Source organism: Macaca nemestrina, chromosome 8 (assembly GCF_043159975.1).
Source record: "Macaca nemestrina isolate mMacNem1 chromosome 8, mMacNem.hap1, whole genome shotgun sequence".
Classification (NCBI taxonomy): Eukaryota; Metazoa; Chordata; class Mammalia; order Primates; family Cercopithecidae; genus Macaca; species Macaca nemestrina.
The window spans coordinates 47,575,959-47,709,308 of NC_092132.1; the positions used below are offsets into that span (position 1 = coordinate 47,575,959).

Consider the following 133,350-nt stretch of genomic DNA (forward strand, 5'->3'; position numbering starts at 1 on the left):
CCAAGTCAGTTGGATGACCGCCTTGAACCAAGCTAGGGCAGAACGGTTAGTAAAAGCAGGCCCTGGGTGGGGATGCGAATCCAGAAGAGGGGCACCAGATCCCACGCAGCGCCAAGCACATCCGTTCCACCCTCTAACACATACGAGGCACGTCACCCCATGTCCCTGGACACGAGATCCATGAGAACAGTCAGCAGATGGTCACTGCTCCCACGGCCTGGTGCTTTCTAATGGTCTTAATTCAGGCCATGGAGAAAATCCTTTACCACCAAACACACACTGTCATTGAACTTAAGTCATAAAGGATGTTGTGGGGGGAATTCTTGTAACACAAATGTAAGGACTTCTATTTACCTAATTAGAACAATCATTACACAATTGACATTCCTGTTTCCATAAGGTTTTGTTCTCTATGCTGGAATGGCTGAAGAAGAAGTTATCTATTTTTGGTTTTATTTTACATTTTCAAATGAGAGGGAACAGAGAGAAAAAATGTGACTAACTGCCCAACTGGGGCCCAGCAGGTACAAAAGCAGACTTATCTGACTCTAGGTCCACCAGATTTGGGGGAAGTTTCAGTGCCTAGGGAAAGTTAGTGAAGCCCGTTATATCCCCGATCCTACAGGAAGAATTCCACAGCTAATCTATCACAGTGTTCTAGCAAAGCATATATCGAAAACTACAGTTTTCAACCTAACATCTAAATTTTAAAAAGTAGCATTTCAGCAACAAACAAGCTCAGAGAGCTCATCGCAAAAGTGAAATAACAGAACTATTGCTCAGATGTCTGCAAAGTCAAGCTGCTGCCCTCAGCTCCGCCCACTCGAAGGCTTAGGCAGACACGTAAGGTGGCGGCGGCTCCTTGGCAGCACCATTCACAGTGGCATCATCATACGGGGGTAGCAGCACCTGAGAAGAAAGAGGGACGGCAAGAGTTAGTGTTTCAAGAGCACGTACGTTCCTTGAGGTTTAGCTTTCACTGAACTTTTATGCAACTAAACATGTTCCACAACTTGTACCAAGTTCAATTTTCTAGCAAGTGGATACACTTCATTAAAAGACTTTTTGAATCCCTAAAGGAGCAAATGGAGAGCGACTCTCAAGCCGTGAGTTTTTCTAATCCTGTCCATGTGTACCTGGATGGCCAGAGGTCGGTGACTCTAGAAGAAATGGTGAGGGCTCTGAAGAGGAAAAAGGACCCCTAGGTGAGTGTGTCCGTGTGCACACACAAATAGGACTTGACTGACTACAGTAACCACTCATGGTGAGAACCGCAAAGTGTAGTGAAAATGCCAAGCTTTTGGTATCAGCCTGGATTTAAAGCCTGGGTCAGTCACATTTTATCAGCGTAGCCTTGGGTAAGTTACTTAACATCAGTTTCTGTGTCTATGAAATAAGGATACCTGAGAGTTGGCAGTCTACACACTGGCTGATTTCAGCTTTCTTGGAGTAGAAAATGGAATACAGAATAGTTGTATCACCCTTCATTCAGTAAACTAACATTTATTATGCATCTAGTACGTAATAGTCATTGTGAGTATAAGATAACTAAGACAAAAGACAGTCCCTGCCCTTTAGAAGCTCAGAGATGAGAAGACAAAATAAAACCTCACCCCCCTCAAGTGATTTGTGGAAAGGGAAAGACTATTCACAAACGAAATCACACTTGGTTAGATTTTCTATCAGGAATATCATTTATGGTAAAGCGGTATTCATCAATTTTGTTAATTTTCATTTATCTGTCCCTTTAGCTCCTACCAGAACAACACTAAAATTTTAAGTTTGTTTCAAGATTTTGTCACATTGCGTACACACACACAACACACACACCCCTCCTCTATAGCTCTACACACTTCATTACTTCTCTCCTCCCAGTCTTGGGGCTTCTGTAGGGCTGAAGCCAGTCTCACTTCCCCGAGGCTGGGCCAGTGCCTATCTGACAGCAGGAACTCAGATGTCTGCAGAGTGATGGAGGTGCCATTTAGGCCCCTGAAAAGCCTGTATGGTTCCTTCGGCCACCTAGGCAGAGGGCACCTGTACTGGCTAGGGTCCAATCAGAACACAGAAGCCACACAGGGATGTGAATAAAGTTTAATGAACAATTATTAACAGGGGACTGAGGAGCGGGGAACTGACTAATGGGGGGAAAAGAGCACTAATGGATATGAAGATTGAAGGAGGGCACTCAGGAAGGAACAAGCTAGAACAGAGGTCCCCAGGGCTGGGCTGAGACACGGCTGGGGAGGGTGTGGCTGAAGCCCAATGGACAGTGAAGAAGCTTCCAGCTGAACCAGGTAGAGGCCAGTGTGCATAGAAGGGCCTGCGGGAAGCCGTTCCCGGGAGCCACTGCCCGCACTGGAAACCACCTGAGAGGCAGGGGGTGCTGGCAGGCCTGTCATGAGGAGGTGCTGCCGCCGCTGTCTCTGCTTGCACTGGGCCCTGGGGAGCACTGCCAATAAGACCTGAACACTGCAGAAGCACACAGGAACCGGGGGCGGGCGGGGGGGCAGGGGCTTTCCTCCTCCAGTGCCCCCCCCGACGGGCCTGGCTAAACAGGGTCAGGAGGTAAAGGAGGAGTATGTGCAAGGCCCAGCCCACTTCAAGCTAAATGGGACTCTGGAGCTCTGATGCAAGAAGCGGATAACTGGCCAGCAACACACAGGCAAAGGCAATGCGCCAGAGTCGCGCCCACCAGCTCCCCGGCCTTTGTTCCTGAAAGAGGTAGTGACTTTGCCTATGTGCTAAATACTTCATATGTCAGGTATTACTCAAGGCACAGACTCTGGAGCAAATGTTCAGCGTTGCCCACGTGGAAAAGGAATGGAGTAGGCAAGATACACTCAGTACAGAACACACGCCTGAGGCAAGGAAGCACAGCAGGAAACCAGGTCCGACAAACCAGCACCCACTGAGCACCTAGGTGTCCAGGGCACTCAGTCACAGCGACTCAAACCTGAAAACATGTCTGTTCAGGGGCCTGCAGTCTAGCAGAAGGCAGACACAGGTAAAACTCAACATGAGCAATGTGTGGATGTAGACAAGATAGGAAAGGACAGACAAGGACAACCAATTTAAGCCGGGGAGTCAAGGAAGGCCTCTCAGTAGGATGACCAGGCGTGCAGTAAAGAGGATGACATTCCAGTAGGGAGTTAAGAGAGAAGCAGGCCACAGGGCACTTTCTGGAAACTGCAAGGGGTTCACTGCATTGAACACCGAAGGGAGAATGTTGCAGAGATGAATGAAGTTGGAAAGATAGGCAAGGGTCAGCACATGAAGAGAGCCTCATGGTCGACCTTGACAAGTTCTAGCCAGTATCTAACAACAGCATCTCCACGAGCAATTCCACAAGTGTCTGCTTGAGCTGCGGGAAGAAAAAAGTATTCTCTAAAACAAAGCAACAGCTGTCTTCTCTGCGTGTGCATATTGGACTTTAGGACTGAGCCCCCAGCGCACATATGTGTGTGTGCATTAGATACAGCAACTTATAACAAGTGGAAACAGCTGTGACCAACACCGGAAATATTAAATTTTAGCATGACTGAGCTTCAACACAATGCCCCACCACTGCATTAACCAATTAACTGATTCATATACTTATCTTTAGATAAATTATCCTAAATCACGGTAGAGCTACTTAAATGTTTAAAACCTAGAGATGGGGTCTTGCCACGTTGCCCAGGCTAGTCTAGAACTCCTGGCCTCAAGTGATCCTCCCACCTCAGCCTCCCAAAGTGTTGGGATTACAGGCATGAGCCACTGTGCCCGACCTGTAGAGCTACGTCAAAGGTAAAAATCAGCTATCACAGCCACCATTTTTTTCTGAGCAAAACACAATATTCAAATCAAAATCTGCAAAATGTTCACAGATTAACATAAAATATTCTTGAAAAAAAAAATGGTGCTGCAAATCTGCCTTTTGTTTGTCAAAATAAAACTTTCACATTACATTTGGCAGTCTGTCACTATTTCTTGTTATTCATCTTCAAACTCATTTTAAAGTTTCATTTTAAATCAACGCTACAACATATTTGGTTTTTTTTTTTTTTTTTTTTTTTTTTTTTTTTTTTTGAGACAGAGTCTTGCTCTGTCACCCAGGCTGGACTGCAGCAGCACGATCTTGACTGACTGCAATCTCCGCCTCCTGGGTTCAAGTAATTCTCCTGCCTCAGCCTCCCAAGTAGCTGGGATTACAGGCATGTGCCACCACACCCAGCTAATTCTTAGTTTTAGCAGAGATGGGGTTTCACCACGTTGGCCAGGCTGGTCCCGAACTTCTGCCCTCAGGTGATCCACCTGCCTCAGCCTCCCAAAGTACAGGGATTATAGGTATAAGCCACCATGGCTAGCCAGTCAGTACTTTAACATCCTGATAGTCTTTTCTTTCAAATATTCTATGGCCTTGGACCTTTAATCCAAAGCTTAAGATACTTGGAGAAGAATTTCTCCTTTCATTAAAGTTTCTGACACCCTCCCTTGTTTTCACTTTTCCTTCAACACATACTAAATACTGATTGCAAAATATTCTCCAGATGACGCCTTTGGACTACTTTCAAAGGTTCCCCACATGGCATTGGTTTTAAATCCTTATAGGGGCAGTATCATCTTTTTATCTAAGTGCTGCTGATATTATTGACGATTTAAAGGAAGGGCTGGTGAAGGAAGCATTGCCACAGTTTCTACTGCAGTCTATTCACTACAAACACTTGCTATTTTTCTTTTCTACAAGGATCAGTCAAGTACTCCAAAATCTGAGAAAATAACTACAGGATCAATGAACACAGAATGTGCCCATTAAGGTGCCATATAACAAAACTGGTGACAACTCTATTATTTTGACATTTGTGGAAGCTGGTGTTAGTTAAAACCACTCTTTGTTTTTAAAAATTTAACCATTCACAATGAATGATCAAAAATAATCTCTGAGAATTAAGAATATAGGTCATGCCCTACTTCTGAAGTCACTTCCTGACAAGCAGCAGCTACTCAAGGACCATCTAGATAAACATACTCATGAGTTTAAAACCACAACCACAGACTGCTTTAGGTCAAGCAATGCTTAATACAACCAAATTCTAATCTAAGTTCAGTTTCTTGGAGTTGGTTTTAACATGAGTTCAGCTCCGGAACGGCTGGATGACAGTGGAACTCTCTTCCACACAGAAGAAAAATCCCCCTAATGCCCTCAGAAGTTCTTTAGGAAGATTCTCCTCTGTCTATATGTAATGTCTCTTCTATTGAAGTTGTTATGCGAGGTGACAGCCTACTGGTGGGAAAGAAACTCATCATTCATTCCAATTCAACTCAACAAAGATTCAGAGTGTTACCAGAGGTAACTTCATTCTTCTTAGCTACATCAACATATAGAACAGTTGTGGGGAGAAATAAATCAAAGGTGCAAAATCTGACATCCTAGAATAAAAGTGATTCCAACTAGGCCAAAATCCACAAGACATTAATAATTTGGGGAAACTGGCTGGGTACAGTGGCTCATGCCTATAATCCCAACAGTCTGGGAAGTTGAGTGAGGTGGGTGAATGTTTGAACCCATGAGTTTGAGACCACCCTGGGCAAAAGAGCAAGACTCCATCTCTATTTAAATTTTAAAGCATTTTTGGGAAAACGAATTCACTCCATCAAATAATAATAAATGACAAAATGCTCAGGAAGGAAGAACTACTTATTGGTAAAAACAGAAAATATTTAGGCCCAGCAGAGTGGCTCACGCTGTAATTCCAGTAGTTTGGGAGGCTGAGGCGGGCGGATCACCTGAGGTAGACAGTTCGAGACCAGCCTGACCAACATGAAGAAACCCTGTTTCTACTAAAAATACAAAATTAGCCAGGCGTGGTGGCGCATGCCTGTAATCCCAGCTACTTGGGAGGCTGACGCAGGAGGATTGCTTGAACCCGGGAAGTGGCAGTTGTGGTGAGCTGAGATCACGCCACTGCACTCCAGCTTGGGCAACAAGAGCGAAACTCCATCCAAAAAAAAGGAAGGAAGGGAGGGAGGGAGGAAAGGAGGAAGGGAAGAAGGGAGGAAGGGAAGGGAGGAAGGGAGGAAGGAAGGAAGGAAGGAAGGGAGGAAGGAAGGGAGGGAGGGAGGGAGGGAGGGAGGGAGGGAGGGAGGAAGGAAGGAAGGAAGGAAGGAAGGAAGGAAGGAAGGAAGGAAGGAAGGAAGGAAGGAAGGGAGGAAGGAAGGAAGGAAAATATTTGGATACTAAGGTTAGAACTGGACTTTTACTGTAATATTAGTTAAGTCACTAAAGGCTTCTTTGGAATTCTACAGTTGCTAGCATTACATTCCCCAAAGTATGAAGTATAAATTACACAAGGGTCTTCAGACATTCATAAAAATATATCACAAAACGTTAAAAGATATGATTGTGTTGGTGTGGTGGCTCACACCTATAACTCCAACACTTTTGGAAACCAAAGCAGGAGGACTGCTTGAGTTCAGGAGTTCCAGAACAGTGTGGACAACATAGCAAGACCCTGTCTCTACAAAAAATACAAAAATTAGCCTTAGGAGGCTGAAGTGGGAGGATTGTTTTAGCAAGATCCTGTCTCTACAAAAAATACAAAAATTAGCCTTAGGAGGCTGAGGTGGGAGGACTGTTTGAACCCAAGGGGTTGAGGCTGCAGTGAACCATGATTGTACCACTGCACTCCAACCTAGGTGACAGAGGAAGATTGAAAGGGAGGGAGGAAGGAAGGGAGGGAGGAAGGGAGGAAGGAAGGGAGGAAGGGAGGGAGGGAGGGAGGGAGGGAGGGAGGGCGGAAGATAGTGGATCGAACCCACACTCATAAGGGTTGGATTTTTCTATGTAAGTGTTGAGTTGCGGTGGTCAAAATGTAATAGTTACTAGTAGTAGGGCTAGTAGGGTGTTGATTGTTAAGGCTAATGTTAGGCTAATTACTCTTTTTCGAATGCTGTCGAAACTAGCTGACTGGAAGTCAACGGTACTATTTATATACTAAAAGAGTAAGATCCTCATCAGTAGATAGAAATATATAGGAATAATCACACTACATCTACAAAATGTCATTATCAGGTGGTGGCTTCGAAGCCAAAATGGTGGTTGGATGTAAAGTGATAAAATAATTGGCGGATAAGGCAGGTGATAAGGAATGTTGATCCAATGATAACATGAAGTCCGTGAAAGCCTGTGGCTATAAAAAATATTGAACCATAAACTCCATTGGAAATAGTAAAGGGTGCTTCAAAGTATTCTGAGATTTGTAGGAGGGTGCAGTAGATACCCAGTAAAATTGTAATAAGTAGTGCTTGAATTGTTTGTTTTCGATTCAACTGTGATAAGCTCAAGTAATTGAAACTCCTGATGCAAGCAATATGGACGTGTTTAAGAGTGGTACTTCTACGGGGTTTAGAGGAGTAATGCCTGTTGGGGGTCAACGTCCTCCTAGTTGTGGAGTGGGGACTGGGCTAGAGTGATAAAATGCTCAGAAGTTTCCAGCAAAGATTTCTGAGATGATAAATAAAATTATTCCGCAGTGGAGGCCTTTTTGGACAGGTGTTATGTGATGGCCTTGGTACATACTTTCTTGAACAATGTCACATCTTCATTGGTATATGGTCAATAGGCCTAGGGTTAGTAGGGTGGTAGAGTAGAAGTGAAATCACACGGCCAGGCCGGATATTATCAGGAGGGCTGAGAGGGCCCCTGTTAGTGGTCAGGGGCTGGGTTTAACTATGTGGTAGGCATGCGATTTGTGGGTCATTAGGTATTGTCATGTAAGTAGAGGCTTAGTAAGAATGTAAGACATAGGCTTGAATTAGGGCAACGGCGATCTCCAGGGTGGTTAGTAGGATTAGGATTATAAAGATAATTGAAGTTGTGGGGAGATTAATGGTTGACAGTTGCTAGTGTGGCAGTTCCAATCAAGTGTATGAGTAGGTGGCCTGCTGTGATATTGGCAGTTAGGTGTACAGCCAAGGCTAGTGGTTGGATAAATAGGCTAATGGTTTCAATGATTACTAGTACAGGGATAAGGGGTATGGGTGTGCCTTGTGGCAAAAAGTGAGCCAAAGAGTTTTTAGTTTTAAAGCCAAGGCCTGTAATTACTATGTTTGTTCATAGAGGGATTGCTATGGCTAGATTTATGGATAATTGGGTAGTTGGTGTAAATGAATGGGGTGAGAGTCTGAGGAGGTTTGTTGTGGTAATAAAGATAATTAGGGATGTTAGTATAAGGGATCAGGTTAGTCCTTTGACATTATGAATTATCATTATTTGTTTTAGGGTAAGTTGAATTCGTCATTGCTGAGTAGTGATTAGTCGGTTACTGATAAGGTGTTTGGAAGTTGGAATTAGTAGGGAGGCGAATAAAATGATTGGTACTACAGCACATAGGCCTAAAATTGTCGGGGCAATAAATGGGGTAAGTAGATTTTTGTTCATTTTGATTCTCAAGGGCTGTCATGATTTTGTATATCAATTATTTTTGGTGAGGTAGGTAGATGATAATTTGTGCTTAATAGTTTTAGTTGAATGATGAGGAATAGTGTAAAGAGCATGGATACAATAATAGCAGGTCACGTGGAGGTATCTAGTTAAGGCATCTCACTGCAGAGAGATATTATTTCTCTCATTCTTTAACTTAAAAGGTTAATGCTGGGGCAGCTGTACAGTGGATCTATGGAGAGAGTTCACAGTGGGCTTAGAGGTGAAGGTGCAGTAGACATATGGGATGAAGGTACAGTAGATCTATAGCGTGAATACAGGCCCTATTTTGAAGATTTTTAGTGAAATTAGTTCTAGAACAATAGGTATAAAACTATGGTTGGCTCCACAGATTTCTGAGCACTGTCCGTAATAGACGCCTGGCCGTATAGCTGATAAAGCAGCAGAGAAAATGGGGAGGAAGAGTGAGAGTTACATCCTATTCAAAAGGCATCTCACACCGATCATCAGCAACTAGCAAAGCAGACTATTATTTTTAAATATGAAGCTAAGTACAGAAGAAATGAGTGAAAGAGCTGAGAGTGTTTTCTGCTGGGGTGAAAAAGTAGAGGATGGGGGAGGGATGGGACCATTAAAAAACAAACCTTTTGATTCTATGATTATTAGGGATGTGTGTGTAATATGGTGTTAAAAGCAACATTTTAAAAATAAAAAGATAGGCCGGGCGCGGTGGCTCAAGCCTGTAATCCCAGCACTTTGGGAGGCCGAGACGGGCGGATCACGAGGTCAGGAGATCGAGACCATCCTGGGTAACACAGTGAAACCCCGTCTCTACTAAAAATACAAAAACTTAGCCGGGCGAGGTGGCAGGCGCCTGTAGTCCCAGCTACTCGGGAGGCTGAGGCAGGAGAATGGCGTGAACCCGGGAGGCGGAGCTTGCAGTGAGCTGAGATCCGGCCACTGCACTCCAGCCTGGGTGACAGAGCGAGACTCCGTCTCAAAAAAAAAAAAAAAAAAAAAAAAAAAAAAAAAATAAAAAATAAAAAGATAATCATGGCAGTCAAAATGGAAAGAAGAAGTCAGTCATCATGGGGAAGCTTTCAGCCTGAGGATGTGAGCGGGTGAAGACAACCCATTCCTTCGGCCTTCCCGGTTGGCAGGTGAGTTGTAAGCTTTTACCTATGAGCTTCTGCAAGGGCCTGGGAAACAACCCAACTTGTCAAAGAGGCGACTTTCAACACAAGGAAGGGCAGCAGGGCCTGAACACGTGCACTATAGACCCTAAGTAAAGTAAGGGGTGTACCGTGCTGTTTGAAGTCATTTCTTTGGAGCTGACATGTTTGCAGACAGAAGTCTTCCGGTCTTGTGAAACCCACCTCCACATTGAGACGTAATCTAGAAGTAAGCACCCAAAACCCCAATGGAAACCAGAGAACTAGGATGCCAGCTGTTTCAGGATGGTGGGAACATGTTAATCAGTGAATTCCATGAGCATGAGCTCACTGCTGAACTTCTTTGGCTGAGAAATGAGTTATAATATTAGAACAGCAGTGGCTGGATGCAGAAGTTCACACCTGTAATCCCAGCACTTTGGGAGGCCAAGGTAGGCAGATTGTTTGAGCCCAGGAGTTCAGGACCAGCCTAGCCAACATAGCAAGACCCCATCTCAACGACAACAAAAAAGAAAAATTAGCTGGGTGTGGTGGTACGTGCATGTAATCCCAGCTACTTGGGAGACTGGGGTGGGAGCATCACTTGAGCCCTGGAGGGTTGAGGCTATAGTGAGCCATGATCATGCCACTGCACTCCAGCCAGTATGACAGAGACCCCCTCTCCCCATCCCGCGCCCCCCCCAAAAATCATCATGCAAAATAAGACAACTGAGTGTTAAAATCACCCAGAAGTAAGGCAAAATGGAAATTTATTGGGTTATAAGGTTTTTATTTCTACATACACAGATAGACAAAAAGGGAAAGAGGAGAAGGTGTCAGTTTCTTTTCTGGTAGTAAACTAAAATAGGAATTTATAGAACGGATCTTTGTATAAATGACAGCAGGTAATACTGTATATAAATAACAGCTTCAGCTACTATTCAAGACTTTAGCAACTGTTTTGTAAGCTATTTATTTATTTATTTATTTATTTGAGATGGAGTTTCGCTCTTGTTGCCCAGGCTGGAGTGCAACGGCGCAATCTTGGCTCACTGCAACCTCCGCCTTCTGGGTTCAAGACATTCTCCTGCCTTGGCCTCCCAAGTAGCTGGCATTACATGTGCCCACCACCATGCCAGGCTAATTTTTGTATTTCTAGTAGAGACAGAGTTTCACCATGTTGGCCAGGCTGGTCTCAAACTCCTGACCTCAGCTCATCTGTCCACTTCAGCCTCCCAAAGTGCTGGGATTACAGGTGTGAGCCACCATGCCCAGACAGCAGATGACTTATTTTCCACTATAGTTTGATAAATATAAGTTTTGGGTTTTTTGTGGGTTTTCTTGAAATGGAGTCTCACTCTGTCACCAGGCTGGAGTCCAGTGGCACAATCTCGGCTCACTGCAATCTCCGCCCCCCAGGTTCAAGTGACTCCCTTGTCTCAGCCTCCTGAGTAGCTGGGACTACAAGCGCACACCACCATGGCCAGCTAATTTTTTGTATTTTAGTAGAGTCAGGGTTTCACCATGTTGGCCAGGATGGTCTCGATCTCCTGACGTCATGATCCGCCTGCTTCAGCCTCCCAAAGTGCTGGGATTACAGGCATGAGCCACAGCGCCCAGCCAAATATAAATTTTGATTTAGATATTACATAAGGGCCAGGCACGGTGGCTCACACCTGTAATCCTAACACTTTGGGAGGCCGAGCCGGGCAAATTACTTGAGGTCAAAAGTTAGAGACCAGCCTGGCCAAGATGGTGAAACCTCGTCTCTAAATACAAAATATAAAATTTAGCCGGGTGTGGTGGCATATGCCTGTAGTCCCAGCTACTGAGGAAGCTGAGGCATGGGAATTGCTTGAACCCAGGAGGCGGAGGTTGCAGTGAGTCAAGATCGCACCACCACACTCCAGCCTGTGTGAGAGAGCGAGACTCTTATCTTTAAAAAAAAAAAAAAAAAATTACATAAGGGAGCACTAAAACGTTTGCAGGAAAAAGATATCCTTACAAAAACCCCAAAGATTAGGCTGGGCGCAGTGACTCGTGCCTGTAATCCCAGCACTTTGGGAGGCCAAGGAGGGCAGATCACAAGGTGAGGAGTTAGAAACAAGCCTGGCCAATATGGTGAAACTCTGTCTCTACTAAAAATACAAAAATTAGCCGGGTGTGGTGGCGAGCGCCTGTAGTCCCAGCTACTTGGGATGCTGAGGCAGAAGAAATGCTTGTACCAAGGAGGCGGAGCTTATAAGTGAGCTGAGATCGCACCACTGCACTCCAGCCTGGGCAACAGAGCAAGACTCAAAACAACAACAACAAAAAACAAAGATTAGGTATTCCTGTTTGCTGACCCTCTTGCAGGAGGGAATCGTTCAATTCAGATCTATCCAAGCCAAAAGCAGGGGCTACTGAACAATCTGGAACGTTTCAGATAACTGTCCTACAGCTGCCCAGAAAACTCAGCCTAAATTTCTAGTAAGGCTGGGGTTGGTAAACTATGTGGGCCAAATAGGGCCTGTCACCGTTCTACTGTATGGCCTGGGAGCTAAGTACTTTTTAAATGTCATTTCATGGTTGAAGGAAAAAAAATTAAAAAGAAAAATGTTTTGCAACATGTGAAAATCATTTGAAATTCAAAATTCAGTGTCCCTAAGTAAAGCTTTATCAGGACCTAGGCACATTCATTCATGTATACTGTCTACAGTTGCTTTTCAGCTTCATCAGCAAAGTCGAACCAAAACCTGAAATATTTACTGTCTAGCCCTTCACAGAAAAAGTTTGCCTTTGCCTGCACTACGGAAAAGCACTGCCCTCAATTGTGACCTTGGAAGATGTGATGTCAGATGAGAAAGTACAGTCCCTAAGCAATCTCTTTTTTTTTTTTTTTTTTTTTTTGAGACGGAGTTTCGCTCTTTTTGCCCAGACTGGAGTGCAATGGCGTGATCTCAGCTCACTGCAACCTCTGCCTCCCGAGTTCAAGCGATTCTCCTGCCTCAGCCTCTCAAGTAGCTGGGACTACAGGTACGTGCCACCATGCCTGGCTAATTTTTGTAGTTTTAGTAGAGACGGGGTTTCTCCATGTTGGTCAGGCTGGTCTTGAACTCCCGACCTCAGATGATCCACCCGTCTCAGCCTCCCAAAGTGCTGGGATTACAGGCGTGAGTCACCGCACCCAGCCAGCAATCTCATTATTTAAGGACACTTAAGTCTTCCAAAGGCCCATTCCAATTACTCCCAAGTAGCCAAAATATGTTTTCTTTTCCACCATGTAAAACCAATCACCTATAATGCATCTTGTTTAAAATATGCAGTGTTTACATCAAATATTTATCTTATACTGGTCACACCACATTTGCCTGTTGTGATGTGAGATTCCTTTACTTAAGCCAAACAGGAAAGGGGAGATAAGTGAATTATGAACCTCTGCGAGTAACTGGAAAAACCATGTGGGCATTCACATCGCAAATATTTTCAGTTGGGTCCAAAAATTATAAAATACCAATACAGTGGCCCAAACTGAAAGTTAAAATGGTTCTACACACTTAAGTATTTATAATAGTTAAGTAAATACTGGATATTTAAACATTGAGGAAATGGAATAAGCAGTGTGCTATCACCTCGGTAACCCTATCAAAGAAAGACATCTCAGCAGCTGCCTCTCCATGTTCCCGAAGCCTGAATGTGCTACGCCACCTACTGTACACATCTCCTTCATGACAACAACCGTTCCGGGGGCTCCAATCCCACCACGCCCAGCTGCTGCTGCAGAAAGTGGGCTGGAAAAGGAGGGATGCAGGGACTGCTCATAACTTTGGATCTCAGATTCGCATTTCACCTGCCTCCACCAGCCCACATCCTTCCCTGCCACCTCCCTTGCAATAATGGAAAGGGAAATACATTCCCAGACACCTTTCCTAAAATGTAAAAATATAAAATTCCATGCCTCATTTGTCCCTAGAGTAAAATCAATATGGACTCTGAGGCACGTTATTAAATAAGTTGTGTGTGTGTGTTTTATAGTAAAATGGTTCACAACGAAAACTAGGTTGGTTTGAAGCTTGCAGAACTTTAGGTTTCAAACATCCATGTGTTAATCTGACTGCTCTAGATGTCCTCTCGAACACACTCTGAGATCCCCCAGATGCAAAGCCTCCTAAAGTTTACAAGCGCTTATGTAGTTTTCTCGAATGTTGTTCTGGGATGAAATAACTGGAAAGTTATATGGCTCAGAGACAATTTCCAGCAGACCAGGACATTTAAAATTTTATTGTTGGAAGAATATTATTATGCAGAAGGAAAGAAATAGGAGCCGAGTTAATGTCACATACTGTCAGACTGAACCTCAGAATTACAGCCAAGGAAAAGGTTTTGGGAGAAAAATCTCAGGAGCATGTAGTCCAATCTCACCCACGATGCTTTGATATTGGAACTAACAGAGAAGTCTATCTGACGCTGTGTCCACGTATGACAGTATCAGGAGAATGCAGAGACTGGGGTATGGGAAGCAGGACTGTGTAGCACAATTATATAGATAAGGCAGCTGCCCTGGTATGCAAAATTTACTTTTAACCTTTCTTTTTCTTCCACCTCTTTTCCCTGAGTCACCCACCCCTCCCTTCCACTGTGTGAAAAGGTAAAAACTAGCAAACAAACAACAAACCAGAAAATCCCACTGCTTTTAAAGTTTGTGACTGTACGCGAGAAGAACTGTCTGAATGAAAAAGTGTCCATGTTTCACTCCTCATCCTGGGTGATACAGCCCAGGGGTATTGGCCCAGGGCAATACAGCTGTGGTGTGAACACATGGCCCCAGCTGCCGTCACAACTGGACAACAGTTAGGAGGAGGTGAGTGGGTCAGAACAGCCTGCAGCCAGGCTGATCAGGTTGTAGTCCCCCTCCTGCCACTCAACCAGCAGGGTGACCTCGGGAGTTACCCTCTTGGTGCCTCAGTTTCCTCTTTTGCAACACAGGAACTAATAGGACCTAGTACATGAAGGACTCTTGTGTGATTGAGCTAATCTATGTAAAGCACTCAGCACAGGCCTGGTGGGCAGCAACTGCCACATGTCTGCAGAGAAACCTACGATACAAACACTAAAGTAGGGAGATCTAAGAGATGCAGAGAGGAGTAGAGCATCAATGCACTCACTCAACCCTCACCGGATGGCACCAGTGGGCACACTGTTGAGGAGATGAGGGCATCAAAAGGTGGCTGGGCCAGATGACGTTTCAAGGTGTTACCCTACCCTGCAAGTGCGTGATTGTATACGTTACATTAAGTGATAGTCACATACAAGAGAGCTCCTGTCATGCCAGTTCCCTCAATGATCTACTTTTAACTACCTCCGACAGTTCTCCCATCTGCCTGCCTCACTCCTGGCACTCCTGCCCTGGGCCAGACCTTCACTGCCTCTAACCCTGCCTCTGGAAATAGTCTCCTAGTGTTCTCTCAGCTTATTTGGGAGTTTACCAAATCTATTCCATATCAACCTGTCACTTTTGTTTTGGGCTTTTAAAATCAAAAGAAAAGAAAATGCTTGGAGAGATTATATAAATTACTAAATTATAAGGGAAAAGTGATAACTAAAATTGAGATATTAGTAATAAGATCTCTCTTCTAAACTTAGTAGGCAAGAAAGCTGAAAGCCAATAATGACAGGCTAGAGTTTCAAATTCTTCCAGTCCAATTCCTGAAGAATCTTCTTTCTCTCCTCCTCCTCCATCACTGTCCCCGGGGCCCTCTGGTTCATTTATGCAGATGACAGTGGTAAAACTCTGTTTTGCTGTGAGCCACTTTTAATGTACCTGAATGTGGTGTGCACAGGACTGAAAGGGATGCTAAATTAATAGCCAATGTAGTAACTACTCTTAGGCAAAGCCTTCTTCAAACCATTTTGGAAAGTTAATTATGACTTTTATGAAGGGAAAAAAAAAACAGAACTCTTTATGCAGTCAAGAACTTGTTTCTAACCATATCCAAACTATACTAGGAAGTAATAACCTGCTTTTAAAAGTGGCAGGAGCCGGGTGCCATGGCTCAAGCCTGTAATCCCAGCACTTTGGGAGGCCGAGATGGGCGGATCATGAGGTCAGGAGATCGAGACCATCCTGGCTAACCCAGTGAAACCCCGTCTCTACTAAAAAATACAAAAAATTAGCCGGGCATGGTGGCGGGCGCCTGTAGTCCCAGCTATGCGGGAGGCTGAGGCAGGAGAATGGCGTGAACCCGGGAGGCGGAGCTTGCAGTGAGCTGAGATCCGGCCACTGCACTCCAGCCTGGGTGACGCAGCGAGACTCTGTCTCAAAAAGAAAAAAATAAAAAAAAAATAAAAGTGGCAGGAGTGCTTTGGGTGGCTGAGGTGGGGGGAATCACCTGAGGTCAGGAGTTTGAGACCAGCTGGCCAACGTGGTAAAAACCCCGTCTCTAATAAACATACAAAAATTAGCCAGGCACGGTGGCATGTGCCTGTAGTCCCAGCTACTCGGGAGGCTGAGACAGGAGAATAACGTGAACCTGGGAAGCAGAGACTGCGGTGAGCCAAGACTGCACCAATGCACTCCAGCCTGGGCGACAGAGTCAGACTCTGTCTCCGAAAAAAAAAAAAAAAAAAAAAGTGGCAGGAGGAAAACATGAAATTTTTCATGCACAATTTTTAAAGTCATTGCGACCACTACTAAATCTGACTCCACTCCCATTCCCCTAGGCAATACCTTGTTTTGTGGTTTTTTGACAACCTAAGGTCAGCCTTAATTAATCTCAGGTGCCTCAAAGATAGTTTATTAAGAAAAGGAAACTGGGAAGATAATCTGGCCTTTGACCCAGTCACCACTCACCATAAATATATATATATATATTTATGTATGTGTGTGTGTATATATATATATTTTCTCTTTATACTTATTTTCTGAAACCAAAGAAGCCACACTCACCTTTCTTCAATTGCGTTTTTCAAGCAGTTAGACACAAAAGAAGGCCCCTACATAGCAAAATACTTTTTGAAGTTAAAACAGTAAGTTTGCATATAATGTTAATCTGGGTAAGAGCCTACAATATGACATGGCATAATAAATACCATGGAGTTAAAAATGTTCCTGTTTTTCCCTAAATAGGAATTTTCCTACATTACACAACTATGATTCTTTTATCTGGAATCAGAATTCTTATACCATTTTGGCTAAATATCAATCTCACTGCTTTTTGAGTGCCACAATTCCAGAGGAATCAGGTTTCTTACATTTAGATTTAACATAATACCGGCTCTTATCACCATCCAGGCCTTTATTAGTATTAGTAAACAAGGTCACATAGGTTTAAGAAACACTTTTTAAAACCTTAATTTGTGGTCGGACGCAGTAGCTCACACCTGTAATCCCAGCACTTCGGCAGGCCAAGGCAGGTGGATAGCCTGAGGTCAGGAGTTCCAGACCAGCCTGACCAATATGATGAAACCCTATCTCTACCAAAAATACAAAAATTAGTCAGGCATGGTGGCGCATGCCTGTGGTCCCAGCTACTCAGGAGGTTGAGGCAGGAGAATCGCTTGAACCCAGTGGGTGGAGGTTGCAGTGAGCCGATATATCGCTCCTATGTATTTCAGCCTGACAGAGGGAGACTCAGAAACCTGTTACCATAAACTACAACAGCGGTCCCTGGTTTCATGGAAGACAACTTTTCTAAGGGGTTGGTGGTGGAGTGAGGGGGGTGTGTGTGATGATGGTTTCAGGATGAAACTGTTCCACCTCAGATCAAGCATTAGATTCTCAAAAGTATTGTAACCCAGCCAGTTAGAGAGAAAACGCCAGACTTTGAGACGAATTCAGGAGTCCTTTATCACCTGGCAACTGAGAGACAGCTAGAGCACGAAATTCAGCCCCGAAGAAGGGGCTAGATTTTCTTTTATACTTTGGTTTAGAGAGGGGAGGGGGATTCGAGCTGTAGCAATCTTACAGAAGTAAAACAGACAAAAAAAGTTAAAAAGACAAATGGTTACAGGGAAACAAACAGTTACAGGTACAGGGGCTTTAAATTCATCACAAGGTGATAGTGTGGGGGCTCTGGGTGTTATCTGCCCGACACGAACGCGGGGACTTTATGGTACTATCTCCCGAGTGAATTCCTGGGAACTGCGGACATTGCTAGCCTCAGTACCTTATCAGTTAATTGACACTTTGATATGTTGAGAGTCAGCTTGCACAAGTTAAGTCTTCGAGGAAGGGGGTAGGTAAGGAGCCCTTGATGTCTTGTAAATGAAGGAGCCAAATGGAGTCCATCCGATTTTCTCAGCTAAGGGAGAGTCTATTCATATTAAAACAAGGTGAGGTATCTAAGGGAGAGTCTATTCGTGTTAATACAAGGTTGGGTATTACAAAAGGAGCTTGCAGCCTAGATTCGTTGCATGTGCAGTTCACAACAGGGTTTGTGCTCCTGTGAAAATCTGATGCTGCTGCTAATCTGATACTTGGCGCTCAGGCTGTAATGCTTGCTTGCCCGCTGCTCACCTCCTGCTGTGCAGCCTGGGGCTTGGGGGCCCCTGATCTACAGGATTTGTATTTAAATGTTTTCCTCTTATGACCAAATTTTGGCAGCAGTGGAGAGTGTGGTATTACACAATATACACCCATGTGATTTCCATAACATTGCCCTAAAAGAAAGGGCGCTCCAAGCCACCAGCGGGCCCGCCTGAGGGAGCTGCAGCGACTCAAAAAAGGGCACTTTGTTGTATTTTAAATTTTCAAGGAAAATGTCCCAGCACTTGTTAAGATACTGCCCCAATGACTACTATTAAGTCATTTGGACATGACTATTCAATAAATGAATAGTTACATTACTTATTTCAATGGCCTAAGGGTGCTGGGGGTGGGATGACTCTAAAGCATTATAAACAGTTTGTGACTTTCTGTGTTATGCATTCCTTTCAAAGCATTTGGTTTGGTTTAGCTGGGAAACTGGAGGAGAGGTTAAACCAGAGAATGATCTCCAATATCTAATAACTCTTCTCTATTCTCCCTCTGAGAACAATTTTGGGAAAGAACACATCTGGATAATAATATGTATACTGTTTTAGAGAAGGAGGAAAAACTACATTTATTTTCTACCAGCAGGAGCCCCCAGTATCTTTCCACAGAGGTCAACCTGGGAGAAAAGCTATCTGGCCTAATATCTGAAAGTAAGTGAAAGCAAGGCATGACATGTTATTATGTAAATGTGGATTCCCAACAAAGATGTGAACAAAAGAGAAACATACATTATTACGCATGGTGAAGTTATTAACACAGCTATGGAGACTAGGGAAAATGATAGATCTAGATCATTCCAAACCCCATTAGAGTCTCAGAGGGAGGCTTCAGTAACTGGTTTTAATTGATAATGGTAACATTAAATCCTTTAGTTCTAAACAATTTTTAAACATGCAGAGCCTTGCTTTATTTTATTTTAAAATAAAATCAAATAAAAATAAATAAATAAATAATGTCAGAAAGCTGAGACTTCAGCTGGTGGTCTACCCTGATATTTTGGAGTGGATTACATCAATACAACTATGTTAAAAGATAAATCTACCTTTTCCAGGAATATAATTCTTTCAAAAGAAAATTTTTAAAAATGGCTCGCTGGGAACTGTGGGAAAATGGTAACATTACCAGTACCTCAGTTTCCTCATCTTAAAAGTGGCAAGTTATTACAAAATGACAGAGAATGACCAGCCGCTACCAAGCAATTTCCCCCAAACTACTGCCCACCTGGTAGCCCTTCTGAAGAAAAGAGGCACACTGTTAGAAGAGGTGGGAACATCCAGTTGAAAAGTGTAGCTATTCTGATACATTTTATAACTAAGCCTAAATAAAACATACCTGTTATTCCATACCTTTGTGTCTTCCAAAGGGGAAAAACAGAAGTTTTCTCCAAAAAGCTAGTAGGATGCATTTTGGTGATTTACTCATGGTTCTTAAATTCTCTAAGCACCCTAATTTCTATAATATTTCTACTGGAGAAAAACAACCAGAAGTATATTTGTTTTGGGCAAAGCTCTCAAGCTGTGTTCTTCCTCTGCTCTCATACCACAACAACCAAAGTAGAAGGCTCCTGTGACCAAAGGTGTGGGGGTTTCTCCCACCAACAAGCAGCAGACACCAGCTGGATCTATCTAATAAAGGCTCTCCTTACAGCTGCCCTCCTTCCAGCCAAAGCCGGAGTAATCCATTGCAAAGGGCACCAAAAAAATCTGACCCCATTGCCCAAGGAAATGCCTGCGCCGACAAAACAGCAAGAGAGGCAGCAAATGCCTCAGTGCCTGCACACGTTCCAGTCTCCGCTCCAGACCAATACTTCTCTTTATCTATCATTCCCACCTATTCTTCTTCTGAAAACCTGCTCTACCAGTCCTTTCCAACTTAGGGCAAGTGGTTCTTAGACCATGGAAAATTCCTTCTCCCTGCCTCACAAGTCCACTCCATCCTTTCTTCCTTTCATCACCACTTCCATGTAGGATACAAACCTCTCGCCCATCTTTTAGAACCCCTCATTTCTTTCCAGTTATGGAAATCCATTCTCAAAACAAACACATCTCACTGTTCTATCTGCCACTCTACTACTCCCCAAGGCTTTCTCAAACCCCATCCCTTGCCCACACACCAGGCCTGAGGATTTACCCCCACACAAGATTGGCAAGTAGATTTCACACATATGCCCGAGTCCACAAATACAAATACCTCCTAGTCTGGGTTGATACCTTTACTGGATGGGTTGAAGCCTTTCCTACAGGGACAGAAAAAGCCACTGCAGTCATTTCTTGCCTAACTGACATAATTCCTCGATTTGGTCTTCCTACCTCCATACAATCTGATAACAGTCCAGCCTTCATTAGTGAGATCACCCAAGCAGTTTCCCAAGCCCTCAGTATTCAATGGAATCTCCATGCCCTTATCATCCTCTATCCTCAGGAAAAGTAGAAAAGGCCAACAGTCTTTTAAAAACACATCTTTTTTTTTTTTTTTTTTTTTTTTTTTTTTGAGACGGAGTCTCGCTCTGCTGCCCAGGCTGGAGTGCAGTGGCCGGATCTCAGGTCACTGCAAGCTCCGCCTCCTGGGTTCACGCCATTCTCCTGCCTCAGCCTCCCCAGTAGCTGGGACTACAGGCACCCGTCACCTCGCCCGGCTAGTTTTTTGTATTTTTTAGTAGAGACGGGGTTTCACCGTGTCAGCCAGGATGGTCTCGATCTCCTGACCTCGTGATCCGCCCGCCTCGGCCTCCCAAAGTGCTGGGATTACAGGCTTGAGCCACCGCGCCCGGCCTTAAAAACACATCTTAACAAAAACTCACCCTCCAACTCAAAAAAGATTGGACAGTTCTTCTACCCTTTGCTCTCCTTCGAATTCGAGCCAACCCTCAATAACCCACAGGTATAGCCCCTTTGAGCTCCTATGTGGCCGCACATTTTTATAAGGGCTCAACCTCATTCCAGACATCGGCCCTCTTGGTAACTATCTTCCAGTCCTTCAACAAGCTAGACATGAAATCCACCGAGCTGCCAATTTCCTTTTACCTACTCCAAATACCCAGCCATATAAAGACACTCAGGCCGGACGGTCAGTTCTTGTTAAGAACCTAACCCCTCAAACTCTACAACCTCAGTGGACAGGACCCTACCAGGTCGTTAACAGCACCCCAACCACGGTCCGTCTACAGAACCTTCCCCACTGGGTTCATCGCTCCAGGATAAAACTGTGCCCATCCAACGACCAGCCTAACTCCTCTACCTCCTTCTGGAAGTCACAAGTACTCTCCCCCACTTCCCTTCAACTTACTCGCATTCCTGAAAAAGAACAATAGGCCTTTGTATCTTTCATTTACAACAGGCCTTTACACAGTCACCTCACTATTTAATGTCTACCTACCTCCCTAATCACCATTCTAGCCTACTTCTAAATGCCCTGTTTTTGTCTATGTTGCCAGTTCACACTTTTCCTCCAGACCATTGTAACTGACATCTCCTGGTCTCACCCTCCAGCTGCCACCCTTAACTCTCTCCTAGAGTGGATAGGTGACCTTGTGTGGGAAGGCACTCTCCAATTCTTCCACCACAATGAAATTCTTTTCTACTTGCTTTGTGTCTCATTCCCATTCTCCTGCTACCCTCTACCCCTCCCTAATTATCTCCAACATATCATCAACCTCACCCACCCTCTCTCTCCTCACCATCTCTAATTCTTCCTTAGCAAAAAATTGTTGGCTATGCATTCCCCTCTTTTCCTCCTACTACACAGCTGTCCCTGCCCTACTAGCTGACTGGGCAACCTCCCCTGTCTCCCTACCTACACCTCCAAACCTCTTTCGGTGACCCCTACACCTTTACTCTCCCAAACAACTTTACTTTCTGGAAAATTCAGCAGGGGACGGGCGCAGTGGCTCGTGCCTGTAATCCCAGCATGCTGGGAGGCCAAGGTGGGCAGGTGGATCACGAGGTCAGGAGTTCAAGACCAGCCTGGCCAACATGGTGAAATCCTGTCTCTACTAAAAACACAAAAATTAGCAGGGCATGGTGCGCATGCCTATAATCCCAGCTACTCGCGAAGCTGAGGCAAGAGAATTGCTTGAACCAGGACCTGGGAGGCAGAGGTAGCAGTGAGCAAGGTTGTGCCACTGCGTTCCAGCCTGGGCTACAGAGCAACTCTGTCTCAAAAAAAAAAAAAAAAGAAAAGAAAAGAAAAGAAAAATTCAGCAGAAACTCCCCCAATATCTCATACCAACAGGCTGCTGCTCTTCTCCCTACCTACCTACGAAGTCTATCTCCCTACATCAGTTCCACACCCCCTGTTCTTGGACACCTCATTACACAGACAACTATCCCCATTGCCGCTCCCTTATGCATCTCCCAACAATTACCTACTGGAATTCCCTTGGGTAACCTCCCGTCTTCCTTATGTTCCTTTACTCTTCACCTCCAAAGTCCCAACACTCACATCAACCAGCCAACTGGAGCATTCCAGCTTCATATAACGGAAAGTCCCACTCTCATCACTAAGAGTCTCAAAAACATCAGCAGAACTTTTGTTTAGGAAGACACTTACCTTGCCTCTCGCTCCATCCTTGGCTACCCTCTCGCTGTTCAACAGATTCCCCTCCAAGTCCTTCTTCTTGCCTGCTTATACCTAGTCTTATAAATAACAGTGAATGGCTACTTGTAGATACCAAGCGCTTTCTCATACACCATGAAAACAGAACCTCTACTACCTCCATGCAACTGACCTACCAAACCCCACTACAATCTCTAACAGCTGCTACCCTTGCTGGATCCCTAGGGCTCTGGTGCAGGACCCCACTTCCAGAACACACTCTTACCACCTTTCTACTCTGCACTTCCAGTTCTGCCTGCCTCAAGGACTCTGTTTCCTCTGCGGCTCTTCCACCTACATGTGCCTCCCTGCTAACTGGACAGGCACCTGCACTTTAAATCTTCCTTACTCCCAAAACCCAGTATGCAAACAGAAGCGACCAACTCCCCATTCCCCTTGTAACTCCAACAAGACAAAAAAGAGTCATTCCATGAATTCCCTCACTTATAGGATTGGGAGTTTCCACTGCTGCAATCGGAACAGCAGGCCTTGCAACTTCTATCACCACATTTCACAGTCTCCAACGACTTCTCCGCTAGCGTTACCGATACATCTCAAACACTTTCTGTCCTCCAATCCCAAGTCGATTCCTTAGCCACAGTTGTCCTCCAAAATCGCGGAGGCCTCAATCTGCTTACTGCTGAAAAAGGAGGACTGTGACTATTCTTTTTTTTTTTTTTTTTTTTTTTGAGACGGAGTCTCGCTCTGTCGCCCAGGCTGGAATGCAGTGGCCAGATCTCAGCTCACTGCAAGCTCCGCCTCCCGGGTTTACGCCATTCTCCTGCCTCAGCCTCCCGAGTAGCTGGGATTACAGGCGCCCGCCACCTCGCCCGGCTAGTTTTTTGTATTTTTTTTAGTAGAGACGGGGTTTCACCGGGTTAGCCAGGATGGTCTCGATCTCCTGACCTCGTGATCCGCCCGTCTCGGCCTCCCAAAGTGCTGGGATTACAGGCTTGAGTCACCGCGCCCGGCATGACTATTCTTAAATGAAGAATGCTGTTTTCACTTAAATCAATCAGGCCTTGCATATGACAACATCAAAAAACTTAAAGACAGAGCTCAAAAACTCACTAATCAGGCAAATAGTTATACTGGACCTATGTGGCCATTCTCTAGCTTAGCTTCATGGCTCTTCCCACTAAAAGGCCCCTTAGCGCTCATCCTTCTTCTCTTATTCGGACCTTGTCTTTTCAGGCTAATCTCTCAGTTCATACAAAACAGCATCCAAGCTATTACAAACCAGTCAATTCAACATATGTTCCTTTTAACAACCTGACAATATCACCCCCTGCCCCAAGGTCTCCCTTCGGTTTAACCTTTCTCTCTCACTTTAGGTACCCACGCTGCCCCTAATCCTGCTTGAAGCAGCCCTGAGAAACACCGCCCATCATCCCTCCATACTACTCCCAAAATTTTCACCATAAAGTTTCACCATACTTCACTACTCTTTCTCATTTTTGTTTTTCTATTATTAATATAAGAAGATGGGAATGTGAGGTCTTCTGAGAAAGCTGCAGCATGGTCAAGTCATCCTGACCTCTGTTACCCACATGTACACATCCAGAAGGCCTCCTGGAGCCAGAAAGTCTAGGACAACAGGAAAACCACAAAAGAAGAGAAACAGCTAGCTCCCATCTTAGCTTATTAGCCAACCTTGCAACATTCTACCATTGTAACAGGCTCTACCCTAACTGATCGATTAACCTTGTGACATTGTGCCCTGTGACCCCTCCCGCTTTGTGACAATGTATCTTGTAACATTCCTCCCCTGCCCCGCAATAAGCAATAAACGGCCCCTAACTGTAACTTTCCACTGCTTACCCCTAACCTATAAAACTAGCTCCAATACCACCACCCTTCGCTGACTCTCTTTTCGGACTCAGCCCACTCGCACTCGAGTGAATAAACAGCCTTGTTGCTCACACTTAGCTTGAAATTTTCAGGTTGTCTCTTCACTTAGACACCCACATAACACTATCTACCTGGAAACAGTGTCAGATCCCACAGGTTAACGGCCCAGTCCCCAAAAGTGTCCCCTCCCCACTCCGACACTCTGCAAGTCTGGGCCTCAGGACCTTTTGACCAACCAGCCTTCAAGTTGAGGTTCCCATGACATTTTGGACTCAGAAACACTTACTGAGGTTTACTGGTTTATTGTAAGGATACTACAAGGGATACAGATGAAGAGGTTCATAGATATGGGGGAAGGAGCATGGAGCTTCCAAGCCCTTCCTGGGTGTACCACCCTCAAGGAACCTCCAGGAGTTCAGCTATCCCTAAGAAGCTCCAGCATTCCTTCCTTCAGGGTATGGGGCTGGATCCTCTTTAGGGAAGGTCTTCAGATCCACAATTAGAAAGGAAGCCAGAGATTAGAATCCTACCTAAGGGCAGAAGTAAAGCCTGACACACCTACGGTAATCACCAAAGACTAACAATGGCTATGAAGTTTTGAGCCAGGAACTGTGGATGAAAACCTATGTATCTCCTCCTCTTTCATAACACCACAATATCAAAACAAGCACATGTAATATGGGCATTATTCTCTTATGAGATAATTCTAAAAGATGGTGGCTTTATAAGCCCTACGCACCGTGAAATTTACAAAGAGGTTCTGATGTATCTTGTTTAACAACTTTATTGTTCTTCAAACTTAAAAATCTCAAACTTTGCTTACATTTTTCATTAGTTCAGTAGAACACTAATTATGGAGTTTTTTTTGTTTAACAAAAAGAAAAAAATTTACAGATGGCTAAATACTTAACAACTTGCCTTCTGCAAAAGTTAATGGGTAAAACAGGCCAGGCACAATGGCTCACATCTGCAATACTAGCACTTTGGGAGGACAAGGCAGGTGGATCACCTGAGGTCAGGAGTTCGAGACCAGCCTGGCCAACATGGGGACACCCCGTCTCTACTAAAAATACAAAAATTAGCTGGGCGTGGTGGTGGGCACCTATAATCCCACCTATAATCTCCAGGCTGAGGCAGGAGAATCACTTGAATCCGGGGGGCGGAGGTTGCAGTGAGCCGAGATCCTACCACTTCACTCCAGCCTGGGTGAAACTCAAAAAACAAACAAAGAAAGTTAATGGGTAAAAAAATAAAAAAATAACAACTCAGAGAAAAGGAAAAAAATTCTTAAACCAGTAATTTTATCAAAATCACAAAAAATTTGAATAGATATTTCTTTAAAGAGAGTTACAGACCCAGGAGTGATTTTTTTTATTTTTATTTTTTTGAGATGGAGTCTTGCTCTGTCGCCCAGGCTGGAGTGCACTGGCGTGATCTCCGCTCACTGCAAGCTCCGCCGCCTCCCAGGTTAATGCCGTTCTCCTGCCTCAGCCTCCCTAGAAGCTGGGACTACAGGCGTCCACCACCACGCCCAGCTAATTTTTTTGTATTTTCAGTTGAGACGGGGTTTCACAGTGTTCACCAGGATGGTCTCAATCTCCTGACCTCGTGATCCGCCCGCCTCGGCCTCCCAAAGTGCTGGGATTACAGGTGTGAGCCACTGCACCTGGCCCAGGAGTGATTTTTTAAAGGGGTTAAGCAGAACACGTGATTACTGTAAACAATACACAGAATTCTGCAGACTCCCAAAACGAGCCTCCTCAGCATCTGGGTATGCCAGGTTTTGTGCATCTGGTCACGGCTGTCTGTTAAACCACTGCTAATGCGTATTTGATTGAACTCAAGAAATGTGTGGTGAGCATTTAGGAAAACTGTCCGTGTATAACATACTTTAGCTATCCCACAGAGTTCTCGGTAACACAGCAGCCTACACCCATATATTTAATACGAAGTCTGTAATTATTTTAGTTTCATTATATACACAAGAAAGTAAGGAACAGGCTGGATTATTTCGGTAAGGTCAGAGTGAACAAGTTACCAGAAAAAAAACAAAAATAACAAACAAAAACACAAAACTCTGCTCTAGTATAAATTTGACCTCCTACCATTTATGTGTTCCTTTCACTTGTTCAGTCCAATCCTATCCATTTTGACCCACCCATCCTGTCCCACGCCACACAGTTACATGTCATCCATCCGCATCGTTTTCACTAACTGTGCATGGAGCACTTCGTGGTACTGCGCATTACATCAGGCACTGTGCTGAAAACAGTGACGACAGAGACACCGTGAGGAATTACACCTTCATCTTACCATGAGCCAGGAAATTTCAAGATAATTTACATAAAGTGCATATGCTTTCATAGACTCTTCAGTGAAGACACGTTTTCACAGATCTTTTATGACAGGTTTGTAATTTTAAAGTATGAACCACTAGTAGCAGAACAGAGATTATCTATTTTACTTTTTTTTGAGACAGAGTCTCACTCTGTTGCCCAGGATGGAGTGCAGTGGCGTGATCTTGGCTCACTGCAAGCTCTGCCTCCTGGGTTCACGCCATTCTCCTGCCTCAGCCTCCCCAGCAGCTGAGACTACAGGCGCCCGCCGCCACGCCCAGCTAATTTTTAAAAATATTTTTAGGGCCGGGCGCGGTGGCTCAAGCCTGTAATCCCAGCACTTTGGGAGGCCGAGACGGGCGGATCACGAGGTCAGGAGATCGAGACCATCCTGGCTAACACAATGAAACCCCGTCTCCACTAAAAATACAAAAAAATTAGCCGGGCGTGGTGGCGGCGCCTGTAGTCCCAGCTACTCGGGAGGCTGAGGCAGGAGAATGGCGGGAACCCGGGAGGCGGAGCTTGCAGTGAGCCGAGATCGCGCCACTGCACTCCAGCCTGGGCGACAGAGCGAGACTCCGCCTCAAAAAAAAAAAAACAAAAAAAAACAAAACAACAAAAAAATAAATAAATAAAAATATTTTTAGTAGAGATGGGGTTTCACTGTGTTAGCCAGGATAGTCTCGATCTCCTGACCTTGTGATCCACCCGCCACAGCCTCCCACAGTGCTGAGATCACAGGCGTGAGCCACCGCGCCCGGCTGAGATCATCTACTTTACTAAGAATACACACATAAGGTAAATTATAAAGACATAGTAACTTTGCAGGGTTTTTTTAACCTACCTGTAAACATCACATCTCGGTTTAACTTCACATATAAGGTGAGCTAATATAATGTCATACAATGCAGAAGCAATATCTAGAATTATATACCATGGTTTAATAATGCAGATTTAACACAATAGCAAAGACTTGGAATCAACCCAAATGTCCATCAGTGACAGACTAGATTAAGAAAATGTGGCACATATATACCATGGAATACTATGCAGCCATAAAAAAGGATGAGTTTGTGTCCTTTGTAGGGACATGGATGCAGCTGGAAACCATCATTCTCAGCAAACTATCGCAAGAACAGAAAACCAAATACCCGATGTTCTCACTCATAGGTGGGAATTGAACAATGAGATCACTTGGACACAAGAAGGGGAGCATCACACACCAGGTCCTATTGTGGGGAGGGGGTAGAGGGGAGGGACAGCATTAGGAGATATACCTAATGTAAATGACGAGTTAATGGGTGCAGCCCACCAACATGGCACATGTATACATATGTAACAAACCTGCACGTTGTGCATATGTACCCTAGAACTTAAAGTATAATTTAAAAAAATGGAACAAAAAAATAAAAATAATGCAGATTTAAGATAAATAATTACAGTAAGGTACATATATTATCTATCTGTAACATATTTTAAAATAAACCAGAGTTGAGCCATCTACATTTTAATATCCTGTAAGAAAAACAAAATACATGTCATTTAACTTCATAGTTAAATATTTTGATAACTAAGATGAATCTTTTGATAACTAAGCAGCTCATGAGTATGTTTCAATAACAGTAAAAATGTAACAAACAGTAGAAACATTTCAAGATAATCATACAGTAGAGGTGTGGGCGAGATCTCTACCATAAGTGACATCATACCTACCGTAGTGTCATTGCTGGTAACATAAACGAGGACATCAGAGGAGTTCCTGCCATTGATGTATCGGTAGCAGTTCCAAACACAGCTAATCAAGTAACCCTGAAAATGAGGAGTGATTATCAGATTTTTAATTTTCAAACTGCAGGTACTTTCGAATACCACACAGATAAAGCCATATTATAAAACTTTTATTAACATAAGCAATAAATACACATATTATAACAGCTCTACTAAACCAAAAGTCCCTGAAAGTACAAATGTTGGGTATAGTCACTTCTTGCCACAATGTGCTACTGAAGCCGTATTCTATTACACCAGTGGGGATGTGGGGGTGGTACTGGGGGAAGGTGGGGGAGGGGAGGGGTTGAGAGTTGAATGAGAAATTTCTAAGAATAGGTATCTGGAAAGAATAAGCACACAATTAACATTTATTGCTCCTAAATTCACAGAACAATCAAACGTATTAACTCATTTATCACCATATTTTAACTGCTTCTTTGGAAATTTTTCTTCTACATGATTATCTATGATTTTATTACACAAGTCAATTTCTTTAAAAAAATTTCATAGCATATAAATTCATCTCACAGTCAATAAAATTCACTAAAACATTTCCCCTTTATTAATGAAATATCCAGACGAAGATACTTAAAATTAATGTCCAACATAAATACTGCTTAGAAATGAAACGTGAGTTCATGGAAGATGTTTAAGCTATGAACTATCATGTGTAACTGGATTAGAATTAAATGATTTCAAAATCCCTTAACATTAAAATTCTTTGATTAAAAGAAGTTTAAACACATCAAGAAACTAGATTGCTAAAATCCAGGAAATACGTCGCTTATGAGAATGTAAAATGGTTGCAGCCACTCTGGAAAAGTCTGGCACGTCCTCGAAAGGTTAAACAGAGTTACAACATGACCCAGCAATTCCACTCCTAGGCTCCTAGGTATTACATAGTATGTATATAATATATACCCAATAAAATGAAAATATACATCCACACAAAAACTTGAATGTTCACAGCAGCATTATTCATAATAGCCAAAAAGTAGAAGCAACCCAAATGTCCCTCAGCTGATGAATGGATAGACAAAATGCGGCACCATCCAAACAATGTGGTATTAACAACAATAAAAATAATGGGGCCGGGGCCAGGCGCGGCAGCTCACGCCTGTAATCCTAACACTTTGGGAGGCCAAGGCAGGTGGATTGCCTGAGTTCAGGAGTTCGAGAACAGCCTGAGCAACACTGTGAAACTCCATCTCTACTAAAATACAAAAAATTAGCTGCATGTGGCAGCATGCACCTGTAGTCCCAGTTAGGAGGCTGAGGCAGGAGAATTGCTTGAACCCCAGAGGTGGAGGTGGCAGTGAGCCAAGATTGTGCCACTGCACTCCACCCTGGGTGACAGAGCGAGACTCCATCTCCAAAATAAATAAATAAATAAATAATAATAATAATGGGACTGGGCACGATGGCTCGCACCTGTAATCCCAGCATTTTGGGAGGCCGAGATGGGTGGATCACTTGAGCCCAAGAGTTTGAGACCAGCCTGGCCAACATGGTGAAACCCCGTCTCCACTAAAAATACAAAAATTAGCCAGACATTGTGACGCATGCCTGTAATCTCGGCTATGTGGGAGGCTGAGGCAGGAGACTTGAGTGAACCTGGGATGTAGAGGCTGCAGTGAGCCGAGACTGCGCCACTGCACTCCAGCCTGGGTGACAGAGTGAGACTCTGTCTCAAAAAAAAGAAAACGCACACAACCAAAAAAACATATTGCATGATGATTGTATTTGTATGGAATGCCCAGAATAGGCAGTCTCAAGGGCCTTTGCAAGGCCACATGCATTCACCTACTACACATTCCAAAAGGTGAGAAACCTTGACGTGCTGTCTTTAAAAGCCCAGGTACTTCTTTCATTGACCTTATTTCTTATTTGACACTTCTGCAATATTGAATTAGAACTATTTAGTGGGCCGGGCATGGTGGCTCACGCCTGTAATGCCAGCACTTTGGGAGGTCGAGGTGGGCAGATCACGAGGTCAGGAGATCGAGATCATCTTGGCTCACATGGTGAAACCCCATCTCTACTAAAAATACAAAAAATTAGCTGGGCGTGGTGGTGGGCACCTACAGTCCCAGCTACTCGGGAGGCTCAAGCAGGAGAATGGAGTTAACCCGGAGGCGGAGCTTGCAGTGAGCCAAGATTGCATCACTGCACTCCACCTTGGGCGACAGCGAGACTGTCTCAAAAAAAAAAAAAAGAACTATTTAGTGTATTTCCCAAATTAACTTGCACTGATAGATTCTTCCTTTTCTGCTTCCTTTTCTTCCTCACTGCTTCCTTTTCTCTCTTAGGACAGAGCAAAGCTGACAAGTGCCTTGTTTTGGGGCTTCAAAGAATCGTGGTGATAACACTTATCACAGAGTAGGAGTAAATTTTGGTGATGAGAGGCACTAATCCAGTGAACCAGTATATGAAACCAAAACATGCATACTCCTATTAATCTATACTAACAATTACTGAGTCTTGGTTACGCGAGGTGGCTCATGCCTATAATCCCAGCACTTTGGGAGGAAGAGGCAGATGGATCACTTGAGCCCAGGAGTTCCAGACCAGCCTGGGTGACATAGCGAAACCTCATCTCTAATAAAAATGGAAAAATTCGCCAGGTGTGATGGTGTGTGCCTACAGTACCGGCTACTACTGGCCAGGCGGGAGGATCACCAGAGCCTGGGACACAGAGGTGGCAGTGAGGTAAGATCACACCAGGCCACTTCTCTCCAGCCTGGGCCACAGAACAAGACCCTGTCTTGAAAAAAATAAAAATAAAAATAAAAACTAATACTTATGGAGTCTCTGGGTGCCAACACATCAGTTTAGTGCTGGGAGGGATATAAAAATGAAGGCACTGGCCAGGGCCCACTGGCTCACACTTATAATCCCAACACTGGGGGAGGCTGAGGCAGGAGAATTACTTGAGGCCAAAAGTTTGAGACCAGCCTGGGCACCATAGTAAGACCCCCCTCATCTATAAAAAAAATTATATAATATATATAATAAAAATATATAAAATAAAATTTTATCACACACACGCGTATACATTTCTCCCATGTTGGAGACATTGATGTGAACAATTAGTATGGCCCCATTTATGAGACAATATTTGTGTTTTGCAATTTATAAAAGCACCATAGGGCAAGGATTTTTCTTATTCATTACCAAACCATAGTACTAGAACAGAATCTGCCACTGAGAGTTTCTCAATAAATATTTGCTGAATAAATGAAGCACCTTCCATTATCTCAGTCATGCTGCAGAATGTTTTATTAATTACCACTATTTAGTAAATAAAGAAACCAAGGCTCTGACCACAAAGCTAAAGGTAGTATTGACAACATTTAAAAATAAGTAAAAGGTGTGGTGGCTCACATCTGTAATTCCAGCACTTTGGGAGGCCGAGGTGGGAAGATCACAAAGTCAGGAGATTGAGACCATCCTGGCTAAATGATGAAACCCTGTCTCTACTAAAAACACAAAAAATTAGCCAGGCGTGATGGCACACGCCTGTAGTCCCAACTACTAGGGAGGCTGAGGCAGGAGAATCACTTGAACCAGGGAGGCGGAGCTTGCAGTGAGCCGGGATCGTGCCACTGCACTCCAGCCTGGGCGACAGAGCGACACTCTGTCTCAAAAAAATAAATAACTAAAAAATAACTAAAAGAGTATAACTAAATGCTTAAGGGGATGGGCACCCAATTTTCCATGATGTGATTATTCTGCACTGTACCAAAATATCTCATATACCCCATAAATACACATACTTACTATGTACCCACAAAAAATTTTTTTAAAGTGCATTCAAAAATATCTTTTAATATCTGTATAAATACATCAACCAGTATTATATTTTATTCTGCTATGGTTTTGCTAATTTAGACTACATGACTAGCAATGATGAACATGGTTGTGCCTTTAAAAATAAATAAATAAAATAAAATAGAAGTCATACTGACAGAAGCCAACCCTAGGTCCTCTGACTCAAAATGTGATGTGGGCATTTCAAATAAGTACTAGTGAAAATGTTTAAAAGATTTAAAAAGTCTTTTTAAAGATAATTGGGAGGTTCTAGCTTCCGAGTTTCTGGTAATGGCAGAGTTACCTTGGTCAGACTAACCTTCCTGCAGGTAAGATTTATAAAATCTAGAAAAATTACTCATGCACAAATTTTAAGTCATGGGAGAGTAACCAAAAACATGCAGAAGTCAAAAGGGAGTCTACCCTTCAAAGACAAACTACAATGAGTGAGATGTAGTCTGTGGCCTTTCACCAGGGGGCACTGCCAGCTCTGCCTGCAGCCTGGATGGTAGGCAGCCCTAGCCTCATGGGCTTGGGGGTCAAATAGCAGCCAAGAAGCTAGAACGGAGGAGCTGGAGCTGTAAGGCAGTAAGGACCAACATCTGTGTGTAAAATTCACTCACATCCTTAACTACTGAATGACACCCGAAATCATGTGTTTTATGATAGAAATTTAGACTCAATTGATTTTCTTTCATTATTTGTCTGTCTGTCTGTATGTATGTATGTATGTTGGCAGAAGAGCTGAGGCAAGGCTTGCTTGTCTGACATAACGTAAAAGAGTCTTGGAACATGTTCTGAGTCCAGGGTCTAAAACCCCTTGTGGCCCATGGAACACCAAACTGTGCCAAAGGGTGGAAAGCTGCCCTGTCACACTACAATCTAAGTCCAGGGCATAAAACCCCTCGTGGCTTGGACAGAACCCAGGGCTCAGGGCATAAAACCCCTTGTAGCCTCTGGAATGTGTCCAGACTCACTGGCTCCTTGCTCCTTGCTCTCCAAAGATCATAAATTGATTGTATCTCGAATTAGAAGAACCTGTTCTCCCTTATCTCAAGTACCAGAGCATATGTTAAACCGTCACAGCTATGCCTGATGCACCGCTACCTTTCTATTCTCACGTCCTCACCTGTCTACCCCCATATCCGCACGTCCTCACTACCTGCTTCTTTGTTTGATTACCAATAGTATGGGCTCCCAGAGCTCGGGGCCTTCGCAGCCTCCAAACTGGCATTGGACCCCTGGACCCACCCTGTGTACTCTTTTTTTTTTTTTTGAGATGGAGTCTCGCTCTGCCGCCCAGGCTGGAGTGCAGTGGCCGGATCTCGGCTCACTGCAAGCTCCGCCTCCCGAGTTCACGCCATTCTCCTGCCTCAGCCTCCCGAGTAGCTGGGACTACAGGCGCCCGCCACCTCGCCCGGCTAGTTTTTTGCATTTTTTTTTTAGTAGAGACCCTGTGTACTCTTAACTTGTCTCATTCCTTTGACTCCGCCGGACTTCGCAGACCTAGTGTTGAGTCTGACCACCCCAACATTTCATTTTTTTTTTTTTTTTTTTTTTGAGATGGAGTCTCGCTCTGTCACCCAGGTTGGAGTACAGTGGCACGATCTCAGCTTACTGCAAGCTCTGCCTCCTGGGTTCGCACCATTCTCCTGCGGATCACGAAGTCAGGAGATCGAGACCATTCTGGCTAACATGGTGAAACCCCATCTCTATTAAAAATACAAAAAAATTAGCCGGGCTTGTGGTGGGCGCCTGTGGTCCCAGCTACTGGGGAGGCTGAGGAAGGAGAATGCCATGAACCCGGGAGGTGAAGCTTGCAGTGAGCCAAGGTTGCGCCACTGTACTCCAGCCTGGGCAACGGAGTGAGACTCTGTCTCAAAAAATAAAAAATACAAAACAAAAAAATAAAGAAATTTATCTTGAGATAAATGCATAAATATAAGGGTCTACTTAACAGGGTTGCAGTGAATATATTTAAGTGAAATGTCTCAATGTTCAACAACAGGTAATTTATTAAATAATGATATTCATATAATGGATTGCGATAGAACAATATTCAGAAAATACTACACTTTTAGCAAAAAATTACAAAAGAATATTCACTACACAGACCGTGTAACAGACCTTGCAGTATTATATACTATGTAATGTATAACATTATGTTAACTTATCTCTGTCCAAATATATTTTGGACTCCTTGATCAAACTGTGGAATTTTGGTTAGTGTTTACCTCTAATACAGACAGCATAGGAACTGTAATCTTAGGAAATCAAAAAGCAATTTGGGGCTGGGCGCGGTGGCTCAAGCCTGTAATCCCAGCACTTTGGGAGGCCGAGACGGGCGGATCACTAGGTCAGGAGATCGAGACCATCCTGGCTAACACGGTGAAACCCCGTCTCTACTAAAAAATACAAAAAACTAGCCGGGCGAGGTGGCGGGCGCCTGTAGTCCCAGCTACTCAGGAGGCTGAGACAGGAGAATGGCCCGAACCCGGGAGGCGGAGCTTGCAGTGAGCTGAGATCCGGCCACTGCACTCCAGCCTGGGCGACAGAGCGAGACTCCGTCTCAAAAAAAAAAAAAAAAAAAAAGCAATTTGGATGTCCAAAGAAAGACAAACTGACCAAAGTTTGTTTACTTCTTTGGCATTCAGGAATACACTTAATATTTTTAGACTATAAGTAAAATCTTCATGCTTACCTTAAAAGTCAAGATAATGCTAATAAATAGAAGAATAATAAGGACCAAACAGGTAGGATTCACTGACATGACATCATCTCTGTAGGGAAAATTAGGAGGCTGCAAAAGAAAAGGGCCTCATTAGTAAATCTCATTAATCATTCCAGACAGTATTCCTTGGGCACCAATTCAGACATGCTTATCAGAAAGCAACTGATTAAAGCAGACAGCTATTATTTAGGATGAATGCAAAATTTCTAGCCTGACTCTGCCCTCCTACCATATAAAAGAAGTCAGTGATCTGTATCCAGGGACATTTTGTATATCCAGGGATCTCTGAAATTTGGATTCTCTGCAAGTTCTGAACCATTCCTTTTTTTTTTAAACGGAGTTTCTCTCTGTCGCCCAGCTCAGCTACTTGGGAGGCTGGGGTGAGCAAATCACTCGAGCCCTGGTGCGGGAGGTTGCAGTGAGCCGAGATCATGCCACTGCACTCCAGCCACCTGGGCAACAGAGCCAGACCATGTCTCAAAAAAAAAAAGTTCTGAACCATTCTAAAGGGCATATGCAGGGCAAGGAACAGAAACCTACTAAAATGATGGCTTCTTTGCAAAGAGCATTTGTGTTGATGGTACTTCTCCCAAGACAGCATATTCTCTTATACTAGCAAGTACTTCCAGGGCAGGGCAAAATAAGCACTACCATCCACAATGCTTAACAACCAGGTCAAAGGGAACCTTCTCAGGAGGACCAAAGTCGGCTACTATGGTTAAAGGGAGTTGCTAGACTTTCCCCACAAAACACTCACACAGCAATGATCAACGCCTACATCACTGGCCTAGGCAAGTGAATGGGAAGGAGGCCTACTGTGCTATCTCATCTTTTATCTCTTCTTCACTGTTCAACACTATGTGTTGGGATTCCTCATGAACAATATTCTGAAACAAAGTTGTTTCCAATGTTGAGGAAGAACATGGAGAAGGCCCATGACTCGTGCTTGGCTCCTGCTCACCAGGGTGAACACCACCTAATGGTTTTCAGTCTTCTTTCACTTGGGACAAAATATCTAAGAAATAAAATCGTCATTCTTTGTGATCAGATCATGCAACTTTATTCTTTTTTTTTTTTTTTTTTTTTTGAGACGGAGTCTCGCTGTGTCGCCCAGGCTGGAGTGCAGTGGCGCAATCTCGGCTCACTGCAAGCTCCACCTCCCAGGTTCATGCCATTCTCCCGCCTCAGCCTCCGAGTAGCTGGGACTACAGGCGCCCGCCACCACGCCCGGCTAGTTTTTTGTATTTTTAGTAGAGACGGGGTTTCACCATGTTAGCCAGGATGGTCTCGATCTCCTGACCTCGTGATCCACCCGCCTTGGCCTCCCAAAGTGCTGGGATTACAGGCTTGAGCCACCGCGCCCGGCCAACTTTATTCTTTTATTAATAAAATAACTTGGCTAAGCACAGTGGCTCACGCCTGTAATTTCAGCACTTTGAGAGGCTGAGGCAGGCAGATTGCTTGAGTACAGGTGTTTGAGACCAGCCTGGATAACATAGTCAAACCCCATCTCTACTAAAAATACAAATTTAGCCGGGCATGGTGGTGCATGTCTGTAGTCCAAACTACTTGGGAGGCTAAGGTGGGAGCATGACTTGAGCCCAGAACATTGAGGTTGCAGGCTGGGCATGGTGGCTCATGCCTGTAATCTCAGCACTTTGGGAGGTCAAGGCGGGCGGATCACCTGAGGTCAGGAGTTCGAGACCAGCCTGGTCAACATGGCAAAACCCCACCTCTACTAAAAAAATACAAAAATTAACCGGGCATGGTAGTGGGTGCCTGTATTCCCAGCACTCTGGGAGGCCGATGAGGGTGGATCCCTTGAGGCTAAAAGTTTGAGACCAGCCTGGAAAAGATGGTGAAACCCCATCTCTACTAAGAATACAAAAAATTAGCCAGGCATGGTAGTGGGTACCTATAATCGCAGCTACTCGGGAGAATGAGGCAAAAGAATGGCTTGAACCCAGGGAGGCGGAGGTTGCAGAGAGCCGAGATTGCACCACTGCACTCCAGCCTGGGTGACAGTGAGACTCTGTCTCAAAAAAACAAACAAACAAAAAAAACGGTGAAGTTGGCCTGGTACAGTGAGTCAGACCTATAATGCCAGCACTTTGGGAGGCCAATGCTGGAGGATCACTTGAGTCCAGGAGTTTGAGACAAGTCTGGGCAACATGGTGAAACCCCCATCTCTACAAAAGATACAAAAAGAAAAATTAGGTGGGCATGGTGGTGCATGCCTGTAGTGCCAGCTACTCAAGAGGTTGAGATGGGAGGATCACGTGAGACTGGGAGGTCAATGCTGCAGTGAGCCATAATCACGCCACTGCACTCTAGCCTGGGTGACAGAGACCCTGTCTCAAAAATAAAGTTATTCCAACCTCATAACCATTATAAGCTTCTTAATACCCTGCCACAAATATTCACTCACATGATCAAAAGGACATTTAACCATAAACTAGTCCCAAAATGATGCTTGAGAAAGGGATTCTATGGTCAAACAAATTTGGGAGCTAGTATAGAGAAGAGTTCCACTTTCTTCTGATTTTTCTTTTTTTTAGACGAGGTCTCACTCTGTTGCCCAGGCTGGAGTGCAAGGGCGTGATCTTGGCTCACTGCAGCCTCCACCTCCCACGTTCAAGCAATTCTCCTGCCTCAGCCTCCCGAGTAGCTAGGGTCACAGGCGTGTGCCACCTTTCCCAGCTAATTATTTTGTTTGTTTGTTTTTGAGCAGAGTTTCACTTTCAATACACTAGCAGAGGCAAAAAGCTATCCTTTGTTGATTACTGAGAAAACTACATTTTACCAAATAAAACTATTAGTAACTGGACTATAATTTAAGTAGGCACATCAAACACCGCCATCACTGCCACCAATCATAACCCCGGCCCTCAAAACTTTCTTATCAGGCCAGACACAGTAGCTCACACCTGTAATCCCAGCACTTTGGGAGGCCGAGACGGGTGGATCACCTGAGGTCAGGAGTTCGAGACCAGCCTGACCCACACAGTGAAACCCCATCTCTACTAAAAATACAAAATTAGCCAGGTATGTTGGTGCATGCCTATAATCCCAGCTAGGTGGGAGGCTGAGACCCTGGAGGCAGAGGTTGCAGTGAGCCAAGATCACATCATTGCACTCTAGCCTGGGCAACAAGAGCAAGACTCCATCTCAAAAAAAAAAAAAAAAAAAAATTCTTATTGGTAATTCAGCTACAAGCTAAAAATCCTGAAATTAATGTCTGTGTATCTCTGTAACTACATCCCTTACTTAACCAGCTTCCCTAATGAAAAGAATTAATGAAAAGGAGCAGTAAGAGGTCCACATACCAGTTGCCGTATGTATTCCTGAATGGAGTTTGGATAAACAAGCACAGTGATTGCAACCAAGGTGTTCAGGGCAAAATCAAAGATCTGGTAACAGAAGAATGGGATGATCCAGGCTGCGCGTTGCTAAACAGAACAGAAAATAGAAAGTTATTGTGTTCAATATTATAAAACAATATTTTGTTAAATTAAAATAAATATTTTATTAATCTGAAAGGAAATGGAAAAATTGGAATTTATTAACCCATGTCATCATGGAAACCGGTATGCCAAATATAAGCAGTCAAAAAGAAGCTTCAGTGAACATTTCCAGGGCTGGCTATGTGTGGTGGCTCACACCTGTAATCCCAGCATTTTGGGAGGCTGAGGTGGGTAGATCACTTGAGGTCAGGAGTTTGAGACTAGCCTGCCCAACATGGTGAAATCACATCCCTACTAAAAAATACCAAACTCAGCAAAGTATGGTGGCGCACACCCATAGTCCCAGCTACTCTGGAGGCTGAGGTGGAAGAATCACTTGAATTTGGGAGGCGGAGATTGCAGTGAGCTAAGATCACACCACTCTATTACAACCTGTGTGACAGAGTGAGAGCCTGTCTTCCCAAAAAAAAAAAAAAAAAAAAAAATTCCAGGACTATAATATTGGTTTTCCTAGTACCACATAATACAAACGAGAGATTTAAACGAGATTCTTAACCGAAAACTGGAAAGTCACTTCTCACTTACTATAGACTCTAGCAGCACAGATTACACATGTAAGAGACCAAGGAAAAGGCCAGCATCTTACTGCAAGCTGCTTACCTTGTACGCTCCGTAAGTAGCCATAGCACATATCAGAATCATGAGAAGAGAAATCGCAATGGCAATGCACATGTCTGCCAAAAGATTAAAAATAAATTTTTTTTAAAAAGACAAATCAGTAGTGGATCCACTGTTTGAACACGTTCAGTCTCTTCTCAAAGGCATTTTGTAAATAAACTAGTATAAAGTTGCTAAAAACTTTATACTAAGAGATTACTCTAAATAGAAAAAGGGATATTGGTTTACAGATTTTTTTAATGTTTGTTCTTCTGGTCCACTGGATTATATAAATCATGAATTAGGTATTATTTTATAGATATATAGGTGTCTAACTTCTATTTTATAAACTCATGTGTGCCTCAAAGCTCTAATCAAAGTCTTCATAGCTTTCCATCTTATTTAAAATAAAACCTCCACTTCTTATCAAGGCCTTGATGTTCCTCTTTATTCCAGAGCATGTCTACCTCTCTAATCTTGCCTCACCTTGTCCCACTCTCTTGCTCGCTATAAGACAGCCATACCATCTGGTTCATTCTACTTTGCTTTATCTTTTTTTTTTATTTTTTGAGACAGAGTCTCACTCCGTCGCCTGGGCTGGAAAGCAGTGGCACAATATTGGCTCAAGGCAAACTCCACATCCCAGGCTCAAGCGAGTCTCCCACCTCAGCCCCCTAAGTAGCTGAGACTACGGGTGTGCTCCACCATGCCCAGCTAATTCTTTATAACTTTCAGTAGAGACGGAGGTTTCACCATGTTGGCCAGGCTGGTCTCGAACTCCTGACTTCAAGTGATCTGCCAGCCTCGGCCTCCCAAAGTTCTGGGATTACAAGCACGAGCCACCCTGCCCGGCCTTCAACTTCTTTTTTTCTTTAGTCAATCTCTGGTAAATAAGGGGTCTTGTTTGGTCTCCCAAGCTGGAGTTGCAGTGGTACGATCATGGCTCATTGCAGTTTCAATTGCCTGGGCATTGTCACTATGGGATTACAGGTACAGGCCACCGCACCCGGCCAAAAATTTCTTAAACCAACTTGGCAGGTCCACAAGTGCTTTTAGCACCATGATTGGCTACAGGTAATAAATATTTTATAAATATTCTTTTATACCTACTCAATATTTAATAAGAAATAATTTTAGTGGCCGGGCGCGGTGGTTCAAGCCTGTAATCCCAGCACTTTGGGAGGCCGAGACGGGTGGATCACAAGGTCAGGAGATCAAGACCATCCTGGCTAACAAGGTGAAACCCTGTCTCTACTAAAAAATACAAAAAACTAGCCGGGCGAGGTGGCGGGCATCTGTAGTCCCAGCTACTTGGGAGGCTGAGGCAGGAGAATGGCGTAAACCGGGGAGGCGAAGCTTGCAGTGAGCTGAGATCCGGCCACTGCATCCCAGCCTGGGCGACAGAGCGAGACTCCGTCTCAAAAAAAAAAAATAATAATAATAATAATAATTTTACAAAAATGAACTCCAAACTATTGGTTTTTTAAAACTGCTTTTCCTAAATCTGGCAGAACAAATTATTGTTAATGAGAAAAATAATGTGGTTTTCATTGTACATGCAACTTCTCTAAAAGCTTTGAATTTTTTCAACATAGAGATCTAGAGGGGAAAAAAATAATACTCATAGTAAATTTCTGCTAAATTGTAAATCACATCCTGAATTGAAAAACATTAAAATGTAAACAACAACAACAACAATAAAATGCATCAGAGAAGCAGCCGGTGAGGAAAAGAGCACGAAAGAAGGAATACTGGACACCAGAGCTGACCTAGTTCCTGCTCAGCCAGTGACAAACAGGACCTCAACGGATCCAAGGGATTCTGTAGGCTTAATGTATCTGTAGTGTCAACTTGACTGGATTGAAAGATGCAAAGTATTGTTCCTGGGTGTGCCCGTGAAGGCTGTTGCCAAAAGAGATTAACATTTGAGTCAGTGGACTGGCAAATGCAGATCCAACCTCAATCTGGGTGGGTACCATCTAATCAGCTGCCAGACCAGCTAGAATAAAGTAGGCAGGAGAAAATGGAAGAGCAGACTTGCTGAGTCTTGTGGCTTCCATCTTTCTCCTGTGCTGGATGCTTCCTGCCCTCGAACATCAGACGCCAAATTCTTCAGCTTTTGTACTCTTAGACTTACACCAGGGGTTTTTCCAGGGGTTCTTGGGCCACTAGCCACAAACTGAAGGCTGCACTGTCAGCTTCCCTACTTTTGAGGTTTTGGGACTCAGAATGATCCATCACTGGCTTCTTTGCTCCTCAACTTGCAGATGGCCTATTATGGGACTTCACCTTGTGATCATATAAGTCAATAAACTCCCTTAAATATATCCCATTAGTTCTGTCCCTCTAGGGAACCCTGGCTAATATAGCATCCTGAGATTTCAGTAAGACATTAGGAGAGCTTTTTATAGTATTCTTGTAGGCAAAGTAGGGAAATGTACAGTTTGGTTAGGTGGAACATCAAGATAAGCAGTGGAGTGGCTCTACCAGCTGGCTTCTGGTGCTATTCCAAAACCATTCTTCAACACCCCGTTCTCTGCCCCAGGCAGTGATCTGTTTGGGCGATCAACATACAGCTCTTTTGCCCTCTGCCCTCTGATGAGGGAATGAGATCACAAGGAGGGAAGAGAGTGAGGGTGCCTCCCACTCCGAGGTTGTCTCGGTTGGGGGTAGTCCTAGTCCAAATGTTACTGCTCCTCACAAAGAGGTTAAATCTAGGTGACTCTCGCATTCCCAGCTCCAGTAACCATGGCCTTCCATCCATTCTTTAACTCTAGAGAAGAAGAGTAAAATGGCTAGCCTAAATGATCCAAGTGACTTCACCAACTCTAGTGGTCTTCTCATACATACAAAGGTGTACCTTTGCACAAAGTCTCCTTGAAAATAAACATCCAGTACGGGCGCAGTGGCTCATGCCTGTAATCCCAGCACTCTGGGAGGCCGAGGCGGGTGGATCACTTGAGGTCAGGAGTTCAAGAACAGCCTGTCCAACATGGTGAAACCCTGTCTCTACTAAAAATACAAAAATTAGCTGGGCATGGTAGTGCTCACCTGTAATCCCAGCTACTCGGGAGACCAAGGCAGGAGAATCACTTGAACCTGAGAGGTGGAGGTTGCAGTGAGCCGAGATGGCGCCACTGTACTCCAGCCTGGGGTGACAAAGTGAGACTGCAACTCAAAAAAAAAAAAAAAAAAAAAAAATCCAAGTAATTAATTGATTTATCCTTTAAAAGAAAAAAAAGTCAAGGATGTAACTTTTTTTGAAAGGATGGGAGGGCGGATGGATGAAAATAAAGAGACAGGCCGGGCACGGTGGCTCACTCCTGCAATCCCAGGACTTTTGGAGGCCAAGGTGGACGGATCGCTTAAGCCCAGGAGTTCAAGACCAACTTGGGCAACATGGTGAAACCCGTCTCTACTAAAAATACAAAAATTAGCCAGGCATGGTGGTGCGCACCTATGGTCCCAGCCACTCAGGAGGCTGAGGTGGGAGAATTGCTTGAGCCCAGGAGGTAGAGGTGGCAGTGAGCCGAGATTGTGCCACTGCACTCCAGCCTGGGCGACAGAGCAAGACCCTGTCTCAAAAAATAAAATACAAAAGTAAAGAAAATAAAGGGCCAGGATGGTTTCCCTGGCTCAGCTTCCCCTGCTGCTATAGTTCTATTTCCTCAAGGCTGTCAGGATCTTTGCGCACAAGCCGGCAAGCTGTGCAGACTGCCAAGTGAGTTTGGGGTGTGTGACGAGAGGGCAGGTAGGCAGCCAAGGGCCCTTTCCAAATGCCAGAGTGAGGTGAGCCTTAGTTTGTGACGCTGAGAGTCATCAAGAAAGCTGGCCCTCCTCAGGCTCATCAATCTTTTTTGTTGCTGTTTCCTATTTCTCAGATTTTATTATCAAAACTTTCAAATATGCACATACATATATAAGCATACACACATTACAATTAATTCTCATTACCCATTTTGTTTATATTGTTTCATCTCTGATTGCTTCATTTTTGCCCATTCTGCCACTGGAAATCTGGATTGTTTCCAACTTTTGGCTATTATAAATCAAGTTACTATGACCATTTTTACACATGGCTGACGATGGATTTATGAAGCACCCGTATCCCTAGGGTATATATCTAGGACTGGGTTGTGTAGCACTCACTTCTGGAGTGTACATATATCAAGGAGTGGAATGCAGGGCCATAGGGTAGATGTATATTTAGCTTTAGTTTTCCAAAGTGGTTGGTGTGATTTACATTCCCAGCCGTGATTTGAGAGTTCCGGCTGCTCGGCATCGATACCAATAGGTGGTATTGTTAGCTGTGTTAATGTTGGTCATTTTGAAGAGGCATGGTAATTTACCACTGTAGTTGTAATTTGCAATTCCTATAACTTATAACGTGGAGAATATTCTCTTATGGATATCTTCTTTTGTGAGGTGTCTTTCTCCCAGATTTCACCCAGAACCATTTATTGAAAAGACCATCCTTTCTCCAATAAATGTAGGGGTCTTTAGCCTAAACCAGATGACTGTACATATAAATAGCCATCATTTCTTGACAACTTATCTGGCCACTTCTTTCTTCAGGCTAAGTTTGTCTGCCCAGTAAAGAAAGTTAAGTTTGACTAGAAAGACAAATCTACCACAAAATTAATTAGAAATTCATATGGATGAACTGCTGTTTCACATTATGCATAGCAGGGACACTTGCTGTTATAATTCTTTGCCAAACAAAATTTCACAAATAAAATTCCATGAAGTCTACTTCTACTCAAGGCTATGAGTGTGTAACACAGTATGCCACACATACATGCTTTTCAAACATTACTCTTTGAGCTTCTAACTCAGTGGATTGAACTACTTTTTCTTTAACTTTTTATTTTGAAGTCATTTTACACATATAGGAAAGTTACAAACACAGCAGAATTCTCATATACCCTTCACCCTGCTTCCCCTATTAACAATTTACCTAGCTCTAGCATAACTACCAAAACCAGGAAATTAACATTGGTACAACACTGTTAATTAAACTGTACAACTAACTGGAATTTTACCTGTTCCCCTTCAATATCCTTTTTCTTTTCCAGAATTTAATCCAGGATCCCACAGTGCATTTAATTGTGTCTCCTCCAATCTATGACAGTTCCACATCCTTTCCCAGTATAGCCAATTTTTATAACACTGAAAAAACTGAGGGCGGGTAGAGTGGCTCATGCCTGTAATCCCAGCACTTTGGGAAGTCGAGAACGACAAATTGAGCTCAGGAGTTTTGACACCAGCCTGGGTAACATGACAAAACCCCATCTCTACAAAAACTTAGCCAGGCGTGATGGCTCATGCCTCTAGTTACAGCTACTTGGGAGGCTAAGGTGGGAGAATCACTTGAGCGCAAGAGGTAGAGACTGTAGTAAGCCCAGATTGTGTGTGACACCACTCCAGTCTGGTGACAGAGTGGGACCCAGTCTCAAAAAAAATTGTTTTAACTCATTTTCTTATATTTTCTTTCTTTATTCCAGTAGATTCTCCTATATGCCTCATTTCAGTACAAATACGAATTTAGCTTTCTTCTACCAGATCATGGAAAAGATCACATGCAAAAGTGAGAAAGAGTTCTGCTCTGTCTGGCTGGATGAAATCTTCAGATAGCTGTCACCAATGCAAAAAGATATCAAGATAAAATTGCTACATTAATTTTCATAATTTTTTTAAAATTTGAGACAGGGTCTGGCTCTGTCACCCAGGCTGGAGTGCAGTGACACCATCTTGGCTCACTGCAACCTCTGCCTCCCAGGCTCAAGCGATCCTCCCACCTCAGCCTTCCAAGTAGCTGGTATTACAGGCAAGCACCAACACATTGGACTAATTTTTGTATTTTTAGTTGAGACAGGGTTTTGCCGTGTTGCCCAGGCTGGTCTCGAACTCCTGAGCTCAAGCAATCCACCCGCTTCGGCCTCCCAAAGTGCTGGGATTACAAGTGTGAGTCACCGCACCTGGTCTAACATTTCTTATTCTGCCTATTCTGAATAACCCCATTATACTCCTATGAATTCTTCCAGAAAGAATAATTAGTTTAATTAACGTTAAATTAATGTCACTCTGCTTTCCCCTCAGATTAAAGCTACACAATTCCAGTAGCAGGATTTCTAGGAAAAGAAGTTGTAAATGATAATGCTATGATTCTATCTGGATCTAGTAGTAACACTGCATGCCTTATTCTAATCACCAGAGATTAAGCTGGGTAATAACTATCTGACATGATAGGCTTAATTTAGCTATCTTGAAAGGCTTGCTGGTACTTAAGACTTTAAAATAGTAATTGTTTTATAATGTCCTGGATGTTAATTCCAGTGCCTTTGCGGTTTCTATCCTATTTTATATATTTGAAAAGAACTGATATATTTGAAAGAACTGAATGAATAGTTTGTAATTACTTTTTTTTTTTTTTGAGATGGAGTCTTGCTCTGTCGCCCAGGCTGGAGTGTAGTGGCATGATCTCAACTCACTGCAGCCTCAGCCTCCCAAGTAGCTGGGACCACAGGCACGCAGCCACCACGTCCGAACAATTTTTTGTATTTTTAGTAGAGACGGAGTTTTCCCATGTTGGCCAGGCTGGTCTTGAACTCCTGATCTCAAGTGATCCCCATCCCACCCCCCAGCCTCCCAAAGTGCTGGGATTACAGGTGTGAGCCACCACAGCCAGTCTGTAATTACTTTCTATCATTTAAATCACATGGTTATAAAGGTACAGAAAAGTGGATATTCACTTGAGTTAATCTGTTTTTTTTTTTAAATTCTCTTACATGTGTTTTGGTCTCCTTTAATAAATAAGCTCACAGGCCAAAAGTTATTGGACACAGCTTTCCATATTTAACTCATGTGTGGATAGGATTAATAGTCCTTGAGATGGATTATTTATTTTAATTTTGAAAGGTAGTCTTACTCTGTCACCCAGGCTAGAGTGCTATGGCGCAATCTCGGCTCACTGCAAACTCCCCATCCCAGGTTCCAACAATTCTTCTGCCTCAGCCTCCTGAGTAGCTGGGATTACAGGTGTCCATCATGCCCAGCTAATTTTTGTGTTTTTAGTAGAGATGGAGTTTTGTCATGTTGTACAGGCTGGTCTTGAACTCCTGACCTCAGGTGATCTGCCTGCCTTGGCCCCCCAAAGTGCTGGAGGAATTACAGGCATGACCACCAAGCCCAGCCTGAATAATAAATTACTTTAAATTGTGCTTGAGCCGGGCGCGGTGGCTCAAGCCTGTAATCCCAGCACTTTGGGAGGCCGAGATGGGCGGATCACGAGATCAGGAGATCGAGGCCAGCCTGGCTAATACGGTGAAACCCTGTCTCTACTAAAAAGTACAAAAAAAAAACTAGCCGGGCGAGGTGGCCGCCGCCTGTAGTCCCAGCTACTCGGGAGGCTGAGGCAGGAGAATGGCGGGAACCCGGGAGGCGGAGCTTGCAGTGAGCTGAGATCCGGCCACTGCACTCCAGCCTGGGCGACAGAGCGAGACTCCGTCTCAAAAAAAAAAAAAAAAAAAAGCTCTTCCACAGGAGGCCTACACGCCGCCGCTTGTGCTGCCGCCATGTCTCTAGTGATCCCTGAAAAGTTCCAGCATATTTTGCGAGTACTCAACACCAATATCGATGGGCGGCAGAAAATAGCCTTTGCCATCACTGCCATTAAGGGTGTGGGCCGAAGATATGCTCATGTGGTGTTGAGGAAAGCAGACATTGACCTCACCAAGAGGGCGGGAGAACTCACTGAGGATGAGGTGGAACGTGTGATCACCATTATGCAGAATCCACGCCAGTACAAGATCCCAGACTGGTTCTTGAACAGACAGAAGGATGTAAAGGATGGAAAATATAGCCAGGTCCTAGCCAATGGTCTGGACAACAAGCTCCCTGAAGACCTGGAGCGACTGAAGAAGATTCGGGCCCATAGAGGGCTGCGCCACTTCTGGGGCCTTCGTGTCCGAGGCCAGCACACCAAGACCACTGGCCGCCGTGGCCGCACCGTGGGTGTGTCCAAGAAGAAATAAGTCTGTAGGCCTTGTCTGTTAATAAATAGTTTACATATCAAAAAAAAAAAAAATTATGCTTGAAAATTGGCCAGGTGTAGTGGCTCATGCCTGTAATCCCAGCACTTTGGGAAGCTGAGGTAGGTGGACCGCTTGAGCTCAAGAGTTTCAGAGCAGCCTAGGCAACATGGTGAAACCCCACCTCTACAAAAAATACAAAAATTAGCCGTGTGATGGTGCATGCTTGTAATCCCAGCTAATCAGGATCTCAAATCCCAGGATAATATAATGCAACTTTTCCCTGCAGTAACTTTAATGCCCCAACTTCTCAATCCATGTTGTGAAACAATAGTGGTGGAAGATGATGGCTAGAAAGCATCCCTTGGTTCTCTGTTTACTTCACTACCAGTTAGTTACTCTCTCATTCTTCCTTCTGGCCTCTCACAGTTGGGGATCCTTCAGGGCTCAGTTCTAGGCCCCGTTCCCTTTTCTTTTTACTCTTTCCCTAACCGAAATTTAGTTTTTAGGCTGTTATCCTCAAATCTATAATCTCAGTCCAAATATTTCCTCTGGGCCACAGACTCCCATGCCTGACCTTTGTAACCTCTCTACTTTAAGATAGTTCACATGTTCCAGCCGTAAGAATCTAGGTAATAGTAGCTGAAACAGCAAAAGGTACTAAGCACTTCCTATGGGCCAGGCCCCATTCTAAGCATGTTTTATGCACTAACTCATTTAATCCTCACAACAACTTTGAGGCAAGGAGATTTTAGTAGAGATGGGGTTTTGCCATGCTGGCCAGACTGGTCTTGAACTCCTGATCTCAAGTGATCCCCACCATCCTCCCCGCCTCCCAAAGTGCGGGGATTACAGGTGTGAGCCACCACAGCCAGTCTGTAATTACTTTCTATCATTTAAATCATGTGGTTATAAAGTCACTCCTATCTTGCAGAGGGGAAACTGAGGCAGACAATGATAAGTCACTAGCTCAAGTTTAGCATCTTCAACACATGGCAGTGTCAGAACTCAAACTGACCTCTTCTGGCTTCGGAGCCTACACTCCTGTATTAGTCTGTTTTCATGTTGCTGATAAAGACATACCTGAGACTGGGAAGAAAAAGAAGTTTAACTGGACTTACAGTTCCACATGGCTGGGGAGGCCTCAGAATCATGGCAGAGGGTGAAAGGCACTTCTTACACGGTGGTGACAAGAGAGAATGAGGAAGAAGCAAAAGTGGAAACCCCTGATAAACCCATCAGATCTCATGAGACTTGTTCACTATCACGAGAACAGCAAAGGAAAGACCGGCCCCCCATGACTCAATTACCTCCCCCTGGGTCCCTCCCACAATATGGGGGAATTCTGGGAGATATAATTCAAGTTGAGATTTGAATGGGGACACAGTCAAACCATATCATTCGCCCCAGACCCTCGAAATCTCATGTCCTCACCATTTCAAAACCAATCATGTCTTCCCAACAGTCGCCCAGGGCCTTTTTTTTTTTTTTTTTTTTTGAGACAGAGCCTCACTCTGTTGCCCAGGCTGAAGTGCAGTGGCACGATCTCAGCTCACTGCAACCTCCGCCGCCTGGGGTTCAAGCAATTCTCCTGCCTCAGCCTCCCAAGTAGCTGGGATTACAGGCGCCCACCACCACACCAGGCTAATTTTTCTATTTTTAGTAGAGACGGGGTTTTGTCATCTTGGTCAGGCTAGTCTTGAACTCCTGGCCTCAGGTGATTTGCCGGCCTCAGACTCGATCTCGTGAGACTTATCCACTATCATGAGAATAGCAAGGGAAAGAGCAGCTCCCATGATTCAATTACTTCCCCCGGGACCCTCCCACAATACAGGGGAATTCTGGGAGACACAATTCGAGAATTGGGTGGGGACACAGCCAAACCATATCAATTCCAAACAACTGTGCTCTCAGTTAGTTACTGAAATTAAAGTCTAGTTTTCTCCCCTAAGTCTGTTCCCACCTCCTGACTCTGGACCTTCTCAGCTCAGTAAAGACGCAGGTCATCTCTTCAAACTGGAAAGCTGAAGTCATCTTTGATTCCTCCGTCTCCTTTGCTGCCCAAAACAGCGAGTTCTGCCAAATCCTTCCCTGTTCTGTATCCCCAGTGCAGCCTAGGTGGTATCCCCAATACCACTCTCCCAGACTCTGTGCTCACACACCCAGTCCCCCACTCAGCAGCAAAAGGGATCTTAAATGCATACATCAGTTCATGCATTTAGTTAAAACCACTGAACAGCTTTTTCTCACTTGGAGAAACAGAGCCCTCACCAGGTCTTTCGAATGCTTCCGATCTCTAAAACTGCATCTTGAGCCACTCTCTCCCCTCTTACTTTGCTCCAACACTTGTAAAGAAAAACTCACTTGAAGTTCTCCAAAGTCAATGAGAAATACATCTGTACTATCTTCTGTTTGAGATTATGCACAGCACTGTTCCTCTCCTTTGGCATGGACTCAGCATGATTATAAAATGATGAGGCTTCAGTGATCTTGAAGCTGGGAGCCTAGCTTCCTCCCTGCTTACCCCACATCCCACATCCCTGTACATATTTCCATTCACTGGGAAAAGGCCCTGAATTCCCCCAAATAATCTGCAACATCATTTCTAGAATGGAAAAAGATCACTCCTAGAATAAAAATAAATACTGAAACATAACAGAAGACACAAGGAGATAAGCACGAGCCTTTTCACCTTCCTTCCTGCCATTTATACCTCTTCCTCTCAAAAAAGGCCAAAAGGCCCAGGGTAGAAAGTCTATGATAATGCAATCGTTTTTTAAATGGGTAAGTTAACATAAGATGAAAAACGATCTTATTTAGACTCTTGCACCTAGAAGACAGTCAGAACATTAGATGCATGCAAATATTTGCTGATTTGCAATGACAAATTATATTTCAGCTCAAATGAGCTCATTAGTCTATATTTGTAATTTAATAGGAAGTGCTGGCAGTCAGATTCCCTGCCCTTGACAATACCAAAATATCTACTACTTACTGGCATCATCCATGAACTCAAAGTCACCTCCCAGTTCAGAACTTGAAAAGTGATACTGATCCGGATCGGCCAGGGCACTCAATAAAATCAACAGTACCACAGCATTGATGATCTGCAGTAAGAAAAAAAAAAAAAAAGAATTTAAGTAACCCCAGGATGCAATCCTTATAACAGAAAACTACACTGACCACATGGAGTCAGGCTGGCCACAGGCAACTTCCTCAGTGGCTTGACTCTCAACACTAAGCCCCACCCATGGACCCATCCAGGGAGCAGACAAACATTCCCTAAGGCGGAAATGCTGCCAGCCCATTCAGTTGCAGCCAAGTGCACAAGGCTTGGAGTGAAGACAACAGCAGGATTTTACCTCATTCCCCCTGGCCCAGGCACCATAGAGCAGTGAACAACACACACAAACACAGGCAGCAGTGCTGGCGCCAGTGGTTGAAAAAGCACAAAAACTTTCCAGTGAGTCAGCTACACTCTAGAGTTAAAGGTAAGCAACCCAAGTTGTCTCAGTTAATCAAACATTTTACAGATTCAAATCAGTGGAGCTTTGAGAGCTTTGAAGCCATCTAGGAAGCAGTTTCAGAGAATGAATGCAAAGCTACATAGTGGATCCAGGATCATCCTCCTGCAATAACTCTTTCCAGGCCAGGCCAGGCCAGTAGTCCTGTCTTCTGAATACTGCCCTTAGCTACTTTAAACTCAGCTCCTCTAAATGAAAATCACCTTCTTTAACACCTTCCACTTCTGCTCCTCCTTATTTGTTCTCTAACTTAAAAAATGGCCTCGCTATTAAATAATTAATGAAAAACATTCAGGCACTATGCTAAGTGCTTTATGTGGAATCTCTCTTAAGTCCTGCAATAACCTAATGAAGTGGGTACTAAATTATTCCCATGTTATACATAGCAAACTGAGGCTCAGAGGTTAAAAAACACTGCTCAGGAACAAACAAACTACTAAGCTGTAGAGATGGGATTTGAATCCAGGAATTTAGGTTCCAGAACCTAACCTCTACAAGTCTCCTGTCCATACACGAAACTTGATCATCTGAGTTTACCATCTTTATCCTGCACACCCAACCAACCGCAAAATCTTGACCATTCTGCCTCTTCATTTCTATTTCCTTTATTCTTCCTGTCACTGCTCGACAATACACACACATATTAACTTTGATGGGGCTGGGGTAGTAAGGATCGCAGAGTTTAAGTGAGGCACCAGCTAAGATTGGGTTGTTGTCTGTTAAGAGACAAGGTGTCTATATTGCCCAGGCTGGCCTCAAACTCCTGGGCTCTAGCAATCCTCCCACCTCTGCCTCCCAAGTAGCTGGGACTACAGGTGCACATCATTGGGCCAGGCCAAGACTGGCTTGTTACTTCTTTACTATTCTAAGTTCAGAAACTTATGGCGGAGTTCTATGTTTCACTCTTCTCAAATGGAGTGAAGATATGAATAACCTTCATACAGAGAGAGAAGCCTCTTACTAACAACACTAACTAATGGCATATCCTACCACAAAAATCATATTTGGGCTGAACACAGTGGCTGTCTGTAATCCCAGCACTTTGGGAGGCTGAGGTGGGAAGATCACTTGAGCCCAGGAGTTCAAGACAAGCCTGGACAACATAGTGAGACCTCATCTCAACAAACAAAAAAATGAGCCAGGGATAGTGGCGCAGGCCTGTAGTCCCAGCTACTTGGAGGCTGAGGTGGGAGGATTGATTGCCTGAGCCCAGGAGTTTGAGACTACAGTGAGCTGATGCGTCACTGCACTCCAACCTGGGCAACAAAGTAAGACCTTCCCTCAAAACCAAATAAACAAAAATCCACATATTTGGAAATACCTGTTTAAAGGAAGTATAAATGTTTTACAGAACATCCATTCAAGAGTTTATTTTTGGCCGGGCACAGTGGCTCATACCTGTAATTCCTCTACTTTGGGAGGCCGAGGTGGGTGGATCACTTGAGATCAGGAGTTCGAGAGCAGCCTGGCCAACATGGTGAAACCCTGTTTCTAAAAATGCAAATTAGCTGGGCGTGGTGGTAGATGCCTGTAATCCCTGCTACTCAGGAGGCTGAGGCAGGAGAATCACTTCAACCAGGGAGGCAGAGGTTCCAGTGAGCTGAGATCGTGCCACTGCCCTCCAGCCTTGGTGAAAGAGTGAGACACTGTCTCAAGGAAAGAAAAAAAAAAAAAAGTTCATTTTTAAATGACAATCCCAATTGGTTGTTTCAGGGTTACTGTAGGATTCGAAGTAACTTCTGTTTTTCTTTTTTTTTTTTTTTTTTGAGACGGAGTCTCACTGTGTCACCCAGGCTGGAGTGTAGTGGCATGATCTCGGTTCACTGCAACCGCCACCTGCCAGGTTTAAGCGATTCTCCTGCCTCAGCCTCCCGAGTAGCTGGGATTACAGGTGCCTGCCACCACGCCCGGCTAATTTTTGTATTTTTAGCAGAGATGGGGTTTTTACCGTCGTCAGGCTGGTCTTGAACTCCTGACCTTGAGATCCACCCAGCTCAGCCTCCCAAAGTGCTAGGATTATAGGCGTGAGCCACTGCGCCTGGCTGGAATAACTTTTCTTCCTGTGTTTTCCAAATTGTCAAATAAAAGCCAATTGCTTTTTGAAAAAAATTATGAGAATAGGCACTTCCCAGAGTATACATAACTAATTTAAACAGATATTACAAGCATGTGCTTAACCAAATACCTGAAGGTACAAAAGAATATACAGGGAAAAGTTACCTTCTCCGTCAAAGGCATCTGAACCAAAGCGACTCCATTACGAACAGGGTTTTGGTAAAATGAGGCTAAGACCCACTGGGCTGCACTCCCAGGAGGTTAGGCCTTCTAAGTCACAGGATGAGACAGGAGATCAGCACAAGGTACAGGTCACAGAGACCTTGCCGATAAAACAGGTGATGGTAAAGAAGCCGACCAAAACCCACCAAAACCAAGATGGTGACAAAAGTGAGCTCTGGCTGTCCTCACTGCTCGTTATGCACTAATCATAATATATTAGCATGCATGCTAAAAGATACTCCCACCAGCACCATGACAGTTTACAAATGCCATGGCAACGTCAGGTAGTTACTCTATATGGTCTGAAAAGGGGGGAACTCTCATTTCTGGGAACTGCCCACCCCTTTCCTGTAAAACTCATGAAAAATCCACCCCTTGTTTAGCATATAATGAATAAATAATTATGGTATTATCAGTGGAACAGCCCAAGCTACTGCTCTGCCTATGGAGTAACGATTCTTTTGTTTCTTTACTTAATAAACTTACATTCACTTTACTCTGTGGACTCAACCTGAATTGCTTCTTGCATGAGGTCCAAGAACCCTCTCTTGGGGTCTGCATCAGGACCCCTTTCCAGTAACATCTCCACAGTAATTATTGTAACAGTATCTTGTTTCTCTCCAAAGATCCAAGAAATTTCATAGCACATTTTAAACTGTGATTAACAAAACTATTTGAAGAAAACTTTTCATTACAACTCCAAGGCTTAAAGGAGGCACAGGCCAGTCCCACAACTGGCATTATGATATACGGCAAAGATGTTATTTGATAAACTGTCAAGTTTTCTTGTCATTTCAATCCCTCTATATTTTTTAAATTTATTTTTTATTTTATTTTTTGAGATGGAGTCTCGCACTGTCGCCCAGGCTGAAGTGCAGTGGTGCAAGCACGGCTCACCGCAACCTCCGCCACCCGGGTTCAAGTGATTCTCCCGCCTCAATAGGCGCCTGTAGCTGCGATTACAGGCACCTGCCACCACGCCTGGTTAATTTTTTTGTATTTTTATGAGAGACAGGGTTTCACCATGTTGGCCAGGTTGGTCTCGAACTCCTGACCTCAAGTGATCCGCCTGCCTCAGACTCCCAAAGTGCTGGGATTACAGGTGTGAGCCACTGTGCCCAACTCTTCTATACTCTCATTTTTGAGAAAAGGTATGTGGAAAATTGTGGACTGAAATAAGATCAAATGAAATAAGAGGAATGCCACTCAAGTTAGTTATCTTACCTCTTCACATCTTAACAAGAACCATATTAAGAGCTTTTGTTTACTAGTTTTCTAGATCTTCTAAAGCCAGTGTTACGCACCTGCTTTACACATGTGCTTTCCTGTACTCTCAGTCCCCAGGGACCTGTTAACCCTTAATCAGCTTATTATTCCCTTGTGGAGTCTACTGATCATATATAGCTACTAATTGCCTACAACACATACTTGCTAAGTGCTTAGGAAGAACTCCCCGGGACTCAGAACATGAAGTTAAATACATCATGTACCCAAAAAACAAAAAGCATAAAGCAGTGAGTGTGACAAGAGCTCAGAGAAAGAATAATGGAAGTTAAGGAGAGTTACAGTCAGGGGTTGCAGGGACCTGCAACAGAGATGGTAGCATTTGAACAGGAACTCGAAAGATGAAGATTTGGAGCCTGAGGGGTATGGAAAAGAACAATTCCAAGTATGAGCAATGCCACTGAGACGAGGACATGTCCTCAAGACAGCAAGTTCAATGTGGCTGGAAGGCCAGGGTAGGGGGGTATGAAAAGAAATGTTAGAGGATAGAACCAGAAATGTGGGATGGGGCCAGGTGGTGAAGAGGCCTCGAAACTAGGATAGAAATTCTAATAGTTAACGAAAATGCTATAAAGGTTTTTGAGGAAGGATATAACATGATCAGAGCTATGTTGTCAGAAAGAGCAAACTGGCAGAAGTAGGAAAGCTAAATTAGAGGCAGGAATCCAATCTGGTGTTAAATAAAAATTATAAGCGGCCATTGTTGCAGATTGAGTTCCTGCACAATAGGGCCCCAACACACTAGAACACAAACCAAAATGCAGCCACCCATGCTCAGGTTCACGATAACCTGAAGTCACCTGATGCTAACTAACAGTTATTTTTGTATTGTTCTGTCTCCCTGCCCCTGCCTTACAAGAAAAGTCCCTTTTAAATGACCCATCTGCTTTTAGTTCTTTGTTTCTGGTTGTTTCTGGTTTAGTTCTTTGATTCTGGTTTATTCAGCCCATTTCTCTCTAAAAAGCCAAGCTCCTCTGCTTAGCTCACAGGATACTCATATGGGATGAAGTGTTACCCAATTCTAGAAAGCCAATTAAGATCTTTAAACTAAATTGTTCTAATTTTGTCCTTTGACCCTGGAAACACCTACGATAGTCTGGCTAAGAATAGGGCACTTCATCTCTAATTCGCATGATAACCCTGTGAGATGGTCATCTTCCGCATCAGTTGGTCAGGTTTAGTGACTTTATCTTAGGGCCTATGTGTGGGAGAGCCAAGGTTGGAACCCCAAGACCTTTCCACATGGAGGCAGAATTACTAGAGATACAGTAACTGACTACATGCAAAGAACACAGAAAAAGAAGCAAAGAAGACCTGAGACTTCAAGCCTGGTGACAGGATGTATCTTGTCATTATCAGAAATGGAAAAGGTCAGTGGAAGGACAATGACAATGTCGATTTTAGATACACTGTGCTGAAAGTACTTGCAGTATATCCAAATAATCCTATTTTTAGCTTATCCATCTGGCCTCTAACCCTCCTCTTTGTACTCGCCCTGTGGTATTCATGTGTGCCCTGTTTTTCTGTTTGCTACTGGAGTTCTGACAGCCTGATGCTGTCAGATACTTACATGCCTTTCTGCCCTCTCCTGTTCCATCTCTATAACACATCACATGGTGTCTGACAACAGAGTCCTGGCTGCTGGCTCAGCGTGTCCTTCTTACTCCAGAGTGGGTCCTGGGTCCTACACCTGCCAGTGTCATAAATGCTGTAGTAACTATTATCACCCACTCTGTACCTCTAGCCCTGTGGTCTTTCTCTCAGGGGACCAAGTCCCCTTCCAGGTGCCCTGGTTCTTCATGAGGCAGTCCAGATAGAGGGGACACAGATAAAACAAAGATATGACAGGTACGCTGCTCATTACACATCACAAATGACTCACCACTGTGGCTTTTAATCAGTGTGGAACTTTCCTAATATAAGAAGGTCTGTGCACCACCACGTATCTACCGTATTATTATATAAAACCTCAACTGTTGGATGGGAATCTGGCACACCATGAATGATGTGAATAGAAAATGGGGAGCCATGAGGACCTATGTCTGTGCAAAGGGGTTGGGGTTAGGATTAGCCATGGTAGCTACTAAACCCAGACAGATGGAAAAGGTCAAACATGAGTCAAAACCCCAACAACACTGGGTAAGAAGAACTTCCTGAAAGAGAGAAAATGGCAATCACTCAATCATCCATTCTAACCGAGAATAAAACATCACCACAAATGAGAAGGAAGACGACGCTCAGGCTTGCCAGGAGCAGATGACGTAATGCCTACAGCTGATCTAAATGCAAAAGAGGGGACACACTTATGCTCTAATTCAGTTAATGCTCACTTATATTTGGGCTTTGTTTTTTTGTGTCATGAATAAACTGTTCCTATTCTATTTACAAACTGATACTGTGATGTCACATATTTTTCCTTGTTCTTAACAATGATTACTTCCACATGTAAATAAATCCAACTTCTGTAACTTCTTAAGTGGTGTTAGGTCCCTGAATATGTTCCAGGAATTCAAAGTGCTTTTCACCCATAAATCATCTATCAGATCCCAAATAAGAGACCTGCAGCTTGAATCTAAACAAATGAAAACGTAATTGTCAGCTCTCCTTTTTAAAAGCCTCAATTAAAAGAAAAAAACCTTAAGAACATTCAAATCCACTGATACAGTAATTAAACAACGATCAGAAATTTACACAGGTTGTATCCAAAAATGATCATTGCAGACTTATCTATAATAATGAAAACTTGAAACAAAAGCAGAATGACTGAATATTAAAGCCAAGTAACAGAATCCTATACAAGCATTAAAATCATATTTTAAAAAACGTTAATGACAGGGGGCCGGGCACGGTGACTCACACCTATAATCCCAGCACTTTGGGAGGCCGAGGCCGGTGGATCACGAGGTCAGGAGATCAAGACCATCCTGGCTAACACGGTGAAACCCTGTCTCTACTAAAAATATAAAAAATTAGCCAGGCGTGGTGGTGGGTGCCTGTAACCCCAGCTACTCGGGAGGCTGAGGCAGGAGAATGGTGTGAACCCGGGAGGCGGACCTTGCAGTGAGCCGAGATCGCATCACTGCACTCTAGCCTGGGCGACAGAGTGAGACTCCGTCTCAGAAAAATATATATATATAATAATAATAATTAGCCAGGTGTGGTGGTAGGCACCTGTGGTCCTGGCTACTCTGGAAGCTGACACAGGTAGATTGCCTAAGCGCAAGAGGCTGAGGCTGCAGTGACCTGCGATCATGCTACCACACTGCACTCTGAGTGACAGAGTGAGATTTCCTGTCTCAAAAAATAATAATAAATAAACATTATAATCTGATATGCTGTTTTCTGATACTTGGCTAATTTCTATATTCCAGTATGTGGAAATTTTTTCTAAAAGCTATTAATGGGGCTGGGCATGGTGGCTCATGCCTGTAATCCCAGTACTTTGGGAGGCCGAGGCAGGTGGATCACCTGAAGTCAGGAGTTTGAGACCAGCCTGGACCACATGGTGAAACCTTGTCTCTCAAAAATACAAAAATTAGCCGGGCGTGGTGGCGGGTGCCTGTAATCCCAGCTACTCAGGAGGCCGATGCAGGAGAATCGCTTGAACACGGGAGGTGGAGGTTGCAATGAGCCAAGATCACGCCACTGCACTCCAGCCTGGGTGACAGAGTGAGACTCCATCTCAAAATAAATAAATAAAATTAAAATAAAATGAGAGCTATTGATGGCAGATATGCCTCTCATTTGGACTCAATTTCAATGGGCAAATCAAATGGAAGTTTGAATCAGACTCTCAATATGGTCCTGTTCTGATATTAAAATAAACTTCTTCTCATGCTTGTTACTTCAATTCAAATAAATATGATAAATATATTCTGGGGGGAAAATAGATTTATTGTAAAATCCTATTTGCCTAAGAAATTCACTAAATTAGTTCACCTACTATGTGCCCAACACTGCTTGAAACTGGGTTGTACAGAAATTATTAAGACATGGTCCCAAGCTGGGCGTGGTGGTTCACGCTTGCAATCCCAGCACTTTCGGAGGCTGAGGTGGGAGGACTGCTAGAGGCCAAAAGTTCAAGATGAGCTGAATTTTTATATTTATTAATAAATTTTATATTAGCTGGGTTTGGGAGGCCAAAGCAGGTAGATCACCTGAGCTCAGGAGTTCAAGACCAGCCTGGCTAACATGGTGAAACCTCATCTCTACTAAAAATACAAAAATTAGTCAGGCGTGATGGCAGGTGCCAGTAATCCCAGTTACTTGAAAGGCTGAGGCAGGAGAATTGTTTGAACCTAGGAGGCAGAGGCTGCTGTGAGGCGAGACTACACCATTGCACTCCAGCCTGGGCAACAGAGCAACAAAAAAAAAATGTAGCTGGGTTTGGTGGTATATGCTTGCAGTCCTAGCTTCTTGGGAGGCTGAGGTGAGGGTTAATGCTTGAGCCCATGAGTTCAAGGCTGTAGTGAGCTATGATGGTGCCACTGCTCCCCAGGCTGGGCGACAGAGCAAGAACCCCAACTCTTAACCCCTGTCCCATTTGTCCCAGCAGCCCTAGCAGCTGCAGCATTTATCCTGAGATAAGTTTGCCACAAAATATCTTGCTTTTATTATTATTTTTGCATTCCTCTAGTATATCAATTTGGGAAACAACAGACATTCTGTTTACAGCATTCAGTTTTAATAGGGGTATTTCCACATACAAAATATACGAATTCTCTATCGCTAAAAGTGTCAAATCCTACAAAACAGCATTCCTATGGATGATGTTAACATCATTCTTGAACAGTTGTTGGCCGAAGATTCATTTGAACAATCCCATTTTTCTGAAATAGACAACACTGATGTTCTGTTTAGAAATAATTCCAAGAACAATTTTTATATTTTATTTTACAATGAAAATCACTCAGATTTGCTTCAGCCTCATAGGGTGTGTTTACATAAAATTAAATGAGTGCTGAGAGCAAGCTAAACCTTTTTTTTCTGAACAGAAAAATGGTTGAAAAAAAAAGACATGGTCCCTGTGCCCAACATTAGTCCAGTGGGAGAAACATACATCAACAGCCAAGTAAAATGTAGAATAAACGCTATAACATTCATTAACTCATTCATTCAGTTGTTCAAAAATTAATCTATTATGCAACAAATATATGCCAGGCACAATGCTAAGCATCACATATATATTATGGCAAAGCCCTCAAGGCAGCCTATTATCTAGTGGGGATGATAATAAATTGGATGTTCTATTCAGAGAGAAAACAAATTATGTTACCTTATCAACAACAGTATTTTTTTCATTCTAGAGTTTCTAGTTATTATTTTCAAATCTGTCATATCCTTTGTATGATTCCTGAGGTGACATTATTAACACCAGAAAGTAACAGACCTTAAACATCTTGAGAGACAAAAATTATAGCACAAACAATTTTAGGGTATCAGATTAAGTGACTAATTGACTGCTATGCTGGGCGCAATGGCTCATGCCTGTAAACCAGCACTTTGGAAGGCGAGGAGGGCGGATTACTTGAGGTCAGGAGTTTGAGACCAGCCTGCGCAACAGGGTGAAACCCCATATCTACAAAAAATACAAATAATTAGCTGGTCATGGTGGCTCACAACTGTAGTCCCAGCTGCTTGGGGAGCTGGGGTGTGAGGGACATGGAGCCCAGGAGGTCAAGGATGCTGTGAGCAGAGATGGTGCCACTGCACTCCAGCCTGGGTGACAAAAGTGAGACCTATCTCAAAAAAATAAAAATAAAAAAGAACTGACTGGGCCGGGCGCGGTGGCTCACACCTGTAATCCCAGCACTCTGGGAGGCCAAAGCGGGCAGATCACAAGGTCAGCAGATCGAGACCATCCTGGCTAACATGGTAAAACCCTGTCTCTACTAAAAAAAATACAAAAAGTTAGCCCGGTGTGGTGGTGGGCGCCTGTAGTCCAGGCTACTTGGGAGGCTGAGGCAGGAGAATGGCGTGAACCCAGGAGGCGGAGTTTGCAGTGAGCCGAGATCGCGCTACTGCACTCCAGCCTGGGTAACAGAGCAAGACTCTGTCTCAAAAAAACAAAAAACTCTAAGGCACGCAAGCAGGAAAACGAGTCACTCTTGGCAATCCCTGGAGTTGGATTGTAATGGCGGCCATTGTAAGTTGCTGAACTTCTAAGTCAAAGGATGGTCTCGGTCTCCTTGGTTACAGACTCTGAGAGAAAAAGTTTAAGGAGTCAAATGGATGTTGTACCTTTTATTAGAGCTCCATTTCAGTAGATATAATTTTTTAATATATTATGTAAGTTTTTTCCCCCCAAATTCAACCAGGTCCTTCTGATTGACCAGTTTAGTCAACACAGTACCATCCTTTGAGGACATCTTCCTCATAGGTGATGAATTAAACCAAGAAGCCACCATCCCCACACGCACTATTTTATATTATAAAAACAGTGCTGCCTCCCTATCAAGTCTGATCATTACTACACCGTTCTACAGATGAGGATTCAGACTTCAGGGAAAATATGCACATACCATGTTCATAAAATATAGTTGCATAAAGTTTTCAACTGACATTCAATTGTTGGTGCTTTGATTACAATTGCCATATAAGCTCTTACCAGTAACCCAGGTTCCTCCCAAGAAGCCACCACACCCCATTCACAGGCCCTGGCCAACTCTGCTAAACCAATCCCTGGCAGTAAGCTCAAAATTCCTTTCAAGGGAGTGCTCCAGACAGCAAATCACAAGGTCAGGAGATGGAAACCATCCTGGCTAACATGGTGAAACCCCATCTCTACTAAAAAAAAAAATCAGCTGGGTGTGGTGGTGGGCGCTGGTAGTCCCAGCTACTCAGGAGGCTGAGGCAGGAGAATGGTGTGAATGCGGGAGGCGGAGCTTGCAGTGAGCCGAGATCGTGCCACTGCAATCCAGCGTGGGCGACTGAGCGAGACTCAAACAAACAAACAAACATCTCCTAGCCTCCCTCACAGCTAAGGTCACATGTCTTCTTTTTGGTTACTGGGATGTAAGTGAAAGTGATGTGTGCATTTTCTATTTCACATCCTTAAAAAAATAAAGCTGATTGTCCTCCAGATACCCCTTTCTCCCTTATGGCAGACCAGGACACAAACCTGGTGCTTCAGCCATGAAGACAAACACAAAGGAGGCAGCCTCCTTAGAACCCAGAGAAGGAATCCATGCACAATATTTGGGATGGTGGAGCTATACCCCCACCCCGCAGCCTGGGTCTCTGGATAGCTTCAAGGAACAATGTTGGCCAACACTCCCTAGACTGTTAACAGGAGAGAAATAAACTTCTACCTTCCTGCAGTTTTGCGTTTGTTATATCAACTTTATAGCATAATTGGCTCACCTCCAGTTTTGCAACCCCTAGGCCCATTACTGTTAGTCAACACAAATCTGAGTACTTACTATAGGTTAAGGGTTACTGCTTCACCATCTCTGCACCATGGAACCAACTGGCTGTGTAATTTTAGTGGCTCAAGGTTTTTTTTGTTTGAGACGGAGTCTCACTCTGTTGCCAGGCTGGATTGTAGTGGTGCGATCTCAGCTCACCACAACCTCCGCCTCCCGGGTTCAAGTGATTCTCTTGCCTCAGCCTCTGGAGTAGCTGAGACTACAGGCACGTGCCACCATACCTAATTTTTTTGTATTTTTACTGAGTTTCACTATGTTGGTCAGGCTGGTCTTGAACTCGGGACCTCGTGATCTGCCTGCCTCGGCCTCCCAAAGTGCTGGGATTACAGGCGTGAGCCACCACGCCCAGCCTTGTTTTTTTTTTTTTTAAGTTCAATCTTACGTTTACTAATAATTTGAAATTACATTTCCTCAAGCATTTTTTTTAACCTTTCCCTGACTGAGAAACAATTTCCCTTGGAAACTGTAACTGCAAAGACTGTAACTAAAACTGTAACTAAACTCTTAAAAAAAAGTTAAAAGCAACTAAAGAAGTGTGGTCTTTGTTTACTTTTTACTTTCCTTCAAGCACAATGAGTTAACCAATAACTCAACAACTCTCATTGAGTCTCCAAAAGCTCTACTAAAAGTCTCAAGAACTGGGAGGAGGAAAAGGAGTGCTGCTAGGGCTCACACATTATTTTCACTAGCATTCCTTTATGACCAATGACAAATCAGCCCAAAAGGTGGTGGGGCAGAATGGGACAACTGTGGCCTCTTCCTTCAGGGCCAAGATTCAAAGTTAAATTGACAAAACAAATATATTACTCATTCAAACATAATACATATTGTAGGACAAAACTCACGTTAACTACTTAATACTTTATGCTAAGTTACTGAGAAAAGAACTTTTATCTGAGGAATGCAAGTCTTTATTATCAGGCCCAGAGAGACATTAAAATGATACAGCAATCACTTTCTACTCCCCCTCCCTTTTGAGCTATCTCTTCAGCTCTTGCAACTGATTGCTATTGCCACAAGTAGCTACAAATTAACCTAATAATGCATAGTTATACAATGGATAGCCAATCACGAACCAATGTTGTTTCTGCAAACCAAGGACGATTCCTGGCAAACAACTTTGTATCAGTACACTCCCTGTTCCTCCTTTCAGTCTTTAAAAATCCATTTATAACTGCTGCTAATCTGTGTGTGTATAGTCAGGGCAATGTCATTCTGTATTCTGGGGTTGCAATCCTCAAGCCTGGCCCAAACAAACTCTCTACTTATATTAATTTTGCCTCAGTTTCTTCCTTTTAGGTCGACAATAGATATATTTAAAGAGAATCCCAGAGGGACTGGTATTAAACAATTTTGATAGCAATCTTTATTTATTGGCCACCTTGTCTGTCTAATGAACTTTTATGATAAAAGTGTGATAAGGGGCTCAGGCCTGCAATCCTAGCACTTTGGGAGGCTGAGGCAGGGGGATCACCTGAGGTCAAGAGTTCTAGACCAGCCTGGCCAACATGGTGAAACCCCATCTCTACTAAATTAAGCCGGGTGTGGTGGTCCGCACCTGTAATCCCATGTACTCAGGAGGCTTGAACCTGGGAGGCAGAGGTTGCAGGGAACTGAGATGGCGCCATTGGACTCCATCATGGGTGACAGAGTGCCACTCTGTCTCAAAAAAAAACAAAAAGTGTAATAAAAGCTTAAAAAGATATTGAATACCACTGAAATCTCCAACAACCAATGTTCTATAGAACTCCCTTGATCCTTTATTAGATGAGGGAAACCTGTACTTTAAAAATCCAATGTCCTTCCCTATCTAAATCTATTCAATTCCTTAAATCAGATGGAGAAAATCTAGGTGGCAATGAGAGGTGACAACGTGCTAGCAGCCCTCGGCCTCTGGCCCCGGCTTCCACTCTGGTGGCACTTGAGGAACCCTTCAGCCCGCCACGGCACCGTGGGATCCCCTCTCTGAGCTGGCTGAGGCTAGAGCCTCCTCCCTCTGCTTGCAGGGAGGTGTGGAGAGAGAGGCACGGGTGGGAACCGGGGCTGCGCTGGCCAGCCGGTGTGAATTCAGGCGGGCCTAGGCGCGGGCTCGGCGGCCCCGCACACGGAGCGGCAGGCAGGCACCCCGGGCCCAGGGCAGTGAGGGGCTTAGCACCCGGGCCAGCAGCTGCGGAGGTTGCCCCCGGTCCCCCAGCAGTGACTGCCAGGCCGCACTCAAATTCTCCCGGGGTTTAGCTGCTTCCCCATGGGGCAGGGCTCGGGACCTGCAGCCCGCCATGTCTGAGCTCCCTATCTGTCTGATCTCCCTACCTGCGGTGGGCTCCTGTGCCGCCTGAACCTGTCCGAGCGGCTCCACCCCCTGCTCGGTGGCACCTGGTCCCATGGACAGCCCAACTGAGGAGTGCAGCTGCTTCCCCACCAGGCAGGGCTCGGGACTGGCAGGCAGCTCCGCCTGCAGCCCTGGTGCAGGATCCACTGGGTGAAGCCAGCTGGGCTCCTGAACTGGATGGGGACTTAGAGAACTTTTATATCTAGCCAGAGGAGGATCGTATGTGCACCAATCAGCACTCTGTATCTAGCTAAGGTAGTGGAGACTTGGAGGACTAGCACTCTGTGACTCTGTCTAGCTCAAGTATTGTAAACGCACCAATCAGCACTCTGTATCTAGCTCAAGGTTTGTAAATACACCAACTGGTACTCTGTATCTAGCTAATCTAGTGGAGACTTGGAGGACTAGCACTCTGTGACTCTGTGTCTAGCTCAAGGATTGTAAACGCACCAATCAGCACTCTGTGTCTAGCTCAGGGTTTGTAAATACACCAATTGGTACTCTGTATCTAGCTAATCTAGTGGAGACTTCGAGGACTAGCTCTCTGTGGCTCTGTGTCTAGCTCAAGGATTGTAAATGCACCAATCAGCACTCTGTGTCTAGCTCAAGGTTTGTAAATACACCAATCAGCACTCTTGTGTCTAGCTCAAGGTTTGTAAATTCACCAATTGGTACTCTGTATCTAGCTAACTCTGTATCTAGCTAACTAGCACTCTGTGACTCTGTGTCTAGCTCAAAGACTGTAAACACACCAATCAGCACTCTGTCAAAATGGACCAATCAGCTCTCTGTAAAATAGACCAATCAGCTCTCTGTAAAATGGACCAATCATCAGGATGTGGGTGGGGCCAGATAAGGGAATAAAAGCAGGCTGCCCCAGCCAACAGTGGCAACCCCCTTGGGTCCCCTTCCACACTGTGGAAGCTTTGTTCTTTTGCTCTTTGCAATCAATCTTGCTGCTGCTCACTCTTTGGGTTCACACTGCCTTTATGACCTGTAACACTCACCGCGAAGGTCTGCAGCTTCACTCCTGACAGCAAGACCACGAACCCATCCACCAAAAGAAAGAGGCTTGAGACACATCTGAACGTCTGAAGGAACAAACTCGGGACACACCATCTTTAAGAACTGTAACACTCACCGCGAGGGTCCGCAGCTTCATTCCTGAAGTCAGTGAGACCAAGAACCCACCAAGTTCAGACACAGCAAGAGAGACCTGTATCACTCACTAACTGGTAAAAATCCCTATCCATCTTATTCATACCATTAAGAGCTGATACCTGCTATAGTTTGTATCTAGAGAGCTATATATAACATACTGCCTGGTTTTCTAGCCGTCTGAAATAGCCTGCCATTTTAATCTAACTTAAAAACTGCTTTCATTGGCCAGGCGTGGTGGCTCACGCCTGTAATTCCAACACTTTGGGAGGCTGAGGTGGGCAGATCACGAGGTCAGGAGATCGAGACCATCCTGGCTAAAACGTTGAAACCCCATCTCTACTAAAAACAAAAAAATTAACTGGGCATGGTAGCAGGCGCCTGTAGTCCCAGCTACGCAGGAGGCTGAGGCAGGAGAATGCCTTGAACCTGGGAGGTGGAGTTTGCAGTGAGCAGAGATCACGCCACTGCACTCCAGCCTGGGCGACAGAACGAGACTCCATCTCAAAAAAACAAAAAAACAAAAAACAAAAACAACAAAACAAAACTTTCATCATATCACTCCTGTTCATAACTCTTCAATGATTCCCCACTGCCTACAGAATAAAATCCAAACTCTTTAGTCTACTATTTAGTCTTTTACAATCTAACATAGTGGGGAAAACACCAGGCAGTAAAGATGACACAATTGTCACAAATCAGTCTGTTATTCTATCCTGAAATTACGGGCCAAGTCATAGAATCTGACAGTTGGAAAGAAGCCATTAAATGAACATATCACCATCATGCGTGACCCAGGGTTGCTCTGAGGTCTATAAGAACAAACGTGAACGCTCACTGAAAGCTATCAATCACTCTACGAATACAGGATGCTGGTCTCACTATCCTGTAATGAGACAAATCAATAGTTGTTGAACTTCTCAGAATACAAAGAAGAGAATCTATTAGGCTTGTGAAGGGGTGAAGAAAATTCTCTCCCCTCTACAACTTCTGAAGGTTTGATCATTTGAGCCTAATAAAGAAACTGATAATAGATCAACAGCAAGAAAAGGCATACAAATGTATTACATGCACACGCATACATGGGAGTCACAGGAATAAGAAAACTCGAAGGGCCAGATGGTTTAAGTTTTAATACCATCCTGAAGTTACAGAAAGAGTAGGGGTTTAGATCATGGCAAAACAGGTTACGGGAGGGAGGGATGGAAAGGCCTGGCTAGGGAAGGTGGTCTTGTTATGCGCAAATGAGACCTCACAGGTAGCAGCCTTGAGAAAGGATACTTGGTAGCCTGTGGTATGTGGTAAACTTCTCTATTAGACCTTCAAAGGTGTCAGACTCTCAATCTCTTGGTAAATCTGTCCTAGGTCTGAACATGGGGGATGGGGTGGGGAGAAGGTGTGCTCAGAAAAAGCCTGGCTGTTTGTTTCACTAATGCAGATTTTCCCTAAAGATGCAAATCTCCACAAACAGCAGCTTTTCAGAGCTATTCATGTTTGCAGTTTCTCTAACACATCTTGAAATATACAGAAGAGGTGTATTTCGGGTGAGATATTCTGGTTTCCTTTACTTCAGTAAACAAGGAAACTGAGCTTCCATGTGAACAAGTGGATTCTTTGAAAGACCAGGTCTGCACTTGTATCCCAGAACTTAAAGTATAACAAAAAAAAGAAAAGTAAAAAGAAAGACCAGGTCATAAAGCCAATGAGAGCAGCTACTCAGGCCTCTTTCATCCTTTATAACCTGATACACGAACTACCCTGTGAATAGTGTCGGGCACAAAGAGCCATTTGGTATGTATTTGCTGTGTCTAAGTTCCTAAAAAACAACTGAACAAGGATATATGAAAAAAAGAAAAGGCCGGGCGCGGTGGCTCACACTTGTAATCCCAGCACTTTGGGAGGCCAAGGCGGGCAGATCACCTGAGGTCGGGAGTTCGAGATTAGCCTAACATGGAGAAACCCCATCTCTACTAAAAAATAACAACAATAATAAATAAAATACAAAATTAGCCAGGCATGGTAGCGCATGCCTGCAATCCCAGCTACTCAGGAGGCTGAAGCAGGAGAACTGCTTGAACCCAGGAGGCGGAGGTTGCAGTGAGCCGAGATGGCACCATTGCACTGCAGCCTGGGCAACAAGAGCAAGACTCCGTCTCAAAAAAAAAAAAAAAAAAAAAGGCCGGGGACGGTGGCTCACACCCGTAATCCCAGCACTTTGGGAGGCTGAAGCGGGTGGATCACGAGGTCAAGAGTTCGAGACAAGCCTGACCAACATAGTGAAACCCCGTCTCTACTAAACATAAAAAATTAGCCAGGCATGGTGGTGCATGCCTGTAATCCCAGCTGCTAGCTACTCGGGAGACTGAGGCAGGAGAATCGCTTGAACCCAGGAGGCAGAGGTTGCAGTGAGCAGAGACTGTGCCACTGCACTCCAGCCTGGACAACAGAGTAAGGCTCTGCCTCAAAAAAAAAAAAAAAAAAAAAGCCTGGAGTGGTGGTGTGAGCCTGTAGTCCCAGCTACTTGGGAGGCTGAAATGGGAAGACTGCTTGAGCCAGGGAAGACAAGGCTGCAGTGAGCCATGATCGTACCACTGTACTCTAGCCTGGGCATTAGAGTGAGACCTTGTCTCAAACAAAAAAAAAAAAGGTCAGGCATGGTGGCTTAGGTCTGTAATCCCAGCACTTTGGGAGGCTGAGAGGAGCAGATCACCTGAGGTCAGGAGTTCGAGACCAGCCTGACCAACATGGAGAAATCCTGTTCTCTACTAAAAATACAAAATTAACTGGGTGTGGTGGCGCATGCCTGTAATCCCAGCTACTAGGGAGGCTGAGACAAGAGAATTGCTTGAACCCGGGAGTCAGAGGTTGTGGTGAGCCAAGATCACACCCCTGCACTCCAGCCTAAGCAACAGGAGCAAAACTCTGTCTCAAAAAAAAAAGTCCCCAAAGTCTTGTGCAAGAATGTTCAGGGCAGCTTTATTTATAATAGCCCCAAATTGGAAATAACCCAAATGTCTAATATCTGGCAAATGGATAAACAAATTAATACAATAAAAACAATACTCAGCAATAAAAAGCAACACTCCAAGAACATGAGTGAATCTAAAAAGTTATGCTAAGTGAAAGAAGCTAGATACAGAAAGGTACATACAGCATAATTCCATTTACATGAATAAGCAAAATTTACCTACAGTGATTGGGTGTATGGCAGGGATTAACTGGGAAACAGCACAAGGGAACTTGTTAGAGGTTTGGAAATGTTCTCAAGGAATGTGGGTTACATTACAGAGGCATTTGTCAACTCAATAAACTACATTTAACTGTGAATTTTGCCAGGCATCGGTGGTTCACGCCTATAATCTCAGCACTTTGGGAGGCTGAGGCAGGCAGATCACCCGAGGTCAGGAGTTCAAGACCAACCTGGGCCACATAATGAAACCCTGTCTCTACTAGCAATACAAAAATTAGCCAGGCGCAGTGGTGGATGCCTGTAATCCCAGCTACTCGGGAGGCTGAGGCAGGAGAATCGCTTGAACCCAGGAGACGGAGGTTGCAGTGAGTCAAGATTGCACCATTGCACTCCAGCCTGAGCAACAAGAGCAAAACTCTCATCTCAAAAAAAAAAAAAAAAAAAGGCGAGCGCAGTGGCTCACGCCTGTAATCTCACTTTGGGAGGGAAGGCGGGTGGATCACAAGGTCAGGAGTTCAAGACCAGCCTGACCAACATGGGGAAACCCCGTGTCTACTAAAAATACGAAAATTAGCCCAGAACACGCCTGTAATCCCAGCTACTCAGGAGGCTGAGGCAGGAGAATCGCTTGAACCCAGGAGGCGGAGGTTGTGTGAGCTGAGATCATGCCACTGCACTCCAGCCTGGGCATCAGGGCAAGACTCGGTCTCAAAAAAAAAAAAAAAAAAATTTGTAGTACATAAATCACAACTCAATAAAAGAAAAAAATAAAGAGACAAAAAAATGATCTCTAGTAATAAATACCTTAAGTCTCCCAAAGTAGCTTGGCCCAGAATTTTAAAAATAGTAATAATAATAAATACCTGAAGTCAATATACTTTATTTCAGGACTGAAGGAAAACTTTTATTATTCCAAGCCAAACCCAAAACACATGCACAACTTTTAAAAGTAAAACAGTGAAAACAGAACAGATTAAAACATCACTCAGGGCCGGGCGCAGTGGCTCAAGCCTGTAATCCCAGCACTTTGGGAGGCTGAGACGGGAGGATCACGAGGTCAGGAGATCGAGACCAGCCTGGCTAACACGGTGAAACCCCGTCTCTACTGAAAAAAAAAACAAAAAAAAACAAAAAAAAAAACTAGCCGGGCGTGGTGGTGGCGCCTGTAGTCCCAGCTACTCGGGAGGCTGAGGCAGGAGAATGGCCGTAAACCCAGGAGGCGGAGCTTGCAGTGAGCTGAGATCCGGCCACTGCACTCCAGCCTGGGCGACAGAGCGAGACTCCATCTCAAAAAAAAAAAAAAAATCACTCAGGCTTCCACAGGAGGCCTACATGCCGCCGCTTGTGCTGCCGCCATGTCTCTAGTGATCCCTGAAAAGTTCCAGCATATTTTGCGAGTACTCAACACCAACATCGATGGGCGGCAGAAAATAGCCTTTGCCACCACTGCCATTAAGGGTGTAGGCCAAAGATATGTTTGTGCGGTGTTGAGGAAAGCAGACATTGACCTCACCAAGAGGGCAGGAGAACTCACGGAGGATGAGGTGGAACGTGTGATCACCGTTAGGGAGAATCCACGCCAGTACAAGATCCCAGACTGGTTCTTGAACAGACAGAAGGATGTAAAGGATGGAAAATATAGCCAGGTCCTAGCCAATGGTCTGGACAACAAGCTCCGTGAAGACCTGGAGCGAATAAAGAAAATTCGGGCCCATAGAGGGCTGCGCCACTTCTGGGGCCTTCGTGTCTGAGGCCAGCACACCAAGACCACTGGCCACCGTGGCCACACCATGGGTGTGTCCAAGAAGAAGTAAGTCTGTAGGCCTTGTCTGTTAATAGTTTATATACCAAAAAAAAAAAAAAAAACCTCAGACCATATACCAACCATGGGTTTTTAAGCTGTCAAGTAAATCACCAAAGTTCTCTAGCCTCAGTTTTCTCATCTGTAAAATGGGAATAAGAAAATCTACCTCACCAGCAATATGTAAAAATTAACCTTATGCAAAGCATCTAGTAAAGTACCTGACACTCAGAGCCTTAGTAAATGGTATTGGTAGGAATCAACAATGAGAAAACATATAAAAAAGACCCACTTTACCTATCTTGCAAAACAGGAAATTACTTAAATGAGCCCTTATTGTGGACTCTTTTACTTTTTTAGGTTTTTTTTTTTTTTTTTTTTTTTGAGACGGAGTTTTGCTTCTGTTCCCCAAGCTGGAGTGCAATGGCACGATCTCGGTTCACTGCAACCTCCGCATCCCGGGTTCAAGTGATTCTCCTCTCTTAGCTTCCCAAGTAGCTGGGGTTACAGGCACAACCATGCCCGGCTAATTTTTTATATTTTTAATAGAAACAGGGTTTCATCATGTTAGCTAGGACTCAAACTCCTGACCTCAGGAGATCTGCCGGACTCAGCCTCCCAAAGTGCTGTGATTACAGGCGTGAGCCACCGCGCCCAGCCTGGACTCTTATTTAAATATCTGCCTTTTCTGAAAACTCTCCACTTTCTTTTATTATTATTATTATTATTATTTTATTTACTTTTTTTTTTTTTTGAGGCAGAGTCTGTTGCCCAAGCTGGAGTGCAGTGCCGTGATCTCGGCTCACTGCAACCTCTGCCACCCTGGTTCAAGGGATTCTCCTGCCTCTGCCTCCCCAGCAACTGGGATTACAGGTGCCTGCCACTGCACCCAACTAATTTTTTTTTTTTTGAGACGGAGTCTCGCTCTGTCGCCCAGGCTGGAGTGCAGTGGCGCAATCTCGGCTCACTGCAAGCTCCACCTCCCGGGTTCACGCCATTCTCCCGCCTCAGCCTCCGAGTAGCTGGGACTACAGGCGCCCGCCACCACGCCCGGCTAGTTTTTTGTATTTTTAGTAGAGATGGGGTTTCACCATGTTAGCCAGGATGGTCTCGATCTCCTGACCTCGTGATCCACCCGCCTTGGCCTCCCAAAGTGCTGGGATTACAGGCTTGAGCCACCGCGCCCGGCCATACCCAACTAATTTTGTAGTTTTAGTAGAGATGAGGTTTCACCATCTTGGCCAGGCTGGTTTTGAACTCCTGACCTCATGATCCACTCACCTCGGCCTCCCAAAGTGCTGGGATTATGGGCGTGAGCCATCCACACTCGCCCCCCCGCTTTTTTTTTTTTTTTGAAATAAGAGTCTTGCTGTCCTCACCTAGGCTGGACTTTCTGCCTCCAGAGTTCAAGCAATTCTCTTGCCTCAGCCTCCTGAGTAGCTGGGATTACAGGCGCATGCCACCACGACAGAATAATTTTTGTATTTTTATTAGAGACGGGATCTCACCATGTTGCCCAGGCTGGTCTATAACTTCTGACCTCAAGTGATCTGCCTATCTCAGCCGCCCAAAGTGCTTACAGGTGTGAGCTTCTGTGCCAGGCCTCTTTTTTTTTTTTTTTTTTTTTTTTTGAGACACAGTTTTACTCTGTCACCCAGGCTAGAGTGCAGTGGCACAATCTTGGCTCACTGCAACCTCTGCCTCCCGGGTTCAAGCAATTCTCCTGCCTCAGCCTCCCGAGTAGCTGGGATTACAGGCCTACACCACCGCGCCTGTCTAATTTGTATTTTTAGTAGAGACGAGGTTTTACCACGTTGGCCATGGTTGGTCAGGCTGGTCTCGAACTCCTGACCTCAGATGATCTGCCCGCCTCGGTCTCCCAAAATGCTGGGATTTCAAGCGTGAGCCACTGCACTTGGCCTCTTTTTTTAAGAGACAGGGCACACTCTGGTTGCCCAGGCTGGAGTATAGGGGTGCAATCACAGCTCACTGCAGCTTCAAACTCCTGGGACTCAAGCTGGGACTACAGGTGTGGGCCACCACACCTGGCTCATTTTTAACTCTCCACTTTCTGATAACTGACTCCATTCCATACAGATTGCTGGCTGAGAGAAGGAGTTAGGACAAACTAGGGAAGGTGCCTCGTTTTACAGTGGTCCTGCTCCCTAGTCACACAGCACTCTCTTTAAAAAGTTCACGAATGTCAAAGTTTAGGACAACCAAAGAGTGAGTTATAGAGAAACGCCACACTCTGAGACGAATTCAGGAGTCCTTTATTAGCCGGCGACCCAGAGACAGCTAGTGCTCAAAATTCTCTCCGCCCCAAAGAAGGGGCTAGATTTTCTTTTATACTTTGGTTTAGAAAGGGGAGGCGGGGGAGTCCAGTTAAAACCATCTTACAGAAGTAAAGTAGGCCAAAAGTTAAAAGGATAAATGGTTACAGGAAAGCAAACAGTTCCAGGTGCAGGGGTTTTAAATCTATCACAAGGTGATAGACGCGGGGCTTTGGGTGCTATTAACTGGGTGAATTCCTGGGAACTGCGGATATGGCTTGCCACAGTGTCTTATCAGTTAATTGCATTCTTGGATGCGCTGGGAGTCAGCTTGCACAAGTTTAAGTCCTTGAGGAAGGGGGTGGCTAAGGGGCTGCAAGTGAAGGCGCCAAGATGGAGTCTGTCTGGCTCTCTTAGCTAAGGGAGAGTCAATTCAGATTAGAACAAGGTAGGGTATCACAAAATTATATTCAAAGGTCTGAGTGAAACTCATTACTTAAAAAAAAAAAAATCAAATGGCTTACATTGCCTTGCGAAACGCAAAAGACTATTTATAAAGATTACCAGTACTTAAGCAAGGTTTCCCAGAAATAGGGTTTACCTAAAGCAACATTTTTATTCACATCTGCTAGAAAGCTTTCTAATTATCTTTCAAAAGGCCATTTATTTCCAAATGCTAAGACAAGCACACCAGTAACTACTTTCCACAGAGAGTGTGCTCAAACAGTAGACAAAGCATGCTGAGTACTCTTTTATCACACCAACTCTGGCTGGCTGGATTACAGCCAACAACAGGGCTCAAGTAGGATTTATCTTTCCTGTAGATCACGTAGTACATTTGCCTAATGCAATGCCCTAGATTTCACAAATTACATTCACTGATGTACTTGCAAGTCGGCAGATTTGAACATTTTCAAGGAAGGCAGACACTTGTATAAAACAGTCTGTCTTGATCATCAATAAAAGCACCAACTATTTTGAGCCACCTACTATCCTTTTGCTATAATTTTCAATTTCGGTAAATAATTTATTGGCTTTCAGCAAAGTCGAGGTTTAGCTAATATGCTGATGTTCCATCTGTATTTACACTGCACAGTAAGAACCCACACACGCTAAATATGTTTGAAATATTTTCAAGCCAAAAATTTATATTGTGTGGCCATGATAGGCACTGACTAAAGGAAACTTGAAACTATAAATAGCACAGTGAACACCATATGCCTGGGGTGAAATGTTTTGCTTAAAATGGAACAAGGAAGGGGTTCACAGTTAAGACAAAAAGTCCATATTCTATCCAAAAATGGGCCCAATAAACAAACAAACCCCACACACACATACTCCTAACTCATTAAAGAGATAATTTTTCTCGGCGGGGCGCAGTGGCTCACTCCTGCCTGTAATCTCAGTACTTTGGGAGGCCAAGGAGGGCGAATCACGAGGTCAAGAGTTCGAAACCAGCCTGACCAATATGGTGAAACCGTCTCTTTTTGTAAAAATACAAAAAATTAGCTGGGCATAGTGGCGGGCGCCTGTAATCCCAGCTACTCCGGAAGCTGAGGAAGGAGAATCGCTTGAACTCGGGAGGCGGAGGTTACAGTGAGCTGAGATCGTGCCACTGCACTCCAGCCCGGGCCACAGAGTGAGACTGTCTCAAAAAAAAAAAAAAGAAAAAGAAAAAAAAAAAAAAAACCTCACTGAAAAAAGTTACATATGCCATTTGTCTACCATTTTCAGGGCATTTCCTCGTGATGCAGTGGTATTCACTGCAAAGCAACTCGGGTCTAACTCTCCATCATGATGTCACAAAACCCAAAATGCAGTGGAATCCGACTCAGTGCTGGTGCAGTCTAGGGGTGCCAACAACCAGTGCAGTGCCGGCAGGTGCAGGGCAAGACTCCATCAGGTTTCCTCACTACCTCTGAAAATCACTGCTCCTCATACAAAAAAAGACTTTAAAAGTTCCAACCAGGAAAAAAAATGCCAGATTTGCCTGCTAAGTCTGTCAAGAAAAGGTCCCAGGACCAACTGTCCATGGGCAGGAAAAATGTGGGTGGAAAATGGCTTCCCCGGGCAGATGGAAATGCAGTAAATCCCACTCACATCCCTTCCCGGAGTAAGGGCGTTAAAACATGGCTGGGGGGAGGGGACCTATTCACAAGAGGATGCCAAGAACCCCCAACCACTTCAACTCGGGATCCGAACGTGCGACGGCGTGAAAGCGCAGGCGACCTTAGCGGAGACGCGGCCAGGGAACGAGCATTGACAAATCCGCAACCCTGACCACACAGCTGCAAAATATGCACCGTCCCCTCCGCGACAGCCGTAGCCGTCCGCAGCTGTCGAAACACAAAGCCCACGGGTTTTAAGAAGAAAGGAAACACGTGCTCAGCAGATAAGCTCAAGAGTTTCTCGGCCCCGGGTGCTCCCTACGCGACGCCGCAGAGCTGCGTGGAAGCTGGAGACCGGCGACCCGCACCACCTGGGCGCCAAGGCTCGGGTGCGGCCCTCCACCCCGCGCCCCTGGCCTCCCCCGCTGTCTGCGCTGGCCCAGCCGGGGAAGCGCGGACGCGGCACCTAGAGAATTAAGTTTCTAATAATACAACTTTAGGCGGATAAGCGCGCCTCACCCCACCGCGAGGCCGGGCCAGAAGCCCAGCTCGGGGCGCGGAATCAACTCGGGGTCCGGCGCCGGGCGCGCCGCGCTCACCAGATACCAGACGCCGAGCAGGATGGTGCCGGTGCGGACATGGCAGCACAAGCAGCAGCTGTTGGAGTAGAACCGCGTCCAAGGCGCGACCATCTTCATCGCTCCGGGCGCAGTGGCGCGAGCGCGCGCCCAAGTTTTCAGGGAGCGTCGACCGCCTCGCCTGGGGCCCGCCGCGCCGCTGCTGACGGCTCCTCCGCCGCTCCGGCTCCCTGCCCTCTCGCCCGTGCGCCCGCCGGCCCGCTCCTCGATCCCCCGAGATCTCCTAGCGTCTGCTGCGTCCGGACCCTGAGCTCCGAAGGCGGTGGCGGCGGGGGAGGGGGCGGGGCGGACTCGGCCATGTGACCCGGCCCGTGACGTCATCGCGGGCTCCAGCCAGCTGCGGGAGCAGCGAGCCCCGGGTGAATAAATCCATCAGCGTGCACCCTCGGGCGGTCTCCTAGTCGGCCATCAGTGGAGGTCCCGGCCTTCCCTTTTTCATCTGGCCATTCGTGTAACTGCATTCCGTAGTCGAGATTCTTTTAGTCTAGTTCCTTGTGGTTTTCTTCCCTTCTACTACTTTTTTTTTTTTTTTTTTTGAGAGGGAGTCTCGCTTTTGTCGCCCAGGCTGGAGTGAAGTGGCACGATCTCCGCTCACTGCAACCTCTGCCTCCCGAGTTCAAGCGATTCTCCTGCCCAACCGCCCCAGTAGCTGGGATTACAGGCGCCTACCACCAGACCCGGCTAATTTTTTGTATTTTTAGTAGAGGTGTGGTTTCACCATGTTGGTCAGGCTGATCTGGAACTCCTGGCGTCAAATGATCCACCCGCCTCCACCTCCCAAAGTGCTGGGATTATAGGCCTGAGCCACCGCACCCGGCCCCCTTCTACTTCTATCTTGCAGGTAATCGATACAGCTCCTATCACTCTTATCTTGCACGAGAGAAAGGAAAACTGCGCGGTGCTATTCCAGTCAATTGCAGTACTTTGAACCACCACGGAGAGCAATTTGTCTCCGCTTCCCAGCTCAATTACTGTGGTAGTAATCTTTTCCTAGAAAATAGGATGTATGTCAAGGACATCCTTGCTGTGCTTCAGGTAGCATTTTTAATCATGAGTGCAGCTCTAAAGATTCAGCCCCAGCCTGGGCAACATGGGGAAACCCTGGCTCTACAAAAAATACCAAAATTGGCTGGGCGCAGTGGCTCACGCCTGTAATCCCAGTGAGAGACAGGACTAGTGAATTTTCTGGGGCGACTAAGAATTCCTAAACCTAGCTGGGGAAGGTGACCGCACCCACCTTTAAACAGGGGGCTTGTAACTCAGCTCACACCCGACCAATCAGATAGTAATGAGGGCTCACTAAAATACCAATTAAGCTAAAAGCAGGAGGTAAAGAAATAGTCAAATCATCTAATCCGAGAGCACAGGGGGAGGGACAATGATTGGGATATAAACCCCAGGCATTCAAGCTGGGAGTGGGCAACCCCCTTTGGGTCCCCTCCCACTGTATGGGAGCTCTGTTTTCACTCTGTTAAATCTTGCAACTGCACATGCTTCTGGTCCATGTTTATTCCACTACAAGCTGAGCTTTCCCTCACTGTCCACCACTGCTGTTTGCTGCTGTCGCAGACCCGCAGTTGACTTCCACCCCTTTGGATCTGGCAGGGTGTCCCCTGCGTTTCTGATCCAGCAAGGCACCCATTGCGGCTCCAGTTTGGGCTATAGGCTCACCATTGTTCCTGTGTGGCTAAGTGCCCAGGTTCGTCCTAATGGAGCAGAACACTAGTCGCTGGTTTCCACGGTTCTCTTCTAATAGAGCTATAACAGTCACTGCATGGCCCAAAGTCTCATTCCTTGAAATCTGTGAGGCCTAGAACCCCAGGTCAGAGAACAAAAGGCTTGCTGCCATCTTGGGAGCTGTGAGAACAAAGACCCACCCATAACACCAGCACTTTGGGAGGCCAAAGGCGGGCGGATCACCTGAGGTCGGAAGTTTGAGACCAGACTGACCAACATGGAGAAACCCCATCTCTACTAAAAATACAAATAAAATTCGCTGGGTGTGGTGGCGCATGCCTGTAATTCCAGCTACTGGGAAGTCTGAGGCAGGAGAATCGCTTGAACCCAAGAGGCGGAGGTTGCGGTGAGCCGAGATCGCACCATTGCACTCCAGCCTGGGCAACAAGAGTGAAACTCGGTCTCAAACAAAACAAAACAAAACACAAAATTAGCTGGGCTTGGTGGCATGTGCCTGTGGTCCCAGCTACTCCAGGGGCTGAGGCGGGAGAATTACCTGAGCCAGGGAGTTCGAGGCTGCAGTGAGCCGTGATTGTGCCACTACACTCCAGCCTGGGCGATGGCAGTGAGACACTTCTCAAAACAAAAAAAGAAACAGTCATCCAACCAGTTACACAAGGCCTCTGCAAGACACAACACAGTGTTAGAGATAGTGAAAGATAGTTCTATGCTTTGGAGGAGTTTATTTCCTCCCAACTCGTGTTTCGTCTAGAAACGCCCTTGTCTGCGGTTAGCCTATGGACTACTGTCAAAGCCAAGAATCTGAGATAAGTTAGATTATTAGCACGGTTGAAAGTTTTATTTCAGACATGCAGAAAAAAAAAATTGATTCAATCTAAATTTCCTAAAATCAGGCTAAATAGGAAGAAAGATACTGTTAAAACTATTCAGTTACAGATCTGGTTAGTTTTAAAAGGCTTTAAAGCTGCAACTTTCTTAGTAAGTAGCTTTATCCTGGAACCAAGAGCCATCCCTACCTTGTCAAGCGTTGGCCCTTAATCAGAAATGATAAGTAACATTATTTGGGGAGTTAATCAGAAAACCAAACAAAAAGCTCCGTTTTTGTTTTGTGTTTTCTTTCTTCTTCGTCGTCTTTTTTTTTTTTTTCAGATGGAATTTCACTCTTGTTACCCAGGCTGCAGTGCAATGACGCGATCTGGGCTCACCACAACCTCCGCCTCCCGGGTTCAAGCAATTCTCCTGACTCAGCCTTCCAAGTAGCTGGGATTACAGGCATGCGCCATCACACCTGGCTAATTTTGTATTTTTAGTACAGACCGGTCATGTTGGTCAGGCTGGTCTCAAACTCCTGACCTCAGGTGATTCACCCGCCTCAGCCTCCCAAAGTGCTGGCATTACAGGTGTGAGCCACCTCGCCCAGCCTTGTTTTGTGTTTTCACTACAAAATTCTGGTTTCTTCAAGTTGAATAATGAAGAACAACAACAAAAATTCTGGTTCCTTTCACATTGGAGATCATTTTCTCTGTGGGATCTTCCATTTAAAATTTAATTATGCCCACGGCCACTTTTTAAAATATATGTGTATATACTAGTTAAGTGCAGTAGTGACCACAGGCAAAAGAGTAGAACAAGGAGTTCCATCTGTAACTGATCATGAACAATCAATTGAGATAACTCACTACCTTCAGACAATCAGCCATTTCTTTTTTTTTGAGACAGAGTCACGTACTGTCACTGGGCTGGAGTGCAGTGGTGCGATCTTGGCTCACTGCAACCTCCGCCTCCCAGGTTCAAGCGATTCTCCTGCCTCAGTCTCCCAAGTAGCTGGGATTACAGGTGCCCACCATGTCCAACTAATTTTTTGTATTTTTAGTAGAGATGGGTTTTCACCATGTTGGCCAGGCTGGTCTTAAACTCCTGATCTCAGGTGATCTGGCCGCCTCGGCCTCCCAAAGTGCTGGGATTACAGGTGTGTGCCGCTGCGCCTGGCCCACAGCCACTTTTTTTTTTTTTTTTTTTTTTTGAGACGGAGTCTCGCTCTGTCGCCCAGGATGGAGTGCAGTGGCATGATCTGGGCTCACTGCAAGCTCCGCCTCCCAGGTTCACGCCATTCTCCTGCCTCAGCCTCCTGAGTAGCTGGGACTACAGGCGCTGGCCACCACACCCGGCTAATTTTTTGTATTTTTAGTGGAGACGGGGTCTTGCAGTGTTAGCCAGGATGGTCTCGATCTCCTGACCTCGTGATCCACCTACCTTGGCCTCCCAAAGTGCTGGGATTACAGGCATGAGCCACCACACCCAGCTATAGCCACTTTTAATATAGGACAAGCATTTGTGCTCTGAGAAAAAGCGGAGACGTGATCAGAATGGGAAATGGTATCTTGAAAGAGACTTTTTCAACAATTAAACTCCAGCAAGCTCCCATAGTTACCTTCCCTTTTTCCCTCCCCACCAGAATTTCATATTCATTAGGCAAATCAATCATTGATTAAAGGGAATTTTATATTTTAGAAATCTTACTATTCAAGATCTGAACTTACAGACAGTTGCCAAATTTCTCTAGATAAGAAAATAAAGAATAGAGGGAATCTAACTGGAGAACAAAACAAAGAAGAGAGAAAAATGCCTTTGCGGTTAAAGTTTATTAAATAAAGCTTAGTGTCAATGTCTTTGGAGTTGTACTTGTTTGAGTGCAAGAGAGTATGGGAACTGGCTTCCAAAGGACAAATGAAACTGCCTTTGCAAAATTATAACTAAGGAAATTATGACAAGTGAAAGACATCAGATCTAACCAACTCTATCTTGCCTCTAATCTCTGAACTGTCCTTGTCCATTCCTGGGCATAGGCCGAACTAGCCTTAGGAAAGGATTTAGTTTATAGTTTAAATAATAGCCCCTCCCAAAAGCTAAACTGTCCTTGTGAAATGAATAAAAGGCCACCAGCCACCAAGTTAGAATGAGAGGGGCTGGAATTCTAAGTATTACCAGCCATTGTACTGGAGGTTGTAAGATTCGCAACTTCCACAATTATTCTTAAAGGTAACATCAGTGTTGAGAACCTAAGATCCGCCTTTTGAGATGTCTTTTTAGGTTTTTGCATTTCTAACAACCGGATGGCCCCACCTGGACCTGCCAACCAGTTCTGTGCCCCCGACCCAGGAACTGACTCAGCATAAGAGAACATCTTCCACTTCCTCTGATTTCATCCCCGAGCCAACCAATCAGCACTCCAGATTCACTGGCCGCCCCTCCCTACCCACCAAATTATTCTTTAAAACCCTGATAAAGGCCGGTCGCGGTGGGTTACTCCTGTAATCCCAGCACTTTGGGAGGCCGATGCGGGTGGATCACCCGAGGTCAGGAGTTTGAGACCAACATAACCAGCATGGCGAAACCCCGTCTCTACTAATAATACAAAAATTAGCCTGGCGTGGTGGCGGGCACCTGTAATCCTGGCTACTTGGGAGGCTGAGCCATGAGAATAGCTTGAACCCGGGAGGCGAAGGTTGCAGTGAGCCGAGATCGCACCGCTGCACTCCAGCCTGGGGAACAGGGCGAGGACTCCGTCTCAAAACAAACAAACAAAAACAAACCCTGATCTTCCACCAGCCTTCCACGCAACCAGTTCTGCATGAATTATTCTTTATTGCAATTCTCCTGTTTTGACAAATCAGCTCTGACTAGGCAGTGGGCAAGGTGAACCCCTTGAGCAGTTACACTGAGGCTTCGCAAGGAACTTAGTCACAGTTGGGTTATTCTTTTCATTTTTTTGTGGGGCGGGGTGGGCGGTATTATTTTCAAACAACCACATATTTAACTGACATACTGATTGCAATAGTAGAGTTATTTAGAAAAGTCACCTGGTTGACTGGGTGTGGTGGCTCACACCTGTAATCCCAGCACTTTGGGAGGCAGAGGTGGGCGATCACGAGGTTAGAAGATTAAGACCATCCTGACCAACATGGTGAAACCCCGTCTCTACCAAAAATATAAAAAAATTAGCCAGGCGTGGCAGCTTGTGCCTGTAGTCCCAGCTACAGGTGACACAGAGAGACTCTGTCTCAAAAAAAAAAAAGTCACGTGGTTTTAGGCCCGGCACAGTGGCTCACACCTGTAATCCCAACACTTTGGGAGGCCAAGGCAGGTGGATCACCTGAGGTCTGGAGTTCGAGACCAGCCTTACCAACATGGAGAAACCCCATCTCTACTAAAAAAAAAAAATACAAAAAATTAGCATGGTGGCACATGCCTGTAATCCCAGCTACTCGGGAGGCTGAGGCAGGAGAATCGCTTGAACCCAGGAGGCGGAGGTTGCAAAGAACCGAGATCAAGCCATTGCACTCCAGCCTGGGCAGCAAGAACAAACTCCGTCTCAAAAAAAAAAAAAAACGAAAAGAAAGAAAAGTCACCTGGTTTTCTGTTTGTTTGTTTTGAGAAGGAGTCTTGCTCTGTCACCAGGCTGGTGTGCAGTGGTGCACTTGATCTCGGCTCACCACAATCTCCGCCTCCCAGGTTCAAGTGATCCCTCCTGGGTTCAAATGATTCTGCCTCAGCCTCCCAAGTAGCTGGGATTACAGGCAAGCACCACCACACCCAGCTAATTTTTGTATTTTTAGTAGAGACAGGGTTTTACCATGTTGGCCAGGATGGTCTCGATATCTCGACCTCTTGATCTGCCCGCCTTGGCCTCCCAAAGTGCTGGGATTACAGGCATGAGCCACCATGGCCAGCCTGTTTGTTTTGAGAGACAGGGTCTCATTATGTTGCCTAGGCTGCTCTCAAGCTCCTGCTCTCAAGTGATCCTCCTGCCTCAGCTCCCCAAGGTCTTAGGATTATAGACGTGAGCCACTCTGCCTGGCACCACACTGTTCCTTTTCTGCCAGAACTAAGGATGACAGCCCCCATAACCTTGGTAAGGTTTCTTACAGTTCACTCGCACCTTCTCCTTCATTCTTCACTGGGGCCTTCCTTACCAGATTTTATTTATTTATTTATTTTTTTATTTTTTTATTTATTTATTTTTTTTTTTTTGAGACGGAGTCTCGCGCTGTCACCCAGGCTGGAGTGCAGTGGCTGGATCTCAGCTCACTGCAAGCTCCGCCTCCCAGGTTCACGCCATTCTCCTGCCTCTGCCTCCCGAGTAGCTGGGACTACAGGCGTCCGCCACCTCGGCCGGCTAGTTTTTTTGTATTTTTTAGTAGAGACGGGGTTTCACCGTGTTAACCAGGATGGTCTCGATCTCCTGACCTCGTGATCCGCCCATCTCGGCCTCCCAAAGTGCTGGGATTACAGGCTTGAGCCACCGCGCCCGGCCCCCTTACCAGATTTTAAACACTTCTCACTTTTAGGACTTTAGGACTTGCAGCCTCTTTGTCACCCAGGCTTGTCTTTTTTTTCTTTTTTTTTTTCTTTGAGACAGGGTCTCCCTGTGTCTCCCAGGCTGGAGTGCAGTGGTGCGATCTCGGCTCACTGCAGCCTCCATCTCCCGGTTTCAAGCCTCAGCCTCAGCCTCCTGAGTAGCTGGGCTTACAAGTGTGTGCCACCACGGCCCAGCTAATTGTGTTTTTCATAGAAACGGGGCCAGGCGCAGTGGCTCACGTCTGTAATCCCAGCATTTTGGGAGGCTGAGGCGGGCAGATCACCTGAGGTGGGGAGTTTGAGACCAGCCTGACCAACATGGAGACACCGTCTCTACTAAAAATACAAAAAAATTAGAGTGTGGGGAACGCGGCGGAGCTGTGAGTGGGCAACTCCGGTCCCTGAGGTCTGGATTCTTTCTTTCCTACTGAGACACAGCGGAGCCAATCCCAGGAGCCCAGTAATGGAGAGGCCCAAGAAGAAGAACCAGCAGCTGAAAGTCGGGATCCTACACCTGTTCAGGAGACAGAAGAAGATCAGGATAGAGCTGAGATCCAAGTGCGTGACATGGAAGGTGATCTGCAAGAGCTGCGTCAGTCAAAGACCGGGGTTAAATCTGGATTTGGCGGTGGCTCAAGCCTGTAATCCCAGCACTTTGGGAGGCTGAGACGGGCGGATCACGAGGTCAGGAGATCGAGACCATCCTGGCTAACACGGTGAAACCCCGTCTCTACTAAAAAATATAAAAAACTAGCCGGGCGAAGTGGCGGGCGCCTGTAGTCCCAGCTACTCGGGAGGCGGAGGCAGGAGAATGGCCTAAATCCGGGAGGCGGAGCTTGCAGTGATCTGAGATCCGGCCACTGCACTCCAGTCCGGACGACAGAGCCAGACTCCGTCTCAAAAAAAAAAAAAAAAAATCTGGATTTGGGTGCTGGCGTCAAGGTGAAGATTATACCCAAGGAAGAACACTGTAAAATGCCAGAAACAGGTGAAGGGCAACCACAAGTTTAAATGAAGACAAGCTGAAATGACGCAAACTGGTTTTATATTAGATATTTGACTTAAACTATCTCAATAAAGTTTTGCAGCTTTCACCAAAAAAAAAAAAAAAAAAAAAATAGCCAGGCATAGTAGTGTATGCCTGTAATCCCAGCTACTTGGGAGACTGAGGCAGGAGAATTGCTGGAAACTCGGAGCCGGAGGTTGCAGTGAGCCGAGATCGTGCCACTGCACTCCAGCCTGGGCAACAGAGCAAGACTCTGTTTCAAAAAAAATATAGAGACGGAGTTTTGCTCTGTTGGCCAGGCTGGTCTTGAACTCCTGGCCTCAAGTGATCCTCCCACCTCAGCCTCCCAAAGTGTCTGAAGTTACCACGCCCAGCCTCCCTCATTTTCTTATACTCCAATTTTTCTCTCTCCTTCACCTTCTTCTGAGTTCAGCTATTTCCCAGCTATTTGTTAGGGAACGTTTTTTCTTTTTCTTTTTCTTTTTCTTTTTTTTTTTTTTTCTGTTTTTGAGAGTGAGTCTCATTCTGTTGTCCAGGCTGGAGTGCAGTGGTGTGATCTTGGTTCACTGCAGCCTCCACCTCCTGGGTTCAAGTGATTCTCATGCCTCAGCCTCCCCAGTAGCTGAGATTACAGGTGCCTGCCACCACATCTGGCTAATTTTTATATTTTTAGTAGAGATGGAGTTTACCATGTTGCCCAGGTTGGTCTCGAACCCCTGATCTCAGGTGATCCACCCGCCTTGGTCTCCCAAAGCGCTAGGCTTACAGGCGTGAGCCACCGTGCCCGGCTGGTGAACGTTTTTTCTTTCCACTAGATAAAGCCACCCTTTCAAATCTCTTCTTCTCTATGGCCAATTGCATTTCAGTCTCTCTGTTAGAAATTCAAATTACCCAATATTAATTTGAGTGCCCACTATGGACAAAACATAAAGACATAAAGGCTGGAAAGATTAGTAACGTTTTGTTCCTGCTCTCAAAGCAGACCACTGAGGCTGGACCCAGTGGCTCAAACCTACAATCCCAGCACTTTCAGGGGCCAAGATGAGAAGATTGCTTGAGCCCAGGAATTCAAGACCAGCCTGGGCAACAAAGCAAACCCTGTCTGTACAAAAATTTTAAAAATTAGCCAGGCATGGTGGCACATGCCTGTGGTCCCAGCTACTCAAGAGACTAAGGCAGGAGGATCACTTGAGCCCAGGAGGGCAAGGTTACAGTGAGCTGTGATCACGCCACTGTACTCCAGCCTGGATGACAGAGTGAGACCATCTCAAAAAAAAAAAAAAGTGGACCATCTAACCTAGTGGCACAAGTCACTGTGATGTAAGTCAGCATGTATGATGTATATCATTAAAAATAAAACATTTCAAAAAAAGGCTGGGCGAGGTGGCTCACACCTGTAATCCCAGCACTTTGGAAGGCCAAGGCGGGTGGATCAGCTGAGGTTGGGACTTTGAGACTAGCCTGACCAACATAGAGAAACCCTGTCTCTATTAAAAATAGAAAATTAGCTGGGCGTGGTGGCACATGCCTGTAATCCCAGCTATTCAGGAAGCTGAGGCAGGAGAATCACTTGAACAGGTAGGCGGAGGTTGCCGTGAGCCGAGATCGCGCCATTGCACTCCAGCATAGGCAACAAGAGCAAAATTCCGTCTAAAAAAATAAAAAAGTAACAAAACAAAACAAACCACTAGGAAAGCAGGAAGAGATTAATTACAATTGTGGGAGGCCGGGCGCGGTGGCTCAAGCCTGTAATCCCAGCACTTTGGGAGGCCGAGACGGGCGGATCACGAGGTCAGGAGATCGAGACCATCCTGGTTAACACGGTGAAACCCCGTCTCTACTAAAAAATACAAAAAACTAGCCGGCCGAGGTGGCGGACGCCTGTAGTCCCAGCTACTCGGGAGGCGGAGGCAGGAGAATGGCGTGAACCCGGGAGGCGGAGCTTGCAGTGAGCTGAGATCCGGCCACTGCACCCCAGCCTGGGTGACAGCGCGAGACTCCGTCTCAAAAAAAAAAAAAAGCAAAAAAAACAATTGTGGGGAGTTCTTATTTTAGTTGGGTCTTGCGAAGGGTGAATACACCACAAAAGGTGAAGGAAGAGACACGTGCCTCAGGATTTGGATTGGACCGGAAAGTCCTTTGGGGGTGGGAAGGTTTCATTTGAACTACCTCCATAACCTAGGCAAGGGTCTATCTCAAGAGAGACCTCAGGACCCCTCTAAAGGCTGAGAAATTCAGAGCTACATGTAGGTAGTTTTCCTGGAAAGGAAAACCTAGATGTGTTAGAAAAGAAATTCATGTACCTATGCACATGGTGCTGTTGAATGTGTGTGTGTGTGTGGTTTTTTTTTTTTTTTTTTTTGAGACAGAGTCTTACTCTGTCACCCAGGCTGGAGTGCAGTAGTGCAATCTCGGTTCACTGCAACCTCTGCCTCCCAGGTTCAAGCGATTCTCCCACATCAGCCTCCTGAGTAGCTGAGATTACAGGCGTGCGCCACCATGCCCCACTAATTTGGTATTTTCTGTAGAGCCAGGGTTTCGCCATGTTTCCCAGGCTTGTCTTGAACTCTTGGGCTCGGGCTATCTGTTCACCTCAGCCTCCCAAAGTGCTGGGATTGTAGGAGTGAGCCACCGCTCCCGGCCCATATCTTAGTTTGGGGTAGATCAGAGAGGGCCTCCCAGAAATGGTGACATCTAAGTTCACACTTACAGGATAAGGTGAAATTGGCCAGGTAAAGAGAAGCAGAGGACTACCCAGGGCAGGATGGAAACAGGACGCACATGGGATGGGCAGCTGGCAGGCCTGCAGGGTCACAAACAGCAAGGAGCACAGTAACTGAGGGTTCATATTGGAAAGAAAAAGGGACAGAGCTGAGAGAGGTAAGGGTAAGGAACTTTCAGGGGTGTCAGTGTGTGTGGGGGTAGGTAACAGAAGGTAAAAAGCTTTTTTTTGAGATGGAGTCTCACTCTGTTGCCCAGGCTGGAGTGCAGTGGCATGATCTCAGCTCCACTGCAACCTCCACCCGCTGGCTTCAAGCAATTCTCTGCCTCAGCCTCCTGAGTAGCTGGGATTACAGGCGCGTGCCACCATGTCCAGCTAATTTTTGAATTTTTAGTAGAGATGGGGTTTTACCATGTTGGTCAGGCTGATCTCGAACTCCTGACCTTGTGATCTGCCTGCCTTGGCCTCCCAAAGTGCTGGGATTACAGGCGTGAGCTACTGCACCCAGCCCTGTTTGGAGTATATTTCCTGAGGAAAGTGGGGAGCTATGAAACTACTGGAGGTTTCATAACTAAAATCCACATGACTTGATAAATTCACGTCACAGGAGGCTTAAGGTACATACCAAAGAGGCAGGATTGGCCACATAATTTGTGGGATCCAGTGCAAAAGGAAATTTTGAGGCCTATTTTTGAAAAAGTATTAAGAATTTCAAGATGGCAACAGTAGGACATTAAATGAAGCATGCAGTCCTTCTAAGCACAAGTCTCTAGCAAGTTCCACTGTCCAGGGTCCCACTGCTCAGGTTTCACTGCTCTGGTCACACATCCAGATTTTCCAGGTCACAGTGCCCAGGCCCCACTGCTCAGGTCACTCTGCCCAGGTCGCACTGTCCAGCTCACATCATCCATATCACACAGCTCAGGTCACACATCCAGGTCACACATCCAGATTATCCAGGTCCCACTGCTCAGGTCCCACTACCCAGGTCACACTGCCCAGTTCACACCACCCAGATCACACAGCTCAGGTCACACATCCAGGTCACACATCCAGATTATCCAGGTCCCAGTGCCCAGCTCACACTGCTCAGGTCACAAGTCTAGGTCACTTTGCCCAGGTCCCACTGCTCAGGTCACACTGCCCATGAAGTTGGCCCTGCAGATAGGCTTCATATCTCTGTTAGAACTTAAAAATAAAACTAAACAGAAATAAATATATATATGATACAGGGTCTGGCTCTGTTGCCCAGGTTGGAGTACAGCGGTGCAATCACAGCCCACTACAACCTCTGCCTACCGGGCTCAAGTAATTCTCTCACCTCAGCCTCCAGACTATCTGGGACTACAAACACGTGCCACCACGCCTGGCAAGTTTTTGTGAGTTATTTGATAGAGACAGGGTTTCACCATATTGCCCAGGCTGGTAAACAAAAGAAAATTTTGTGAGCTCTCTCATTTTTGTCAGAACACAGGGAACTGCTTCCCGGAGGCCATGATAATTGTGAGTTTCATAGGAGTGAGAGGAGGAAAATAAGTAGTATGCCAGATGATTCATTAAAGAATCTGGCTCTTGTCCAGGGTCAGGCCTGTGAAGGTCAGAATGTGGAGCTGGTTCCAGTCCTGAATTGCAGCCAAGGTGGAAGTCAAGAATTATGATTGATACGTTCTCAGAGATCTATGTAATTAATCACATATTTATTAAAGCACATTTGGGGTTTGGCCAGGTTCTGGACTGGGGTTGTGAGACAGAGTACATTAAGACAAAATCCCTGCCTCCGAGAAACTCAAAATAACAATGTTCCCAGAAAGGGGTCCCAAATCCAGAACCCAAGAGAGGGTTTTTGGATCTCGCACAAGAAATAACTCAAGGCAAGTTCATAAAGTAAAGTGAAAGCAAGTTTATTAAGAAAGTAAAGGAGGGCCAGGTGCAGTGGCTCATGCCTGTAACCCCAGCACTTGGGAGGCCAAAGTGGGCAGATCACTTGAGGCCAGGAGTTGGAGAACAGCCTGGCTCACATGATGAAACCCAGTCTCTACAAAAAAAAAGTAGCCAGGTGTGGTGGCATGTGCCTGTAATCCCAGCTACTCAGGAGGCTGAGGCAGAAGAATCGCTTGAACGCAGGAGGCAGAGGCTGCAGTGAGCCGAGATCGACGAGAGACTCCGTTTCCGCCCCCTCCAAAAAAAGGAATAAAATAAAGAAATAAAGGAATAAAGAATGGCTACTCTATAGGCAGAGTGGCGGCGTGACTGCTCCACTAAGGATACTTATAGTTATTTCTTGATTATATGCTAAACAAGAAGTGGATTATTCATGAGTTTTCCAGGAAAGGGGTGGGCAAGTCCCGGAACTGAAGGTTCCTCCCCACCATTTTAGACAATGTAAGTTAACTTCCTGACATTGCCATGGCCTTTGTAAACTGTCATGGTGCTGGTGGGAGTGTCTTTTAGCATGCTAATATATTATGATTAGCGTATAAGGAGCAGTGAGGATGATCAGAGGTCACTTTTGTCGCCATCTTGGTTTTGATTGGATTTGGCTGCCTTCTTTACTGCAACCTATTTTATTAGCAAGGTCTTTATGACCTGCACCTTGTCCTGACCTTCTATCTCATCCAGTGACTTAGAATGCCTAGCCTCCAGGGAATGCAGTCCAGTAGTTCTCAGCCTCATTTTACCTAGCCCCTATTCAAGATGGAGCCACTGTGGCTCCAACGTCTCTGACAATAAGAGACAAAGATGGGCAGATGCAGTCATTAGTGGTAGATTTGTGCAGCTAACAGTAAAAACAAACAAACAAAAAACAGTATTCTGATTAATGGTGATATTATTGTTGTAACCAAGCGAGTTATAGGGAGAATGCCACACTCTGAGACTAACTCAGGAGTCCTTTATTGCCGGCCACCGAGAGACGGCTAGAGCTCGAAATTCTCTCAGTCCCGAAGAAGGGACTAGATTTCTTTTTATACCTTGTCCTAAATAGGGGAGGGGAAGTCTAGCTAAAGAAATTTTTTTACAGAAGCAGAACAGGCAAAAAGTTAAAAGATGAATTGTTACAGAAACAGTTACAGGAAAATAAACAGTCCCAAGTTCAGGGGCTTAAATTATCACAAAGTAATAAACGCAGGGGCTTTGGGTACCATCAACCGAGGGCATTCCCAGGAGCTGCTGGTACAGCTTGCCTCAGTATCTTTTTTTTTTTTTTTTTTTTTGTTGTTGTTGTTGAGACGGAGTCTCGCTCTGTGGCCCAGGCTGGAGTGCAGTGGCCGGATCTCAGCTCACTGCAAGCTCCGCCTCCTGGGTTTACGCCATTCTCCTGCCTCAGCCTCCCAAGTAGCTGGGACTACAGGCGCCCACCACCTCGCCCGGCTAGTTTTTTGTATTTTTTTTAGTAGAGACGGGGTTTCACCGTGTTAGCCAGGATGGTCTCGATCTCCTGACCTTGTGATCCGCCCGTCTCGGCCTCCCAAAGTGCTGGGATTACAGGCTTGAGCCACCGCGCCCGGCCGCCTCAGTATCTTAAATAAGCGCATTCCTGGATGTGCTTGGAGTCAGCTTGCAACAGTTATATCCTTAAGGGAGGGTGACAAGGGGCTGCAAGCGAAGAAACCAAAATGGAGTCTGTCCGGCTCTCTCAGTTAAGAGAGAGTCAATCAGGTTAAAACAAGGTAGGGTATCAATTTATGGCATCAATGTTTAAAATTTGGAATGCAATCAAATATATCTGTATCGGTCACAGTCCAGTCAGGAAAACAACCATTCTAGATATTTCAAAAAGAGGCAATACAATACGGGGAATTGTTTGCTGTAATAAAATATTTTACAAGTGTCATCTTGACCGAGTTTTGAAGCCATGGCTAACAATTCGGAATTCCCTGTCACAGGCAGTTTGCTAAGGCCTCACCCCAACTACTTCCCTTATCACGCCTGGGTTACAATATGCACAGATTCAGGGCCAGAGACCCCGGGTACTTTTCAGCTCAGGAATGGCCCTTTCTTGTTTGGTCACAGAATTGTCAAAATACCCAAACTCCAGGAAGCCCTAAAACCTCCTTTGCATTACAAAAGCCACCTCAGACACTTTCAGCTTGCTGTTACTCTTCCTGGTGCAACTCCCGTGTGGCCCTGTGTGGCAGCCTTCTCTCCTTTGGAGAAGTAACAGAGAGTTCTGCCTTTCACCCAGCCCAGCGTCACTGTGTCCTGTCTCACCAACGGAGACGCCTTCAGGCTTTTCTGAAGATTGTGTCAAAGGTGGAGAAGGAAGGTCCTGCCCCTCCCAAAGCCCAGGGTAAGGCAAAGGCCTTGAAGGCGAAGAAGGCAGTGCTGAAAGGCATCCACAGCCACAGCGAAAAAGAAGATCCTCAAGTCACCCAGCTTCTAGCAGCCCAAGACACTGCAGCTCCTGAGGCAGCCCAAGTCTCCTCGGCAGAGCATGCCCAGCGGAAACCAGCTTGACCACTGCACCGTCAGCATGTTCCACGGGCCCCCTTAGTCTGCCCAGAAGATGGAAGACAACAGCACACTGTGTTATTGTGAGTGTTAAAGCCTGCGTTGCGGCTCAGAAAACAATATACCCAGCCTGTGTGGTGGCTTGAGCCTGTAATCCCAGCACTTTCGGAGGCCCAGGCGGGCAGATCGCTTAAGCTCAGGAGTTGGAGCCCTGCCTGGGCAATATAGTAAGAACCCCATTTCTACAAAAATTACAAATTAAAAAAAAGTTAGCCAGCATAGTGTCGCACTCCTGGAGGCCCAGCTACTCAGGAGGCTGAGGCAAGAGAATTGCTTGAGTCCTGGAGGTCAAGACTGCAGTGAGCCGCAAATGCGCCCCTGCACTCCAGCCTTGACCCTGTCTTTAAAAAAACCAAAAAGTCAGGCCCCGCGGTGGCTCAAGCCTGTAATCCCAGCACTTTGGGAGGCCGAGACGGGCGGATCACGAGGTCAGGAGATCGAGACCATCCTGGCTAACACAATGAAACCCCGTCTCCACTAAAAATACAAAAAAATTAGCCGGGCGTGGTGGCGGCGCCTGTAGTCCCAGCTACTCGGGAGGCTGAGGCAGGAGAATGGCGGGAACCCGGGAGGCGGAGCTTGCAGTGAGCCGAGATCGCGCCACTGCACTCCAGCCTGGGCGACAGAGCGAGACTCCGCCTCAAAAAAAAAAAAAAAAAAAAAAAGTCAGCTAAATATGGGTAGCCGCTACATAATGTGTTCCTAGAAATAAATATGAAACCAGAATGTCCACAAGCTGACACTGTAGAGTTTCTGTTCCCAGAGAGCTTAAAAATCTTTCTAATGACATCTGAACTTTTTTTTTTTTTTTTTTTTTTTTTTTTTTTTTTTTTGAGACGGAGTCTCGCTCTGCCGCCCAAGCTGGAGTGCAGTGGCCGGATCTCAGCTCACTGCAAGCTCCGCCTCCCGGGTTCACGCCATTCTCCTGCCTCAGCCTCCCGAGTAGCTGGGACTACAGGCGCCCGCCACCGCGCCCAGCTAGTTTTTTGTATTTTTTAGTAGAGACGGGGTTTCACCGTGTTAGCCAGGATGGTCTCGATCTCCTGATCTCGTGATCCGCCCGTCTCGGCCTCCCAAAGTGCTGGGATTACAGGCTTGAGCCACCGCGCCCGGCCTGAACTTTTTTTTTTTTTTTGAGATGGAGTCTGGCTCTGTTGCCCAAGCTGGAGTGCAGTAGCGTGATCTCGGCTCACTGCAACCTCCATCTCCCAGGTTCAAGTGATTCTCCTGCCTCAGCCTCCAGGAGTAACTGGGACTACAGGCACGCGCCACCATGCCTGACTAATTTTTGTATTTTTAGTAGAGATAGGGTTTCATCATATTGGCCAGGCTGTTCTTGAACTCATGACCTCAGGTGATCCACCCGCCTCGGCCTCCCGAAGTGCTGGGATTATAGGCATGAGCCACTGCTCCTGACCTGTTTTTTTTTTGTTTTGTTTTGACACAGGATCTTATTCTGTTGCCCAAACTGGAATGCAGTGGTGTGATCACTGCTCACTGCAGCCTTCACCTCCTGGGCTCAAGTGATCCTCCTGCCTCAGGCTCCTGAGTAGCTGGAACAACAGGCACGCACCTAGGGTACTGCAAGTTTCTTTTCTTTTTTGAGATGGAGTTTCGCTCTTGTTACCCAGGCTGGAGTGCAATGGCGCAATCTCAGCTCACCGCAACCTCCACCTCCTAGGTTCAAGTGATTCTCCTGCGTCAGCCTCCCAAGTGGCTGGGATTACAGGCATATGCCACCACGGCCGGCTAATTTTTAGTAGAGACGGGGTTTCTCCATGTTGGTCAGGCTGGTCTTGAACTCTCGACCTCAGATGATCCACCTGCCTCAGCCTCCCAAAGTACTGGGATTACAGGCATAAGCCACTGTGCCCGGTCTGTTTTTTGTTGTTGTTGTTGTTTGTTTGTTTGTTTTTTTGACACAGGATCTTATTCTGTTGCCCAGGCTGGAATGCAGTGGTGGGATCACAGTTCACTGCAGCCTCCACCTCCTGGGCTCAAGTGATCCTCCTGCCTCAGGCTCCTGGGTAGCTGGAACAACAGGCATGCACCATGGCTACTACAAGTTTCTTATTTCTTTCTTTCTTTTTTTGTTTGAGACGGAGTCTCGCTCTGCCGCCCAGGCTGGAGGTGCAGTGGCGCGATCTCAGCTCACTGCAAGCTCCACCTCCCAGGTTCACACCATTCTCCTGCCTCAGCCTCCCGAGTAGGTGGGACTACAGGCGCCCACCACCATGCCCAGCTCATTTCACTGTGTTAGCCAAGATAGTCTCGATCTCCTGACCTCGTGATCCGCCCGCCTCAGCCTCCCAAAGTGCTGGGATTACAGACATGAGCCACCACACCCAGCCTCTTTTTTTTTTTTTTCTTTAAGATGAAGTCTTTCTCTTGTCCCCCAGGCTGTAGTGCAATGACACCACCTCGGCTCACTGCAACCTCTGCCTCCCAGGTTCAAGTGATTCTCCTGCCTGAGCCTCCTGAGTAGCTGGGATTACAGGTGCATACCACAACACCTGGCTAATTTTTGTATTTTAAGTAGAGACGGGGTTTCACCATGTTGGCCAGGCTGGTCTCGAACTCCTGACCTCAGGTGATCTGCCTGCCTTGGCCTCCCAAAGTGCTGGGATTTGGGATTACAGGCGTGAGCCAGTGCGCCCAGCCTTCTTTTTTTTTTTTTTTTTTTTTTTTTTTTTTGAGACGTAGTCTCGCTCTGTCGCCCAGGCTGGAGTGCAGTGGCGCGATCTCGGCTCACTGCAAGCTCCGCCTCCTGGGTTTACGCCATTCTCCTGCCTCAGCCTCCTGAGTAGCTGGGACTACAGGTGCCCACCACCACGCCCGGCTAATTTTTTGTATTTTTAGTAGAGACGGGGTTTCACCGTGATCTCGATCTCCTGACCTTGTGATCCGCCCGCCTGGGCCTCCCAAAGTGCTGGGATTACAGGCGTGAGCCACCGCACCCGGCCCCCCCTTTTTTTTTTTTTTTTTTACTTATTTTTATTTATTTATTTTATTTTTTTTTTTTTGAGACTGAGTCTGGCTCTGTCGCCCAGGCTGGAGTGCAATGGCCAGATCTCAGCTCACTGCAAGCTCCGCCTCCCGGGTTTACGCCATTCTCCTGCCTCAGCCTCCGGAGTAGCTGGGACCACAGGCGCCCGCCACCTCGCCCGGCTAGTTTTTTGTATTTTTTAGTAGAGACGGGGTTTCACCGTGTTAGCCAGGATGGTCTCGATCTCCTGACCTTGTGATCCGCCCGTCTCAGCCTCCCAAAGTGCTGGGATTACAGGCTTGAGCCACCGTGCCCGGCTACTTATTTTTTTTTAAGACAAGTTTTTAAATTTGCTTCCTTCACAACCGAGCAGAGTCCATTAGCTTAGACTGCCTGGGGAACTCTGACTGAGACAGATACAGCCTCTAGCATGTCCAAGGAATTGTCTCATGTGTTTTAAGTTTATGAGACCTATGTTTCTTATGACTATGACTCATACCAGCACTTTAATTTTCCATTTTCCATCCATGGTTATAAATTAATAAGGGCTAAAATGCAATGAAATATTTAAAGGCTTGTACAAATAGTCCTTAAGAGGGCAGTGCTGCTGACATTGGCGGTATCAGCAGGTGAGATGGTTGATATGAGAATGGTTGTCAGCTGAGAGATGAAAGTTCTAATTCAGCAGGAGTAATGTTCTTAAAGACTGTGTGGTAGATTGCATTACTAATCAAGTTCACCAAATAATCTGGCTCCCTCTCTGTGGTGCCTCTGAAAAATATTGAGAATAATATAATTAACAATATTTTTTATTCCATTACTCAGATTTCATCACATCCTAAGATTTTGCCATTTTTGGTGCATAGTTTTTTTTTTTTTGAAATGGAGTCTTGCTTTGTCACCCAGGCTGGAATTCAATGACTCAATCTGGGCTCACTGCAACCTCCACCTCCCAGATTCAAGCGATTCTCCTGCCTCAGGCTCCCAAGTAGCTGGGATTACAGGCACGTGTCACCATGCGCAGCTAATTTTTGTATTTTTAGTAGAGGTGGGGTTTCACCATGTTGGCCAGACTGGTCTGGAACTCCTGACCTCAGGTGATCTACCCGCCTCAGCCTCCCAAAGTGCTGAGATTACAGGTGTGAGCCACTGTGCCCAGCCTGGTTCACATTCTTTCTAAAGAAATAAAACATTACAGATACAAAGTTCAAGCTCCTGCACATCCATCTTCATCCTCTTCCTCTCCTTTAAAAAGTCTACATTTTATTTTATTTTATTTTATTTTATTTATTTTTTTATTTTTTTTTGAGACAGAGTCTGGCTCTGTCGCCCAGGCTGGAGTGCAGTGGCTGGATCTCAGCTCACTGCAAGCTCCGCCTCCCAGGTTCACGCCATTCTCCTGCCTCAGCCTCCCGAGTAGCTGGGACTACAGGCGCCTGCCACCTCGCCCGGCAGTTTTTTGTATTTTTTAGTAGAGATGGGGTTTCACCGTGTTAGCCAGGATGGTCTTGATCTCCTGACCTCGTGATCCGCCCGTCTCGGCCTCCCAAAGTGCTGGGATTACAGGCTTGAGCCACCGCGCCCGGCCCAAAAGTCTACATTTTACAACTCAGTAAATTAGTCCTTGAAAAGGCTAGAAGCCATCAAAATAAAAATCTCACTTTGAAAAAAATACATTGTTTTCCTTTTCTTTTTGAGACAAGGTCTTACTCTGTCCCGCCTGCTAAAATTCAGTATCATGATCATAGCTCACTGCAGACTTGAACTCCTGGGTTCAAGCAATCCTCCTGCCTTAGCCTCTCCAGTAGCTGGGACTACAGGCATACACCACCATGTCCAGCTAATTGCTTTTTGTTTTTTGAGGTAGAGTTTTGCTCTGTCAACCAGGCAGAAGGCTCACTGCAACCTCTGCCTCCTGGGTTCAAGCAATTCTCATTCCTCAGCCTCCCGAGTAGCTGGATTACAGGTGTGCACCACCACGGGCCTAGTTAATTTTTATATTTTTAGTAGAGATGGGGTTTGGCCAGGCTGGTCTTGAACTTCTGGCCTCAAGTGATCTGCCCACCTGGGCCTCCCAAAGTGCTGGGATTACCGGCATGAGCCACCTCGCCCACTCTGGTTTTTGTATTTTTAGTAGAGATAGGGTTTCACCATGTTGCCGAGACTGGTCTCGAATTCCTGGGCTCAAGTGATCCACCTGCCTTGGCCTCCCAAGGTGCTGAGATTTCGGGCATGAGCCACTGCGCCTGGCCTGAGAAGCATACTTAAAATCAATCAATCAATCAATCAATCAATCAATCAATCACAATTTGTTATATCAACATGTAAATGTCAGACAATCATTGAAAATGTCAGCCAGTCAGAGGAGGGAATTGAGGGAAAGACAGGACAATATTTGATGGCTACATTCTGGGTTTGTTGTTGTTGTTTTTGAGATGGAGTCCCACTCTGTTGCCCAGGTTGAAGTGTAGTGGCACAATCTTGGCTCACTGCAACCTCCGCCTCCTGGGTTCAAGTGATTCTCCTGCCTCAGCCACTGGAGTAGTTGGGATCACAGGTGCATGCCATTACGCTTGGTTAATTTTTTTTTTTTTTTTTTTTTTTGAGACTGAGTCTTGCTCTGTCGCCCAGGCTGGAGTGCAGTGACGCAATCTCAGCTCACTGCAAGCTCCGCCTCCCGGGTTCACGCCGTTCTTCTGCCTCAGCCTCCCGAGTAGCTGGGACTACAGGCGCCTACCACCATGCCTGGCTAATTTTTTTTTTTGTATTTTTTTAGTAGAGACAGGGTTTCACTGTGTTAGCCAGGATGGTCTCAATCTCCTGACCTCATGATCCACCCGCCTCGGCCTCCCATAGTGCTGAGAAAACAGGCGTGAGCCACCGCGCCCGGCCACGCCTGATTAATTTTTTTTTTTTTTGGTGTTTGTATTACTTATTTATTTATTTATTTTTGAGATGGAGTCTCACTCTGTTACCCATGTTGGAGTGTAGTGATGTGATCTTGGCTCACTGCAACCTCTGGCTCCCAGGTTCAAGCGATTCTCCTGCCTCAGCTTCGCAAGTAGCTAGGATTACAGGCTTGTGCCACCATCCCAGCTAATTTTTGTATTTTTTTTAGTAGAGACAGGGTTTTGCCATGTTGGCCTGGCTGGTCTTGAACTCCTGGCCTCAAGTGATCCACCCATATCAACCTCCCAAAGTGCTGGGATGATAGGCCACCATGAGCCACCGTGCCCTGCCCTCACCTGTTTTTGAAGGCAAGCAGGTTTCCCCACTGTAAAGATGCTCTTTTGATCCTCCCTTACTATACGGTGCTCTTTGAAGGAAGTGACTTTGAGGAGCCCACACCTAAGGAGGGAGGAGTTGTGCTTCCCCTCCTTGAGGATAAAGTATCTACATTAATTATTTGGAATTTTTCTTCATGGGAGATTTCTCTCTTCACCCCCATTGATTCAGTTTTTATTCAATCCTTTATTTATATCATTAAAGACCTCTGGGTGTTAACATAGTTCCAGTTCCATTTTTGTTTTTGAGATCGAGTCTGGAGTACAGTGCTGTGATCTTGGCTCACTGCACCCTCAACCTCCTGGACTCAAGTGTTCCTCCCACCTCAGCCTCCTAAGTAGCTGGGGCCACAAGGGCGCCACCAAGCCAGACTAATTTTTGTATTTTTTGTTAAGACGGATTTCACCATGTTGCCCAGGCTGGTCTTGAACTCCTGAGCTCAAGCAATCCTCTGACCTCGGCATCCCAAAGTGCTGGCATTACAAGTGTGAGCCAATGAGCCCTTTATTTAAAAAAAGGTTTTTTTGTTTTCAAATTAAGACAAGCTCTCTTTCTGTCACCTAGGCTGAAATGCAGGATGCAATCACAGCTCACTGTAACCTCAAACTGCTGGGCTCAAGTGATCCTCTCCCAGCCAAGTTCATTTTTAAAAGTGCAGATTTTTCCCCATGGGGAAAACGGGAAAGGCTGCCAAACATTTCCATAAACAAAGTGCCCTCAGCCTTGTTTCAAGCACATCCCGGGAATGTGTTAAATCCTCTGTGTAGCCAGGGACTTGGCACAAGTAAGGAGGGATTGCTTCTTGTAATCTAAAATGACTGACTAGATTAAAATGCCCTTGTGAATATTTCTCCTGGGACATGCTTAAACTAATCCCACATTTCAAGAAGGAAACAAAATTTAAACGCGTTCTTTGTTTCTCGTTGTTATTTAAATGAACCCATGCAAAAAACAGACAGAAAACCTCCCTTAGACAATAAAAACAACAACAATAACACACACAAACAACGATCATGGATGATTTAGTCCCAGAGAGAGAGAGAGAGTCCCAGAGAGAGAGGAGAGAACCAGGTGTGGTGGCTCACGCCTGTAATCCTATCACTTTGAGAGGCCGAGGCAGGCAGATCACTTGAGGTCAGGAGTTTGAAACCAGCCTGGCCAACATGGCGAAACCCCGTCTATACAAAAAAAAATTAGGCCAGGCCTGGTGGCTCATGCCTGTAATCCCAGCACTTTGGGAGGCTGAGGTGGGTGGATCACCTGAGGTCAGGAGTTTGAGACCAGCCTGACCAACATGGAGAAACCCCGTCTACTAAAAATACAAATTAGCTGGGTATGGTGGTGGGTGCCTGCAATCCCAGCTACTCGGGAGGCTGAGGCAGGAGAATCGCTTGAACCCAGGAGGCAGAGGTTGCAGTGAGCCAAGATTGTGCCATTGCACTCTAGCCTGGGCAACAAGAGTGAAACTCTGTCTCAAAAAAAGAAAGAAAGAAAGAAAGAAACTAGCAAGGCATGGTGGTGGGTGCCTGTAATCCCAGCTACTTGGGAGGCTGAGTTAGGAGAATTGCTTGAACCTGGGAGATGGAGGTTGCAGTGAGCCGAGATCACACCGCCACTCCAGCCTGGGGGACAGAGTGAGACTCTGTCTCAAAAAAAAAAAAAAAAAAAAAAAGGAGAGGAAGGCAGTGAAGGTGCTCTTGCACCTCACCACCTTCCTGGAGCCCTCAATTTCACTGCAGACCTTACCAAGTACTTAGGCAAGTTTCACCTGCAAGGGAAGCTCCTGGTTGTCAAGGTGATCCCAGCAGGCAGCAACCTGCTTTCAGACAACCATAAAGCTAAGTAATGGTGATGGGATACAGTCACGAACCATATCCTGACTTCCTGAAGTCTCCAAGCTCCACATGATTGCCCAACTCCCTTTTCATGCCACAACCTGCAACACCTCAGGATCATTCTTCTCACACTTCCAATAGTTGCCCATGGGCCTGGCACTGATAGAGAGCTGGTCCTCCCCTCCAAAGGCTGTCTTCCTTACTGGCTTTAGAAGGTAATACTATGTAAAGCTGTAGCTCTGCCACTAATTACCTGTGTACCTTTGGGCAAGTTGCTTCACCTCTCTTGCCTCAATTTTTCACGTGTAAAATGAAGACATTAGTTCTAGTTGGCTCCAAGCTCTCTCTGGCCTGATTTTTCATGACCATGTTAAATCTTTCAGGGCTGAGATAATACCGTTTCCCAATACTGTGCAAGCATAACACTGGATAAAACAGAGTGTTGGCTGGGCACGGTGGCTCATACCTGTAATCCCAGCACTTTGGGAGACCAAGGTGGGCAGATCACTTGAGGTCAAGGCAGATCACTCGAGGCTAGCTTGGCCAACATGGTGAAACCCTGTCTCTACTTTCTTTCTTTTTTTTTTTTTTTGAGACAGAATCTTGCTCTGTTGCCCAGGCTGGAGTGCAGTGGCACGATCTCAGCTCACTGCAACTTCTGCCTCCTGGGTTCAAAAGATTCTCCTGCCTCAGCCTCCAAAGTAGTTGGGATTGCAGATGTGTGCCACTATGCCCAGCTAATTTTTGTATTTTTTTAGTAGAGATGGGATTTCACCATGTTGGCCAGGCTGGAATTCCTGACTTTGTGATCTGCCTACCTTAGCCTCCCAAAATGCTGGGATTACAGGCGTGAGCCACTGCACCCAGCCGAAACCCTGTCTCTACTAAGAAAAAAAATACAAAAATTGGGCCAGGCAAGGTGGCTCACGCCTGTAATCCCAGCACTTTGGGAGGCCGAGGTGGGTGGATCACGAGGTCAGGAGATCGAGACCATCCTGGCCAATAGGGTGAAACCCCATCTCTACTAAAATACAAAAAATGAGCCAGGCATGATGGTGCATGCCTGTAATCCCAGCTACTCAGGAGGCTGAGACAGGGGAATCACTTGAACCTGGGAGGCAGGTTGCAATGAGCTGAGACGGCACCACTGCACTCCAGCCTGGCAACAGAGCAAGACTCCATCTCAAAAAACAAACAAACAAACAAAAAATTAGCTGGGCCTGGTGGCAGGCGCCTGTAATCCCAGCTACTTGGGAGGCTGAGGCAGAAGAATCACTTGAACTTGGGAGGTGGAGGTTGCAGTGAGCCAAGATCATGTCAGTGCACTCCAGCCTGGGTAACAGTGCGAGACTCTGTCTCAAACAAACAAAACAAAAATAGGTCACAAAAACTAGTTTTATATCCACTAAATAGATGTTGTTGATCCAAGTTTAAATCAACTCTAGTTTGAAAATTAATGTAGGAGGCCAGGCGCGGTGGCTCAAGCCTGTAATCCCAGCACTTTGGGAGGCCGAGACGGGCGGATCACGAGGTCAGGAGATCGAGACCATCCTGGTTAACACGGTGAAACCCCGTCTCTACTAAAAAATACAAAAAACTCGCCGGGCGAGGTGGCGGGCGCCTGTAGTCCCAGCTACTCGGGAGGCTGAGGCAGGAGAATGGCGTGAACCCGGGAGGCGGAGCTTGCAGTGAGCTGAGATCCCGCCACTGCACTCCAGCCTGGGTGACAGAGCGAGACTCCGTCTCAAAAAAAAAAAAAAAAAAAAAAAAAAGAAAATTAATGTAGGAATACGAAGCTCAAATTTTTCTTTCAAAACGGAGCAAGATCTCCATGAATTGTGTTCCTCTCACCCTCTGGCTTCTCTCGTTTTTCACTTAGCCTCCTCTTAACCTTCTGTCCTCCTTACAACTTTTTATAGGGTTATGGTTGCTCCCTGATCTAACTTCTACATCTTGCTTTCTTGATTGGACTGGCAGATTAAGTATAGTCTGTAATATTCACTAATTGACTTTGCATGATTTGGATGTTTATCATTGGGTCCCCTTGTCTTCTGATTTTTTTTTTTTTTCCATGACGGAGTCTGGCTCTGTTGCCCAGCTGGAATGTAGTGGTGGCACAACCTGGGCTCACTGCAACCTCTGCCTCCCAGATTCAAGCAATTCTCCTGCCTCAGTCTCCCAAGTAGCTGAAATTACAGGTGCGCACCCCCATACTCAGCTAATTTTTGTATTTTTAGTAGAGACGGGGTTTCACCATGTTGGTCAGGCTGGTCTCAAACTCCTGACCTCAAGTGATTCGCCTGCCTTGGCCTCCCAAAGTGCTGGGATTATAGGCGTGAGCCACCGCGCCCAGCCTCCTCTGATTGTTTTTTCATTTTTATTTTTATTTATTTATTTATTTATTTATTTATTTATTTATTTATTTTGAGATGGATTCTTGCTTTGTCGCCCAGGCTGGAGTTTAGTGGCATGATCTTGGCTCACTACAATCTCCGCCTCCTGGGTTCAATTGATTCTCCTGTCTCAGCCTCCCAAGTAGCTGGGACTATGGGCACGTGCCACCATGCCTGGATAATTTTTGTATTTTTAGTAGAAACGGGGTTTTATTATGTTGGCCAGGCTGGTCTCAAACTCTTGACCTTGTGATCCGCCTGCCTCAGCCTCCCAAAGTGCTGGGATTACAGGTGTGAGCCACCGTGCCCAGCCCTCCTCTGATGGTTTAAGCAGATGAGTGTTACATGCTTAGGCTGGTGGAGAAGCAGACAGCACAGTGCTGTGGGAAGTTCTAGCATTGGTTCTGGGACTTCAGACTGGACAAACACCCAACAAACATTTACAGACTATTTAGCATGTGCAGGTGCTCTACTGAATGTAGACTGAATAAGAATTCTACAAACCATTTCCCTTTCCCTCTGCACACATGTAGACCTTATTTCCCAGGTTTCTTTTACAGTTCAGTAAGGCCACGTGCTTGAAATGTGGGTGAAAATGATGTCTGCCTCTTCCCCCTCAGACCATAAACACCCCTCTTGCAAGCATCCACTTTCTCTTTTTCATAACCAAAAAACCCCTGAAAGTTTAGAAATTCCTGTTAATGGACCAGGCGTAGTGGCTCCTGCCTGCAATCCCAGCACTTTGGGAGGCCGAGGCAGGAGGATCACGAGGTCAGGAGATCAAGACCATCCTGGCTAACACAGTGAAACCCCGTCTCTACTAAAAAAAATACAAAAAATTAGCCAGGCATGGTGGCGGGCACCTGTAGTCCCAGCTACTCGGGAGGCTGAGGCAGGAGAATGGCACGAACCTGGGAGGCGGAGCTTGCAATGAGCTGAGATCGTGCCACTGCACTCCAGCCTGCGTGATAGAGTGAGACTCCGTCTCAAAAAAAAAAAAAAAAAGAAATCCCCGTTAATGGAGTATAGTAGGTGTATGGGGGCCATAGGTTCTTGGCATCCTAAAGGATCAGAAAACTCACGACATGAGGCAGATTGATTAACAGGAGAAAAGGCATACCAATTTATTAATGTATATACATGGGAGTCTTTTTTTTTTATTAACAATTTTTTTTCCAGCCAGGCACAGTGGCGCACACCTATAATCCCAGCACTTTGACAGGCCGAGGCAGGTGAATCACCTGAGGTCAGAGTTCCAGACCAGCCTGACCAACATAGTGAAACCCCGTCACTCCTAAAAATACAAAAGATTAGCTGGGCATGGTGGTGCATGCCTGTAATCCCAGCTACTCAGGAGGCTGAGGCAGGAGAATCACTTAAACCTGGGAGGCAGAGGTTGCAGTGAGCTGAGATTGCACCACTGTACTCCAGCCTGGGCAACAAAAGTGAAACTCAGTCTCAAAAAAAAAAAAAAAAAAAATTAACCCACACACAAAATAAATAAAATTAAATAACAAATAGTTTTTTTAAACTAATCAAATGTTGTGGCTTTTTTCTTCCTATTGTTAGGAGAGCAGGAGGGAGTGGTGTCCAGTGGCTTTTTCACTCCGGTAGATCGGCAAGCAGGAGAGGGTGTTACAAGCCCTTTTATTCCCACCACCCACAGCTCGGTGAGCAGAAGGTGAGCAGAAGGGAGTTGCGCCAGCAACTTTTTCACTTCTGTGGTTTGGCAAGTGAGAGAGGTATATTACTGCTCTCTTCACTCCCACTGTTTGGTGGGTTCCAGGTTCTTGTCCCATGATCAAGCGGAATGAGGGGCTAGGTATGGTGGCTGATGCCTATAATCCCAGAATTTGGGGAGGCCGAGGCAGGCAGATCATCTGAGGTCAGGAGTTTGAGACCAGTCCCGTCTCTACTAAAAATACAAAAATTAGCTGGGCATGGTGGTGCATGCCTGTAGTTCCAGCTACTCAGGTGGTTAAGGCAGGAGAATTGCTTGAACCTGGGGGTTGGAGGTTGCAGTGAGCTGAGATCACACCACTGCACTCCAGCCTGGGTAACAGAGTGAGACTCTATCTCAAAAATAAAAAAAGAAAGAAACAGAAGATTGAGGTATGCAGACACTGGAGGGTGAGCAAGACAGAGTAGAATTTATTGAACAACAAAAAAGCTCTTGACAAAGAGAGGAGACCTGAAGTGGGTAACCATCTGTGAGGCTGAGTCTGGGGCATTTATGGGCTTAGAATGGGGGAGTGTGTGCTGATTGGTCCGTTGAGGCCTTGGAAAAAAGCAACGGCCAATTGGTTAAAGGGCATAATCAAGAAGGAACCAATCTAGGGAGAATGGGTGAGTTCTCACTCTGGTCATGGACTGGATCTGGAAGCAGCAATTTGGTTTTCAGACTTTAGACTGTCCTTAGTTTGAACGTTGAGTTTCATTGGGGATCTGTCTCTGTCTGCCTAGGAATTTGTCTGTCTCCTGTCACCATCACAAGCAGCAGCACTGAACACAGGAGATTTTAGAATGAAGACACAGCTTCCCAATAAGGTACACATGCTTATATATCATCTTGAGGTTACAGAAATAATGGGGACTTGGATCCTGGTAAAACAGGTTATGGGGCTAGGCATGGTGACTCATGCCTGTAATTCCAGCACTTTGGGAGGTCGAGGCGGGCAGATCACTTGAAGTCAGGAGTTTGAGACCAGCCTGGCCAAGATGGAGAAACCCCATCTCTACTAAAAATACAAAAATTAGCCCAGCATGGTTTCACACACCTGTAATCCCAGCTACTTGGGGGGCTGAGGAAGGAGAATCACTTGAACCCAGGAGGTAGAGATTGCAGTGAGCCAAGATTGCTCCACTGCACTCCAGCTTGGGCGACAGAGGGAGACTCCATCTCAGAAAAACAAAAAACAGGTTATGGGATGGAGAACAAGATAAATTTTATTGAGGAGGCAATAAATGATTACTAGAGAGAATGACTAGATCCAGAACAGAGATTAAATTGTAAATAGTTCTCTTGGGAATGTAAATGACCTTGGAGACAGTCATTATACTTGTAAAAGTTCAAGACTAACCTGGGCAACATGGCGAAACCCCATCTCTACCAAAAATACAAAAATTAGCCAGGCATGGTGACACATGCCTGTAATCCCAGCTACTTGAAAGGCTGAGGCATGAGAATCGCTTGAACCCAGAAGACGAAGGTTGCAATGAGCCAAGATCAGGCCTCTGCACCCCAGCGTGGACAACAGAGCGAGACTCCATCTCAAAAAAAAAAAAAATCAAATAACTACTTGGTAATTTGTTCATTGATTCTGTGATTTCAAAATGCCAACACCTGGAAGTGATCTATTGGGCAGCTGTTGCTGAGATGATTAAAACTGAGTTAGGATCTTTTATACCGAGTTCCTTCTATAAGACACTTTCAGAGTTTGGCCAACTGAGTGATGATTGAAATAAAATTCCTAAATATCATCTGTCTCATATTAAATAAACTACCCCTCTCCTTATCTATTCCATTTCTAGCCACACAATTTGAAAACAGTTTATCTTGAAGTCTTAGTGCAGTCTTATTTCAAACATTTATTCTGAGCTGTGGTTAATACACTTAGTTACTTGAGAGTACAACATTGTTATTCCCAGAAAACATTTTGCTGGATAGTAAAACCTCCTAGATTCCGTGACCTTAAACCATTTATTTCCTATGCTATAATTATCAGATCATTATGGTGGTTACTTTTCTTCTGGATTTCAGGGAACATATAAAACTTGTAATAAATAGGCTGGGTGCGGTGGTTCATGCCTGTAATCCTAGCACTTTGGGAGGCTGAGGTGGGCGGATTGCCTGCTCTCAAGAGTTTGAGACCAGCCTGGGCAATACGGTGAAACCCCATCTCTACTAAAATACAAAAAATGAGCCAGGCATGGTGGCGTGCACCTATAGTCCCAGGTACTCGGGAGGTTGAGGCAGGAGAATTGCCTGAACCCAGGAGGCAGAGGTTGCAGTCAGCCGAGATCATGCCACTGCACTCCAGCCTGGGTGACAGATCCAGACTCCATCTCGAAAACAAACAAACAAAAAAAACTTGTAATAAATAATAATTAAAAACTAGTCACCTTGACACACCTTACCTCAAGTAGTCCAGGCAACTCCAGAGAAGGGTTACAATGTATGAGATGAGGCCAGGCGCAGCAGCTCATGCCTCTAAAACCAGCACTCTGGGAGGCTGAGGAGGGCAGATCACCTGAGGTCAGGAGTTTGAGACCAACCTGGCCAACATGGTGAAACCCCGTCTCTACTAAATTAGCCGAAGCACATGGTGGCGTGCACCTGTAGTCCCAGCTACTCGAGAGGCTGAAGCAGGAGAATCGCTTGAACCCAGGAGGCAGAGGTTGCAGCGCCCCAAGATTATACCACTGCACTCCAGCCTGGGCTACAGAGTGAGACACTGTCTCAAAAAAAAAAAAAAAAAAAAACAAACAAAAAACAAACCAAAAAAAAGTATGAGATGAGACCCAGAGAGACAACAGCTGAAGCCAAACAGAACTCTTAAGTGTTTGGAAGCTTATATATGCACATCTATCTTTTTTTTTTTTTTTTTTTGAGACATTATCTGGCTCTGTTGCTTAGGCAGCTGGAGTGCAGTGGCATAACCTTGGCTAACTGCAACCCTCACCACTAGGACTCAAGTGATCTGCTCACCTCCACCTCCCAAGTAGCTGAGCTGGGACTATAGGTGTGTACCACCGTGCCCAGCTAATTTTTGCATTTTTAGTAGAGACGGGACTTCATCATATTGTCAGAGGCATTTGAACCAGAGCAACTCCATCTTGAATAGGGGCTGAGTAAAATAAGGCAGAGACCTACTGGGCTGCATTCCCAGACAACTAGGCATTGTAAGCCACGGGATTAGATAGGAGATTGGCACAAGATACAGGTCATAAAGACCTTGCTGATAAAACAGTTTGCAGTAAAGAAGCTGGCTAAACCCACCAAAACCAAGATGGCAAGAGTAAACGCTGGTCATCTTCACTGCTATTACTCCCACGACAACCATGACAATTTACAAATGCGATTGCAACATCAGGAAGTTATGCTATATGGTCTAAAAAGGGGACGCATAAATAATCCATTCTTGTTTAGAATATAATAAAGTAATAACCTGGGCCGGGTGCGGTGGCTCACGCCTGTAATCCCAGCACTTTGAGAGGCCGAGGTGGGTCGATCAGGAGGTCAGGAGTTTGAGCCCAGCTTGGCCAACATAGTGAAACCCCATCTCTCCTAAAAATACAAAAAAAATTAGCCAGGCATGGTGGTGTATGCCCATAGTCCCAGCTACTCTGGAGACTGAGGCATGAGAATCGCTTGAACCTGGGAGGTGGAGGTTTTGGTGAGCCCAGATGGTGCCATTGCACTCTGGCCTGGGCAACGGAGCAAGACTCCAGCTCAAAATAAATAAATAAATAAAAAATAATCATGAAAATGAGCAACCAACAACCCTCAGGGCTGCCCTGCCTAAGGAGTAGCCATTCTTTTATTCCTTTACTTTCCTAATAAACTAGCCTTCGCTTTATGGATTCACCTTGAATTCTTTCTTGTGTGAGATTCAAAAACCTTCTCTTGGGGTCAGGATCTGGACCCCCTTTTAAGTAGCAATATTGTCCAGGCTGGTCTTTAACTCCTGAGCATAAGCAATCCTCTGTCTTGGCCTCCCAAAGAGCTGGGATTACTGGCTTGAGCCACACCACATATAGCTTTCTTTTTTTTTTTTGAGTTGGAGTTTCGCTCTTTTTGCCTAGGCTGAACTAAATGGTGAAATCTTGGCTCATTGCAACCTCCACCTCCTGGGTTCAAGTGATTCTCCTGCCTCAGCCTCCTGAGTAGCTAGGATTACAGGTGTGCATCATGCCTGGCTAATTTTGTACTTTTATTTTATTTTATTTATCTTTTTGAGACAGAGTTTTGCTCTTGTTGCCCAGGCTGGAGTGCAATGGCGTGATCTCGGCTCACCGCAACCTCTGCCTCCCGGGTTCAAGTTATTCTCCTGCCTCAGCATCCTGAGTAGCTGGGATTATAGGCATGTGCCACAACACCCGGCTAATTTTTTATTTTTAGTAAAAACAGGGTTTCTCCATGTTGATCAGGCTGGTCTTGAACTCTCGACCTCAGGTTATCTGCCCACCTCGGCCTTCCAAAGTGCTGGGATTACAGGCATGAGCCATGGTGCCTGACCAATTTTGTAGTTTTAGCAGAGATGGATTTTTGCCATGTTGACCAGGCTAGTCGCGAACCCCTGACCTCAGGTGATCTGCCCATCTCAGCCTCCCAAAGTGTTGGGAAGAGAAAAATAATTTCTTAGACCTTCAGCTCCTTTTTTTTTTTTTTTTTTCCAGACAGTCTTGTTCTGTAGCCTAGGCTGGAATGCAGGGGCGGGATCAGGGCTCACTGCAGCCTAGACTTCCTGGGCTCAATTGATCCTCCTGCCTCAGCCTCCTGAGTACCTGGGACTACAGCTGCACACCACCCCATATAGGCCCAGCAAAAAAATTTTTTTTTGTATTGTTTGTATAGACAGGGTTTTGCCATGTTGCCCAGACTGGTCTTGAACTCCTGGACTCAAGCGATCCTCCCACCTTGTCCTCCCAAAGTGCTGGAATTACAGGTGTAAGCTACCACACCAAGCCTTGACTTGACTGTCAAGATCTGTCCCGCTCCTGGAATTCAGTGGTCCTGCAGTTTTGACCTCCTGGGTCTCCTGCTCACAAAGGGCTTCTCTGGTGTGATTTCTGAGCGAGAGAGCTCTGAGCAATAGCAGGCAAGTAGTATGCGTGTCTCACCTGGAATACTGCAGAAGCCTTAGGTGACCAACCATCCTGGTTAGCCTGGGACAGGGTGGGGTGAGGTGTCCTGGAATTCAGACCTTCCAATGGTAAAACTGTCAGAGGGGTTGGAACCAGAGGGACTCCGTCTTGAATGAGGGCTAGGAAAATGAGGCGGGAACTTGCTGGGCTGCATTCCCAGAAAGTTAGGTATTCCTAGCCTCTAGATGTTTATGGTTAAGGGAACAAATTAATGATGTTTACTAAACAAACCTAGACTGGTGGAAGTGTCCAGATATCCTGATATCTGGAGAATAAAGGCATTCCTAATTTTGCTTTAAAGATAATAATAGCTGGTCAGGAGTTCCAGACCAGCCTGACCAACGTGGTAAAACCCCATCTCTACTAAAAATACAAAAATTAGCCAGGCATGGTGGCAGAAACCTGTAATCCCAACTACTCAGGAGGCTGAGGCAGGAGAATCGCTTGAACCCGGGAGGTGGAAGTTGTAGTGAGCCGAGATTTTGCCATTGTACTCCAGCCTGGGCGACAAAGCAAGACTATGTCTCAAAATAAATAAATAAAATAAAGATAATAATAGGCCAGACACAGTGGCTCACACCTGTAATCCCAGCTCTTTGGGAGGCTGAGGCAGGCGGATCACCTGAGGTCAGGAGTTCGAGACCAGCCTGGCCAACATGGTGAAACCGCATCTCTACTAAAAATATAAAAACTGGCCGGGCGCGGTGGCTCAAGCCTGTAATCCCAGCACTTTGGGAGGCCGAGACGGGCGGATCACGAAGTCAGGAGATCGAGACCATCCTGGTTAATACGGTGAAACCCCGTCTCTACTAAAAAGTACAAAAAACTAGCCGGGCAAGGTGGCGGGCGCCTGTAGTCCCAGCTACTTGGGAGGCTGAGGCAGGAGAATGGCGTGAACCCGGGAGGCGGAGCTTGCAGTGAGCTGATATCTGGCCACTGCACTCCAGCCTGGGCGACAGAGTGAGACTCCGTCTCAAAAAAAAAAAAATAAAAAAAATAAAAAATAAAAATTAGTCGGGCATGGTGGCCCATGCCTGTAATCCCAGCTATTTAGGAGGCTGAGGCAGGAGAATCACTTGAAGCTGGGAGGCGGATGTTGCAGTGAGCTGAGATCTTGGCACTGCACTCCAACCTGGGCAACAGAGCAAGACTCCATCTCAAAACAAAACAAAACAAACAAAACAACAACAGCAATAACAAAACAAATATTGTACCTCGGGTGGATGCGTTCCTCCTTTTAGGAACGCCCTACTCTGTCTATGGAATAGCTGTACTTTCACTACTTTACTCTCTTTTTTGTTTGTTTTTGTTTTGAGAGGGAGTCTTGCTCTGTTGCCCAGGCTGGAGTGCCATGGTGCCATCTCAGCTCACTGCAACCTCCACCTCCCAGGTTCAAGCAATTCTTCTGCCTCAGCCTCCTGAATAGCTAGGATTACAGGTGCGTGCCACCACACTGTGCTAATTTTTGTATTTTTAGTAGAGATGGGGGTTCACCATGTTGGTCAGGCTGGTCTCGAACTCCTGACCTCAGGTGATCCACTCGTCTCAGCCTCCTAAAGTGCTGTGATTACAGGCGTGAGCCACCGCACCCAGCCTACTTTACTCTCTTAATAAACTTGCTTTTACTTTGCACTGCAGACTTGTCCTGACTTCTTTCTTGCGAGAGATCCAAGAACCCTCTCTTGGGGTCTGGATCGGGACCCCTTTCCTGTAACAAAACCAAGAAAGTTCTAGGCAAACCGGGACAAGTTGGTCACCCTATGTGGCCTCTCCCCTGGTCTCCTGCACTCATCTAGGCTTCCCCTCAACTGTTCTCCACAGAACAGTCAGAAACCTTGCTAGAAATCCTTTGACAGCCCCCTAGCACCATTCAAGCCAAGTCTCTTAACTGGGCATATGGGTCTTGTCTCTCAAGCTGGGGTGCAATGGCACGATCTTGGCTCACTGCAACCTCTGCCTCCCAAGTAGGTGGGATTACAGGCATGTGCCACCATGCCCGGCTACTTTTGTATTTTTAGTAGAGACAGGGTTTCACCATGTTGGCCAGGCTGGTCTCAAACTCCTGACTTCAGGTGATCCACTCACCTCAGCCTCCCAAACTGCTGGGATTACAGGTGTGAGCCACCATGCCTGGCAGACATGGTCTTCTTTCTGATTCAGCCCCTGCTGTCCTTCCTGGCTTCATCACTCAGCATCCTCCTCCTCCTCCCACGCTGCCTGACTTCCCCCAGCCAACGGCACTGCAGGGAGCCACTGCAGCGAATTCCAGACCTGGCACACTTCCCATCCCCAGGCCTCCTGTGCTCACGCTGGTCCCTCTAACCTGTACACTCTGCTCTGCCTCTTTGATTTGTCTGCCAAGGTCTCCTCACCTTTGATGTGAAGTCCTTTACCAAGTCTTCTCTAACTTCCCTTGAGTTAGGTGCTTGTATCTCTTATGGAAATTTTTGACTACTCATAACAGAGAAGCAACAAGACAGAAACTGAATTTCTCATGTTAAATCAATGTGGAAACAGAGAGTCCAGCGTGGTATGACAGCTTGACAGTCATGACGGTCCTGGCTCCTTTTCTTCTTCTTTCATATCTGGGCACAGACCTCCTCCTTCTTCTCCTTCCTTTCTTCTTCCTTCTTCTTCTTTTTTAAAATTTTATTTATTTTATTTTAAAGAATAGAGAGGCCGGGTGTGGTGGCTCATGCTTGTAATCCCAGCACTTTGGGAGGCTGAGGCGGGTGGATCACCTGAGGTCAGGAGTTCGAGACCAACCTGGCCAACATGATGAAACCCCATCTGTACTAAAAATACAAAAAATTAGCTGGGTGATGGCAGGCACCTGTAATCCCAGCTACTTGGGAGGCTGACGCAGGAGAATCGCTTGAACCCAGGAGGGGGAGATTGCAATGAGCCGAGATAGTGCCACTGCACTCCAGCCTGGGCAACAAGAGTGAAACTCTGTCTCAAAAAAAATAAAAAATAAAAAATAAAAAAAGAATAGTGAGAGTTTCACCATGTTGCCCAGGCTGGTCTTGAACTCCTGACCTCAGGTGATCTGCCCACCTCGGCCTCCCAAAGTGTTGGGATTATAGGCCTGAGCCACCGCACCTGGCCCAAGCACAGACTTCTGTTCTGTGTGTCACCTCATGGTCCAGGCTGACTGCATCCACTGTCACCTCCACATCACAAGCAAAGGAGTTAGAGCCCTTCCCATATGACTGTCATCCCAACTCTGCAGCATCCAGCCATAACTAGGCTCCTCCTCCCAAGTGGCTCTAGAAGAGGCTAGCAGCCTTCAATATTAACGCGAGTAAGTCAGGGTTCCCTTGTGGTGGCCCTAAAGTTCACTATCTTGGCATCCTACCTTCTTTATCCCGGCATTTATCCTCTTTCCCCAGAGTTACCTTCTTACCCCTCTAAGAGCAAGTCAGTAAAAAGATTGGTTTGTCATGTTTCCTTGTGGACTGTTGTATCCCTGCACCTAACACAGTAGCTTGAACACAGCAGGTACTCAATAGTGGAAAAGGGTAGCTTTTTGGCCTTCAATTTAGAAACAGAGGCAACACAACATGTTAGGTCAAGCACATCTCTTTTTTTTTTTCTTGAGGCAAGGTCTTGCTCTGTTGTCCAGGCTAGAGTGCAGTGGCATGATCTCAGCTCATTGTAGCATCAACCTCCTGGGCTCAAGCAATACTCCCACCTCAGCCTCCCAAGTAGCTGGGACTATAGGCTTGTGCCACCACCTTCCACTAATTAAAAATAAATAAATAAATAAATTGTAGGTTGGATGTGGTGCCTGGTACCTGTAATTCCAGCACTTCGGGAGTCCAAGGCAGAAGGATCACATGAGCCTAGGAGTTCAAGACAAGTCTGGGCAACACAAGAAGACCCCATCTCTACAAAAAGTACAAAACGTAGCCAGGCAGGGTGGCGCATGCTTGTAGTACCAACTACTCAGGAGGCTGAGGTGGGAGAGTTGCTTGAGCTGGGGAAGTGGAGGCTGCAGTGATTGGTGATTTCGCCACAGCACTCCAGCCTGGGAGACAGAGCAAGACCCTGTCTTGAAAATAATAGAATATACTGGCCGGGTGTAGTGGCTCACACTTGTAATCCCAGCACTTTGGGAGGCTGAGACAGGCGGATTACCTGAGGTCAGGAGTTAGAGACCAGCCTGACCAACATGGAGAAAACCTGTCTCTACTAAAAATACAAAATTAGCTGGGCGTGGTGGCACATGCCTGTAATCCCAGCTACTCGGGAGGCTGAGGCAGGAGAATTGCTTGAACCCGGGAAGCAGAGGTTGAGGTGAGCCAAGATCGCGCCGCTGTACTCCAGCCTGGGCAACAGAGTGAAACTCTGTCTCAAATAAATAAATAAACCATATACTAAAAAATATATATATTTTTGTTTTTTGTAGAGCCAAGGTCTCACTCTACTGCCCAGGCTGGTCTCAAACTCCTGGCCTCAAGAGATCCTCCCACCTTGGCCTCCCAAACTGCTGAGATTGCGGGTGTGAGCCACCGTGACAGGTCAAGCACACCTTCTTTATAAAATGGGCAACACATTTGGCATGGATCTATTTATTTATGTTCTCTCTTTTTTTTTTTAAGATAGAGTCTTGCTCTGTCACCCAGGCTGGAAGGCAGTGGCACGATCTCAGCTCACTGCAACCTCCATCTCCTGGGTTCAAGCAATTCTCCTGCCTCAGCCTCTCGAGTAGCTGAGATTACAGGTGTGTGCCACCATGCCCGGCTAATTTTTGTATTTTTAGTAGAGAAGGGGTTTCACCATGTCGGCCAGGCTGGTCTCGAACTCCTGACCTCAGGTAATCTGCCTGCCTTGGCTTCCCAAAATGCTGGGATTGCAGGCATGAGCCACCATGCCTGGCCTATGTTCTCATTAAATAATTTTTTTTTTTTTTTTTTCTTTTTGAGACAGAGTTTTGCTCTTGTTGCCTAGGCTGGAATGCAATGGCGCAATCTCAGCTCACTGCAACCTCCGCCTCCTGGTAGTTTAAGCAATTCTCTTGCCTCAGCTTCCCGAGTAGCTGGGATTACAGGCATGCACCACCACACCTGGCTAATTTTTGTATTTTTAGTAGAGATGGGATTTCACCACGTTGGTCAGGCTGATGCTGAACTCCTGACTTCAAGTGATCTGCCGGCCTCGGCCTCCCAAAGTGCTGGGATTACAGGTGTGAGCCATCTGGACCCGGCCAAATAAACATTTTTTGAGTACCTAAATCAGGCTAGTTATGGGTGCCAGAGATACAGTGGTAAACTCAAAAGGCAGGCTATTTTATACAGTACTATGTTTGGAATAAATTCCTGGCAGCAGATCTAAGCCTTGCTGGGTTCATCTTCCTTTTTCCTTCAGAGGGGTTTTAATTTTGTGCTTTTTACAGTAAGTATTCAATAAATCTCAATTGAGACACTGGTTGAAATAAGGACAGAGTGAGCAATTTTAAATGTCCTCATTACCATCCCAATCTCCTCTTTAAAAATGTCACTTGGCCATTCTTCCCTTTTAAGTTTTATAGCCCCAAAGAAATGAACAACTGGGTAATAAATGTTGGATATCAATTCTAATTCCCCTTCCGGGAATGTAGCTTTGTAACATTCTGTACTACTTTCCTTTGAACTTTGCATGTTGTAAAAATTTATGCAAAAGAGGCTTTCAGAGCCAGCTGAGACACACAGCATCAGGTAGAGTTATCTTTCCTAGGCCCACGCTCACAGCATGAAAGGTCTGGTGTAACATGAAAACCCCAGCTACCATCATGAATTTCTGTAAAGATCCTTCAAAAGACATATTTCCCTAAGCTTGATATCTGAGAAAATAAGTTCATTTCCAGGCCGGGCACGATGGCTCACGCCTGTAATCCCAGCACTTTGGGAGGCCGAGGCGGGTGGATCACAAAGTCAGGAGTTCTAGACCAGCCTGGCCAAGAAGGTGAAACCCCATCTCTACTGAAAATACAAAAATTAGCCGGGCGTATGGCGGGACCCTGTAATCCCAGCTTCTTGGGAGACTGAGGCAGGGAATTGCTTGAACCCAGGAGGAGGAGGTTGCAGTGAGCCGAGATTGTGCCACTGCACTCTAGCTTGGGGGACAGAGTGAGACTCCATTTCAAAAAGCAAAACAAAACAAAAATTTAAAAATTAGCCAGGTGTGGTAGCAGACGCCCATAATCATTCCAGCTACAGGAGGCTGAGGCAGAGAATATCTTGAACCCGGGAGGCGGAGGTTGCAGTGAGTCCGAATCTCACGCCACTGCACTCCAGCCTGGGCGACAGAGAGATACTCCATCTCAAAAAAAAAAAAAAAAAAAAAAAAAAAAAAAAAAAGTTCATTTCCAATTAGAGATAGGAATAAAAATAATATTTTTCTATTTTTTAATCACACACAGTTTTTTGTTTGTTTGTTTGTTTTGAGACGGAATCTTGCTCTGTTGCCCAGGCCGGAGCACAGTGGTGCCATCTCGGCTCACCGCAACCTCCGCCTCTGGGGTTCAAGGGATTCTCCCTCAGCCTCCCAGGTAGCTGGAATTACAGGCTCACGCCACCACACCCGGCTAAATTTTGTATTTATGTTGGCCAGGCTGGTCTCCAACTGCTAGGCTTAGGTGATCCATCCGCCTCGGCCTCAGAAAGTGCTGGGATTACAGGCATAAGCCGTGCCGGGCCTTTTCTTCTGGTGCTGTAGTTTGTCCCCGCACAACCGCATGTTGAAATTTGATCCCCAGTTGGAGGTGGGGTCTAATGGGAGGTGTTTGGCTCTTGGGAGCAGATTCCTCTTTTTTTCGTTTATTTTTTTTTCCTTTTATTTATTTAGTTTTCTGGATCCCTCTTGACTAGATTAACACCCTGGATGTGGGTGGGTGGGTTTTCGCTGTTACTGGTTCCCACGAGAGCTGGCTGTGGAAAAGAGCCTGGTGCCTCCCCCGCCGCTCTCTCTTGCCTTCTCTTTTGCCAGGCAGTCTCTGCACATGCTGGCTCCCCTTCACCTTCCCCCATGAGTGGAAGTAGGCTCAGGCCCTCACCAGAAGCTGAGCAGAGACTGGTGCCATGCTTCTTGTACAACCTGCAGAACTGTGAACCAAAAAAAACCCTACTTTTTTTTTTTTTTTTTTGAGACAGGGTCTCACTCTACTGCCCAGGCTGGAGTGCAGTGGCACAATCATGGCTCATTGCAATCTCGACATCCTAGACTCAGGTGATCCTCTCACCTCAGCCTCCCAAGTAGCTGGGACTGCAGGGGCACACCACCACACCAGGCTAATTTTTTTTTTTTTTTTTGAGACAGTCTCGCTCTGTCGCCCAGGCTGGAGTGCAGTGGCACGATCTCGGCTCATTGCAACCTTTGCCCCCAGGTTCAAGCAATTCTCCTGACTCAGTCTCCCGAGTAGCTGGGATTACAGGCGCCCACCACCACGCCCAGCTAGTTTTTGTGTTTTTAGTAGAGTCGGGGTTTCATCATCTTGGTCAGGCTGGTCTTGAACTCCTGACCTCATGATCCACCCTCCTTGGCCTCCCAAAGTGCTGGGATTACAGGCGTGAGCCACCGGGCCCAGCCACCAGGCTAATTTTTGTACTTTTTTTTAGAGATGGAGTCTCCTCATGTTGCCCAGGCTGTTCTCAAATTCCTGAGCTCAAGTGATCCATCCACCTTGGTCTTCCAAAGTGCTGGGATTACAGGCATGAGACCCTGCTCCCGGGCTTGGACTGGACTGTTAATTATGGAAAGTTAATGGGAAATGTAAAAAAAATAAAATAAAATAAAAGAAATAAAGAAAGAGAAGTCCAGTCCCGTTTATAACTCCCGAGTAAACCCTCCCCCAGCATTGGCCAGGCTTGTTGGCGCTTGCTCTGCCCTTCCTTTTTCTCCCTATTCCGTCTTAGAGCATGTGTGTGGGGAGGGTTAGGAGGGAGCCCTGGGATCCACCATGGTGACTCCTGTGCTTCTGTACTCGTTTCTCTGATGTGTTAGGATACCCAGGCGGGAGAGTCTTTTTTCTAACTTGAAGGTTTTTTTCTTCTTGGAGGTTGTGATGGCTAATTTCATGTGTCGACTTGGCCAGGCTGTGGGACTCAGGTTCGGTCAAACATCAGTCTAGATGTCAGAGGCACGTGAACCAGAGCAACTCCATCTGGGTAAAATGAGACTGAGACCTACTGGGCTGCATTCCCAGATGGTTAAGGCATTCTAAGTCACAGGATGAGACAGGAAGTTGGCACAAAATACAGGTCATAAAGACCTTGCTAATAAAACAGGTTGCGGTAAAGAAGCCGGCCCAAACCCACCAAACCAAGATGGCCAAGAGAGTGACCTCTGGTCGTCCTCACTGCACCATGATAGTTTACAAATGCCATGGCAACGTCAGGAAGTTACCATATATGGTCTAGAAAGGGGAGGCATGAATCATCCACCCCTTGTTTAACATATCAAGAAATAACCATAAAAATGGGCAACCAGCCGGGCGCGGTGGCTCACGCCTGTAATCCCAGCACTTTGGGAGGCCGAGGCGGGCGGATCACAAGGTCAGGAGATCGAGACCACGGTGAAACCCCGTCTGTACTAAAAATACAAAAAAATTAGCCGGGCGCGGTTGTGGGCGCCTGTAGTCCCAGCTACTCGGGAGGCTGAGGCAGGAGAATGGCGTGAACCCGGGAGGCGGAGCTTGCAGTGAGCCGAGATCGCGCCACTGCACTCCAGCCTGGGCGACAGAGCAAGACTCCGTCTCAAAAAAAAAAAAAAAAAAAGGGCAACCAGCAGCCGGGGCTGCTTTGTGGAGTAGTCATATTTATTTATTTATTTATTTATTTAGAGACAGAGTTTTGCTCTTGTTGCCCAGGCTGGAGTGCAATGGCGTGATCTCGGCTCACGGAAACCTCCGCCTCCCAGTTTCAAGCGATTCTCCTGCCTCAGCCTCCCGAGTAGCTGGGATTACAGGCATGTGCCACCATACCCGGCTAATTTTGTATTTTTAGTAGAGATGAGGTTTCTCCATGTTGGTCAGACTGGTCTCGAACTCCCAACCTCAGGTGATCTGCCCACCTTGGCCTCCCAAAGTGCTGGGATTACAAGCGTGAGCCACTGCGCCCAGCCAATTCTTTATTCCTTTACTTTCGTAATAACTTGCTTTCACTTTACTCTATGGACTTGCCCTGAATTTCTTGCGCGAAATCCAAAAACCTCTTGGAGTCTGGATCTGGACCCCGTTTCCTGTAACATAGATGTTGCTGTGAAGGGTTTTTTGTTTTGTTTTGTGACAGTGTCTCACTCTGTCGCCTAGGCTGGAGTGCAGTCTCCTCGGTGCAATCTCCGCTGCTCAGACTCAAGCGATCCTTCCGCCTCAGCCTTCTGAGTAGCTGGGACTACAGGCACGCACCACCATGCCCGGCTAATTTTTTGTATTTTTAGTAGATATGGGGTTTCACCTTGTTTCCCAGGCAGGTCTCAAACTCTTGAGCTCAAGTAATCTGCCCACCTTGGCCCCCCAAAGTGCTGGGATTACAGACATGAGCCACCATGCATGGCCAACAACATTCTACTCTTGTGACTCCCTTCCCATCTCCCCAGCCCAGTCTTTCTGGGTAGGGGTCGGGAATTGACAAGATGTGAGGGCATGGACCAAGATGATGCCCCGGTGGTGGTATTTCTCTTTAGAATGTGGGGTACTTAATGTCCCCTTTTTCCTCAACTGAAGGCCTCAGTTGCAGAGCAAGGGGAAAACTCAACATCTGTACAAGTTTCCAGGATGCTACTAGGCATCCCTTGAACAGATAGTTCCAAATCCAAATATATTTGGAAACAACTAAATGAAATAAATGCTTTTCTTTGATGCAGGGCTTCTCTAAAATGCAAATTTGCTGATGTGAATGGTAAACTCATGCGAGAGGAAAAGGTTCACTGGAATTCTTTGACTCTGGAGCACCGTTTGAGACAAGTAATAAGAATGCCCAAAAATGTGTCATGGAATACAGGGTTGAAAAATGTTGAGTTACGAAGATGACTGGGACCCTGGTTCTATTTCTTGCCACTTTCCGGCTGCGCAGCCTCTCTGGGATTTGGGACTATGACATGGGGCTAAAACTTAACTTCCTGAGCTTTTGTGAGCATCTCAGATAATACTATAAAACATCTACTATAGATATTCCATAAATGATAGCTGTTCATTAAAAAAACTGAGGTTCATAGGCATAGAATCAACCCCTTACTCATGGCACTATCAGTAAGTACCTTTCCCCAGTGGCCTTTTTTTTTTTTTAATACTTATTATTTTTTTGGAGACAAGGTCTCATTCTGATGCCTGGGCTGGAGTGCAGTGGTTCGATCATGGCTCACTGCAGCCTCAGCTTGTCAGGCTCAGGCGATGCTCCCACCTCAACCTCCCAGTAGTTGGGACTACAGGCTTGTGCCACCATGCCTGGCTAATTTTTGTATTTTTGTAGAGACGAGGTCTCCCTATGTTGCCAGGCTGGTCTCAAGTGATCTGCCTGCCTTGGCCTCCCAAAATGTTGGGATTACAGGTGTGAGCCACTGTGCCCGACCTGTAATTTTTAAGAACACAATATATTAGCTGAACGCAGTGGCTCATGCCTGTAATTCCAACACTTTGGGAGGCTGAGGGAGGAGGATTGCCTGAGCCCAGGAATTTAAGATCAGCCTGGGCAACATGGGGAGACCCTGTCTTTACAAATTTTTTTTTTTTTTGAGACAGAGTCTTACCCTGTCACCCAGGCTGGAGTGCAATGGCATGATATGATCTCGGCTCACTGCGACCTCCACCTCCTGGGTTCAAGCGATTCTCCTGCCTTAGCCTCCTGAGTAGCTGGGATTACAGGCATGTGCCACCATGCCAGCTAATTTTTTTTATCTTTAGTAGAGACGGGGTTTTACCATGTTGGCCAGGCTGGTCTCAAACTCCTGACCTTGTGATCCACCCATCTCGGCCTCCAAAAGTGTTGGGATTACAGGTGTGAGCCACCATGCCTGGCCTACAAAAATTAAATTAGTCAGGCATGGTGGCATGTGCCTGTGGTCCCAGCTGCTTGGGAGGCTGAGATGGGAGGATCACTTGAGCCCAGGAGGTCGAGGCTGCAGTGAGCAGTAATCATGCAACTGCACTCCAACCTGGGTGACAGAGCAAGACACTGTCTCAACTAATAATAATAAAAATAATACAATATATTGTTATTAGCCATTGTCACCATGTTATACAACAGATCTCTTAAACTTACTCTTTTCTGTTTAGCTGAAAGTTTGCATCTTTGTAGTAACATCTCCCCATCCCTCCCTGAAAAAAGTTTATTATTATTATTATTTTTTTGAGATGGAGTCTCCCTCTCTTGCCCAGGCTGGAGTGCAGTGGCATGATCTCAGCTCACAGCAACCTTCATCTCGCGGGTTAAAGCAATTATCCTGCTGCAGCCTCCTGAGTAGCTAGGATTAGAGGCATGCACCACCATGCCCGGTTAATTTTTTTTGTACTTTTAGTAGAGACAGGGTTTCACTGCATTGGTCAGGCTGGTCTCGAACTGCTGACCTCAGGTAATCCACCCGCCTCGGCCTCCCAAAGTGCTGAGATTACAGGCATGAGCCACCGTGCCCAGCCCAAAAAACGTTTACTTTTTAACTTTTTTTTTTTTTTCGAGATGGAGTTTTGCTCTTGTTGCCCAGGCTGGAGTGCAACGATACGGTCTCGGCTCACTGCAACCTCCATCTCCCGGGTTCATGTGATTCTCCTGCCTCAGCCTCCTGAGTAGCTGGGATTTTAGGTGCCCACCACCACGCCTGGCTAATTTTGTATTTTTAGTGGAGACAGGGTTTCTCCATGTTGGTCAGGCTGGTCTCAAACTCCTGAACTTAGGTGATTTGCCCGCCTCAGCCTCCCAAAGTGCTGGTATTACAGGCGTGAGCCACCGCTTCTGGCCAAAAAAAGTTTATTTTTTCAAAAAGGCTTTGCTTTGGCTGGCCACGGTGGCTCACATCTGTAATCCCAGCACTTTGGGAGGCTGAGGTGGGCAGATCACTTGAGGTCAGGAGTTCGAGACCAGCTCGACCAACATGGTGAAACCCCGTCTCTACTAAATACATAAAACTTAGCTGGGCTTGGTGGTGGGCACCTGTAATCTGAGCTACTTGGGAGGCTGAGGCAGGAGAATTGCTTGAATCCAGGAAGTAGAGGTCACAGTGAGCCAAAATCACACTACTGCACTACAGCCTGGGTGACAGAGAGAGAGAGAGAGACTCTTTTTTAAAAAAAAAAAAAAAAAAAAAGGCCAGGCGCAGTGGCTCACGCCTGTAATCCCAACACTTTAGGAGGCCGAGGTGGGTGGATCAGTTGAGGTCAGGAGTTTGAGACCAGCCTGACCAACATGGTGAAACTCCGTCTCTACTAAAAATACTAAAAATTAGCCAGGTGTGTTGGTGGGCGCCTGTAATCCCAGTTACTCAGGGGACTGAGGCAGGAGAATCGCTTGAACCCGGGAGGCAGAGGTTGCAGTGAGCCAAGATCACACCATTGCACTCCAGCCTGAGCAACAGGAGCGAGACTCTGTCTCAAGGAAAAAAAAAAAAAAAAGGCTTTGCTTTTAGTTGAAGATACTACAAGGCAAGCAGTTCTTTATACTTGATAGATCATTTTAGAGCAAAGAAAAGTTTTCACTGGCTCCTGCTGGAAAATGGCAAACATTGCAAAATAGGACTGCAAGCTTCCAGAAAGTTTTTTGGTTTTTTTTTTTGGCTTGTTTTTTTTTTTTTTTTTGAGAAGGTCTCACTCTATTGCCCAGGCTGGAGTGCAGTGGTGAGATCACCGCTCACTGCAGCCTCCACCTCCTGGGGCTCAGGTGATCCCACCAGCCTCAGGCCCTCCGAGCAGCTAGGGACTACCCGTGCGCATTACCACACCAGGCTAATTTTTTGTATTCATTGTGGAGACGGGGTTCCACATGTTGCCCTGGCTGGCCTTGAACTCCTGGTCTCAAGTGATGTGCTCACCTCAGCCTGCCAAAGTGCTGGGGATCACAGGCATGAGCACCACGCCCAGCCCAAAAAACTTTAAAATCGCTTCTGTTATCCAGAAAACAATTTGGCATCAGTATCCTCTAGAAATCAGTGTGAGGGCTGGTGTAGCATAAAATGAAAGTAACCTAGGTAAATTCTCAATACATTCTAAAAATGAACTTTCAATTAACTTTCTTATTTGTTAAGCTCAGAATTGAGTTCTATGCCAAAGCAAGTGCCAAATTTACATGTATATCTGAAAATTTGCACATAGGCCAATTTCTGTTTGGACATTAACAAATATTGCCGTCACACTTAAAACCCAACAAACAGCTCTTCCATTCCCACTGGTCGAAAGGCACTGCAGAGCACTGTGGTGCTGCGGAAAGATGGCGGACCCTGCCTTAAGGAATTTACAGAGTACACTGAGCAAAGTAGGGCAGCATTACTGCCCTACTATGGAGTACAATAGATATCTTTGGAGAGGTGTAGATGCAGGCAGGGCTGTGTAGAGAGGCAGGAGCCTCTGAGTGTGTGTATGTCTGTGTGGGTGTGCATGTTGAAGAGTTAGGAATGAAGACTGGAGATCAAGGGAAGAGTCCAGGAGGAGATGGTATTTGAGTTGGATCTGAAAGTGATTGCCTGTGTGGCTCTTTAAATTTAGATTTACTGGGCCGGGCACAGTGGCTCACGCCTGTAATCCCAGCACTTTGGGAGGCCGAGGTGGGCGGATCACCTGAGGTCGGGAGTTTCAGACCAGCCTGACCAATGTGGAGAAACCCCGTCTCTACTAAAAATACAAAATTAGCTGGACACGGTGGCACATACCGGTAATCCCAGCTATTTGGGAGGCTGAGGCAGGAGAATCTCTTGAATCCGGGAGTCAGAAGTTGCAGTGAGCCAAGATCACTCCAACCTGGGCGACAAACTGAGATTCCGTCTCAAAAAAAAAAAAAATTAGGCCGTTTGCAGTGGCTCATGCCTGTAATCCCAGCACTTTGGGAGGCCGAGGTGGGCGGACCACGAGGTTAGGAGATCCAGACCATCCTGGGTAACACGGTGAAACCCCGTCTCTAGTAAAACTACAAAAAATTAGCCAGGTGTGCTGGGCACGGTGGCTCACGCCTATAATCCCAGCACTTTGGGAGGCTGAGGCAGGCGGATCACCTGAGGTCAAGAGTTCAAGACCAGCCTGACCAACATGGTGAAACTCCATCTTTACTAAAAATACAAAATTAGCCGGGCGTGGTGGTGCACGCCTGTAATCCCAGCTCCTCGGGAGCCTGTGGCAGGAATTCGCTTGAACCCGGGAGGTGGAGGTTGCAGTGAGCCGAGATCGCGCCATTGCACTCCAGCCTGGGCAACAAGAGCGAAACTCCGCCTAAAAAAAAAAAAAAAAAAAGAGGCCGGGTGCGGTGGCTCAAGCCTGTAATCCCAGCACTTTGGGAAGCCGAGATGTGTGGATCACGAGGTCAGGAGATCGAGACCATCCTGGCTAACACGGTGAAACCCCGTCTCTACTAAAAAATACAAAAAACTAGCCGGGCGAGGTGGCGGGCACCTGTAGTCCCAGTTACTCGGGAGGCTGAGGCAGGAGAATGGCGTGAACCCGGGAGGCGGAGCTTGCAGTGAGCTGAGATCCGGCCACTGCACTCCAGCCTGGGCGACAGAGTGAGACTCCGTCTCAAAATAAAATAAAATAAAATAAAATAAAATAAAATAAAATAAAATTTAAAAATACATTTAAAAAAAAAAAAAGAAAAAAAAATTAGCCAGGCCTGGTGGCGGGCGCCTGTAGTTCCAGCCACTCAGGAGGCTGAGGCAGGAGAATGGCATGAACCCAGGAGGTGGAACTTGCAGTGAGCTGAGATTGCGCCATTGCACTCCAGCCTGGGTGATAGAGTGATTCTCTGTCTCCAGTGAATAAATAAATAAATAAATAAATAAATAAATAAATAAATTTAGATTTTATTTATTTATTTAGAGACAGAGCTTCACTCTTGTTGCCTGTACTGGAGTGCAATGGTGCCATCTTGGCTCACCTCAAACTCCACCTCCTGGGTTCAAGTGATTCTCCTGCCTCAGCCTCCTGAGTAGCTGGGGTTTCAGGCATGTGCCACCAATCCCGGCTAATTTTTATATTTTTAGTAGAGATGGAGAGTTTCTCCATTTTGGTCAGGCTGGTCTTGAACTCCTGACTTCAGGTGATCCATCTGCTTTGGCCTCCCAAAATGCTGGGATTTCAGGTGTGAGTCACCACGCCCAGGCTAGATTTATTATATTTAAAGAATGGCTAGAAAGTAAGAGGAAAGAGAAAAAAAAATATATATATATATATTTTTTTTTTGAGATGGAGTTTCGCTCTTGTGGCCCAGGCTGGAGTGCAATGGCTCAATCTTGGCTCACTGAAACCTCTGTCTCTTGGGTTCAAGCAATTCTCGTGCCTCAGCCTCCAGAGTAGCTGGGATTACAGGTGCCCATCACCATACCCAGCTAATTTTGTATTTTTAGTAGAGACCGGGTTTCGCCATGTTGGTCAGGCTGATCTCGAACTCCTGACCTCAAGTGATCTACCCGCCTTGGCTTCCCAAAGTTCTGGAATTACAGGTGTGAGCCACTGTGCCCGGCCAAGAGAAAATAATTTTTTAAAAAAATTCGATTTAAATACAATGCAATGCAATGCAATGCAATGCAATGCAATGCAATGCAATACAATTAAATTATAAATTTGCTGGGCCTGCTGGTTCACACCTACAATCTCAGCTCTTTGGGAGGTAGGAGGATTGCTTGAGGCCAGGAGTTTGAGACCAACCTGGGCACCATCTCTACAAAAAATAAAAAATTAGCCAAGTGTTGTGGCGTGCACTTGTGGTCACAGGATCTCAGTAGGCTGAGGTGGGAGGATCAATTAAGCCCAGGAGGTTGAGGCTGCAGTGAGCCTTGTTTGTGCCACTGCACTCCAGCCTGGGTGGCAGTGTAAGACCTCATCTGTAAAACAAAACAAAACAAGAGAAAAACAACAACAACAAAAAACCAAAAAAACTATCCTAAATAAAGTAGGCTGACACAGTGGTTTGCGCCTGTAATCCCAGAACTTTGGGAGGCTGAGGCAGGTGGATCACTTGAGATTAGGAGTTCGAGACCAGCCTGGCCAAGATGGCGAAACCTCATCTCTACTAAAAAATACAAAATTTAGCTGGGCATGGTGGCGGGCACCTGTAATCCCAGCTACTTGGGAGACGGAGGCAGGAGAATCTCTTGAACCCTAGAGGCAGAGGTTGCAGTGAGCTGACATTGGACCACTGCACCCCAACCTGGGCGACAAGAGCGAGACTCCGTCTCAAACAAACAAAAATAATAAAGTGAAGGCCAAAACAAACCTAGAAAAATAGCAATAATTCATAACAAAAAACATAATTTCCTTAATAGAGAAAAAATTGATAAGAAAGGATCAACAAATAGAAAAACAGCAAAGTATATGAACATACAGAAATGTAAATGACTCAAACATAGGAAAAGATACTTGGACTTGCTTATAATGAGAGAAATACTGACTTCATCACTGACAAAGATGAAGTTTGATAACAACCTGTATGGGCTATGGTGTGAGAGATCAGACATTCCTGTATGTGGTGCAAACTCTCAGGCAATTTGGTAATATTTATCAAATTTACAAATGCTCATATCATTTGACTTAGCAAGTCTACGACTGAGGACTTCGGCTATACTCATACATGAAGAAAACTAACAGGAGGATCATTATTCAGTGTGGTATTGCTTGTAATGCAGAAAATTTGTGTAAACCTAAATGTTCACCAATAGGGAACTGGTTAAGTAAATTACAGTATATTCATTTAATGAGGCACAATGTTGTGATAAAATGGAGTGATGGGGCCAGGCGTGGTGGCTCATGCCTGTAATCCCAACACTTTGGGAGGCCGAGGTGGGTGGATCTCCTGAGGTCAGGAGTTCGAGACCAGCCTGTCCAACATGGTGAAACCCCATCTCTACTAAAAATACAAAAATTAGCCGGGCGTGGTGGCAGGTGCCTGTAATCCCAGCTACTGGGGAGGCTGAGGCAGGAGAGTCACTTGAACCCGGGAGGCAGAGGTTACAGTGAGCTGAGATTGAGCCATTGCACTCCAGCCTGGGGGACAAGAGCAAGATTTCATCTCAAAAAAAAAAAAGAAACATTTGAAAAAGAAAAAAAGAGAGGAAGACATATTTATTGTATTCTGTTTGGTAGATTTTGAATTTTGAAGCACATGGATGCATTGCCAACTCAAAGGATTAAGTTAAATGATAATAAGAGACCTGAAGATAGTCATATTTGATATAGTTTGACTCTGAACTGTCCTTCACTGTGCATTTTTAGAGTGTTACTAATCTCAACCCATTGATCTGTGTAAATTCTATCTCCCATCTCTCTCTTTCTTTTCTTTTTTTTTTTTTTTTTTGAGACAGAGACTCACTCTGTCGCCCAGGCTAGAGTGCAGTACTAATTTTTGTAGTTTTAGTAGAGACAAGGTTTCACCACATTGGCCAGGCTAGTCTCCAACTCCTGACCTCGTGATCTGCCAGCCTTGGCCTCCCAAAGTGCTGGGATTACAGGCATGAACCACTGCGCCCGGCCTCTGTCTCCCTTCTTATTTTGCTCTTAAAGTAAATTCGTGAGCTTTAGTCCAGAGTATCTCCTACCTGAATGATTGCCAGTGTCTAGCCTGGTAATAGTGCAGAACTCTTTTTATTTTTTAATTGATGAAGCTCTGATCCATGGTAGCAAGGAAAGAGTTTATTGGGGCTAAATTAAGCAAAAGTAAGTTAATTAACTAACTAATTAATTTATTATTATTTTTTTTTGAGACAGAGTCTCGCTCTTGTTGCACAGGCTGAAGTGCAGTGGCGTGATCTCAGCTCACTGCAACCTCCATCTCCCGGGTTCAGACGATTCTCCTGCCTCAGCCTCCCGAGTAGCTATGATTACAGCCATGTGCCACCACGCCCGGTTAATGTTTTGCATTTTTAGTAGAGATGGGGCTTCTCCATGTTGGTCAGGCTGGTCTGGAACTCCAGACCCTCAGGTGATCCGCCCGCTTCAGCCTCCCAAAGTGCTGGGATTACAGGTATGAGGCACCGCACCCAGCCCTAATTTCTTTTAAACACAAAATGAGGTCTGGACATGGTGGCTCATCCCTGTAACCCCAGCACATTAGGAGTCCGAGTGGGTGGAGAACTTGAGGTCAGAAGTTGGAGACCAGCCTGGCCAGCATGGCAAAACCCCGTCTCTATCAAAAAATACAAAAATTAACCAGGCATGGTGGCAGACGCCTTTTGTCCCAGCTACTTGGGAGGCTGAGACATGAGAATTGCTTGAACCTGGGAGGCAGAGCTTGCAGTGAGCTGAGATCATGCCACTGCACTCCAGCCTGGGTAACAGAGCGAGACAGTCTCAAAAAAACAAACAAACAACAACAACAACAACAAAAATTTATATACTCCGTAGTGTGTTAGCTTCCTCGACCCTGGGAAGCTACTTAACTTCGTGGTTTCCTCATCTGTAAAATGAGAATAATAGTAACACCTCACTGAGTTGTTGTTTGGATAGAAGTGTAATATAATCTATGACATAATATAATGGAAACTTACACTAGCTCTGTGCAATTATTATTTACAAATCAGAAGTAATTTATTTAAATACAACAAATAAAATCATTCTAGTTTAGTAAACAACTTAAAAGCATTCTTTGAGTATTATATTTCAGATGCATGTTTAGTCCAGTCACTAGGAGAGGAAATAGGGAGGGAGAGAAAAGAGAACATGAATTTGGGGGCTGGGGAAATGGAGACAGAGATTAGAATAACAGAAAGGGAAAGACACACCGAAGGACAGCAATAAACAGAGAGAGACAAAGAGACATAGAGGTACAAGGAGGTAGAGAGAAAGCGATCCTCAGAGAGAAAGACATGGGCAAATATTCAGGTACCCTATCACAGGTACCTATGCAGGGGCATCTGCATGTGGCCATGCAGCGATTGGGAGAGTGAGAAGAGCTCTGAACTCGGGGACAGGGGACGTGGCTTCTAGTTTCTGACCCTTGTCAGCTGTGCAACTCAAATTGGTGCTCAATTGCTAGCTTACATTTTCCTTGTTTGAAAAATGGTAGTAAGGGGATGGGGGGGCGTGGAGAGAATGGCCCATGTTCAAGTCGCCACCTTGTGGTGGTTTCAGATTTCTCCTTAAGGTTTCTCCTGCTTTCTCCTTCACCTCTTCCTCCTCCTCCTCCTCCTGCCACTATGCCCAGCTAATTTTTTTGTCTTTTTAATAGAGGCGGAGTTTCACCATGTTGGCCAGGCTGGTCTTGAACTCCTGACCTCGTGAGTCGCCTGCCAAGGCCTCCCAAAGTGCTGGGATTACAGGTGTAAGTCACCGTGTCTGGCCCCATCTTTTCTTTTATAGCTTCTGGGTTTCCAGTCTTAGTTAAGAATCTGTCTCCTTAAAGTTTAAGGGAGCTTAAATGTTACAACAAAATATATATCTTCCTGATCCCTAGGTTATACGTATAGCTTTCTGTATTATCTTTAAAGTTTTTTTTTCTTTTTTTTTTTTGAGACGGAGTCTCGCGCTGTTGCCCAGGCTGGAGTGCAGTGGCGCGATCTCGGCTCACTGCAAGCTCCGCCTCCCGGGTTCCCGCCATTCTCCTGCCTCAGCCTCCTGAGTAGCTGGGACTACAGGCGCCCGCCACCGCGCCCGGCTAATTTTTTTGTATTTTTAGTAGAGACGGGGTTTCACTGTGGTCTCGATCTCCTGACCTTGTGATACGCCCGCCTCGGCCTCCCAAAGTGCTGGGATTACGGGCTTGAGCCACCGCGCCCGGCACTAAAGTTTTTTTTTCTAATATGTGTGATAAGGTCCCAGATTTATTTTCTTCCAAATAAGTAGTGCCAGTACCATCTATTAAGTCACTAATTAGTTCAATTACTTTTCCACTAAAACACTAAAGTTGTATACAAAATTCTTTTCTATTTCTGGATTCCATACTCTGGTTCTCCTGACCAATTTGACTATCCCTTTGTTAAGAATTTATTAATTCCACTGGTAGAGTGCACGTTAATTGGGTTTTAACTGTTCAATAAATATCTTTTTTATTTTTATTTTAATTTTTAATTTTAATTTTTATTTATTTATTTATTTTTTTTGAGACGGAGTCTGGCTCTGTCGTCCAGGCTGGAGTGCAGTGGCCGGATCTCAGCTCACTGCAAGCTCCGCCTCCCGGGTTTACGCCATTCTCCTGCCTCAGCCTCCCGAGTAGCTGGGACTACAGGCGCCCGCCACCTCGCCCGGCTAGTTTTTTGTATTTTTTAGTAGAGACGGGGTTTCACCGTGTTAGCCAGGATGATCTCAATCTCCTGACCTCGTGATCCGCCCGTCTCGGCCTCCCAAAGTGCTGGGATTACAGGCTTGAGCCACCGCACCTGGCTATTTTTTTTATTTTTTGAGATGGAGTCTCACTCTGTTGCCAGGCTGGAGTGCAGTGGCGTGATCTCAGCTCACTGCAACCTCCACGCTCCCGGGTTCAAGTGATTTTCCTGCCTCAGCCTCCCGCGTAGCTGGGATTACAGGCGTGTGCCACCACACCCAGCTAATTTTTGTATTTTTAGTAGAGATGGGGTTTCACTATGTTGGCCAGGATGGTCTTCCTCTCTTAACCTCATGATCAGTCCACTTCGGCCTCCCAAAGTGCTGGGATTACAGGCATGAGCCACTGTGCCCAACTCAATGAATATATCTTGAATATTCTTTCCATTTGGAGTTCCCCAAATTCATTCTCAGTCTCCCTCGCTGCTTGACACAGACATGGGTATGACCCAGCCTCTGAGGAACACTAAGAAAGGAGCAAGGACAGGGTGTATGCCTGACAGAATCTAGTTTGGCAAGCATGGTGGAGTGGCATCCAACTATTCATTATCGTCAGCAGCAGTAGAGTGGAGGTGCTGGCGTTCAATTCCAAGCATCCTCAGGAGCTGATGGGTGAATTGTTTTTGCTAGAGCAGACTCGAAAATGGCTAGGTGTTATTTTTGCTCTTTTTTTTTTTTTTTTTTTGAGATGGAGTTTCGCACTGTCTCCCAGGCTGGAGTGCAATGGCATGATCTCGGCTCACTGCGACCTCCACCTCCTGGGTTCAAGTGATTCTCCTGCCTCAGCTCCTGAGCAGCTGGGATTACAGGCATATGCCAGACACCTGGCTAATTTTTGTATTTTTAGTAGAGATGTGGTTTCACCGTGTTGGCCAGGCTGATCTTGAACTCCTGACCTCAGGTGACCCACCTGCCTGGGCCTGCCAAAGTGCTGGGATTATGGGAGTGAATCACCGCACTTGGTCTTAGGTGTTATTCTTGATGGTGAAAGGGCCTGGATCTCTGGTCCTTCTAGATTCCTTTTCAGCTTGAACTTGCCAGAGCAGATTCTGGGTTTTTTTTTTTTTTTTTTGGAGACGGAGTCTCGCTCTGTCGCCCAGGCTGGAGTGCAGTGGCTGGATCTCAGCTCACTGCAAGCTCCGCCTCCCGGGTTTACGCCATTCTCCTGCCTTAGCCTCCCGAGTAGCCGGGACTACAGGTGCCCGCCACCTCGCCCGGCTAGGTTTTTGTATTTTTTTTTTAGTAGAGACAGGGTTTCACCATGTTAGCCAGGATGGTCTCGATCTCCTGACCTCGTGATCCGCCCGTCTCGGCCTCCCAAAGTGCTGGGATTACAGGCTTGAGCCACCGCGCCCGGCCGATTCTGGGTTTTACAACAAAGAATACTTATTGATGCAAGCTGTTTTATATTTTATTCTAATATTTTATTCTTAAGACTAGCCCTCTGCTCCTTCCCACCACTGCCCTTATTTTTTCCTTATTTGATCTTTTTTTTTTTTTTTTTTTTTTTTTTTTTTTTTTTTTTGAGACGGAGTCTTGCTCTGTCACCCAGGCTGGAGTGCAGTGGCCGGATCTCAGCTCACTGCAAGCTCCGCCTCCCGGGTTTACGCCATTCTCCTGCCTCAGCCTCCCGAGTAGCTGGGACTACAGGCGCCCGCCACCTCGCCCGGCTATTTTTTTGTATTTTTTAGTAGAGACGGGGTTTCACCGTGTTAGCCGGGATCGTCTCTCGATCTCCTGACCTCGTGATCCGCCCATCTCGGCCTCCCAAAGTGCTGGGATTACAGGCTTGAGCCACCGCGCCCGGCCTCCTTATTTGATCTTTCTCAGATTATTTGAGACGAAGTCTCTCTCAGCCATCCAGGCTGGAGTGCAGTGGCACCACCTTGGCTCACTGCAATCATTGTCTCCCAGGTTCAAGCGGTTCTCCCGTCTCAGCCTCCCAAGTAGCTGGGATTACAGGCACCTGCCATTACGCCTGGCTAATTTTTGTATTTTAGTAGAGATGGGGTTATACTATGTTGGCCAGGCTGGTCTTGAACTCCTGACCTCAGGTGATCCTCCCGCCTTGGTCTCCCAAAGTGCTAGGATTGCAGGTGTGAGCCACCACACCTGGCCTAAATTATTTATTTTCATCATCTTTGAGGTATTTTTAAAAATTTCAGGCTGGGCACAGTGGCTTATGCCTGTTAATCTCAGCAGTTTGTGAGGCCAAGGTGGGTGGATTGCTTGAGCCCAGAAGTTTGGGACCAGCCTGGGCAACAAAGCAAGACCCCGTCTCTATAAAAAATAAAATTATCCAGGTGTGGTGGTGAGTGCTTGTAGTCCCAGCTACTCAGGAGGCTGAGGCAGGATTGCTTGAGTCCAGGAGTTTGAGGCTGCAGTGAGCCATGATTGTGCCACTGTACTCCAGCCTGGTACACAGAGGAAGTTTCTGTCTGTTAAAAAAATGGGCTGGACCCAGTAGCTCATGCCTGTAATCCCAGCACTTTGGGAGGCAGAGGTGGGTGGATCACTTGAGGTCAGGAGTTTGAGACCAGCCTGGCCAACATGGTGAAACCCCTTCTCTACTAAAAATACAAAAAATTACCCAAGCGTGGTGGCGTGCGCCTGGAATCCCAGCTACTCGGGAGGCTAAGGCAGGAAGAGCGCTTGAACCCGGGAGACAGACGTTGCAGTGAACTGAGATCATGCCACTGCACCCCAGCCTGAGCACCTGAGCAACAGAGCGAGACTTTGTCTCAAAAAAAAAAAAAAAAAAAAAAAAAAAAAGAAATTACTGGTAATCTCACTATCCTGTCACTAATAGCTCTTGCTGTTTACCAAAGACCTCCTTTAGTGTCTGTCAAGAGTCTCCAGCCCCACAACAAACCTCACAGGAACCCTCACTCTAAGTGCCTGTGGGGCACTTGCTGCTTTTCAGAGTGGGGCAAAGCTGTCTAGAGATGCCATCTGTCTTGTGATCTATCCCCCTTCCTTAGGGAAAGGCTGCCATGTAGAGTTGTGCACTATACAGCATGGGGCACCATTCACATTCATAGTCATCGTGCCCGTGTGTACTTACTAAAACAACTTACCAACATATCAGTGAAATGTCTTGAGGGAGGAGTGGCAATGAAGTTGCCATGAAACCTTTCTGAGATCAGGCTAGATGTTTCCCGGGACTGTAAGCCTCTGATGGTACCAAAAAGGACCTGTGCCAGGGGAGGCACTTGAGAACAGTAATTTTCACCCAAGCCTTTCCCCCTCTAATCCTGTTACAAGTCAAGCTGGTTCCCAATATCCCCTTGTAACACTCTATTTCTTAAGTAATGTTCTATTTCTTGAGCAGAATGGTGTTTTCAGACGTGTTTATTTTATTATGCTTTAAAACTTAGGTACATGTTACATATATTCCTTTTAAATGCCTTGATACAAATAAAAAGGGAAAGCACATATGTACAAATAAGAATGCTACTATCATGGGATAACCTTGAACCTGCTTAAAGTTTTCTCAGTTAACTTATTCACAAACTTCAGTACTGTAACTATTAGCTGGCAAACATCTTACAACACACTATAAACATGTCTTGATGCTAGGGTTAGAAATCATTGTCCTGTTAAGAGTACTTAGACCAGAACAATGGTAATGCCTTTTTCATGTTTTAAAAGATTATATACCAGGGTGATTCTCTTTCAACTTGTTATATAATCTGTACTTACAGTATGCGCAGGCAGGCTACTAAGCTTCTCTCAGCCGCTCTGTCTCTAGAATTTAAAGCAGTCATTGAGTGGCAGAAATTTCTTCTAAAATCTATTATATATAGACTGGGCACAGTGGGTCATGCCTGCAATCCCAGCATTTAGGAGGCTGAGGCGGAAGGACTGCCGGAGCCCAGGAATTGGAGACCAGCCTGGGCAACAGTGAGACCCTGTCTCTAGAAACAAAAACAAAAACAAAAACAACCATCATATAGAAGTTGGAACATTATCAGCTGCTACACTAAGTAGCACTCAACAGCCTTCCAAATTTCTGCTCAGCCGGAAGAACACTTGACCTCAAAAATGCTTTGGTGCAGGAGATACACAATGTATGTCAACTCTGACAGACACTGTTAGAGGTGCCCATTATCCAATTCTCTTCTTCCTTAGTAACAGAATCCCAAAATATCAATTTGGCCCATGACAACCCAGACAGAATACGACGTCCCATTCAGCCTCATGGCTAGTAGGACCAAGCAACTGTTTGAAATTTAAGTTTATGTATTGTGTGTAACTTCTAGGAAGTGTTCTTGGGGGTGGGGGTGGTAATGCCCTCTACTAGCTGGCTCAAATGCTGACAGGAAGTTTCTAGCTAGAGCAGCTGTCTTCAAGTAAGAATTGAAAGCCACATGTTGGCCAGATGCGGTGGCTCACACCTGTAATCCTAGCACTTTGGGAGGCCAAGGCAGGAGGGTCACTTAAGCCCAGGAGTTCAAGGCCAGCCTGGGCAACATAGCAATGACCTCATCTCTACCAAAAAAAAAGAAAAAAAATTTTTAGCCAGGCATGGTGGTGTGTACCTGTAGTCCCAGGTACTCTGGAGGCTGAGGCTAAAGTGGGAGAATATAGCTTGAGTCCAGGAGTTCCAGGCTGAAGTGAGCTAGAACTGTGCCACTGCACTCCAGCCTGGGCAACAGTGAGACCCTATCTCATTAAAAGGAGAAAAAACAAAACAAAACAAAACACAACACCACAGGCTGAGAATGGGGAGGAACAATATAAAAAACCTGGATCCCTGACCCTGCATAATGTCATATGGGCTCTGGATTGCCTTCCCAAACTTTTATATGAAAGAGAAACAATCTTCTTTTGTTTTTTAATTCTTTTTTTTTTTTTTTTTTTTTGTCGAGATCAGGGTCTCACTATATTGCTCAGGCTGGTTTCAAACTCCTGGGCTCAAGCAATCCTCCTGTGT

At 45.7% G+C, this 133,350-nt stretch overlaps 3 protein-coding genes and 1 pseudogene across 3 annotated transcripts; 3 read left to right on the top strand and 1 right to left on the bottom strand.

Annotated features, from left to right (window-relative positions):
- Window positions 1-238: 238 nt before the first annotated feature.
- LOC105476094 (lysosomal protein transmembrane 4 beta) lies at window positions 239-75,812 on the bottom strand. Its single transcript, XM_011731744.3, is given in 12 exon segments — window positions 239-909; window positions 28,579-28,674; window positions 35,147-35,245; window positions 38,503-38,625; window positions 39,301-39,374; window positions 50,323-50,434; window positions 75,298-75,438; window positions 75,440-75,537; window positions 75,540-75,607; window positions 75,609-75,645; window positions 75,648-75,677; window positions 75,680-75,812. Coding segments are annotated over 12 exon segments (1,074 nt in total). The 5' UTR covers window positions 75,798-75,812; the 3' UTR covers window positions 239-831.
- On the top strand, window positions 46,830-47,377 carry LOC139355800 (small ribosomal subunit protein uS13-like). The gene has a single exon (XM_071067966.1). The coding sequence runs from the start codon at window positions 46,872-46,874 to the stop codon at window positions 47,328-47,330; it is 459 nt and encodes a 152-aa protein (XP_070924067.1). The 5' UTR covers window positions 46,830-46,871; the 3' UTR covers window positions 47,331-47,377.
- On the top strand, window positions 69,837-70,345 carry LOC139355801 (small ribosomal subunit protein uS13-like). The gene has a single exon (XM_071067967.1). It carries the CDS (start codon window positions 69,872-69,874, stop codon window positions 70,265-70,267), a length of 396 nt encoding a protein of 131 aa, XP_070924068.1. The 5' UTR covers window positions 69,837-69,871; the 3' UTR covers window positions 70,268-70,345.
- Window positions 75,813-81,925: 6,113 nt separating the features above from the next.
- Window positions 81,926-83,486, top strand: LOC139355575 (X antigen family member 1 pseudogene; annotated as a pseudogene).
- Window positions 83,487-133,350: the final 49,864 nt, after the last annotated feature.

Excerpts from the sequence above, each read along its gene's own strand:
- LOC139355800 (XM_071067966.1), top strand. The coding sequence starts at position 46,872 with ATGTCTCTAGTGATCCCTGAAAAGTTCCAGCATATTTTGCGAGTACTC.
- LOC139355801 (XM_071067967.1), top strand. The coding sequence starts at position 69,872 with ATGTCTCTAGTGATCCCTGAAAAGTTCCAGCATATTTTGCGAGTACTC.